We start from the raw sequence: 104075 nt of genomic DNA, 5'->3' as shown, positions 1-104075 counted from the left end.
GAGAGGACAGAGGCTGTGCGTCCTGTGCTGCCGAGGCTCTCAGTGTGGCTCTGCCTAACAGAGCCTGACAGCCACACGCAGGGCCCGTGATACTCTGCTCATGAGCAGTGACGTTGTCAGGGCACCTGCGTGTGGTCCACCGTGTGGGTGAGCGCTGCCTGCAGGGACACACACACTTCACAGGGTGCAGTCACATGCAGTTTCGTTTCCCCAGGTGGGTGTTCATTGCAGAGGTGAGCGTCCCACTGTGGGAGGTGCAGTCCCGTGGGTCTAAGCCGTGGAGAGTCAGCCTCCCATGCACATTCAGCCTGGTAGCGAGCAGCTCCTGTCACCTATGTGTTCCCCATGAGCCTCAGTGGCCAAACTCCCCACCTCCCCCAGCCCGTGGCCACCACTGCCCTGTTGTGTGTCCCGGATTTGGCCTCTTGCAGACGTCCTGTGAGTGGATCACAGCACGTGTAATCTTAGAGGGACGTTTCCTCTCTTAGCAGGATGCACCTGAGATGCCTCCAGGTGAGCCCAGGGCTGAGCCTCGTCCTGCCTCTCACTGAATCCCATTCTAGGATTCAGCTGTGACACGGGTTGCTTATCTGTGTCCCCACTGAGCATCATGCAGGCTAGTCCTGTGTCCAGTGACTGTGAACACAACCCTGAATCTTGCGTGAGGGTTTTCTGTGTGCTCAGCTGTTCTGGTGGTTGTGTACATGTGCCTGTGTGCTGGAGGTTCGTGTGGAAGGTGTGTGTTTCTCATTGTAAGAAATGGCCCTGGGTGCCTCCGAGGGCCTGGGCCACTGTGCTCTGTTCCTGCAATGAACCAGAGTGGCACTCACCTCACATTGTCCCCAGCACCCGGCATCCTCAGTGGTCTTAGTTCCCCCATTCTCACAGCTGTGCGCTGGTGCCCCGTTGTGGTTTAGGTGCTAAGCTTGTGTTCATTGTTGAGTAGGAGAATTGTGTGTGCCGTCATGCAGGGGCCCTCCTGAGCCTTGGCCCATGTCAGGGCAGGGAACCCTCATTTGCTTTCTTATTATTGAGATTTACAAACTTCATTTTCTGTATTTTGTAAATACTGTCTCCCCTTGTGTTCCATTTGATTTCATTCCCACCAAAGTGTCTTTAGGAAAGCAAACTGTTCAGTATAAATAGAAGGCCATGGATCCATTTTTTTCTGTTCTAGAGCAATTATGCTTTAGGTTTGGGTCCACGTCTCTCCCAGGCCCCCATGTGTCCCATGAACCTTGCACCTCCCTCCCCCGGGGCCCCTGCAAGCCCAGAGGCCTCACTTGGCTCTGTATCTCTCTCAGACCATCACGTGACTTCTGAATGTGCATGCCACCTCTTCATTGATCTGTTGGACTTGATCTGAGCACAACCTGGCCCGTTCCTTCATCTCCTGCAGGGCATGGCTGAGGGGGAGGGGCCGGCCTCAGGACGAGCCAACCCCCACTGCCACACAAGCACCCCAAAGCCACATCAGCCCTTCTGGTTGGCAGGGAGAGTTCCCCCTGGGAGCAGCTCATTCCCCTGATCCAGGGAGGGTCATGGGTTCCCCACTCGCCTTAGTGTCCACGCCACCCCTGTGCCCAGCAGAGGGGCCACTGAGGACCTGCTACAGTCAGCCTGAGGCCAGGGACTCTGCCAATGTCCTTCTGTGCTACCTCTGCCTTCCCAGAGCAGAAGAGACTGAATCAGGCCTCCGAGCCTCCTCACTGGGCTCTCAGGCCCCACAGGACAGGAGTCAGCCTCACCCTGACCAGCCTTCAGGGCTGCCCCCTGCAGGAGAGCCCCAGCTCCATCAAGAGAGTGGACACCCTTCTTGGATTTGGAGCTGGCCCCAGGGGCAGCCCCCACTTGAAGACTTGGGCGAGGGCGGGGCTGGCGGCTCAGTTGCTCCTTGCTCCCTGATGTCAGCCAGGGAGGTGACAGCCTGGGGCCAGCCCTCTGATGGATTAGCCCTCATTCCCAGAAGCAGTTGAGAGCTGACTCTGACCGATGGAACCAGCAGGCCTGGTGGGGGCTGGGTGAGCTGAGGCCAGGCCAGGCATGAGAAGGCCCAGGTGAGGGCAGGGCCTGGCGAGCATAACAAACGCACAAGCAGTGTCAGGTGTGGGGAGGGCTGTTTGGGACAGAGCCAGCTGAGGGCCCTAGCACACAGGACTTCCACCTCATTCCAGGCATTCTCTATCCATTCAGGACCCAGCACAATGGCACTGGGCAGTCCTGGGCCTAGAGGCAAGGCAGGACCACAGGGATAAGGGCTGTGGCCCTGACCGGATCCTTGTGTCCAGGCCCATTTGTGTGTGGGGAGACATGGAGGAGGCCTCTGGGGAGATGTGGATGAGGCAGAGGGGAGGGCCGGGTGGGGGCCCCAACCGAATGACCACTCTTCCTTGGCATTACTTGTTAACCACGTGGGAGCCTCGGGCTCCTGACCAGGCCCGAGCAGGTCGGGCTGCGTCAGTTGCACGCAGAGCCATACCTCGAATTTGCCAGGGTTCTGGGCCTTCCTGGTATCCACGGAGAGCATCATGGCCCACACCTTGCCGCGCACCTGGGCGGGGATGCCTTTCTCAATTCTCCGATGGAACTACAGGAGAGAGGAGGCTCTGGTGAGACCCGCCCCAGGCCCTCTGTCGGAGGGGAGCGCAGGGTGAGACAGCAGGAAGGGGAGCCCTGGGCTCTGTGCTGTGTCCCCAGATCTGCCTGGACCTGGGCCTCCTGACCCAACAGTGAGAGGAGGGCCAAGGCCTCAGTGCAGGCTCTGTCGTGCACTAACTGCCCCTACAGGGCACCAGGAACTGTGCCTGCCCTGCATCTGGGAGTGGCCCCAGGGGAGACTTTGGATCTTCTACTGTGACAGTGTCCTGGGTGCATGGGCGTGGTGCTGAGATGACCTGTGTCCTTTCAGGGCAGGACAGTTGTGTCTGAGAGGCACAGTGATGGGTACCGTGCATCCCAACTCCACCCCCAGTGGTCCCCAGGGGCCCTCAGGTCCAGGCACCTTCTTGCTGCTGCGGTACTTGGTGAAATTTCGCAGCATCTTGTTCCATTTTTGCAGTCGGCGGCCCTCCTGATGTTTACGCTGGGAATGGAGACAGGATGGTGTGAGCCCAGCAGTGTCCTCTGAGAGAGGACACAGGTGCAGCTCAGGAGCCTGTGGACAACTCAGCTGGGAGGAGCCAGCAAAGGGGCAGACCACAGCACCCAGACCTTCCAACTAGGGGAGCCTCAGGGGCTTGGGCTCTGCCCACAGGACAAGCATCACAGTGGCCCACAGGCAGGGACCCAGAGCTGCAGGCCTGCATTGGGACATGTGGGCCTCAACAGATCTCCTGGGAACTGCTGTCCCTGGAGGACCATATGGCACTCCACTGACCACTGCCCATACCCACAGGCCTGCTAGTTCTGCCTCCTAGATGAAGAGTCCATGGCCAAGGTCAGCTTACCCATTGCACTGCCAGGCATCCATGCCTGGGCGGCTTCTGCTTACTGAAAGGCAAGAGAGACAACACCATGAGAATGGGCACTGAACCATGCATGGTCCACTTCCCCAGCAAGGCTGGGACAGGACCCGTGTCCTCCTCACCCTGCTGAGGTCCAGCCTAGGGCACAGAGAAGGGCATGGTGGGGGCAGCCATGCTACAGGCAGACACCCAGCAGGGGCTGTGACCGTGAGCACAGGGAGCCCAGGGCCAGGGAGGAGCCCTTGCTGCCAGTGCTGTGAGTGTGCAGCTGGGGCTTAAGGCACCTGGGACCACCACACCCCCAGGGTCCCCCCATCCACCCTCCCCCACATTACTGGCTGCCTGAGGTGCCTGCTTCCCACCTCACCCTCCTCTGTCAACCCGGACTGTGGCCATCTCTCCACCACTCAGCTCCTGCTTTTTCTCCAGGTTCGGGCACAACATGGAGGCAGAAACCCCTATCCCCGAGCTAAAGTGGGCTTCTGAGTTGCGTCAGAGATGGCCCGAGACGGCTCCAGCCCTCTAGGTCACCAGAACCCACCCTCCAGCCACGGGGCCTCTCTCTCTGATATCTGTGGGAACAGTCTCCAAGTCTCCCTCCTGCCCCAGGCCCACTCCTCCCAGCATAGACCCGGGGGCTGGGCCCTCAGCTGCAAACCCCTCTGCCCTGGTCTGTACTGGGGAAGCCTGCAGGCAGGTTCAGAGCCTTGAGGTCACACCCTTGGCCGTCCCTCAGGCCAGGCCTTAAAAAGCCTTTAGCTTGGCCCCTGAGACCCAGGTACCTCCTGGACAACCACCAGATGCTAGGCTGGTGCCCCATCTCTGTGGACACAGCTCTGGAATGCTGATGACCTGGTTGTGTTCCCTAGGAGCAGGGCAGGACCCTCAAGCCACCCCCTCTACTTAGCATGAACAGAGGCCTCAGAGGCAGAGTGCCCTGTGCTTGCCCCATGTCCAGCTCTGTCTCTGCCTGCAGTTTGGATTCACTCACTGGGTCATCAGCTCTGGCCACACACTGACCAGTGCCTGCACTGTGACAACAGCTTGGATCAAGGAGGGGGCCTGGGGGCAGGTGTGCTACCTAATGGTGGGGTTTCTGACCCTGGTGCCTCCCCTGGGTGGATCGGGGTGCAGAGGACTCACCACAGGAATCCAAGTTTGTCTGGGATGTGGACTCCATTCTCGTCGTCCTCTTCTCCCAGCTGAAACTGGGACCCTGCAGGGGAGAGGGGACCCAGGTGAGAAGTCCGGGTCTCAGTCACTGGGGGAAGCTGAGCCACCCTCCCACTGTGTCCCCAGGGAGGTGGGGTCTGGCTCTCACAAGCACAGTACTTGAGGCAGGGTCCTACCTCCTCTCCCAGCACCCTGGCCTATACCTTCTCATACTGCATGATGATCGCTGCTCGCTCCTGGGCCCTGCCGGACCTCAGGGCATCCATATCCAATCTGTAAGACACACACACACATGTGAGCCAGCACAGGGGAGCCCACGGGAACTGCTGCCCTGAGGGCTGTCCCCGTGGTCAGAGGGGGGACAGCCACACAGCCAGGTGGGCGGGCACCTGGTGGTCGGGTCCCAGGAGGATGACTTGTGCAGAGCACAGGGACTAGGGACGGTTGGGGAAGGACAGCCCCCACCTTGCCTCCCCTGCCTTCAGAAAGGATGCTCCTCCCCCAGCCTGGCATCCATGTGTCCTCCAGGGAGCCCAAGTCTAAAGGTCTCCCTGGCCTGCTCCCAGCCCCCGCATCTCTAGGGCTCTCAGAGCCCGCCTCCCTGCCCCACCTGATACCAGCTGATCTGACACCTAGTCTTGAACTCGTGTCCAGACACAGACTCACACCAAGGCCCATTCGACACTGATGCCCAGCAGAGCGGGAGGAATGAGACGACTGTATACATGCTCTGCACACAGGGGCCCACTGAGAGCTCAGCCACATCACTCATGGAACCTGGCGTGGGAGACCAGTGCCACCCACCTGGCGTGACCTTCCCCATGTCACAGCTCATGCAGAGAGCAAGTCCCACTCACCTCCGTCGCGAATCCATTGGATTCTATCAAATGTGCCTCCTGCCTATCTACCAACATCTGGTCAGTCGGGCAGTAGGCCACCCCACCCCCAGCCTCAGACCCAAAGATGGTCAGGTCCAGACCCAGGTCACGTGATGCCCAGACTTCCACAGGCACATGGAAGCCCCGAGAGGCCTGCAGCCCCTGCAGCCACCGGGAGATGTGCTCTGTTGCCTCCACCCCTCCCCACCCCGGTGCAGAGGCAGTGCGAGGATTCCTAGGAGGGAAGTCCCGTGTGGCCCAATGATGAACTCTGTGGCCCTCAGCAGAGTGGTCGATGGGGAGAAATGGACGCTGAAGGTGGGTGAGCAGAGGATCTGGCACTGCCCTAGAAGAGAGAATCAGAGGCGCACCTGCAACAGGGTGGGTTCTGGGCGTACGTTATAGGTCAGATGGAACTAATGGCTCAGTGGCTGCTTCAAAGCATCCAGAAGGGAAGTGAGCTGGGTGGCACTTGGGACTGTGTCTGGGGCCTCGGGCATCACTCACTGGGAGTGGTTGCAATAGGGAAGGGGGTGCAGGGTGCCAGAATGGCCCTATTGGTTATGCAAACTGGGGACTCAAATTACCCTGAGCACTAGTTCCTGGGGACACACAGTCTCCAGCCAAGACAGGGGGGCTGCAGCCCATGGCCTGAACCCCAGCGGGCTCTCAAAGCCCCTTCCCAGGCATCTGGCCTTCATAGGAAAACAGAGAGGCCAGAGGCCAGAAGAGCAGGGAGCCCCCTGGAGGCCAGAGGAGCTGAGACTCCCTGAGGGTGGCCTCAGCTGTTCCTGCCCTACCCCAGTTCTGCAGACCCCAGCTGTCAGGACTACCGTGAATTGCAATGGTCTCACCACACAACCCTGGACCTCCCTTCAGAACCAGCCCTGTCAGGAATCAGAAGAGCCCTTCTGAAGCCGATGCCAGCTGTCCCTCAGCACCAACCCCCCCCCACCTCTGCTTTGGAGCAGAACCGGGTATGGCAGCGTCCTGCTCCTGCAATGCTTCTACCCTCAAAAGTGTAGTCACTTTACTCACCCAGCAGCTTCTCAGCAGGGACAGGCAACGCTCTCCTGGGCAGGCACTTCACCGAGGCTGAAGGGGGGCTGGCAAAGGCTAAACTGGCAGCAGGCAGCATTTCCAGCATGCAGTCTCTCCCATGAAGGCAGAGAAGGAACTCCTTCCCTCAGCGGCCCAACTTCCGGGAGCCAGGGGCAACTCCAGCAGAAACCACGACCTCGTGTGGAGGACATGCTGGAGAAGCCCCCAGGGCCCTGGTGCACTGGATTCTTCCTGCGAGAACCTCATTCCTCTCTGTTCATGTCTCCCAATCCACCTCCTTCCCCCAAATCCCCTCCACCAGGAGTGCACATTGTCCCCAGCACACAGGGACTGCAGGGGACAGCGTCCATGGAGCTGCTGGGAACTGCACGTCCACACCTGTATCCAGGCATCTGTAGGGGGAGCTGCCGTGTTCTTGCCTGATCCCTCCTACCTAGACCACTCTGGGCCATTGAGACTCTTCCCTGGAACTGGGGTCTTAGAAGCCCATTCATTTTTAGTGGCTGAGATCGCAGGCAGAAAGCTCAGGCACTGTCCATGTCCATCGTGGAGAACAGAGCCAAAGAAAGGAACGCAGGGAGCTGGTGCCCAGGGAAGAACAGGAACCAGAGGTGGGCGCCCAGCCTCTCCCGAGGGTTCCTGAGGCCACTACAGCCAAGCCTCCCCAGGGATCCTTCCAATACAGCCCTGTTTTGCATAAGCAGGCTCCAGCCAGGTTCTTCCCTCAAAACCCAGAGGATGTGGGTGCATAGGGCAGGGGGGCAGGGGTGAAACAAAGCTGAGGTCAAGAGTGTGAAGCTCTCAAATGCCACCCAGAGCTCAGCCACTCCCCCCACCAAGGCGTCAGTGGGTGTTGCTGAGCCAACCACCCATACATGTGGCATTGCAGGAGCTGAACAGAAGCAGGTGTGGCCAGGGACATGGGCGACAAGGTCAGCAGGGCTGGCTGGGACAGCTGCCTGGGGTACAGGGAAGAGGGAACAGAGTCAGGCAGGGGGTGGAGAATTAACAAGGAAAGAGATTAGAGCGTTTTAAGGAAAACCTCATTTTCAACCATGCTCCCTGAGAAAAGGGGGCTGGTGGATCAACGGAGGTGACGTCGGCAGTGCAGACTGAGGATGGTGATTCGGGAGCTCTGACCAGACAGCACTGTCTCTGCAGGAAAACCTAGACGGAACTGGAAAGATCAGTGCTGACTCTGCATTTGTCTCCACCATGAGATGCCGTGTCCAATATTGCCATGATAATTCAGCTGATGGAAATAAAATGATTCCATCTCTTGACAACAGGTTTATGACTCCTCTATTTTTAAAAACAAGCTAAATATTTTATTTCTTTCAAAGAAAAATGTGATTTTTTTTCCTTACCAGCCACAATAACTTAAATGAGTGACACCCTTCAGTGCATATATGTATCGTGTTTTTCTCTTTTTGAATAGCTGATACATATATATGACTGTCTTAGAAAACAGAGCACAGAGGGGTGGGTGGTAAAAAGTGACTCTTCCCCTCCCCCACTCTGCATTTAAAGCACTGATACTGGGGTTGGCGTCCAGCACCATGGCTAGGATGCCACTTGGGATACCCGCATCCCAGATCAGAACATCTGGGTCCGAGTCCCAGCTCCATTCTCAATTCTAGCTTCTTGGAAGGCAGCCGGCAATTGCTCCACTAGTTGGGAGACCTGGATTGAGTTATGGGATCCTGGTTTTCAGCCTGACCCATCCCTGGCTGCTGTGGGCATTTGAGGAGTAAACTAATAGATAGGACCTCTCTCTCTCTCTCTCTCTCTGCCTCTCTGCCTCTCTGCATTTCAATAAAATTTAAAATAAAAATTCGGGAGCTACATGGCATAGCAGATTAAGCCACCACCTGTGAGCTAGCAGATAGATCTCTTTCTATCCTTTTCTCTCTAACTCTGCCTTTCAAATAAATATATCTTTAAAAAATAAGTAAAAAAAAAAATTGAAGCCACATTCCCCAGTCTCTTGCTGCTCCCTCCAGAGGTGGCCGTAGATGCACAGTGACCTGGTTATGTAGCCCTCCTTCTGTATAGACTGTGCCACTCCTTGCTCTTCCCCTGAATACAGCATGAGAGTGTTTTCTCTCTGTGTGGGTAGACTGCCTCTCATTTTGAAATGATTCCATGGGGGCTGGCACTGTGGCACAGTAGGCTAAGCTTCTGCCTGAGGAGCTGGCGCCTCATATGGTGCGAGTCCTGGCTACTCCACTTCTGATCCAGCTCTCTGCTATGGCCTGGGAAAGCAGTAGAAGATGGCCCAAGTCCTTGGGCCCCTGCACCCACAGAGGAGACTGGGAAGAAGCTCCTGGCTCCTGGCATTGGATCAGCGCAGCTCCAGCTGTTTCGACCATGCAGTGAATGAACAGATGGGAGACCTCTCTCTCTTTGTCTCTCCCTCTCTATAACTCTGCCTCTCAAATAAGTAAGTAAATCTTTAAAAAATAAAAGAAGTGACTCCTTGGTATTTCTGTGTATTATTTTCTTTACTGTATTTTACTTGATAAGATCCCAATGGACGAACTTTTACATAGCTTGAATTCTTTTACTAGAGTAACCAGGGCTGTAGTAAATGATGTTATGCTTTTCATGGGGATATGCCTAGGACAAATTCCCATAATTGAAACTTCTAAGGCAGAGTGAATGGAGCAGGCTTTGGGCACAGTACTTATGTCACCACTTGGGAAACACACATCCCCTAGCAAAGTGCCTGGTTCAAGTCCTGGCTGCTCTACTTCAGGTCCAACTCCCTGTTAATGTGCCTGAGAAAGCAATGGAAGGTAGCCCAAATCCTTGGGCTCTTTCCACCCACATAGGAAACCAAAATGGAGTTCTGGGTCCCTGCTGTTTACAGCTGTTTGGAGCATGAAACAGCAGTTAGAACATCTCTATCTCTCCCTCTCTCTGTCATTCTGCCTTTCAAATAAACAATTTTTTTTTTTTTTTACAAAAAGCATTCACAAGCCGGAAGTTCCTCTCCAATGGGATCACACTGCCAGGCAGTGGAACTTTTATCTATGGGGGTCCCAGTGCAAGGTCATCACATCACTGGGAGCCTCACCCTCAGAAGTGAGGAATGTAGTTCTGGTGGCACCTGGTTAGTTCCCCAGAGAGGGCTTGTTATCAAGAGAGCAAGCCAGGGCCTTGAATCCCTCAGTCTTCCCAGCTGGCTGGGTCTCTCTTCTGCACCTGCTGCCACCACTCTGATGCCATCTGCCGTGAGCCCCACACCAGAGGCTGAACAGATGGGGCCACCTGATCCTGCCCTTTCAGCTTCCAACACGACGAGCCAAAAAACTTCTCATTATACATTTCTCAGCTTCAGGAATTTTTTAATAGCAACAACAAACAGACTGAGACACTTTGTTAATGGTACCTTTATCCATGAAAAAATCATTTATCAGTCACATTTATCCATCTTTTCTCTTTATGACTGCTGGATTCTGTGAAATCCTTTCAAATGCCTTTTCTACTTTAAGATTGAAAAGGTGTCTTCATGTTTACTTTTGGTTCTTTGATTTTTTCATTTGTAAAAGATTTTAGTATTCAATATATCGAGAATTTTTTTTTTTTTGGTTTAAAGAGAGAGGTAGAAATTCAACTTCATTTTTTTCCAGGTTATTACCTGAGTCAGTGCCTAAGTAACTACAGCTTCCACATGGCACTAGGAGGCTCTTTGCAAGCTCTCCCCTGAGGCAGCCGTATTAGGCTCTTGTAATGCTTACCATTCCTCTCTGCAATGCCGAACAGATTATGCCAACAGGCAGCTCCAGACGTCTGAGGCTCTCCACCTGTTTACTAGCCATTCCTAAAGATGCAGGGAGTGAGATGATAACTCAGGGCATCTGATGGGCAGAGACTGTCCACCAGCCAGAGGAAGAGGAAGGGCCATGCCCTCTCCCACGCACCCTCACTGCACCCTGTGTTGGCTGTGCTGGCTGTGCAGGCTGGAGGGGCAGTCACACTGAGACAAGGAGCAGCAGGCTTCCTTTCCCCATGCAACTGAATCCAGCGATGCTGATTCCCAGCCATGTAAGCCAGAGGTCTCAGTGGGTCTGGTGTTCAACTGTCCACCTGTGCTACAAGACGGCAGCAATAGACATGGGATGGGCTTAAAGGATCCAGCAGATGATGAGCATGGCTTCTGGGGTGCGGAAGGAAGGAGCACCTGGAGCCTCAGCTTCTGAAGAGAGGCAAGCAAGAAACACGGCCACCCAAAGAGAGAAGGAAGCATCGGTGTGCAGGTTGTCCCACCTGAGTGATTGCAAACACAGGAGCATCACACACTGATCAACTTTGGAGTCCTTTATTGCCCGAGATCATGCCCCAAAGAACTCTTGACCCCAAAGCTCAAAGAAACAGGGTTTATAAAGGCAAAAACCACAAGGTTGGGGGAGGGGGAATGCATGGTTACTAGGGTCAAGCTGACCTAAGGCCTTTGGGAAGTATCAATTACAACCTTGACAACAGACAAATTACAATGTTAACATTAATCCAGGTGCATCCTATTTGTTTTAAGCTTAAGCAATCATACTAGGGAGTTTCTATGCTCTGCCAAGTGGGATGCAGTGAACTGTTATTGCCTGAGTACTGTCATTGTCTAGTTTTAGATAATAGTTTCAGACCAGAATATCACAGTGGAGGGGGTGCTTTCTCAAGATGGAGTCTCGGGTGCTCAAAAACAGAGTCTCTACTGTCAAGGTGTTACTTCAAGGGTAGCAGGAAAAATATATTCATAAACTGCAGGCTTCAGCTTCTCACTTAAATTAAGAGAAACACAGGGTCTGCAAACCAAGAGACACAGGGACAGGGACCTGGTTAAGAGAAGAAAAGTGTTAACAAATTGCAGAGGAGAAAATCAGTGAGGAGGAAGAAAAGCTCAAGAGCTTGTCTCTCAATGCTGAGAAGAACAAAGCTATAAACACACAGCAACTGCTGATGGCTGTGGAATGAAGGGCACAGGGTTGGGGGCACTGCACCTGAGGGGTGGGGGCACAGGGCAGATAAGCAGTCATCAGAGAGACAGAGTGCTCTCCAACAGGCAAACAATATTCATGAAAAGGAGCAACAAGGAACTCTTCTGGCAAGTCTAAACATTAACAAGAATAAAGAGAATCCTGTATGCATGAATCAGGGGACAAACAGCATGGGGTGGGAGTGGAAGTGGGGGTGGGAGGAGGGGAAATGCAGACTTTCCCTGGATGACCAGTGTCTCCCTGGCAGAACACCAGACTTAAATGCACTGGAGCTGATCCAGAGACAAAGGAAACCAGGAAATGTGGTAGTGAATAATGAGATTCTGTAAGTACAGATTGGTCTAAATATTTGTTGTAGAGCTCAGAGTTGTGGCGCTGTGGGACAAGTCACCACTTGTGACGTCAGCATCCCATATCAGAGTGTTGCTTTGAGTCCTGGCTGCTCCGCTTCTGATCCAGCACCCTGCCAGGGCACCTAAGAAGACAGCAGAAGATGGCTTAAATGTTTGGGTCCCTGCAGACCACATGGGAGATCCAACGGTGCTCCAGGCTCCTGGCTTCAGCCGGGCTCATTCCTGACTGTGCAGCCATTTGGGGAATGACCCAGCAGAAGGGAGCTTGCTTGCTCTCTCTCTCTCTCTCTCCCTTTCAAATAAATAAATCTTCAAAAACTTGTTGTAAATATGGTTCTAAGAAATACCAAAATCTATTATTAAACAGGATGGGGGATGGTGCTATGGTGTAGAGGGTAAAGCTGCTGCCTGCAGTGCCAGCATCCCATATGGGTGCAGGTTCAAGACTTGGCTGCCCCTCTTCCAATCTAGCTCTCTGCTGTGACCTGGGAAAGCAGCAGAAAATGTCCCAAGTGCTTGGGCTCCTGCACCTGTGTGGGAGACCCAGAAGAAGCTCCTGGCTCCTGGCTTCAGATAGCTAAGCTCCAGCCATTTCAGGAGTGAACCAGTGAATAGAAGACCTCTCTCTCATTCTCTCTGCCTCTGCTTCTCTTTTACTCTTTCAAATAAATAAATAAATCTTGAGAAAAAAACCAGGAGGTAAAAATGAATAAAACATGATATCATAAAATTTTTTTGAAGAATATGAAACTTAAGGGAAAGAAAATGTGTGTTCTTATATTTAATTTTTCATGCTGATGATTAAAGGAAACTATAGTAAGGGTTTTTTTTTTAAGTTTTTATTTATTTAATTAAAGTGACAGAGAGAGAGGAAGAGTGAGAGAGAGGGAGAGAGAGATTGATTTCCATTTATTGGCTCACTCCCTAAATGCCTGTAACAGTCAGAGCTGGGCCAGGACGAAGTCAGGAGCCAGGACTCAAGTATTTGGACCATCCTCTGTGGCCCCCCTACTCATATTAGCAGGAAGCCAAAAGGAAAGCAGAGGTCAGACTGGATCCCAGGCACTACCATATGAGATGCAGGCTTCCCAGGGAGCAGCCAAACCAGCCGCACTACAAGGCCTACCTCCCAATGAGGCATTTTCACTTAAATCCTTTCAGTTGTAGAATTCAAAAGGCATTTTGAATCTGTAAATCATGACAAGGGAAAGACAGAATGAAATAAGACAGTACATGTAGCAAAGAAATAGTGGGAAGACTTTTGGCAAAGCAAAAACAAAATGAAAAAAATTAGGTTGAATGAACCTGACAAGTATAAATCACTAAATTACCATCCTAAACCAAGAAGACCACTTGCTCTCTGCCTCGAAAGTGTAGTTTCAAGCTGTTTTCAAAACTGTACAACAAAGTGACACAGAAAGGCTAGGACTGGCCCCGGGGTCCCCCAGCCAGCAGGATCAGAGGTGTGATGCTTCTATTTCTACACCAGCATGAATCCAGACATAAATTCCCAACCTGCTCGATTGCCACCAATGTACATTCCGAGGCAACACAAACGGGAAACCTGAATGAAGACAATTATCCTGCCTTTGGTGGCAGTACATTCTATAAGGATGTGCTGATAGTCAGGAAGAAAGTTTATACACCAAATAACATAGCCTCAAATAGAATGAAGCAAAATCTGTTGGGAATAAAAGAGACTTTCAAAAATGTGACATTACATTCTGTTACATTCTGCACCACTTAACGTCTGTAAAAGACAAAATAGAAGAGTTAAAGAAATGAAGCTCTCAAGTCTTAGTCTTCAAACTGTCCAAGGAGCAGCCAGGGGGAGGGCCAAGGAAAGACAACAGAAGGCCAAGCTCAGAACTTGTCCCTGACCTTGCCTTTTGGTGAGAACAGCCATGAGACAGCAGTGGGGCCCAGTTCTGTGCTGCATTTTACAAACCTCATGACACCACTCTGAAAGCCAGGTCCAACCCCAGGAGAGGTCAGAATGTAGCTTTAGTGCCTCTTTGTATCCAGCAAGACCCCAGAAACCCCTGCAGCCCGCACGCAGGGGAGAGACGTGTGGCTGGGTGCACATTCTGAGCTCACCGTGCAAAGGCTTTTGTGCTGAAATTCTGTTAGCAAATTTCCATATCCCAGTTGTCAATCAGTGATTGATAAGTAATTGGAAGATAATGTGTTTTGATTTTTTTTAAGCTAAAGAAGCTCAAAAATAACAGTGTTCTTTGGAACAGTTTTTAAAATGAAAAATCATGTAACAATGAAACATTTCAGACATCTGTTTCCAAAATGCACTCTTCCTTAGCACAGCTTTTTGTCAGAAAGCAGTTTCTCACTTGTTAAATGATTACCTTTGCCTTAAACAGACAGATTAAATGTGTTTCTTTCTTTAAAAATACCTGCTTGGATGAAAGGAAGTCATCGATTTTGGGATATCTTACTTTTAAAGAAAAAGATTTATTTATTTACTTATTTATTTTATTTTATTTATTTATTTGAAATGCAGCGTTACAGACAGGGAGAGACAGAAAGAGATCTTCCAGCCATTGGGTCACTACACAAATGGCACAACAGCCAGGGCTGGGCCAGGCTGAAGTCAGGAGCCTGGAGCTCCATCCAGGCCTCCCACATGGGTATAGGGGCCCAAGCACTTGGGACATTTTTGCCGCTTTCCCAGGTGCATTAGCTGGAAGGTGAATCAGAAGTGGAGCCGGCAGGACTCAACCCTGTGCCTCTGTGTCACAGGCTGAGGCTTAGCCACTGCACCATTTCGCTGACCCTGGACCTTCCTTCTGTATGGGAAAACAATGTGTCTCTCTGAAGCTGAGGAATCTTTGAAACCCTTGCTGGAGACACCCAGCTGTCTTCCAGGAAGGGCAACCCTCTGCTCTCTACCAGGGGCAGAAGAGCCCACCGGCTTTCTATCTGCTGCCAATGGCCCTTCTGGACACACCTTACTTGCGGTGTGTCCTTACCTGAACAGAGATAATGGAAGGCTTTCACACCTGGTGTAACCCCTGACTACTCCTGCTCCCTTTTACTCCCCCAGCAGCCCCTGTTCTCTCTGTGGCTGCATTGATGCAGTTTCCTGCCTTGCACCCCATGAAACAGCAGGGTTAGGGTTGGGAGGAATGAGTTTTGTTAAAGCCAGAACATTATCTTCACATCGACGTAGCCGGGAGCAGGTAAACTGTGATGCATCACAACAGGCTAGAAGCTGATAAAGGCAGGGTGGAGAAGTGTCAACCCTCCTGCCTGGAAAATTCCACGCAGAAGTCAAAATGTAAGATAGGAAATACAAGCAGAGAAAGCGAGCACACCTGCACAACGTTAAAAATAGAGAAGACAGAGAATGAGAGGCAGAGGGTTTTTTAATAGAGAATTACATTTTTTAAAAATCCATGTATACATACTTAGAAATATAAAGGCATAAATGAACAACACTGATCTAAGATTAAGTGAGAAAATTTGACAACATTAACATACAGGGAAAAAAATGAAAATATTGCTAAAAATTTAAGTCCACTTAAGATCTTGGATATAGACCATTTTCTCAGTAAGTCTCTTCTTTTTAAACACTTATTGTATTTTGAAGGGCAGAGAGACATACACACAGAAAGACAGTGAAAGAGAGAGAGAGAGAGAGAGAGAGAGAGAGAGAGAGAGATTGAGAATATCTTCCATCCACTGGCTTATTCTCCAAATGGCCATAACAGCTAGGGCTGGGCCAGGCCAAAGCCAGGAGACAGGAACTCCATCAGGGTCTCCCACATGGGTACAGAGTCCCAAGTACTTGGGCCATCTTCTGTTGCTTTTTCAGATGTATTAGCAGGGAGCTGGATAAAAGAGGAGTAGCCAGAGCTTGAAACAGTGCTAGAATGTGGGATGCAGGTCTCTGAAACATCATTTAATCTGCTGCATCAGGCTAAACCCTGCCTTCAAATCTCTTAAGAAAAATTCTACTGGGCTGGTGTTGTGGCATAGAGGATTAGGCCACTGCCTGTGATACCAGCATCCTTATGGGCTCTAGTTTATATCCTGGCTGCTCCACTTGTGATCCAGCTTCCTGCTAATGTGCCCGGGGAAGGCAGCAGGAGATGCCCCGAGTGCTTGGGCCCCTCGCACCCATATGGGAGACCTAGATGAAGCTCCTGTTTCCTATCTGTGGCCTGGCCCAGCCTTGGATGCTGCAGCCATTTGAGGAGTGAACCAGTGGATGGAAGATCTCTCTCTCTCTCTCTCTCTCTCTCTCTCTCTCTCTCTCTCTGTGTGTGTGTGTGTCTGCAATTCTGCCTTTCAAATAAATCTTTTTTAAAAAATTTGTCAGTTACAAAGCCGAGAAAGGAGCACAAAACAAAGAAACCCCATAAAATAACTGGAAATATAAATGAGATGATTTGTAAACTTGAATCTATTATACAGTCAACTAAAGCTTCTAGTGTCTCTCAGTATCACGCTAGCTCACTGTCTAGCAAGCCTGCCTCAAGACCTTTTTCCCTTCAAGGGAAAAGCTATTTCACTGGACTCACGGCTGACGACCGAGGAAGAGTGGGGCTTTGTCAAGGTAGATGTTACCTTTAGCATACTGACACGTTGTAAACGACTTTTATCTGGTAGGAAGAATTTATCCCAGATGAAAAGAGGATGGAGGGTTCGGCTGTGTGGATCTGCACACTCACTCCAGCAGCGCATCACTGCCGGCATGCTTAGGCTGGCAGACCCTCCTCCGCCCTGGCTCTCTGGTTCCACTGCTGCCTCCTTGCATGCTTTTCGCCAGTCTTTGACTCTGAATGTGAGGCTGTGACCCTGAACTCTTCACACGCGACTATTTCACTGTCTAGCAATTCTGAAAGATTTGCTCCATTTGATGGCACGACATGTCCTTTCCCAGTCCCACCCTCTGGCCTCACCACCTGGACCCAAATTTATGCTGGAGGTTGTCTCCTGCTCATCTCTGTCTGCTAAGCTAAATGTCAGCTATCAGGGAGCCTCTGCCAACAACCCCCAGTCACAGATGCACACGCACACACGCATGCACGCACCCACACGCCCACACATCTCTGTAACACACAGTGTCCTCTCTAGGTTTTGTGGGCCCAACCAGAAATAGAGCCATAAAGGATGGATGAGGGTGGGCCCCATGGGCATGTACAGAGGCTCAGGCAAACACCTGGCCCTTCCCCTGTGAAGGGTGTAACCCAGCTCCTCCTGGGCACTGCATGCCCGGCAGAAAGAAAAACCCTGATATTTCCTCCTTGGAAAATCTTCACTCCTCAGGATCCAGGTGCACACCCACAGAGACGATGGTGCCGTCACCACTCAGTATAGCACAGAGTCAGGGGCACAGTCTCCAGAGCCATACCCTGCGGGTTCAACTCCCGGCTCTGCTGCTACACCTACCAGCCATGTGACCCTGTGGGACTTAAGCTCTCTGAGTGGCCATGCTCTGCCCAGTGTGACATCACTGGTTGTCCCGTCCCTGTCCCTGTGGACCTTTATAGACACATGACAACTGCTCCGGTTCTGAGAAAGCCCTGGCAGGTGAGGGGGTGACACGTGAGTACCACTGTGGTGCTGTGGGCTGTACTCCAACACCAATCAAGCCTCCTGGGCTCATCTCTGGGGGTCTAGCCAGCTAGGTGGGAAGAGCTTAGGGCCGCAGCCACAGAGGTAAGTCCGTGTGTTCACATTTCAAGCACAGGGGAACAGCCGTGACTCTGGCGTGCCTGGCCCAGTCCCCGGGACAATGGGCACTGGACCCCTGTCCCTCTGCCTCTGATGTCCCCACCCTCCTCACTGCCAGTCCCAGCCTTAGCCGCACGGTTCAGTGAAATCTCGGATGCTTCCCCTGCTTCTGTGTAACTGACTCAGAGGAAAGGGCTGTTTCAGATCCTGATTCACCTTTTCATGACTGTCCTATGCCTCATTGATTCTGCACTGAAAACCTTCCCCAGCATCTCCCACTGAGGTTCTTGCTTCAGCAGCCCCCGCGTCCTCACATCTGGTGAATTACAAATAATTGCAGAGATTTCTTTCTCTTCTTAATTTTAATTTAAAAAAAATTGATAAGTCATCTGTGATGCCTTTAGAAGATCTTAAATAACACAATCACCCCAGACTTTATTGCAGAAATGGTGTTTTCAACAGGATCCACACAAAATCACAGCACCTGTGAGACCTTGAGGTGAGGGGCCTTCTGGGAAATATCATGTTAGGATCTGGAATAGAAGGGAAGAGGTCCACGGACGGCATCCAGGCCAGCAAAGTTTTGCCTAAAAAAAATTTTGAGGAAAATTAGATTTATTGGGCATTGATTTTTGCCATTCAAAATTTAAAACCTCTTTCAAAGCAATTTTAACTTTTTAAAAAAGATTCATTTATTTCAAAGGCAGAGTTACAGAGAGAGGTGGAGACAGAGAGATCTTCCATCTGCTGATTCACTCCCCAGATGCCCACAATTCCGAGGCTGGAGCAGGCAGAAGCCAGGAGCCAGGAGCTCCATCTGGGTCTCCCGTGTAGGGTGAGAAGAAACACCTGTAGGCAGCCTTGCAGCAGACACAGATCACAGGGCAGAAGCTGCACCTGGGAAGCAGGTGGCTCAGTGTTCCTTGAGGCAGCTCAGCCAGGGGAAATGTGGAGTATGAGGCTTGGAGGCTGGGACAAGCCTGGGACACCCCTCAGCTTTCCGGCCACCACGGAGGTGCAGAGCCGGGACAGACCAAGCCCCTGCGGTTTCCCATGGGCACCTGAGACAACAGAGGAAAGTATTCAGTGTCTCCTACTCTGCTGGATGCTAGCTTACAGCTTGGACAAAAGACTATGCGTGGACACATACATTTTGTCTAAATTTGGCTCTGCCAAATCCACTGAATGGCCCTTGCTGACCCCACGGTGCTTTCAGCTGGACGTCTGGCAGGATAAGTGGCCTTTCTGTACCTGTTCCAACTTGGTTAGTCCATCTGTCACATGGAGTGCAGCCTGAGACCATGCACCGGCTCAGCCCCTACAGGTGCCTCCCTCTTGATGCAGTTCCACCCTCACCCTATGGTTCTCTTCCCTCCTGAGTGACAGCAGCTGGAGAATGTTTGTCTAACCCCATCAGCTCCCGGCAGCACTCAGCTCTGCTAGGACCAGGCAAGGCAAGGCATGGGAGCCACGGCCCTGGCCACTCCTCTGTAGCTGAGACAACACTGACATCTTGTGGTCTGCAATTCCACCTGCCCTGAGCATCACAGGGCAGTGCAGAACCAGCTCTGCCGGGGGCAGTGGCTCCCAGCACAGGCTCACACCAGTCAGCTAATACTCAGGTGTGATACTGGGGGCATTAACAAGCATTGCATAATTACTGTGCAAGATGGGCAAAACACCACTCTGGATGTGTTTAATGGCTGTGGTGGGAAAGAGGAGGCAGGGTCCTGCAGCCCAAGGATGAGAAGTGCTGTGGGGTCCAAAATCCAAAGAATGCTTGGGAGTTGTCCCAAAGGCAAGGTGGTAACACGCAAGTCCACATTCCCAGGCCTTGTACAGCAGACTCAGTACAGAGAGGAGGGCTTAGCCTGGGACCTCCAGCACAAGAGAAGGGTGTGCATGGTTGGTTTGGGGAGAGCCCAGAGTGGGGGGGGGGGCCCAGAGAAGGTGAGAAGTGGACGCTATTGGAAAGGCAGAGAGCCTCGAATGCCAGACCAAGGATACCAGCTTTGCTCAGTTGCTGGGCATCACGTGATCCAGATGTATTTAAGAGGAAGTAACCAGAACAGTGCGAGCAGGACAAGGCTGGGAGGACATTCACCCTGCAGTCCTTGGGGGCCTCACAGCACAGCAAGGGCCTGCAGCTTCATCAGCCCCTCAGAGAACAATGAGCCCACAGTGTTGGAGGGTCAAGGTCAAGGCTAAGGTGGCTGTCAGGCTCCATGTGGAGGGAGAAATAATCCAACACCAAGACTCCTGCGTGATTTCATCCACCGCCTCTCACACGGGGACCTGTGAACTCACAACTCTCTCATCACATCACTCAGGGACAACCTGGCTCCATCATGCTCGCTAGCACTTGAGCATGCAGTGGGTTTTCCGGGAGTGACTTGGTGCAGAATAGAGCTGAGCATTGACAGTGCAGGTGAATGCTTTATCCTATCAAATCTGCTGCTATGATTACAGAGGCAGAGGGGAGAGCCCTGCTGTCCTCCGCCAGCCAGGCATTAGGGGAAGGAGCAAAAACCTAAAGCAATGCCATGCTTATGAAATTTTTGCATGAGAAAATAGTTATTAAAAAGGCTTGTAGGGAGAAGTAATGGGCTTATTTTATTTTTACTGAGTTCATAAATAAATACACAGGAAATGCCTCTACTCTAATTTCTAACGTGGTAAATATTAACAGTTAGAACTCACATAAACAAAACTTTTGGTGGGCGCCAGTAAATTTTAAGAGTGTAAAGAGAGGGGCCAGAACTGTGGCCTAATAGGTTAAGCCTCTGCATGTGGTACTGGCATTCCCTTTGGGTGCCGGTTCTAGTCCTGGCTGCTCCACTTCCGATCCAGCTCTGTGCTATGGCCTGGGAAACCAGTAGAAGATGGCCCAAGTCCTTAGGCCCCTGCATACACTTGGGAGACCCAGAGGAAGCTCCTGGCTCTGGATGGGCACAGCTGCAGCCATTGCAGCTTTCTGGGGAGTGAAACAGTGGATGGAAGACTGACCTCTCTGTCTCTACCTCTCTCTGTTACTCTTCAAATAAATAAAATAAATATTTTTATAAAAAAAGAGAGATCAAAGTGGAGTAAGACAAATCCCCCAGTCCACTTATGGTTTCCTGGGGACATGGAGAAGCAGCAGGTCTGCCTGGGACATCAGGAAATGCCCCACGGACGATGTGACATTTGACTTGGGTCCTGCAGGAGGAGAAAGGGTTTATGGGGTGAAGAAGGGGGGAGAGAGAGGCTTCCAAAGCTCACAAGTGAGAAAACACATGGCGTGATTAGGGAGCTGAGTAGGCCAATGGAGGTGCGTGTGTGCGTGTGTGTGGGCATGCATGTGTGAGTTTGTATGTGGGTGTGCACATGCATGCATGTGTGTTTGCCTGTGTGTGCAAGCTTGTGTCTTTGCATGTGTGTCTGTGAACATGGCTATGGATGTGCACACATGTGCTGAAGGGACTTCAAAAAGTTCATGGAAAATAAGTTAAAAGATAAGTTTGTTTTCGTGCAAAAAAAATTGAAACCCATGCATACAAGAAGTCCTCAAAAGGTTCATGAAAAGTGCATACTAAGAAAGCACTGCAGGGACTTCAAAAACTTTTTACACCAAAGCAAACTTGTCTTTTGATTTCATTTTCCCACCAACTCTGTGAAGTACCCGTGTGTGTGCATGTCTGGGCATCCGTGCACTGAGTACCTTGCGTGCCTGTGTGTGTGCACACGGGCTTTGATATGTGTGACCATGTGTGGGACATGCTTGCAGATGCATTTTGTGCACATGTGTGCTTATGTGACAGCCTAAGGGTTATGGGGCAACAATGTATCTCTTGGACAGAGACAGTAAGAAGCAGGAGAGAAAATGATTGTCCAAGATATTTTATTTTTATTTGGTCGACACAAAAACCTTGCCACCTATGTGGGGTTGCACCCATTTGACAGAAAGGTAAGTGAACTGGCCAGGGACACACCAGGAATGGCGGACACAGCCCTGGTTCAGACCAATCTTCTCCACAGTCCCCACTGCAGGAAGCTGGTGCTGGGCAAATGAGGAGCCTGGAAGCCCAGCTCTGTGCTGGAGCCTCGCCGACCCCGAGTGCCCTCATTCCATAGGGAGAACACTGGTGAGTGTTTATTTGTGTGGACAGTCCCTCCAGCATGCACCAGGGCAACCCTGCCCCTCTGCCATTAGACAGAAGAAAATACGTGTGCCAGCACTTTCCCAGCCTTTCAGAGAGCCCATAGCAAAACACAGGTCCAGTCTGTAGAGGGCCTAGTGGGAGATGAACTGGGAGGCAGGGGTGAGGACACCGGGAAACCCCCAGACCCCTTCCTGCTCATGGAGGCTGCTGGGGGCTTGACTGAGCTCTGCACATGAGGCTCTGCCACGCTCACTGCCGGGGCCCTCTGACTCTCCTCTCTGTGTCTGCTCCACTGAACAGTGCTGCTGCCAGCCCAGCCCAGCCCAGCCCGCAGCCATTCACCAAGTCCAGCAGGAGCCCCCCATGGCCTAGCAAGGAGTAGCAAGTATTTCCCATGCCAGGTGCTGTTACAAGGCCTTCAGTGGGAGGGGTCTCCAAACTGCTCATGGAAGTGGAGTTAAAAGTCAATTTGAAAATGAACCTTGATGTGAATGGAATGGGAGAGGGAGCAGGAGATGGGAGGGGTACAGGTGGGAGGGAAGTTATGGGATGGGGGAAGCCATTGTAATCCATAAACTGTACTTTGGAAATTTATATTTACTAAATAAGAGTTTTTTAAAAAAGATAATTTGAATGCAAAAAAAATTGAAATCCAAGCATACGACAAATCTTCCAAAAGTTCACAGAAAATGTCTGTTATAAAAGATGATGCGTGGATTTCAAAATGTATTGCACTAAAATGAACTGATTATTTTTCCCTTATTTTATTTGAGAGCCTGAGAGATGAAGGAAGGAAGGAAGGGAGGGTGGGAGGGATCATTCATCTTCTGGTTCATTCCCAAAATGTTCTCTGCAATGCTCAGGGCTGGGCTGGGGCTGGGGCTGAAGCTGGGAGCCGCAAACTCAATCTGGATCTCCTTTGTAGATGGCAGGAATCCAATTGGTTGAGCCAACACCTGCTGCCTCCCAGGGTCTGCATTGGCAGGAAGCCAGACTTGGGAGCTGGAGCTGAGAATTGCACTCAGGCACTCCCATACAGGGTGTGGGCCAAATGTTGCCCCTAGACTGACTTTTTTTAAAAAAAGATTTATTTACTTATTTGAAAGAGTTACATAGAGAGCTCTTCCATCCACTAGCTCACTCCCCAGATGGCCACAAAGGACAAGGCTGAGCCAGGTCATGAAGCCAGGAACCAGGAGCTTCCTCCATGTCTCCCATGTAGGTAGCAGGGGTCCAAGCCCCTGGGCCATCCTCCGCTGCCCTTCCCAAGCCATTAGCAAGGAGCTGGATTGGAAGTGGAGCAGCCAAAATGCCAGTCATACACTTATCTTTTAGTTTCATTTTTCTGCCAACTTGCTAAGATGCCTTCATATTCTGCCACTTCTTAATATCATGTTTCCCATATTCTATAGAATATAGGATAAAATTATATCCTATAGCACATATTACACATTTCATGTATATTTACTCTTTTTTTAAGATTTATTTATTTATTTGAAAGTCAGAGTTACACAGAGAGAGGAGAGGCAGAGAGAGGTAGAGACAGAGAGAGAGGTCTTCCATCTGCTGGTTCACTCCCCAGTTGGCCACAATGGCCAGAGCTGTGCTGATCTGAAGCCAGGAAGCAGAAGCTTCTTCCAGGCCTGCCACGCAGGTGCAGGGGCCCAAGGAGTTGGGCCATCTTCTACTGCTTTCCCAGGCCATAGCAGAGAGCTGGATCGGAAGTGGAATAGCCGGGACTTGAACCGGTGCCCATATGGGCTGTGCCACAGTGCTGGCCCTGTATATTTACTTTTTACACCATCTATGCTATCTGTTCCATGGTGCCTTACTTGATGTTTTCAGTGCAGTGCTTGGAGGCCCTTTTTTATCAGCCCATATTTCAGATGAGAATACTGAGGCCCAGAAGGTATGGGTAACATCCAGTAACAGTGACAGACAGAATGCAAACCTACCTCTGCCTGCAACTCAGACTTGTGCTCTTTCCTCTGTGTCAGCTCTCCTGGCTGGTCTCATTCAGGGTCACCACCAGGACATGGCCTGTGGCTGCAGGACCTCAGCCATTCTCTCCACATCCCCGCTGCACACCGTTCCTGACCCAGCGGGTCCTGGTCACCTCCCCATTCTTCAAGGCCTGAGTGTGGTGGTGGCACTGACACCCTGAAAAAATCCCAATCAGTTAACATTCAGCCAACAGTAGCTCCTTTGAAATAAAAGATTATGGAGCCCTTAAAATCATATTTTATGGCCATAGAATTAAATGTATGTGTGTAAAACAAATAATAAAGGGCAGAGTTTTAACATGCATAGCACATGATCAGAAATGAGAAAAAAAGAAGTCCGTGGAGAAAAAGCCAGAAAGGAAAGTCACCAACTGCTAGCCATGGTTATTTCTGGATGATGGGCTACTGCTTGTCTGTTTTGTTCTTCTTTTGACTTTTCTGTATCTCACAATTTTCCATAAAAGCCATGCATCGCTTTGCAAAGAAGGGCAAAAACACTGAAAGCCCGGCTTTGGCTTGCACCCTGCACAGTTGCCCATTTCCTGTGCACTTCAAAGGGTGTGGGGCTGCAGGGTGGCCGTGTTCTCATTCCACAGAGCCTGCCAGGCACCTGGGGGTGGGAGGAGCGAGCACCAGGAAAAACCCAATGACCCGCGTGGGCAGCTGGGTCTGCTGCCCCTGCCCTGCAGTTCTTCCCTCTCCTTTCACCTGAATTCCCCAGGACACAGCACCGCAGCAGCCTGAGTCCGAGCCTCCCCGCCCCAGCCGGTCTGTGGCACTCAGCAGCACAGCCTCCGAATGGCCAGGTGGCCTGAAAGGAGCCCACTGGAGGCACCAAAAATCCCCCCACAGCCCCTATTGGCCTGAGTGCAGGGGTCCCAGAGGACGGGACCCAGAGCGTGGGAAAGCAGGACTGTCCCTTCCTCTCCTCATCCCCTGTTGTCACCCAGGACCACCAGCGACACCATAGCTCCTACATTTGTCCTCCCACAAAGTCAGTCGACGTTTCCCAAGGGGCACAGCCCATCAGCTCCTGTGGGGGCTCAGCAAGTTCCGCTGCAGGAGAGAGACACCTGGACACCAGGCGGCACTCTGGAGCCATCTGGACCTTGTCAGGTGGGACAACAGGTGGCAGAGGGCGGAGGCAGCTCCTGTCCCTGGGGTGGGCTGTGCCTGAGCAGGTGTGTCTGAGCTGGGTGTCTGCAAATTGAGCACAGAAAAGGTGGGAGAAAAGAGCATTTTGTGCAAAGCCCGAGCCAAAGAGCAAACACAAAAGGAGAGCGGTGGGGGTCCCTGGCCAGAGGAGGTAAGATGCTTAGCCTCCTCTGCTGCTAGTACTGAGGGGGTAGGAAACCTCTTTTCTGCAAATGAGGCCAGCTGGGTGTAGAAGCAGAGGAGCACTTGGAGAGTCGTGTAGGGCACAAGAGAGAGTGAGGGCAGAAAGTCCCCTGGGGCATTGTCCCAGACATTAGTTACCTATTAATTCTGCCCAGGTGCAGAAATGGAAACTCTCACATCACCTGGATATCCCAGGCCCTCCCTCTGCTGACCCAGCCCTGTCAGAGAACCTGACCTGAGCCACCAGTGGGTCCCATGCTCCAGCGCCGGGCACTAGGAACCAGAGAAAGTTAATTCCACTTCCTGGGGGCACTGGGCTGTGACCTGCTAGCTACAGGTCTGATTTGCCAGACTAACTAGAGCATGGAGGAGCTATTCTGCAGGAAATGAGGCAAATGGTGCAGAAGAAAGAGAGCAGAGAGGTCACCAGCAAGGACTGGATGGGGCTCTGCAGTGCCCCAGGCTCCCCTTCCACTCCTGAAGCCCAACCCTAGCCTTAAGTTTGCATTCCATGAGGAGGGAAAACATGATTGATTGATTCATTTTCTCTCTCTCTCTCTCTCTCAGTTAAGTTTCCATTGCTTGCACCCAAAAAATCCTAAGGTATGTTAAACTTTTTGCTCAACTTCCAGCCTGAACTAAGTTGGTGTAGTGAGACTGCACAGAGCCGAGTGTATGTGAAGACTGTTTAAATCATGACATCAACAGGTGACACGGGCTGCTCTGCCAATTAGCCAGGCTCCATCACTCACAGCCAGGCCCCCTCACATACCCTCCCGAGGCATCTGTGAGCTTCACCAGGGGAATGCCACCATCCCCAAGCAGATGTTGGGGCAGCCGGGGAAAGCAAACACCAACAGGGCCTCTTCTGCATGAGGAGGGGATGGACAACTCTGGTCACTGAGTGACTGCCTTGGCCCCTACCCCAACCAAGAGGGTAGTTGGGTAACTGGCACTGCTGAGCTCCCACCTGGGATCCTCCGAGGCCTGGGGATCCCAACACATCACCACCTCTGTGGGCAGGAAGCTGAAGTCAATACCAGCAGCAGCCCTGCCAGAGACGGAAAAAAGATGGCAGAAACTCCCGAACAGGTGCAGCTCCCCCCTTTGCTCCTCCCACATCACTCAGAAGCCATTTCCTCTTCCAATGAGAAACCTCTCTATTCTCACTATGTCTGCCAAGTTCAGTTGCTTTGTTCTGCATTTGAAAAAAAAAAAAGCTTAGTTCCGATTTTTGATCTGTTCCAGATTTTCCGATTTCAGCGCAGCTGTATACTGGTTGGCCCTGTAAAGAGAACAGGAAGGGTGCTCCTCCAAGCCTCACCCTGGCACAGCTCAGCATCAGCACCTTCTGGAAACAGGTGCCAGACTACACAAGTGGTGTAGCCTTTCCCAGGAGGACGGAACTCTGCTAGGTCTGACCCAAACTTGCATCCCAGCTGTGCTGGTTGAACAGGGTGTCTGTATGCAGCCCAGAGGGTGGGCGCTCAGAGAAGCCCATTCCTCTCTGCAAAAGCTCGCCGCAGCCCCAATCTCCCACCCACTCCATGCGAGCCAGGAAAAGAGGCTGCCCCCACTCATGGAGCAGACCACAGGGCTGCTACAGATCTTCTCCCTTTGACACATCCCAGAGAGTCAACACATCTTCAGACATAAATGTCCTTCTTCCCTGGGCTGGAAAAGCCCCCTCCTATTCTAACAGAAGTCCTGCTTTCCTTTCCCTGACAAAACACTGTATTTGCAGCAAAACTAATACACACAAGCATTTCTTCTCTCTCTCTCTTTTTCTCTCTCTCTCTCCCCCCACCACTCCTTCTTGCTTGAAGACCCCTAACTAGCATCAGATCCCAGCAGAACACAAATATCTGAGTATAAACATGACATTAAAAAGACTCTAACACCCTGAGCTAGAGTAGTTTCCCTGGTTTGTCAATTTTTATCGGTAAATACCCTAGAGATTGTTGTTATGGAAAGAGATTATAAGGAAATTAGCCCAGAGAGGAAGGAACATAGATAATTGTGATTCCAAATTAATTTATCCTATGGATGCTCTAACCAATGCTCTGGGTCAGTGGTTCCACTCAAGCTTCTGGGGTGGCTTACTTGAAACCTGCACTCAGCCCCGGCCCATGTGAAATCAAGTGGAAGTGCCAGGATTTCCTTGTGATCACTTCCTTGGAGAAAATGACTCAAACATCAGGGAGACAGGAATGAAAGAGTGGATTTCTCAGGTGTGACTTGCTCAGCCATACCCTGCATCTGCCTCCCCGGGGGCACAGATAGCTGTCTTTGATGAGGACTGGAGAAACACACTGGACTAGCTGCACCTGGCCTGCAACTTCATCTGCGCACTGTGGTGGCTCCCCTGGGCTGACTGGAGTGACAAAAGTGACTGCCACCTCTGAAGTGGGCTCCCTGATGCTGGGGGCTGACAGGCACAGCAGTGTCTCAGCCTTCAGTGTGCATCTGCACCCCCTCGAGGGCTCTCCCCGACCCAGAGTCTCTGACTCAGGAGGTGCCCACAGAGTCTGAGAATTCACACTTCTGACCAGTTCCTTGGTGATGCTGCTGTGTTGGCTCAGGGTCCACAATTAAAGGAACACAGAGCGATACCAGAAAGGAATAAATGAAGCAGGGGCTCTCACCCTCAGAGATGAGGGAGGGGCAGTTGCAGTGGGGAGCAGCGAGTCTAAGCAATTTCATCACAATGATTTGTCCCATGGGGATAGTTCTCAGCGGTCAAATGTTCTTGGGGTCCCCAGAGCTGAAAGAGATTGGCAGACTACCAAAGCCTTACTTGATCTGTTTGCTTGACCAATAAACAAAGACAAAACAGCTTAGTGACCACTACAAAGGAGATTCCTGGCGCCTCGCCCAGCTCCCAGTGCTGCGCTCTTCACACACATGGAGTCACTGCACTGCAAGGGGGTCCGGCTTTACTTTCAGAAGAACCAAGGACAGCACCACAAGGATGCACTGTGACTCCCTCCCGCATCCCTCCCAAGGGGACCTGCAAGCTTGGGGCTGAGGGTGCATGGAGAAGGGGTCGGCCCACACTTGCCAGGGACGCCTGACAGCAACCCCCGAGGACCCACAGCGCTCTGCATGCTGCTGAACCAGCGAGTGAGCAAGGAAGGGGGCAGCGGCCCAGGCTGCGCCACGCGGCCCTGATCACCCTGGCTGCTGCCTGACAGTGTGAAGGCGGAGCATGTCTGCAGCAGTGGAGTTTCATGTAAAGGGGCTTCACAAAGTTTGTGGACAATGGGAATTGAAGAGAAGTTTATTCTGGAGTGAGAAATCCTGAAATCCGTGAATACTTTTTTCTTTTTTTTGAAAAATATTTGTTTATTTTATTTGAAAGTCAGAGCTGCAGAGAGAGAGAGGGAGAGACACACACACAGAGATCACTCATCAGCTAGTTCATTCCCCAGTTGGCCACAACAGCCAAGGCGGGGCCAGGCCAAAGCCAGGAGCAAGGAGTTTCATCAAAGTCTTGCATGTGGGTGCAGGGGCCCAAGCACTTGGGCCATCTTCTGCTGCTTTCCCAGGCCATTAGCAGAGAAAATTCTTAGGGTCAGTATTAGTGTTATGACAATGCTTTACACCAAGGAGAAAGTGGGTGGCTTTTCCCCAACAAGATTAAATATACCTAATTAGTCACATACTTGTAGATTGGCACCCACCATCAAAATCATTTATCCAAATGTATCCTTCTGAGTTGATGCAGCAGAAAACTTAAAGGGCGACATGGAAAGATCATTAGAAAACACAGTTCAAGCATCAGCAAGGCCATCATCCCCAAGGAGAGACATCAGGTATCTGGAATCTAGCTATGATTAATTTTCAAATGTGTGCCTAAGCACGCAAATGTAATATAACCGTAACCAAGTTAGCAACACAGTGACTACTGTGTGAGACAAAGAGGAAAGAGGCACAGTGCTGCAGCCTGACTGACCAGCACTGCAAACCTGTCTGGTGGCTCCCAAGGACATCCCTGGGACCCCGGGGACCAGGAACCAGCAGGCTGGCTCTGCCCAGAAACCAAGAGTGCACCTGGGTATTTGGAAGTGACTGTGTGGGGGGACCAGGTTCTCTGATGCACTGAGTAAAACGAGTCAAATACAAAGGGGACATTGGAACATTCAAAGAAAACGTGGGGCTTTTATGGGAAAAGTGCCGTGCTGGGGACATAATTCGGTGAAAGGCTGTACTGATATCTTCGAATAGCACAGTTACAGGAAATCCATTCCAATAAAGCCTCACCCAGTAGGAGGCATTTTGATATTTCAGGCACAACTGTAAGCAATTAAGCTCATTTAAAGTGCAGATTTGGTATTTTCCTTCATTTTCAGATTTTTACTTGTTAAAATATCTAGAAATTTCCCTAATATCTATATAAATACAATGAACAGTAGCCTATATGTCTAAAAATATTGCACAAATAAAAACACGACTCCAAAAGAAAAAAAATGCTAGGTGGTCCCAATTACTATGAACATTCTGAATGATGTAACTCTGTAATCCTTTGTTAATGCCTTAAATCATGTGCAACTGTAACGATCAACTCCTTAGGCCAAGCTTTCCTTAAAAAATTTGATATGCATACCATGAACAGTCAAATACATCACTTTGCATACATCACTAAACTTTCTCTTCCACAAACAGGAAACTCAACCAACCCCAGAAAACGTCCCCCTCCAGACTGAAAACCCTCATGTCAACATCTTCACCATGATCACAAAGCTAAGACAATAAGTGACCCAAGTTCCTGTGGAGACGCATTTGGCGCAGCGCTGATTTGCAGACGCAGATCTGCGGTGAGCTCCGACTCCTCAGCAGAGCCAGGGCCTCGCTTCCACCTCTCACTTAACACTGACTAAGGAGCAGATCAGCAGGATACTCAGTTTTTAAAGGAAACTGCAGGCCAATACTTCGTGTTGTGTGCAAGCAATTCAGATATTTTTCTCTTAGATACATTATGCTTCATAATAATATTGATGAGCCTATCTTCTGCTGAGATTAAGGCTCAACAAAGGTACAGAGAAGTTAAACTGACAGGCTTAACATTTCTGTAAGTTCTTCAGGAAGGAAAAAAGAGCAGGAAAGACATCAGAATAAATCAATGACTGGAGTCAACAGATGGTTATGTAATGGACAATAAAGACATTTCCCTCAGCCTAGGGAGTTAAAAACAAATTTGAAATTTAAACTCATTAAGAGTCCATATCAACTTCTAAATCAACCAAAAATCTACTAATTCATTAGACTGTTTTACTTTGGTGAAATCAAGAACGATAGTATCCTATATGCAATATGGGGTCACCTTTCTTTCTCCATTGAAATGGAAGACCACCCATGTGCCCACTCTTAGCTGCAGCCATTGTGGCCCCCTCCGTGGACAAGGAAGTATTAGCTGCTATGTCCGAGGGAGGACTCATCTGCACTATGTGAGGGACCCGCTGCACTGCAGGGCCTCTCCTGTGGAAGCGCTGCTGCGCAAGGCTGAGAGCCTACTGCGGCGCTGAGCACTTTTTACCAAATCTAACAATGATTTCTATCTACCGAACAGCACAGTCACTGGATGTCTGGTGCTCAGACAGGTAAGGGAAGACTGCGTCCAATGGCAGCACACACTTCCTTTGAAATTCCCACTCAAGCACTTGCTGCTATTCCTCTCTCACAAAGGGACAGCCAAGTCTGCCATCTTAAAGACACGCATCACAAAGGAATCCCTAGAAATTTGAATGAGTCACTTTCTTGGCTTCATTCTTTCCAGTACATTTTTGGTCCCCGGAGCAAAACAAAAATTGGTCATATACAGTGATCTGTCTAAAAACTATTCATGCTGATTGAAGCAGCTGCAGAGGTACAGCCTAAACATGGTATGATGTGAAGGACAGGAAGACACGCTCACTACACTGTCTGACAAGCGGCCTGCAGGATGGTTAAGTTCGTGCACATGGTTGCCTGGAGGTCCCACAGCTGCCTTCTGCAGCACAATGGAATAAATAAGCATAGTGCTTTTGAAACACCATTTAATAAAACACAACTCCTATCTTGAATTCTGTTCTCCTTCCCAACTCTACTCTTCAAGAAATTCTCAATTAAATGTACACCAACCAAAATGGGAAACCTAGGAAACCCAGAAGAACTAAACCATTATGAAGTCTAGCTTTCTCAAATGCATAATTTTTAAATTTATAATTATTCTTAAAATATTTTCACTTGTTTTGCTACAGAAAATAAGTTTTAAATCCCTATGTATGGGATATTTACACCCCATCCAAGTTTTGGGCAAATATTTCAAGTCCATTATTCCAGTCTTCAGATATTGGCAGAAAGTCAATAAACATAAATATTATAATAAAGACTTAATTCATGATACATGCTGTGGAACCTTTAAAAAGCTACATGAATCCATAAGCCTATGGAGTTCAACACTGAATCAAACTCCTGCACTAACATATGTTACAATTTCAAGACATAGCTCACTCTCCAAAATTTACCCAGTAGCAATGTGAACACACACAAAGGGGCAGTGGCGAAGAATTCCTGTGTGTGAGAAATTAAAATTCCAGCAGAGAAAGATGCTTTATATTCTCGGTTTATGTGATGCTCCAGAAAGAGGCCAATACACTTGGCACACGCTAGCCTACCTTTACCATTCTCGTGGAGAAGTCGGAGGACAAATACTCCAAGGCTTATCTGCTCTGTGTCATCGCCAGCACGGCTGACACGTGCACAGTGTGCACCACACTCAAGAGGGAAGATCCATGTAGTAAAATGAACATGAGCAGCTCTGAATGACAACCAAGAGTCAAACAAATGTGAACTTGCCTCTAGCAGGAACAAAAGCACAGAAAGAAACCTAAGACAGAAGAGTCCTTGGGGCCAGTGTGCCTCACATGTACTCCTATGAAGTTCACTGTGTGGGTCCATTCCACAAATACCAGGAAAAATACATGATTTCGCCGGTGCCGTGGCTCACTAGGCTAATCCTCCACCTTGCGGCACCGGCACACCGGGTTCTAGTCCCGGTCAGGGCGCCAGATTCTGTCCCGGTTGCCCCTCTTCCAGGCCAGCTCTCTGCTGTGGCCAGGGAGTGCAGTGGAGGATGGCCCAGGTACTTGGGCCCTGCACCCCATGGGAGACCAGGATAAGTACCTGGCTCCTGCCATCGGATCAGCGCAGTGCGCCTGCTGCAGCACGCTGGCCATGGCAGACATTGGAGGGTGAACCAACGGCAAAGGAAGACCTTTCTCTCTGTCTCTCTCTCACTGTCCACTCTGCCTGTCAAAAAAAAAAATACATGATTTCCATTACTGCTGGACATCCAGTCAAAAAAAAAAAAAAGAATTTTGGGGCCAGCACTGTAGCATGCTAGGCTAAGCCTCTGCCTGCAGTGCCAGCATCCCATATGGTGCTGGTTCATGTCCTGGCTGCTTGCCTTCCAATCCAGCTCTCTGCTAGAGGCCTGGGAAAGCAGTGGAAGATGGCCCAAGTGGTTGGGCCCCCTGCGCCCACATGGAAAACCTAGAAGAAGTTCCTGACTCCTGGCTTTGGATCAGCTCAGCTACAGTCATTGCAGCCATCTGGGGAGAGAACCAGCAGATATAAAACCTTTCTCTCCCTCTCATTGTCTATAACTCTACCTCTCAAATAAATAAATAAAATCTTTAAAATGTATATATGAATCTTAAAAGTTATCTTTCAGTGGGCCAAACAATGAAAACAAACAGGGTAGCACATACAACTCCATCTGGGGTTAGTTGGCACAAATATTTGTGTGTGTGTTTGTGTGTGTGTGAGAGAGAAATAGAGAGAGAGAGAGGGAGAGAGGGAGAGAGAGAGAGAGAGAGAGAGAGTCTATTAAATAATGTGGCCTAAAATGTCAAAGAGTACAACAAAGAAATGTGAATGTTAAAGAACCATTTTTCATAAGTAACTTTTTTTACTATGCTAATCTACAAATAAATCTTTACAGTGTCTTGAATTTCTTTAACATAAAGAGCAGCTCGATTTATGCCGCATCCTTTGTGTTTTTTTTACTTCTTTCATCTCCTTGATCAGCACTGGATGATGTCTTCCTAGTCAAGAGTTAGAACGTGAAAGGGCTGGGAGTGACTGAGCAGACTCGCTGACTTATGAAAGGATGGTTGGTCATGATGGCATGAGCTGAATTGATACAAAAAAAAAATCAAGGGAGTCGGCACTGTGGTGCAGCGAGTAAAGATGCCACCTGCAGTGCTGGCAACCTATATGGGTGCCAGTTCTAGTCCTAGTACCTCCACTTCCGATCCAGCTCTCTGCTATGGCCTAGGAGAAAAGCAGAAGATGGCACAGTGCTTGGGCTCCTGCACCCATGTGGGAGCCCTGGAACAAGCTCCTGGCTCTTATCTTTGGATCAGCTCAGCTCCAGCTGTTGCAGCCATTTGGGGGAGTGAAGCAGCAGATGGAAGACCTCTCTCTCTCTTTTTGCCTACTCTACTTTTCAAATAAATGTTTTTTTTAAAGACAATCACAACTGAAAATTATGCAAAGATATGTTTAAAATAAACAAATCATCTAGTTGTTCTTTTTAAGCTAATTGTCCAAGACTTCTAAAGTCCCTGGGCATTTTATGATAAATCAATGAATAAAAGAAGAGAGTACTAAAATCATCACATAATTGATTCAACAGATGCTCCTTGGGGTTCCCAGAAAAAGATCACACCAAAGTGATCACAAACCTTAGGAGGATTAGTGGGAAAATAGGGCAGGACCATATCAAGGAAACCAAAATCTACCAGAGGGAAAAAGTAATCAGGGAGAAGAGTGGCAGCAAATAGCTGATTGAGTGGGGATTTGTTTCCCCTTTTCACCTTCAAAGAGAGTAAGAAATTCTTGTCTCAAGTTAAAAGTCTAAAAATACCAGTGACAGAGATGAGCACTGTGGTGCAGAGGATTAAGCTGCCACTTGATGCCAGCATCCTGTATCAGAGCATCTGCTGGAGCCTGATCCAGCTCCCTGAGAATGTGCCTGGGAAGGCAATGGATGGTAGTTCAAGTGCCTGGGCTTCTGCCTCCGAGCTGGGAGACCCAGATGGACTTTCTGCCTCCTGGCTTTGGTATGGCCCAGACCTGGCTGTTGCAGTCATTTGGGGAGTGAACCAGCGGATGAAGATCTCTCTCTCTCTCTCTTTCTCTCTCTCCCCCCCACCTCTTAGTCTTGCCTTTTAAATAAGTAATCTTTAAAAATAAATATATCAGCAAAATTTTAAAATTGTGTTTTTCCCTAATGTCTATCTCTATCAAGGAAAAAAAAAGGTGTAAATGTGCTAGCAGCTTAAAGCATAAAAAGGTATGATTTTCCAATTCAGATAGTAAAGAATTGATTAACCAAACCACCAGAAAGGCTCACTGTGACCTGCGCTGAATGACCCATCTGCACTCTTCTGAGTGCTCACATTACTCAGCTGACCACTGCTCATCTGAGAAATAACTGGAAACACAGCAGAGTCAGAAAGACACACTGATCATATAAGTGTAAGAAGCCTTCATTTCAAATATTAAAGAGTGAGAGAAATGACCAAGAATAATAAAGTGTTGAGTATTTTAACAGAGAGGAGTTCAACTGAATAGTCAGGCAAATAAAAGCCTAAACTTTGTCTTAATTACATTAAATAAATCAGTGGCTTTTATTTACTAAATAAATAATGTTGCTTTGTACTTTTATCTTTTTAATGGTGTAATTTTCCTATCCCCAAATAAATATCTTGGTTTGTTATTTGAGAACTTGGTTTAGAAAATCGATTCCTGTACCGTGAAGCAAAACATCTCTTTTAAGAATAAAAAAATGACTGTAATGCAAGAACCAAGGAAATCACTTGCTGTGCATACGTGGAAGACTATGTGGAAGTGGTTAGCCACTGAGGACTGGAGTGCCGCTACCTGCTGGCAAGCTGGACAAGCTGCTTCTTAAGCTCTCGATATCAAGCAGAACAGATGTGTGTTTTAATGGCTGTTAAATTATAATTTCCCCAAACTCCAAGCACTCATCTGTGCTAATTTAAAGGCGAAGATGCTAACAATTCATCATGTCGACATCTACTACTGCTTCAAAGGCCATAAAAAAGAAAAAGAAGTCCTTACACATCTTTAGAATGAATACTAAATATAAAGAGGAAAAAATCTCAAATTCCCAAGACCAATAAGGCTAATAGAAAGGAATATCAAAGATTACTTTAGCAGGGTGAGGTGGAGTTTGCCAAGTAGATGAAGACCTTCTGGGTAGCAGGCCAGCACATGCTAGGCACAGAGGCTAATGATAATAATAGTAATAATAAACAGCTTATTCGAGTCACTTCAATTGTCAGACTGAATTTGGAGAACCCAGTGTTGGTAGGAAAACAGGATCAGCTCATTGAGGGATTGATGGCCATTAACTTATGGCTGACACTGGTGAATTTTACGTTACTGGAGAAACTGTAACATACAATGTGTTTTAGAATGAACACCCTGGGGTAGTCAGTGAGGAATGTGCCCAGAGACGATGAGCTTCTGAAGCAGCACAGCCAGGTAGCAGCTAATGCTAACAGCTCAAGAGATAAACTTTAAGGTTCTAAAATTAGGATACTGGGTACAGAAAACAGGAGAGGACTGAAAGAGGTTTGAAGGTGGGACAGACAAGATGAAGTACTGTCCTACATTCATTCAAAATGAAACAAATGCCTCTGGAGAAGTTGCCCAGCAGCCCACAAGACCAGAAGGCAAAAGAAAGCCCCCCTAACACACACACACACACACACACACACACACACTGGAGGGTTTCAGTGAACTCCCTGCAGTCACCAATGAACAGAGCTCTCAGTGCGCTACCCTCGCAGCCTGTGCAGGGGCTGGTGACTGAGACTTCAGATTCCATCCCCAGACTTAAAGTGCCAGGTACCTCTGGCTGGACTCGACAACCTCAAGTCTTACTTTAGTTGAACACACACCTTCAACACACCTGAGAACTCTCAGAGTACATGGTTATGTGTCAAGGTCAAATGAGCTGATGTGCAAAGGCCTGGTAGTCATCTTTAATAAGAATCTTAAACGTCTATTTGGGGCTGCTTACAGAGACAACCAGAGCCCATGAGCTTCTCACAGGCACGTTCCAGGTTTTATTCATTTTTGTCTTGCCTGGTATCCTGCACATAGTGGGTATTAAATATTTGCTAGATAGATGAATGAATGAATATTTGTTGCATATTTAAGAATTTCTTGTTTAGCCATAAAATTATCAAAGTGATGCTTTCCTATTAGATCAGTGATAAAGTATTAATCATTAAACAGTAACCAGTCTAAAAACAACACTGATGAACAATCTGATAACAGGGCGGAGGCGATTTTATCTGGTAAGTTTGCAGTTAACCTGATTATTCATGTATTTTAGAATTTGGTAAATTATTTATTCAAGAGGCAGAGTCAGAAACAAACAGAAAGAGCTCCTATGAACTGGTTCACTCTCCAAATGCCCACAATGATGGGAAGGAAGGGGAGGGTTAAGAGTCTGGAATTCAATCCAGGTCTGCCATATGGATGGTAGGAACCCAACTACTTGAACTACTACCACCACTGTCTTCCCAGGGTCTGTGTTAGCAGGAAATGACCAGAAGCTGGGTCTGGATCTATGTATATCAAGCCTAGGTAGTTTGATATGAGATACAGGCATCATAACCAGTGTTTTAAATGCCAGGCCTAATGCCTACCCTGGTTATCTGTGTTTAAAAGGACAGAAGGAAGGACAAATCTATGCAAATCTACACTGGGCTCAGTATACCATCCTCTGGCTGTTGGTAGACCACTCTGCTTCCACTGGCAGGCTCTGACTGCCAAGTCTTATTTTCTTTCTCAGTATGTCTCTCCACCTCTTAAATGGCTGCCAACAAATGTTATAGGGAATAACTCTTTTCCACCATTTTTTACTATCTTCCATCACAAACTGAATTTTTTGTGTCCACAAGCTGTTCAGAGGAAATGCTCAAATACACCCCACAAATCTCTGAGGAAGATTCTACAATATGTGACTGAGACAGTGTCAACAAAGACATTTAAGGGCCAGTGCTGTGGAGTAGTAGGTTAAGCTTCCCCCTGTGGCGTCAGCATCCCATATGGGTGCTGGTTTGTCCCAGCTGTTCCACTTCTGATCCCGCTCCCTGCTGATGGCCTGGGAAAGTAGCAGAAGGATGCCTAAGTGCTTGGGCTCCTGCACCATGTGGGAGACCTGCAAGAAGCTCCTGGCTCCTGGCTTTGGATGTGGCCACTGGGGAGTGAACCAGCAGATGGAAGACCTCTCTCTCTGTCGTTCTCTCTTTCTCTGTAACTCAGCCTCTCAAATTTTTCAGTATAGTATAAGAAATGTGACAACCAAGACTGAGATAATAATTTTCAACTTTCTCCATGGCTTAAGCTAGAGTTTCAAAATTCAACATTTTACACAAACTATACTTCAGGACTTTCACTGTAACATGTTTTAATCCCATAAATTACTAAATATTGGCAATAAAGAATGACATTGCATCTCCACATTCCCCTCATCGTGAGCATATTTAAGGTATGTTGGGTTTCTGCTAACAAAGAATACTGCTAAAAATAATATTTTTTAAAGAGTAACTTTTTAATGGGAAAAGAAAATCATTGTAAATATAGTAAGTCATTTTGAAAATGATGTTATTAAAATTAATCCCACTGATCCCAAAAGCCCAAGGAACAGAAGAAAAAATCAGAGAATATGCCCAATATTTAATAATTACCATTTAAATAATTAAATATATAACAATTTATTTAACTCAATACAACTCAGCAAAACAAAGTTTCCAGTAAATCCTGGATTAAACATCTGAATTCTACCTTAAAATTAGCTTTAGGGGCCAGCACTCTAAGGCAGCTGGTAAAGCTACCATCTATGACACTAGCATTCCACATGGGCACTGATTTGAGTCCTGGCTGCTCCACTTCTGATCCAGCTCTCTGTGAATGAACCTGGGAAAGCAACAGAGGATCTGCACTCATGTGGGAGACCCAAAAGAAGCTCCTGTCTCCTGGCTTTGGCCTGGCTCAGTCCCAATCATTACAGCCATTTGGAGAGTGAACCATACATGGAAAATTTATGTCTCTTTCTCTGTAACCCTACTTTTCAAATAAATAAGATAAATGTTTTTAAAAACTAGCTTTAGGGGCTAACACTGTGGCATAGCAGGTAAAGCCACTGACTGCAATGTCAGCATCCCATATGGGCACCAGTTTGAGTCCCGGCTACTCCACTTCTGATCCAGCTCTCGGCTATGGCCTGGGAAAGCAGTGGAAGATGGTTCAAGTCTTTGGGCCCTTGCACCTGCATGGAAGACCTGGAAGAAGCTCCTGGCTCCTGGCTCTTGGCTTCAGGTTGGCTCAGCTCCAGCTGTTGTGGCCAACTGGGGAGTGAACCATTGGAATGGAAGACTTTCACTTTCTCTCTCTCTCTTTCTGCCTCTGGCTTTCTGTAACTCTGCCTTTCAAATAAATAAATCTTAAAAACAACAACAACAACAACTAGCTTTAACACTAACTTCCACTCTCCCTAAATGCACATCTGTGTTCCAGCCACTATCAGATAATTACTATTGCCCATCTGTATATTCCTACTTGTTCTTTATTGGTCCTGTTCCTTTACATGGAAAGTCTTCCCGTTTCAATCTGCAAACCTCTCATCCTGGAAGCTTTTCAGGATGCTTTTGCAGAAGGGGATCTGGGACTAGCTGTCAGAAGTCCTAAATTTAAAATGCTAGCTGAGCTACTAATTACAGAAATTTTAATATGCCATTTACTTTCCCTGGATATTATTGCCTCAAAGCATTTAGCGAGGTGGTTCCTATAGTAACAGATAACATGGAAAGCTGAAGTCTGAGTTTGTTATGGGTGGCAGGCTGGATAAATTCTTTATTTCACCCATGATCAAATATTTCACCCACCATTGTTGCTGTGGATTCATTTCTGGGAGGAGGAGCATGGTGGGGGCAAGAGGTGCGGAGTCACCACACAGACCCTGGGAGTTGGGTGAAAGCAGGCCTGAGGCAAGCAGCCTGCAGACTCGTTTATTTCAGATACTACAGTAGCTTATATAGCCAAGGCAGCCAATCTGGTCAAGGGGTGGTCTACGCCCTAACCAATCACACCCCATTGCCAGCCAGTTTCCAAAGCCATCCAATCACAGTCTGTTGCCAGGCAGTTTCTGTTGTCAGTGGCCATCTTTTCATGGCCTTCTCATTCCACCACATTTCCCCCTTTTTGTTTATTTTTGAGCAACGGGAGGCATGATTCTTGGCCATACCATTATTGACTCCATTTCCATGTGGACTCCATAAGCGGCTGTTCCTGTCTTAGGTTGTCCCCCAGGGGATCTTACTCGTCATTGACCAGTGCTCAAAATGGGAGACCACAGGAGTACTTGCTTAGATGGGGGTAGGAATGAGGAACAATGGTAATCAGGATGGCATGACTGCACACAAGCTGTGGGCCGTTTGAGTGGCTGACCAGAACTAGTGGGTATAAAACAGTAATGGATGTGGCTATGGGCAGTTTCTCAGGGTAGCATGATAGGGCAGGTGCATCCACTAACAAGGCGGACTCTCAGTCTTGTTCAGCTGGTTCTGGTTGGCTGTCAGTTGCAGGCTTGATGTTTTTGGCTGGTACCCAAATGGGCTGTCCCGCATTCTCTGGAAAGACACAAGCATATTGGAACCAGTCCCATATCTTAGAACCTTGACCACAAGAGGTTTTTCTTGTAGTGATTTGCAGTGTCTTTTTTTTTTCCACAGGCAGAGTGGATAGTGAGAGAGAGAGACAGAGAGAAAGGTCTTCCTTTGCTGTTGGTTCACCCTCCAATGGCCGCCATGGCTGGCACGCTGCGGCTGGTGCACTGCACTGATCCGAAAGCAGGAGCCAGGTGCTGGTCTCCCATGGGGTGCAGGGCCCAAGCACTTGGGCCATCCTCCACTGCCTTCCCGGGCCACAGCAGAGAGCTGGCCTGGAAGAGGGGCAACCGGGAAAGAATCTGGCGCCCCGACTGGGACTAGAACCCAGTGTGCCAGTGCCGCTAGGTGGAGGATTAGCCTATTGAGCCGCGGCACCAGCCTGCAGTGTCTTGGTAGGCATCTGAACTGGTGCTTTTCTTCTCCTTTGCTCCTCTGATCAAGTCAGCACACACCTTCTCCAGGGACTTGACGTTGCGGCTGGTCAGGGTGATCCTAATTTGGTGAATGGCCACCTCTGGTTCCATGGGCGTCTTCCATGCACGCTGTTTTTCACCATCAGCAGGGTGCTGGATCAGAAGTGGAGCAGTTGGATCTCAAACCAGCACTCATATCGGATGCTGTGCTTCAGGCCAGGGTGTTAACCCACTGTGCCATAGCGCTGGCCCCGAACACTCCTACCGATTTTGTCCTCCTGGACCTATCAGATGTTAGCAGAGTGGTAGTTCATGAGCCTGCTGTGTGTTCTTCCTCTGTTCTCACTCTGTCTGCTTCTTCCCTTCTTCTTTTAATTTATGGGTGGTGGGCTGGAGAAATTATCTTTATTTCACCCATGATCAAATATTTCACCCACGATGATTATATTTCATAGGTATTAGGGTTGTTTTAAACCAGTCACTTTTGGCTAGGGAAGAGGTAGACTAATACCCAGTTTCCAGAATAATGAGGCTGAAGGAATCACAGAGGGTTATAAAGACTTCCACGGAGAATGGCAAAATGGAACTTCTCAGCCACATACTTGGCAACACAGCCAAAGGTGCAAACTATTGTGTGGGGAAAAAAGAGAAACACAGAAAGCCCAAATCTCCATCTGGGAACAGGAGTGGGGAACATCTGACCCATGGGCCACATAAAGCAAGCAGAATCATTTGGTCTGGCCCTGCCAAGGCAGCTGTAGGCAGAACTTGAAATTCACAAATCTGTAGCAGCCTGAGTTTAAGTTGATCATATTGTATGGCCCACAAATGATGCTATCAATATCCAAATAGGCCTTGGCAGAAAAACGTTTCCCACTCCTGATACAGAAACAAGAGTCACAATCTTTTACTTTGCAACTATCTCCAAGTAGATCCATTTCCACATCTGATATTACATCATCTCTGTGGGCATCTTTTGCTTTCTACGTATTCAAACACTGGCTTCACCTTCTCCTCCAGCTCCTTGTTTCAACTAGACTTCCACACCCTTTGAAGCTTCTGCAAGTTGCAGCACTTCGAATCAATGCATTACCACTTCATTTTAAATGTACTTGTGAATGGAACTCTGGTTTGTCTGCATAGTTCCCTGCCCAGTTCTACTTCAAGAGCCTAAAAATTGGGGATGAGACAGGATCACTGAACTTCTGTTGAATAATTTCTTACATTCCTACCTTGTACCGAGCATACAAATAAATACTTAATAGATATGAAACAAAATAACTCATAGATTTTGAAAGCTAGTAGCTGAGTTTTATAAACTGGTTTGCTGATTGCATTAAACATTATATTTCCCTTTTCATGTATGATGCTAGGATGCATTGCTAAATATAAGTGGGGAAAAAGGCTGGCTTGGTAGGCATTTTCTTAACAAGAAATAGACGTCTATTACCTGGCTCCATATAATAAAATGAGATGACTGACTATACAATGATTCTCTGGCTTAAGCACATCTCGAACTAAGTTCTGAAGAACTCAGATTAAATGACAGTCAGGTTATTCATTAGTCCTAAATCATTTTTATAGAACATTTTTGAAAAACACCAAGAAAGTATGGAATACGAGACTCTCTATGTTTTAGGAGAAATCATTCCCTATTTCTTTTAAAAAAAAATATATATATATGTACATACACACACACACACACACACATATATATACACACATTGGATAGGCAGAATTAGACAGTGAGAGAGAGACAGAGAAAGGTCTTCCTTTTTCCCTTGGTTCACCCCACAAGTGGCTGCTATGGCTAGCGTGTTGTGGGCGGCACACTGTGCCAATCTGAAGGCAGGAGCCAGGTGCTTCTCCTGGTCTCCCATGCGGGTGCAGGGCCCAAGGATCTGGGCCATCCTCTGCTGCACTCCTGGGCCACAGCAGAGAGCTGGACTGGAAGAGGGGCAACTGAGACAAAATCTGGCACCCCAACAGAACCTGGGGTGCCAGCGCCACAGGCGGAGGATTAGCCTAGTGAGCCATGGCACCGGCCAACTATTTCTAAACCATAATCTTTACTGCCTATATCTTCCTATTCATTATTTCCTGATACCGTCAACATTCATTTGACTAAATATTAAAACATACTTTGAGAGTTTCAGCAAAAAAAGAACTTTGCTGACATAATATATTTTTTTTAACTTTTATTTAATGAATATAAATTTCCAAAGTACAGTTTATGGATTACAATGGCTTCCCCCCCCATAATGCCCCTCCCACCTGCTACCCTCCCCTTTCCCACTCCCTCTCCCCTTCCATTCACATCAAGATTCATTTTCAATTCTCTTTATATACAGAAGATCAGTTTAGCATACATTAAGTAAAGATTTCAACAGTTTGCTCCCATACAGAAACATAAAGTGAAAAATACTGTTTGAGTACTAGTTATAGCATTAAATCTCAATGTACAGCACACTAAGGACAAAGATCCTACATGAGGAGTAAGTGCACAGTGACTCCTGTTGTTGACTTAACCAATTGACACTCTTGTTTATGGCCTCAGTAATCACCCTAGGCTCTTGTCATGAGCTGCCAAGGCTATGGAAGCCCTCTGAGCTCACTGACTCTGATCATTTTTAGACAAGGCCATGGTCAAAGTGGAAGTTCTCTCCTCCCTTCAGAGAAAAGGTACCTCCTTCTTTGATGACCCATTCTTTCCACTGGGATCTCACTCATGGAGATCTTTCATTTAGGTTTTTTTTTCCCCCCAGAGTGTCTTGGCTTTCCATGCCTGAAATACTCTCATGGGCATTTCAGCTGGATCCGCATGCCTTAAGGGCCTATTCTGAGGCCAGAGTGCTGTTTAGGACATCTGCCATTCTATGGGTCTGCTGTGTATCTCACTTCCCATGTTGGATCGTTCTCTCCCTTTTTGATTCTATCAGCTAGTATTTGCAGACACTATTCTTGTTTCTGTGATCCCTTTGGTTCTTAGTCCTATCATTATGATCAATTGTGAACAGAAATTGATCACTGGGATTAGTGAGATGGCATTGGTACATGCCACCTTGATGGGATTGAATTGGAATCCCATGGTATGTTTCTAATCTACCGTTTGAGGTAAGTCAGCTTGAGCATGTCCCGAATTGCACATCTCTTCCCTCTCATTCCTGCTCTTATATTTAACAGCGATCACTTTTCAGTTAAGTTTCAGCACTTAAGAAGAATTGTGTATTGATTACAGTATTCAACCAAAAGTATTAAGTAGAACAAACAAACAAAAAATACTAAGAGGGATAACATTAAATTGCTCATCAACAGTCAGGGTGAGGGCTGATCAAGTCACCCTTTCTCATAGTGTTCATTTCACTTTAACAGGTTTCCTTTTTGGTGCTCAGTTAGTTGTCACCTATCAGGGAGAACAAGTGGTATTTGTCCCTTTGGTATTGGCTTATTTCACTCAGCATAATGTTTTCCAAATTCCTAACAGGGATCACTTTTCAGTTAAAATTTAAACACCTAAGAATAATTGTGTGTTAATTACAGAGTTCAACCAATGGTACTAGAACAAAAAAAAATACTAAAATGGATAAAGTATTACATTGTACATCAACCGTCAGGACAAGAGCTGATCAAGTCACTGTTTCTCATAGTGTCCATTTCACTTCAACAAGTTTAACATAATATATTTTTAAAATGTGGTATGTTGTTGAGGTGCAACAGCTGCATATGGGACTTCTGTTTATTGTAGGGCTTCTGCAAATATTACTCTCATAGATACATGCAATGACAGGAGAGAAGACATTCAAATAAAATGAGCTACAGTGTGCAGAATGGAAATTATTAAAGGCACATTCACTTGTGCAGGACATACAAGTGAAGCTTTAGAAAGCAGCACATTCACATCTAAGAGACTAGAAAAACAACAACTTGCCTAAGAACAAAACTAAAAGCCATAAGCAGATTCAAAATTATTAGTGATTAAGAGTAAGAAGAGCGAACAAAACATCAATAGCAAATGACAGGAGAGGAGGGTGAGAGCATTTGTTACTCACAGGAATTCTTCTCCAGGGAGTCTGGGTGTATTTGTCAGTGTAAGTGCATTTTTCCTCTTTAGATTTTTGGTGGCAGTTACACCAAGTTGCCTGAACAAAAACACACATTTTTACATTGGTTTCATTCTGCATACACACACAAAGTCATTAGGGGCTCTCTTAGGGGGTAAAAAAAAAAACAAACCAAGAAAAAAGTTACACATTACAAAATGGTTCTAAACTTTTATAGCAAATATCAGTCTTTACTCAGTAGTCTCTCATCTTATTCAGGGACTGGGTTTGAGTCAACCAGTGAGAGCAGAATTTCAAACAGTCCAACTACCCTCGGCAATCTCTTAAATTGTTCAAAAGCATATTACATAAAATTCACACAGTGTGTACTTATGTGCTAAAAATATATACAGTATTATGTGTATATATATATAGTGATACACAGTATATAAAGAATACAAATGCAAATTTTATAGTTTTCTAAATGATTATGTTGCTATGTAGTCATTATTGTACACTCTCCTTGAATGCATTTTTGATGGTAATCTACTTGCTACTAAATACCACCAATCCATAAGTCAGACTACCTATTCATATGTGCAATGTTGCCAAGTCTCTTTAATGATGTGTTCTCTTGGCCAGCGCTGCGGCTCAATAGGTTAATCCTCAGCCTGTGGTGCTGGCACACTGGGTTCTAGTCTCAGTGGGGGTGCTGGTTCTGTCCCAGTTGCTTCTCTTCCTGTCCAGCTCTCTGCTGTAGCCTGGGAAGGCCCTGCACCCGCATGGGAGACCAGGATAAGCACCTGGCTCCTCGCTTCGGATCAGCGCAGCACACCAGCTGCAGCGGCCATTGAGGGATGAACCAATGGAAAAGGAAGACCTTTCTCTCTGTCTCTATCTCACTGTCCAGTCTGCCTGTCAAAAAAAAATGATGTGTTCTCTTTACTGGACAATAATTTTTTGAAGCGTCTCTACCCTTTGACAAGACCACAAGACCATCTGTCCCTCTCAATTCTCAAATGAATTCTCTACATGTGATGCCTCTCAAAGTATACTCAGTTATACAACACACAGTGTACATACTGTGTAAACTTTGGTGCTTTCAAATCATCAAATACAATGAAAAGATGGAAAATGAGAATTCACTGTTATGTAAAGCTGAAATGTAACCAAATTATTTGTTAAGCAACCCCATTGAAGGTAAATACACTTTCTCATAGAAAAACCTAAGAAATCCTTGATTACTACATCAAGTTGAAATTACACATTCCTATTTTAAAAATATTTACCAATATTAAAAATTTTCATAATTGTACTCATATTATTCCAATCTCCTATGGAAAATAAAATCCAATTATAAACAAAAATCTCTACATTACACAGTTTCCATCTTTAAGCTGAAACCAAACTCACTACTACAAATGCAAGTCAACTAAGTCTCTTGTAATTCATTGTATTAGGACTTAATTTGTAACATATAGGGGAGGTATGTAAAGAGGAGAAGAAGTATAAAACACGGATCAGAATGCAGGTTCACGACTTATTGCATCCTGATTATGACAATTCCAGAGATAATATCCTTTTTGCTAACATGTGGAGAGTAATATTTGAGTTATACTAGACATTTGAATCTTCCATAATTGGAAAAGCCTAGTTTTTAGTAACATTTCAATAGATGTAAACCAACTGCCCAAATCACTCCCTCTCCACCTGCTTTCTGTAATAGCTGACAGATTGTATTCACATGGTATTCTTTGAGGAAGTACGTCTTTCCTCTTGTTCCAAGGAAATAGATCTTGATTACTCTGAACCAATGTATGCTTAGGAAGGGATAAGGAACTCAAATGTAGCTAATAAAACAGGAGGAAAGTCTGAGGTATTTCTGAGAAATAGCATGTCCATTTTAAACACAAGTATTAAATGGATCTACTAGGGAAAATGGGTTCTGCACCCACCTTTGGGTATTACCCTGTGAGAATGTGACACCTACAGCTAAAAAGACTTTCTACAAAGGAAGAGAAAGCCACAAGGATTCTAGAAAAGCCAACCTAGAACTTCAACCATTAACCAAATGACCAATAAGTAACCATGGAAGTGGATGAGACCTATACACTTTGTTATTTTAGTTTACAAATGTTCTTGTATTTTAAGTCACTTTTAGTTAGGGATTTAAAACATTCTAAGACATGCATTGATTTATGCTGGGTCATTTGGAGCAAGCCATTAAGTAAGAGTTACTAATTATCCCACACCCCTGGGCCAGGCATTAGGCCATGGTTCATTTAACTCCCACAACCCTCTAGCATCAGTATTTTTATTATTTCCATTTACAGAAAAGGCTCAAGAGAGATTATATACCTTCCTTAAGAGAACACAGCTATGTTTCAAAAGCAAGATTTGAACCAAAGTCTAGCATGGGTTTTCAAAGATACTTCTAGCCTATTTAACCTGAGTTTCACTTTCTATGACTCCATAATTAAAATTATACACTAGTAATTTCACAAAATTATGCTGGTTTCAATGTACAAATACATCTAAATTATTATTTAATTAGTGTTCTGAGGAGAAAATAAGAATCCTTAGCATTTTGGAATAAGATTTGAATAGTCAAACCTCTCTACCTTTCAGTTAAATTCTCAGAGCATTGTAATATAATTTTATATCAGCTTGCATCACATAAACATGAATTCAACACTTTATACTTTTTATTTTTCCAAAAGTTTGCATGCAAACATAGGTTACAGTTGAATGTATACCTTTCCCACCAAGACTACTCAATGGGCCATCAAAGAAGGAGGTACCTTTCTCTGAAGGGAGGAAAGAACTTCCACATTGATTATGGCCTTGTCTAAATAAGGTCGGAGTTTGTGAACTCAAGAGGCTTCCATAGCTTTGGCAGCTCATGACAAGAGCTTCCGGTGATTACAGACATTGTAAATAAGAGTGTCAGCTGTTAAATCAACAATGGGAGTCACTGTACATTTGGTCCCCATGTAGGATCTCTGTCCTTAATGTGTTGTACTAAACAAATTAATGGTAAAATTACTAGTCAAACAGTACTTTATACTTTGTGTATCTGTGTGGGTGCAAACTGTTGAAATGTTTACTTAGTATGTACCAAGTTGATCTTGATGAAGAATGGGGTGGGAGAGGGAGAGGGAGTGGGAGATAGGATGGTTGTGGGAGGGAGGGAGGTTATGGGGGGAAAAATTCAAAGGTTGTACTTTTGAAATTTATATTTATTAAATAAAAGTTTAAAAAAAGAATGTATACCTTATAAATGACAAGAAAGCATAGAAGTATAGAACTGGAAGGAGAAAACTTTGAAATCATCAAGAAAACCTTTGCATTCTGGATAAAGCACTAAAGAGGTAACAGAATTTGCCAAAGTCATTAAAAAAATTATTAGAGATAAGAAATGTCATCTGACTCCTGTTAATGGCTTTTCTTGTGCCTTTTCCCCCATTTACAAAAAGTAACCTAAAGATGTAAAGAAAGAAATCTTAAATAGAAGGGCAATTTTATTTTTGATCATGTGAAAATGCTATTACATTTCGGCCGACGCTGTGGCTCACTAGGCTAATCCTCCACCTTGCAGCGCCGGCACACCGGGTTCTAGTCCCAGTCGGGGCGCCGGATTCTGTCCCAGTTGCCCCTCTTCTATGCCAGCTCCCTGCTGTGGCCAGGGAGTGCAGTGGAGGATGGCCCAAGTGTTTGGGCCCTGCACCCCATGGGAGACCAGGATAAGTACCTGGCTCCTGCCATCAGATCAGCGCAGTGCACCGGCTGCAGTGCTGGCTGCGGCAGCCATTGGAGGGTGAACCAACGGCGAAGGTAGACCTTTCTCTCTGTCTCTCTGTCTCTCACTGTCCACTCTGCCTGTCAAAAAATAAAAAAAAAATGCTATTACAAATCTCTACTTTCAATGGTTTATAACTTTTAAATTCTTCTGATTTGAACAAGTGATTTTCTAGAGTTTCAGAGGTAAACATTATACCTTTATAATCTTCCTGAATGACTTCCAATGCCCTACTGCAAAAAGGACATGTTTCTCCTTCAAACTCATTTAATAAGATGTCTGCTTCAGCGCGTCACTGCTGTTAATGACTAGCAGTAAATCCTCTCCAGCCCTGTAAATCTATGGAGACAAACTGTACCAACATTAGTCTCTAGAATCAAGAACAGGAACTGCCAAGTTTCACAAAGTTTGCTGTGCATGTGAGGCCACAATTCCCCTTCAGTTTATTTAAATGAGCTCATTTTTCTGTTTTCTCTAATTTTTCATGTATCCTCCAAGACAGAGTCTTTCAACCTACTAGTAGTTACTCTAAAGCATGCCACAGGGTCCAGTGTTGTGGTGTAGGGGGTAAAGCTTCCGCCTGCAATGCTGGCATCCCATGTAGATACCAGTTCTTGTCCTGACTGCTCTACTTCCTATCCAGCTCCCTGGGATATGCCTGGGAATATGCCTGAAAAGATGGTCCAAGTGCTTGGGCCCATGCACCCACATGGGAGAACTAGATGAAGTTCCTGGCAACTGGCTTGGCTTCAGCATAGAGCAGCACTGGCTGTTGCAGCCATTTAGGGAGTGAATAAGTGGATGGAAGATTCTCTCTCTCTCTCTTTCTCTCTTTCCCTGCTCCCTTTTCTGTAACTCTGCCATTCAAATAAATTAATAAATCTTTAAAAGAAAAAACTATGTCACAAGGTTTATTACAATTAATCTAACTATAATTTTAAAAAGAATGTCTAAGGGTTCCTTTGTAGATGATAAAACATTCAATACTTCTGACTTCCTTCAGTTTACTCCTTTTCTGCTACCTTAAACTTTTACAATTTAGTCTAAATATATTCTCAAAAATAGCAACTCAAATTTTTTAAGTAAAAATTATTTTAATTTCAGAACTTAAAAGATTTCTAAATTCCAATATTCAAATGATATATAATTGCATCAGATAAAATAATGAGCAGTAAATTTTCTCCAATCAATGGTTCAGAGGTTTAGCCCACTTAGTTTCTCTAAAGATGATTTCATTACACCACTTATTCATTTAAATCTTTGCTACCTATTCTTGTGTTATTTTCCAATTTCTTTCTCAAGTATTTGCAATGCATTAAGTAATTTTTAGACAGATAACTATGTGGCATACTTTTTAAGATGTTAAAGGACTGAAAATGTACTTTTGTATATAGATAGAACTATCCGGAAATTAATTACGAGGATTATGACCTGTTTTTGAAGTGTACTAGACCTAACAATTTCTTGTGCTCTGTAATACATTTTTTGCAAAAGTTTGTGGGGAGCAACTCGGACTAGACTAAGTTACTGTAATTAAGACTTATTCTATGCATCTGCTCTCCCACAATATGGTGCTGGGAGAGGAGAAAACAGCTTCTACGCAGCTGCCTCTTGCCAACTTGAGTGATGACCTCCAGGAGCTGATCCTGCTCCTGATTGGAGGAGAGCAGCGTACTCAGCGTGTGGGCAGCCGACTTGGGATTGGCGGAAGAGGACTATAAAGGAGGAGAGAGACAACATGCACCAGGAACATCTAAGGGGAACACCTGTGCAGCCCCTGAGAGGGCCGGCCGGTGGTGTGCCGCTCCCCTGCGGAAGTGGGGAAAGTGGCTGGGGGAACCGCCCTTCCACGGAGGTGGAAGGGACGGCAGCCAACCCGGGAAGAACCAGCAGCAAACTCGGGGAGGGCCGAGCAGACAAAAGAACAACGCAGGGTCCTGTGTCATTCCTCCACGAAGAGGGGGAGCGACAAAGTTGAAGCTAACTTAATTTCCTAATTTACATATTTACTTTCTCCCTAAAAACTGGATTATTTCTTAGTTTATAGCTTTTTGTTTTGTTTTTGAGATGCAGAGAGACATAGAAAAATGGACACATAGAGGAAGCTTCCATCTACTGGTTCACTCCCCAAATGTGTGCAATGGCTGGGGATGGGCTGGACCCACATCCGGGAGCTGGGAACACAATGAGGGTCTTCCACACAGGAGGCAGGAACCTAACTGAGCCATCTCTGCTGCCTCCCAGGGTAAATACCGACAGGAAACTAAGTCCAGAACTGAATCATGGTGTTCTAGTGTAAGATGCAGGAGTCTTAACTGCTAGGCTAAACACCTGCTCCCTTGTCTTTACCACTGAGACATAAACATTAGGTCTTATTATTCCCCTTTTTAATTCTGTATCAGTAGGACTTCAATCTGAAATATTAGATGTTCTTCACTTGGACTCACACATTTTCTTTGTATTCTTAATCATAATAGCTGAAATAACTACATGGCCTCAGCAGCTCAGAGGGGAGTATCATATATACTTTATGTTCTAAGTGAGATTAACCCCTCATATGGCTGAATTGTTTCATTGTTCCAAGATATTTTTTGATGACTAATAAAGATCTTCTTGATGGTTATGATTTTTCTGATTTACGTTCTTTTTATCCTAGCTTTTTAAATTATTGCAAGCTAAACTAAATTAAATTCAAGACAGTATATATACTGTTTTTACATGGGATTAACATTGAATATTGTACAAAGATTCAGACAATCTCTAAGGGATCATTCAACATCACCCACAGGGAATAAATATTTGATAGCTATCCCGATGCCTAAGCCTGAATACTCAGTCTCATTTTGCTCACAGAGAAAGGAAATGTCCTGTTCTCAACTTCCCAGGATTTGTTTCTTTAACCTTATCTCTAAAGCAAAGTCGTCTACCCTGTATTAGTAAATGAACATATTTGGTAAATTTATAAATCCCCAAAACAGATGCCACTGAAAATAGAACAACAAAGAATTTTTAACACTGAACACTTAATATTTAGAATGAAGGTTACAGCACATACTTTTGTTAGAATGCATATAATCTACAAATAATGCAATAGTGAAAGTATGAGAGCCAAAAATAAAGTCAAACTTGAATTCTGGATCACAGTCTTATGAAAAGGATGTATTTCCCAGTTTGAAAAGTCTCCATTTTATATATTACACTATCATACTTACAAGCTGATGTTCTAATAGTTGGATTTTTTCATCTTTTTTCTTTCTTTCTTCTTTAAGTTGTTTAATTTCATTTAATTAATCTTCATTCTGAAATATTAAAAAAATTTAAGATAAGGCATTTAAAATACCTTATTAAAGAGCACTACATAAATGACAAAGACTAGAAAATGATCTATTTGTTCATTTAAGGGGAAAAATCTTTTATTAAAAAGAATGTCATAGGAGGCCGGTGTTGTGGTATAGTGTTTTAAGCCACTCCCTGCAATGCCAGCATCCCACATGGGTGCTGGTTCAAGTTCCGCTGCTTCACTTCCAATCCAGCTCCCCGATGATGTGCCCAGGAAAACAGCAGAGGAAGGACCAAGTGCTTGGGCCCTTGCACCATACAGAAGACCTGGATGGAGTTCCAGGCTTCTGAGTTCAGTCTGGCCCAGTTCCAGCCATTGCAGCCATCTGGAGAGTGAGCCATGTGATGAAGTTCTCTATCTCTGTCTCTCCCTCTCTCTCTCTCTGTAACTCTGCCTTTCAAATAAATAAATCTAAAGAAAGAATAAAACAAAATCATCATTTAATGGTCTAATGGAGTCTGACATGTAAACGATGAACAGCAACAGAAGTAAAGGCTAACATTCACTCAGTAATTATTGGGTGTTAGAAACTATGCACTTGAAAGTATTTAGGCACTTGATCTTAACTGTGTCACTTGAGGTATACACCATTATCTCCTTTTACACATGAGGAAACTGGGATCCTGGTCATAGAATCAATCTGTCACATACAGAACTGTAACTTTAGCTAACATTTCAAAGGATGCCTCTCAGAGAAAATGAAGGGCACAACAGACAGAGAAAATAGTATAATTAAAGACACAGTGGAATTTCATGGCTGGTTCAGCAATCAGCAAAGAGATAAATATGCCTGAAGAGTAATAAATGAGATGAGTTGACCATGAACCACTTTCCTGAACAGCGCTGCCTGAGTCAAAGAGAAAAAAATAGTCTGTCAAGTTCATCAACGAGAAATGCCCAATACTGTGAAATGGAAACCTATGTCAAGCTAAACAGGAATCTGGTCACCTTTACAAGTGTGAAGTATCATTACCCTACAGGCAGCCCATTTTGAGTACTTCTCTTCACTTATCCAGAACTTCTCTTCACTTATTCAGAATAGGAAGTAGTTTAAGCAAGGGATTAGATTTTTTATATATAGATGATACACCACATCTTTCCAGGCAGAGAAACATGCAAGCAAATAATGGCAATGGTGTAGTTACTAAGCAAAGTTATGTCATCTTCTCCAGACACACTTGGAGTAACCTAAAAAAATGCAGTCTCTAAACAAAAGTTCATAAACAGACATCCTACAAAAGTGTTAACATGTCAGAAAATATTTTAAAATGTTATGGACAGTATAATTGGGAAAGACAGTTTTTATATCACTAAAAAAAAGACCTGAAAGAGTTTAAGAATTCTAAAAATTCATAAATTAGACAAAAGATGGATTACAGATCACAAAAGACCCATTTTCAAGGATTTATCTAGAATATGTTTAAATTCTGTAGCAAACAAACTTACTAAGAAATCATAAATGTATTTGTTATATAAAATTTTCATCATCTATACAATTAATTTTCTGATTAAAGTTAAAGCCTTGTAAAACCTATGCAAACATGACAAAAGCTTTATATCGCAATTCTACCAGAAGCTAGCTCAAACACCTAAGGTCACTGTCAAGATTCCAACAAATAGTTCTCACAAACACACATGTAATCTGAAAAATGCTCTATTTGACTTGTTTTAGAAAAACAAAATACTGGAAGCACTTATTTTACAGATATTAAATTGGAGGGGGGTTTTCATTGTGATTAAGAAGATTAGAGAAAAAATGTAGCAACTCAATAGACAAAGCAACCAACCTTTCTAGACAAACATATGCCTATATGTATAAAATCACAAAAATATCTGCAATTCTGATTCAGTTATTCCACGTCTAGGAATATATGCTGAAGAAATGATTCCAAGTGTGAAAAGATCAACAAGATACTACCTGAAAGTTTACAAGTTTACAACTGTCCCATAAGGGAACAAGTGAAACCCAATAGAGCAAACTGATGGAACACTACACAGCCAACATTTCTATAGTTGTGGATTCTACCCATGTTACAGAAATGGACTCAAAAAATGAGATCAAAATACAATGTGGTAAGAATATTAATAGACAAAATTTACGCAGCACTTACTACATGCAGGCACTGCTGTAAGACTATACATAAAGATGGGCAGGGGAGGACATGTCAGGAAATGCGTGACTCCAGTGGGGTCTTAAAGGAATGAGCAGAAGGTTCTGAGGACGCAGCAGGAAGGGATTCTGAATGCTCTACAAAAATACAGAGGGGAAGACAAGCAGAGCACATCTGGGGAAATAGAAGCAGTGATGTGGTCACACAAAGGCTGGTGACGAGTGAGGCACAAGTAGGTTTGTGAACCAGGCAAGGGCCACACAGCACAGAGGGCTATAACGATGGGGCACAGACTTAGCCAGGGAGTGGTAGATTTACATTTCAGACAGCACTGACAGCATTTGGAGAACAAATTTGACAACAAAAGCAACAAAACTGGGCTAGGAACGTGTCATCAAAATACTCTATTATTCCAGATGACAGAAGGAATCTAACTGAAAAGAGTGATAACAGAGATGGAAGTGGGGAAATCAAAGTGTGGAGATTTTGACAATTCACGGCATGAGAGAGAAAGGCACAGAGGAGCAGTCAAGACACTCCTATTTACTACTTTAGGGACACGGTGAAAAACTGTGCCACCAAAAGAAATGGCGAGTACAGGAGGACACAGATGTTCAAAGAGGAATATGTGTGAGTTTTAAATACATTGTTGGAGGTAGCTGCAGGTAGTGTAGGAATATGTCTAGTGGGCAGATGGATCACCAAGTAAGAAAGAAAGAAAATTTATATGTTATCAGGTATATATGTCACATGTGAAATCATGACAGTAAAAATTACAGAGGAATGAAATAAAGTTATAAACTTAATATTCAAAGGCAGGAGAAATCTACATAAGAAACACAGGGAAAACATGAGCCTAATAAAGTTAATCTAATTTTTAGTATTTTCTAGTATCTTTCAACATTGTGATAAATGAGATACGCAGTGAAACTTAATTGCCACTTTAATTTTTCTTGGAAGCTGTATGTAAAAATTGTAAAAAGTGATGATTTTTGGAAAAGGATTCTGAATCAATACTAATTATCCAACGGACAAATTCAAATTAAACAACACAGGGATTTTAACTTAACAAAGTAGCAAAAGTTAAGGGCAAGTCTCAAGAAAGCAAATTTCAGGGCTGGTGCTGTAGTACATCAGGTTAACAGCACTGCCTGTAGTACTGGCATCCCCCTATGGGTGCAGGTTCAAGTCCTGGCTGCTGTACTTCTGATCGAGCTCCCTAATACACCTGGGAAGGCAGTAAAAACAGTGCAAGTACTTGGGCCATTCCCACTCACATGGGAGACCTGGATGAAGCTCCTAGTCCAGTCCTGGCTGAAGAGGCCATTTGGGGAGTGAACCAGGAGATGGAAGTCTTGCTCTCCCCCTCTCTAACTCTGCCTTTTAAATAAATAAATACATCTTTTAAAAAATGCAAATCCCTAAGTTTTTATATGTACACTTGAAATACTCCAGAAAGTAAATCTCTAAATTTTCAGCATCCTTATTATTAAACACTTTCATTGTTATAGCTTTATTATTTTAATATTCAAAACATTTGAAATATTTATCCTGATTACCTTACATATTTGATTACCATCTTCTGGTTCTGGACTGGATGGCAATTATAGTTGAATGTCATGTAATGAACCACTTCCATCATGCTGTCAGAAAGAAGGGAGAAAAACACCCCATTAGTACCCTAACTACAGACACTCGGTTCAACCTGAATTTTCCCAAACTACATGTTAGCATGGCAAAGAACAAATAGGATATAAGAAGTTATTACTCTCCTTTTCATCTCTGTGCTGGCAGAAGGAAATGTGGAAGAAGGAAAAGGAAGTTGGGAGAAGATGAACCTGTGAGAATAAGTAACAGACACAGTGTAAATGAATGAGGGAGACACTCACTGAATGACTGGGAAAAGGAATATGGAAAATTTCAAAGAATTTTAAGACTTTCACAGCTAAGAAAAATATAAATTAAAAAACTGAATCTGCTTTGGTTTAGGTGTTTTGAGTGTAACAGAGTCTGAAACAGTCATATTAAATAATACACCAGGCTGGGCCACAAAATCCCTTGACTAAAATACTAGATACGTGAGAACACCCTTTTCAGGATCTGTTTATGTCAAGTCTGAGAACAGACATGGTGCTAGAAATCAGAAGAGCGGCTGATGCAGGGAGAGGGGGAACATGAGGGAACTTACCAGGAAGCTGGAAATGTTCCGTCTGCACTGACTGGTGAGCACGTAAACCACATGCATGGACATTTCAGGGTCTACAGTTAAGACTGGTATATCTGGGGCATGCGCTCAGCCTAGCAGCTATGCTATTAGTTAAAATGCCTGCATCCCATATTTGAGTACCTGAGTTTGATAACCAAACTTCTGGGGCAGGCAACAGTAATGTCTCAACTGATTAGTTTCTGCCACCCCCATGAGAGACAGGGACTGAATTACCAACTCTGAGCTTTGGCCCCAGCTTAGGCCATTGTGGACAGTTGGGGAACAACACAGACAAAAACTCTCTCACTTTCTCTCTCTCCCCCTCTCTTTTCCTCTCTGCCTCTCAAATGAATGCAAAAGACTGGTACACCTGGCACTGGACAGCAGGAACTCCACAGAATCACAGACAATGCAAACATGCACTGCTTTGCATTAGTTTTAGGAAGTATATAACAGAACAGGAAAAATGAAAAATCAGTCTTAGAGGTGGAAGAAAAGAAAAAAGGGGCCCAACACAACAGAAGATAACAGGAAAACGGTCAACCACCAGGACTCAGGAAAGTGATTCCATGAACCTGTATGGCGATTCCAGGGGCCACACCTGAGCAGCACTTACTTGCTGCTAAATAGCACTGCAAAGACTGAAAAATAAATGATGACCAATGACCAGGTCGGAAACCAGCCTCTGGCAGGAACACACTCGAAACAGATCTGAACAGCACGGCACAGCAAGGCTTTGGAAGCAGAAGTGCCACTGAAACCACAATCCAAAGGCAGCTGGTTAAACCTAGCGGTCTGAAACTCAGTATTCTCCACAGGTTTTAAACAAGATCTAGAATCTCATAACACTGTTCAAGTGTTTAAGACACGATTCAAACTTACTCAACACCTAGGGAGAAACCTCAATTCACGCACAGCAGACACCAATGGAAAAATGACACAGAAGTTAGTTCATAGGAAAAGATTTTAAGAGAATGCACCAAAAAAATCTCCAAAAAGTAAGGGCAAACACCTGAGGTGGAGGGGAGAGTCTTATCAAGGAAAAGCACATTTAAAGCAAAATGAAGGCTGGCATCACAGCTCAATAGGCTAATCCTCCACCTTGCGGCGCCGGCACACTGGGTTCTAGTCCCGGTCGGGGCACTGGATTCTGTCCCGGTTGCCCCTCTTCCAGGCCAGCTCTCTGCTGTGGCCCGGGAGTGCAGTGGAGGATGGCCCAAGTGCTTGGGCCCTGCACCCCATGGGAGACCAGGAGAAGCACCTGGCTCCTGCCTTCAGATCAGCGCAGCGTGCCAGCCACGGCACCCATTGGAGGATGAACCAATGGCAAAGGAAGACCTTTCTCTCTGTCTCTCTCTCTCACTGTCCACTCCGCCTGTAAAAAAAAAAAAAAAAAAAAAAAAAAGGCAGAATGAAATGGAAATTTTAGAACTGGAAAGATTCAATAACCACAATTTTTAAAAACATGAGATCAATCTAAATACCAATATTTGAGATAATAGGTTTAACTTGGCCACAGATCAACAGAAACCAATCAATCTGAATGATAACAGAAAAAAGATTGATGAAAAGAAAAGAAATTAACATAGTCCATTCAAGGATCTGTGGGACAATTAATAGATTTTACTTTTTTGTCATTAAAGTCACAGAAGGAAGGGTGTAGGGCAGAAAAGATATTTGAATAAATAAAACTGAACTTATCCCAAATTTGGTAAAAGACATGAACCTACAGATTTAAGAAACTCGATTTAAAAGAACAGAAAAAGGGCAGGCTGGGGCTGGCATTTGGCACAGCAATTAAGACACTGCTCAGAACACCTGCATCCCATAGATGAGTACCTGGGTTCAAGTCCCAGCTTGGCTTCTAATTCCAAGTTGCTGCAAATGCCCACTCTGAGAGGCAGCAGGTGTTGGCTCAAGTACTTGGACCCCTGGCACCCACATGGGAGACCTGGACTGAGTTCCTGACTCCTGGCTCTCTGTTCTGGCCTGACCCAGTACCAGCGGTTGCAGTCACTTGGGAAATCAAACAGTAGATGGATGATCTCTGTCTCTGTCTCTGCCTGTCCAATAAAAATATATGTCCATATCCATATCAGAGCAAGTAAGTTTTTGTTCTGGCTCCACCCTCAATTTCAGGTTTTCACTCTTGCACAACCTAAAAGGCAGCAGGTGATTGGTTCAAGTGGTTGGGTCCTGCCCCCAACATGGGAGAACTGAGCATGAACTAGTAGATGGGAGAACTCTGTATGTCTGTCTCTCTTTCTGTCTCTGCTTTTCAAATAAACTTTTTAAAAAAGAAAATAAACGTGCTCTCCAAATATAAGGCAAGTTAACTAAAAATCAGTAACAGAAGGATAATCTCTAACCATTTGAAAAGTAAACAGCTCTAAATTATCCATGGATAAATGTCAAAGTGAGTAAGAAAATATTTTGAACTGCAGGAAAATGAAGACATCATGTTTGTAAATTTGTGGGATGCAACAGTGCTTAGAGGCAAAATTGTGGTACAGATGGCTTCCATTGAAACAAAAGTCAAATCAGTAACTGGTGCAAAGTAAAGCTAGAAAAAACAGAAAGAAAACAATGCAGTGGAAATTAATTAAAAATAGAGAAATCAATGAAACTAATAAATATTCCTGTGAAAAACTGCCAAAAGGCAAAAAAAGATGGAAGGTTTATTTTTCTGAGAATTGCTAGAATTATACCACCTAATTGGATGCAAAAAGATACAGAATGCTTCAACAACTTCCAGTGTAAAAATAGTTTTCAGTAGTTTCAGTGTCAAAAAAAAAAGATGGAAAGTACAAATCAAGACATATACCAGGAATGAAAGCAGGAATATTACTACTGACATTTAAGATGGTAAGAGTAAATAAGGTAGTAATACTGTTAATGGCTCCATGTATACAAATTTGACAACTTATATAAAATGGAGAAATTCCTTAATAACCATAAACTCTCCAAACTCTTCAAAAATGAAGTAGATGACCTAAGCAAACCTATTGACTACTAATGAAAATGAATCCATAATTTAAAACTTCCCATGAAACAAATACCTAAGGCTTTAGATATTTTATCAGCAAGTTCTTCCAACATTTAAAGGATCAACATGTATCAGTTTGATACATTCTCTTAAAGAAAATAAAAATCAACCCAATTAAATTAGAAATTAATTAAATCAAATAAGACTAGCATTATCCTGATCTTAACAAATATAGAAAAGACCACAGCTTAACATCCCTCACAAAGATACAAAAGTCCTTAATAAATGTATCTGAGACTCAATTTCATCAATATATAAAAATGAAACATCCTCAACAAATGAGGTTGATCCTAGAAAAGCAAGGCTCGTTCAGTGGTCAAAAAGCAATATAATTTACCACATCAAGAAATAAAACATAATTATCTCAATAGATGCTGATAAAGTTCCTAACAAAATTCAACATCTAGTCATGATATAAATATGATTGATAATAAACAGATAATGGCTCAAGTACTCGGGTTCCTGCCTCCCATATGAGAGACTCAGCTTGAGTTTACTTAGCTTGAGTTTCACGCTCCTGGCTTCAGTCTGACCCACTCCTACTGTTGTGAGCACTTGAGGAGTAAACTAGGAGATGGAAGATGGGTACCTGTCTCTCTCTCTCTCTCCAATAAAGTGAAATTAAACTTAAAATAACAAAGCTAAAAAAAAAACTACTCTAGCATCATATTTAATGGTAAAAGACAATATTCTACCTCTAAGACTAGGAACAAGATACTCCTATTCAGTAGTTACTGGAGTTTCTAGTCACCATAACAGCAAGGCAAGTAAAAATAAAAGACAAATAGGAAAAAACAAAGAAAACTGTTTTCACTCAGATGCTAAAATTTTTGGTGCAGATAATCCCAAAGTATAAAACTACTAGAATCAATACAGATATCCATCAACTGATGACTGGATAAAGAAAATGTGATATGTGTGTGTGTGTGTGTGTGTGTGTGTGTACACTATGAAATGGTGCTCAGCCATAAAAAAGAATGAGATCCTGCCTTTCACAACAGAATGGATGCAACTAGAAAGCATCATGCTTAGTGAACTAAGCCAGTCTGAAAAAGACAAATATCATGTTTTCTCTGATATGTGGTTGTTAATATAGAATATCAAAAATTTATAGGAATGAAACAAACATCTTGTGATATGATTGTTGCTTTTAGCCCTTGTTTATACTATTGTAGAACTCTGGTCTTCCTATTTTTTACTTGTTGAATATTATGGTTAGTGTGAATTAAGCCTATGACTACAGAGTGGATTGAAAGCATGCATCTGCAAAGATTAAAGAAAAAAATAAAGGAAGGAGGGGACTGATGGAGGGAAAAGTGGAGGGAGGGAAGTATGTTTACCTTCTTAGAACTGTACCTATGTAATACATAACATCTATTCTCTTTATATTAACAAAAAGAATTTTAAACTACTAGAATACATGAGGTTAAGAAAGTCAAAGGATATGAGAGCTATATACAAAAATCAACTACTGGGGGTGAGCATTGTGGTGTAGCAGGTAAAGCCTCCACCTGCTATGCTGGTGTCCCACATGGGTGGTGGTTTGAGTCCTGGCTGCTCCACTTCCAATATGGCTCCCTGCTAATGTGCCTGGGAAAGCAGCGGAAGATGGTCTAAGTCCTTGGGCCCCTGTACCCGCATGGGAGACCAGGAAGAAGCTCCCAACTCCTGGCTTCAGACTGGCCTAGCTCCAGCTGTTGTGGCCATTTGGGGAGTGAACTGGTGGAAGCTCTCTACCTTCCCCATTTCCCTCCATCTCTCTGTAAACTCTGCCTTTCAAATAAACAAATGAATTTTAAAAATCAACTTTTTTTTTTCTCATTAAACTTTGTTTTAATGGGTCTCAAAATTCTGTGATAGATTTTTGGTCAAGTTGTTTCCATTAAAAAGTACTGATTTTAAAAACTAATAACTTAAAACTGCCACGCACAAAAAAAATGGTCCACAAAACATTCTCCTTTCCTTCTGAAGGTTTTACGATGCATTGTTATCATTAACCAGTCTTTTACTATTAAACTTAAATGGCCAATTGAGACAAACAGTTCTGAGACCGTTCTTCTACCACTGATTAAGACTGGGGTGGCAGGTATTAGGGGTAATATTCATTTAGCCTTCTGAGCTTTCTGGGCAGACTTGGTGACCTTGCCAGCTCCAGCAGCCTTCTTGTCCACTGCTTTGATCACACCCACAGCAACCGTCTGTCTCATATCATGGACAGCGAAACGACCCAGAGGAGGATAGTCAGAGAAGCTCTCAACACACATGGGCTTGCCGGGAACCATATCAACAATGGCAGCATCACCAGATTTCAAGAATTTAGGGCCATCTTCCAACTTCTTTCCAGAACGACGATCAATCTTTTCCTTCAGCTCAGCAAATCAACTATTTTTGTGACAAGGAACTACTGGAAATTAATTTTTAAAAGCTGCCATTTTTAATAATCCAAAGTACAAACAATATATATATGTATATATATTTATACATACACATGCATATATATGAAAGAAATCAGAAGGAATTAAATGGAGAGCTATCCTCTTCTTCACAACTGTGAATCTCAATAACAATGGATTCAAAGGCTCACTATTGTTGGAGACAACTCCTAAATTCCACTACAGATTCCAACAGCATTTTCTTTTTGTAGAAACAAAAAATTACTTCTAAAATTTAATATATTTTTATTTTTAACTGACATGTAGTAATCATACATATTTTGGGGGTACAATGTGACATTGCTATGAGTGCATAAATGTGTATAATATGATCAGAGTAATTGGCATACCTATTACCTCATTTCTTTGTGTAAGTCCCAGCTCAAATAGGGGAAAAACTATTTCTATCAAAGCACAAGAGTTTTAAGGATTGTGAATATAATCATTAACTGAATTGATTAATAAAACCACCCTCCCAAATAACTTTGACATTGAGCACTGACTGTGCTGTCTATTAAACCTGGACTAAGATAAAAGTATCCAATCACATCAAAATTACTGAACAGTTTGAGAAATGCTTCTTTAAGCATTAGGGTGAAAAAAAAATCAAGAAATGGGAAAGCAAAGATTCTCTTTTTAAAGATTACTGAAGAAATAACTTCATGCATGCAATTTTTATGCTTCACATGACACGAAGGAGCCAACATTTATCCAGTGCCAGGCACTGTGTAAACATTTTGCATAAATATTTTTAATAAATGCACAGAAGCAAAAATCACATGAAAAATTTCACACCAACTGAAAAGAAGTTATGTTTTCTGATTTTCCAAGTATTCTAGGCATCTTTACTGAGTAAAGCATCTTAGCAATTTCTAGGACTTTTACTCTTTGAATTCTAAATGCAATTAGAATGCTAACACATTCATTAATATTAAAGATGGACAAACCTTCCTCTAGTCTAAGGACAGTAGAGGACTACTGTCAGAAAACCACTTTACACTCTTCTTTTTCAACATAGAATTAAGGCATTCTTTTGTTCTAATGATGTAACTTCCACGCATTAACTTGTCGGAAAACCCTGTAACAAACTCCCTCTTACCCAAGTGGTTCTTCCATTAGTTTGCAAAAACTGAGATCTTCCTATGAGTTCCAGAGCAGCTGCAATGGACATGGACAGTTGAGATGACTAACAAAGCAGTCTGGCAGTGTGGCCCAATCCCTGCTGACAAGCATCATCAGTGATGTCCACAAAGCTGCCTTGTGTTTCAGAGAGACCACACAACCACTAGATGCCTCACAGCAAAGGGAACAGAGTGAGAAGAGAGAGGTCTTCTTTTCCTTTTCTAAAGGTTTTTTTTTTCTTTTTTTAAAATTTATTTATTTTTAAAGGCAGAGTTACAGAGAGGCAGAGAGAGAGAGAGACAGACAGACAGACAGAAAGAGACAGAGAGAGAGAGTCTTCCATCCACTCACTGGTTCACTCCCCAAATAGCTGCAATGGCCTGTGCTTGGTCCATCTGAAGCCAGGAGCTAGGAGCTTCTTTCATTGTGATTTTTTTAAAAGATTTATTTTATTTATTTGACAGACAGAGTTACAGAGAGAGGTAGAGACAGAGAGAGAGGTCTTCCATCTGCTGGTTCACTCCCCAGATGGCTGCAATGGCCAGAGCTGTGCCAATCTGAAGCCAGGAACCTTTGAGTCTCCCAAGTGGGTGCAGGGGCCCAAGGACTTGAGCCATCCTCTACTGCTATCCCAGGCCATAGCAAGAGAGCTGGATTGGAAGAGGAGCAGCCGGGACTAGAACCGGCACCCATATGGGATTCTGGTGCTTCAGACCAGGGCTTTAACCTGCTGTGCCACAGTGCAGGCCCCTCATTGTGATTTTGATTTGCATTTCCATCATGGCTAGTGATATTCAGCATTTTTTTCATATATTTGCTAGTCATTGGAACTTCTTCTTCTATCCTTTTTATAAAGCTCTAAAAATATATTCTTTCTTTCTCTGCAGGTATTACAGAATTCTGATGTGGAGTTCATTTTCTCTCAGCAGACTAAAGCTGCCTTTCCACCAGCATCAGGCTTCCATTGTTTTGCCTGCAAAGCAGGTGTCAGACATATCATTTTGATGTGGATGAATAATCACAACACATCATACCACATACATTCAAGAATGTGAACGAAAATTCAAATTTTGAGTATTATTATTTACCTATGGGATTTTAAATCTAGTGAGTCAAGCTACATTTAAGAAGATTTTAAAAATCCAGACTTTTATATCATACAGCCTGATTTTTTTTTTTTTTTTGACAGGCAGAGTGGACAGTGAGAGAGAGAGAAAGGTCTTCCTTTTGCCGTTGGTTCACCCTCCAATGGCCGCCGCGGCTGGCACACCGCACTGATCCGATGGCAGGAGCCAGGAGCCAGATGCTTTTTCCTGGTCTCCCACGGGGTGCAGGGCCCAAGCACCTGGGCCATCCTCCACTGCACTCCCGGGCCACAGCAGAGAGCTGGCCTGGAAGAGGGGCAACCGGGACAGAATCCGGCGCCCCGACCGGGACTAGAACCCGGTGTGCCGGCGCCGCTAAGCAGAGGATTAGCCTAGTGAGCTGCGGCGCCGGCCCATACAGCCTGATTTTCAATAAGCACTTCAGAGAAGAGGTGATCACAATAGTAGGGCAAAGGAATTTTAGAGCAAAATCCAAAAATATCCACGTGGCATTCAAACTGATTAGAATGTTGTTAATTAAACCTAAATATTTAGTTTGTACATATGTGAATCTGGACTCATTTTCTTGAGGCTTGTTTTCAGTTGGTTGGTTGGCTGTGTGGTTTCTGTTGTGGTGCTGGGCTTTTTTTTGTTTTTAGATTTTTTTTTTTTTTTGGTCACTTACCAGGAAGTTTTTTTTTCACCCCCACAGGCAGAGTGGATAGTGAGAGAGAGAGACAGAGAGAAAGGTCTTCCTTTTGCCCTTGGTTCACCCTCCAATGGCCGCCGCACCACGCTGATCCAAAGGCAGGAGCCAGGTGCTTCTCCTGGTCTCCCATGGGGTGCAGGGCCCAAGCACTTGGGCCATCCTCCACTGACTTCCAGGGCCACAGCAGAGAGCTGGCCTGGAAGAGGGGCAACAAGGAAAGAATCCGGTGCCCCGACCGGGACTAGAACCCGGTGTGCCGGCGCTGACAAGGTGGAGGATTAGCCTACTGAGCCACGGCGCTGGCCGCCTACCCATTCCTTATACTTTCCCTTTGAGGCATAATTATAACCAGCTCCATCTATCTTCAACAAACAGACTTATAATCACTTATCGGTTATTCCTCAGTAAGTCATATGGCCTTAGTAATTGTCACAATTCTAATTCAAACCCCATGAAGTTTTATAGGAGCCACCTCTCTAATAATCGCACATGGCCTTACTTCCTCATTATTATTCTGCCTAGCCAATTCCAACTACGAGCGCATTCACAGCCGAACCATACTACTAGCCCGAGGCCTACAGACTATTCTTCCACTAATAGCAGCATGATGACTAGTTGCCAGCCTAACTAACTTAGCCCTACCACCTACCATCAACTTATTAGGAGAGCTTCTCATCATCCTTTTCATGATCTAATCTCACTATTATTTTAATAGGGACTAACGTCCTAATCACGGCCCTCTACTCCCTCTATATACTATCAACCACTCAACGAGGCAAATTCACGTATCACACAAACAACATTTCCCCTACATTCACCCGAGAAAATACTCTTATAGTACTTCACCTAGCCCCACTTCTCCTCTTAGCTATTAATCCAAAGATCATTTTAGGCCCAATGTTCTATAAATATAGTTTAAAAACATTAGACTGTGAATCTAATAATAGAAGATCATCCCTCCTTATCTACCGAGAATGTCTGCAAGAACTGCTAATTCATGCTCCCATGTCTAACCCCATGGCTTTCTCAACTTTTAAAGGATAGAAGTAATCCGTTGGTCTTAGGAACCAAAAAATTGGTGCAACTCCAAATAAAATAATTAACTCATTCTCCACTTCAGCAGCTGTCTCAATCATTATCCTAGTCCTTCCAATTGTAGCCTCATTCACCAGCATTTTTAATAATACTAACTATCTTTTCTACGTAAAAACTTCGGTATCCTACACATTTATCATTAGCCTTATCCCAACACTAATCTTTATTGAAACAAATCAAGAAATAATAGTATCCAACTGACACTGAATAACAATTCACACCTTAAAATTAACAACCAGCTTTAAATTAGATTACTTCTCTATACTATTCACCCCAATTGCACTATTTGTTACATGGTCTATCATAGAATTTTCCATATGATATATACACTCAGACCCTAAAATCAACCAATTCTTTAAATACCTACTCATATTTCTTATTACTATACTAATTTTAGTCACCGCTAATAATATATTTCAGCTATTTATTGGATGGGAGGGAGTGGGAATCATATCATTTCTCCTCATCGGCTGATGACACGGGCGAACAGATGCCAATACTGCAGCCTTACAAGCAATTTTATATAATCACATTGGAGATATAGCCACAGCCTGATTTGTTATTAACCTCAACACATGAGAGTTTCAACAAATATTTACTACAGATAACAATATTACAATCCTCCCACTAATTATTCATAGCCTCAATGATGAACAAGACATCCAAAAAACAGGAGGTCTGTACAAAACACTACCTTTAACATCTTCCGCTCTTACAATTGGCAGTTTAGCTCTCACAGGTATACCATTCCTAACAGGCTTTTACTCAAAAGATCTAATTATTGAATCAGCAAACACGTCTAATACCAACGCCTGAGCCCTTATCATCACTCTTATTGCCACATCCCTAACAGCTGTCTATAGCACTCGAATTATCTTCTTCGCCCTCCTGGGTCAACCCCGTTACCCAGCCCTTATTGTTATTAATGAAAACAACCCCTCACTCATCAACTCCATTAAATGCCTCGCATTAGGAAGTATTTTCAAAGGATTTTTAATTTGCAACCTCATTCAGCCAAATAATATCCCCCAAATAACCATGCCCCTATATATAAAAATAGCCACCTTATTTGTTACCATTCGAGGGTATATGCCATAGAACTTAATCAACTAAGCCTTCACCTAAAAATGAGCACACAATCTACCTCATTCAACTTCTCAAACATACTAGGATTTTTCCCTACAACAATACACCGCCTAATACCCTACCTTAATCTTTCAGCGAGCCAACACAGTAGCCACACTACTCTTAGATATGTCATGAACTGAAAAAGCAATCCGCAAAAATATTTTAGGCATTCAAATTTCCACATCAACTTACTTATCTACACAAAAAGGCCTCATCAAATTCTATTCTTTATCTTTCTAATCTCTCTGCTCTTAGCCTTATTCATTTTAGCCTTACCCCAGTGAGTAATTTCAGTAACAATAAAAATGCTCACAAATAAAGATCAACCAGCAACATTAATCAGCTCCTATAGCTATACAATGCTGCTACCCCTACAGAATCTTCTCAAATTAAACCCATCTCATCCCCCTCAAAAATGACTCAATCCCCTATATTTTTAAAATCAACCACAACCTCCACCTCATCACTAAACATGATAAACATAATTAATCCTAACTCTAACATCACCCCCAACACTAACATACTCAAAATCATGACATTAGACCCCTAAGTTTCAAGATACTCCTCAGTCACCATCGCAGTTGTATACCCAAACACCACCAACATTCCTCCCAAATAAATTAAAAATATTATTAAGCCTAAAAATGAACCACCAAAACTTAAAATAATTCTGCAGCCTACTCCACCACTAACAATTAACCCCAGCCCACCATAAATTGGAGGTGGTTTAGAAGAGAATCCCACAAAACCAACCACAAATATTATGCTTAATAAAAATACAACATACGTCATAGTTCCTACATGGACTCAAACCATGACTAATGACATGAAAAACCACCGTTGTGATTCAGCTATAAGAACCTAATGACCAACATTCGTAAAACACATCCCCTATTAAAAATGGTGAACCATTCTTTGATTGACCTGCCCGCCCCATCAAACATCTCTGCCTGATGAAACTTTGGCTCTCTCCTAGGCCTATGCTTAATCATTCAAATTTTAACTGGTCTCTTCCTAGCCATATATTACACCTCAGACACAATAACAGCATTCTCATTGGTAACTCATATTTGCCGAGACATAAACCATGGTTGACTTATTCGATATCTCCATGCCAATGGAGCATCGATATTTTTTATTTGCCTCTATATACATGTAGGCCTTGGAATCTATTATGGCTCATATACATATCTAGAAACCTGAAACATCGGCATTATTCTATTATTCTAAGAAATAGCAACAGCATTCATAGACTATGTTCTCCCATGAGGCCAAATATCGTTCTGAGGGGCAACAGTAATTACCAACCTCTTATCAGCCATCCCTTACATCAGAACAAACTTAGTTGAATGGATCTGAGGAGGCTTTTCAGCAGACAAAGCCACACTCACCTGCTTTTTCGCATTTCATTTGATTCTACCATTTATTTTCACAGCCCTAGTCATAATTCACTTACTCTTTTTTCACAAAACCGGCTCTAACAACCCATTAGGAATCCCCTCCAACTCAGACAAAATCCCCTTTCATCCTTATTACACAATTAAAGATGCCCAAGGATTTCTCATACTAATTTTACTTCTCCTTCTTCTAGCCCTATTCTCCCCTGACTTACTTGGAGATCCAGATAACTATACTCCTGCTAATCCCCTTAACACTCCTCCTCACATAAAGCCTGAGTGGTATTTCTTATTTGCCTATGCCATCCTACGCTCTATGCCAAACAAACTGAGAGGAGTGCTAGCACTAGTCATTTCAATCCTAGTCCTAGCTATTATTCTTCTACTCCACATTTCTAAACAACACAGCATAATATTTTGACCCATCAGCCAGATCCTGTTCTGAGTTCTCATCGCAGACCTCCTCACACTTACATGAATTGGAGGACAACCAGTAGAACACCCATTTATTACTATCAGCCAAGTAGCATCCATTCTTTACTTCTCCACTATTCTTATCCTCATACCCCTTGCAAGCCTAATTGAAAATAAAATTCTCAAATGAAGGCCCCCATAGTATAGATTATTACCCTGATCTTGTAAATCAGAAATGGAGATCAACTCTCCCTGGGACATCAGAGAGGAGGCCCTTGCCCCACCATCAGCACCAAAGCTGAAATTCTACTTAAACTACTCTCTGTCTAGTACTTGAACAAAATTCAAGTGCCTTGTCAGTATCAATAAAACTTTCTTACTTCCTATGTATTTCGTGCATTAGTGCTCCTCCACATTAGCATGTATTAGTACCATAAGTTCATAAAGTACATAGGACATCCTATGTTTCATCGTACATTAACCTACTTGCCCTATGCATATAAGCTAGTACATAACTGCTTAACAGAACATACCACATTCATTCCAACCTGCACATACAATTACTCTCAACACGAATATCCATAACAACTTCAATTGAATTATCAACATAGCACATCCATTCCATTACTGGACATAGACCATCTTAGTCAAATCATTTCTCATCCATATGACTATCCCCTTCCCTTAGGAATCCCATGATCTACATCCTCCGTGAAACCAGCAACCCGCCCACATCGTGTCCCTCGTCTCGCTCCGGGCCCATAACACTTGGGGGTTTCTAGCGTGAAACTATAACTGGCATCTGGTTCTAACTTTAGGGCCATAAACCTAATATCGCCCACACGCTCCTCTTAAATAAGATAATCTGGATGGACTAATGACTAATCAGCCCATGCTCACACATAACTGTGGTGTCATGCATTCGGTAATTTTTTAATTTTGGGGGTATGCTTGGACTCAACATGGCCGCGGCGGGCCCTGACCCGGTTCACTTACTGTAGCTGAGCTTTAAATGAAGATTCTCCATCCTCATAATTATAAGCCGGGTCTATCCTTCCATGCTTGATGGACATAAGAAAATTTCACCACACCCATGTGTACACACGTTCATGTACGCTTACGCACGTACACGTATACATGAGTTGTTCTTACATAATTGAATATACCCGCAACGCTCCCCTTACCCATTAAGTAAATTCATTGCCCTAAAACAATGATACAGTTATACATATTTCGATTCCTGCCAAACCCAAAGAACAAGAGTCATTGCATAACACTTAAATTATTTAACCCTGCAAATTAATTAGTCTCAACTAAAAATACCTCTAGCCAAAGTCTCAATTAAAGCAATTAAATTTTTAACAAAATTTTTAGGCTTAATGAACTAGATATTTCTCTTTTTTTTTTTCAATTTAAAAAGCACCTTCACAATACTGACATAGCACTCTACATTTTATTTCCCTTTTGATGGGCTAGGCCCGTCAAGACTAAAATTAGAGTCTCCACTAAAAATACCTCTAACCCAGGCCTAAGTGAAAAGTCAATGTAGCTTAACAATAAAGCAAAGCACTGAAAATGCTTAGATGAGCTTTCTAGCTCCATGAACATAAAGGTTTGGTCCCAGCCTTTTTATTGTTTTGTGGCAAATTTACACATGCAGACTCCTCATACCGTGAGAATGCCCTTAGTATCAACCCAGATCAAGAGGAGCAGGCATTAGGCACACCAAGCAGTAGCTCAGGATGCCTTGCTTAACCACGCCCCCAAGGGCAGCAGTGATAAAAAATTAGCAATGAATGTAAGTTTGACTTTAAGGGTTGGTAAATTTCATGCCAGCTGCCACGGTCATACGATTAACCCGAATTAATAAACACCCGGCATAAAGCGTGATTAGAATAAGCAACAAAATAAAATCAAATAGCAACTAAGCTGTAGAAAGTAATAGTTGCAAACAAAAATAAACAACGAAAGTGATTTTATACTCTTCGAACTCACGATAGCTAAGGCCCAAACTGGGATTAGATACCTCACTATGCTTAGCCCTAAACCTCAATAATTCCATAGCAAAATTATTCACCAGAGAACTACAAGCCAGAGTTTAAAACTCAAAGGACTTGGCGGTGCTTTATACCCACCTAGAGGAGCTTGTTCTATAATCGACAAACCCCGATAAACCCTACCACTCTTTGCCAACTCAGCCTATATACCGCCATCTTCAGCGAACCCTAAAAAGGAGCAAAAGTAAGCTCAATTACCACCGTAAAAACGTTAGGTCAAGGTGTAGCCCATAGAGTGGAGAGCAATGGGCTACATTTTCTACTTCAGAATATACGAAAGCCCTTATGAAACTCTAAGGGCCAAAGGAGGATTTAGTAGTAAATTAAGAATAGAGTGCTTAATTGAACAAGGCCATGAAGCACGCACACACCGCCCGTCACCCTCCTCAAGTGACAAATATTTACTTATACCTAATTACATAAATAGACAAGCATAAGAGGAGATAAGTCGTAACAAGGTAAGCATACTGGAAAGTGTGCTTGGACATTTCAGAGCGTAGCTTAACTTAAAGCACTTGGCTTACACCCAAGAGATTTCATTTACTGACCACTCTGAGCCAACACTAGCCCTATATAACTTACACGAAACTAAAATAATCCATTAAACAAACCATTTACCTTACATTTAACGTATAGGAGATAGAAATTTATATTTAGGCGCTATAGATAAAGTACCATAAGGGAAAGATGAAAGAACTATTAATAGCACAAAAAAAGCAGAGATTACTACTCTTACCTTTTGCATAACTAATTAGCTAGAAAACCCTTAGCAAAAAGAATTTTAGTTAAAAACCCCGAAGCCAGATGAGCTATCTATGAGCAGTTATAAGAACGAATCCATCCATGTAGCAAAATGGTGAGAAGACTTGTAGATAGAGATGAAAAGCCAACCAAGCCTGGTGATAGCTGGTTGTCCAGAATAGAATTTTAGTTCAACTTTAAATTTTCCTAAAGGACATAAAACCCTAATGAAAATTTAAATGTTACTCTAAAGAGGGACAGCTCTTTAGATATAGGATACAGCCTTTTATAAAGAGTAAGTTATTTTTCAATCCATAGTTGGCTTAAAAGCAGCCATCAATTAAGAAAGCGTTAAAGCTCAACAACTAAAAACCAACTTAATAAGAATATTTTAAAACGAACTCTTATAAACCCTAACTGGACTAATCTATAAATCTATAGAAGAAATAATGCTAATATAAGTAACAAGAATACTATTCTCCTTGCACAAGCTTATATCAGATCGGATGCCCACTGATAGTTAAAAATTATAAGAGAAAAACTCACAAACTGATGCTCTATTAATTTTTACTGTTAACCCAACACAGGTGTGCAGCAGAGGAAAGATTAAAAGAAGGAAAAGGAACTCAGCAAACCCTAACCCCACCTGTTTAACAAAAACATCACCTCTAGCATAACTAGTATTAGAGGCACTGCCTACCCAGTGACACATGTTCAACGGCTGCAGTATCCTGACTATGCAAAGGTAGCATAATCACTCGTTCCCTAATTAGGGACTAGCATGAATGGCAACACGAGGGTTAAACTGTCTCTTTCTTCTAATCAGTGAAATTGACCTCCCCATGAAGAGGCAGGGATAAAACAATAAGACCCTATGGAGCTTTATTATTTAACCCCAAATTTCCTTAACCTCACTCAACAAGAGCCTAACAAGGAAATCCTGGGTTAAAAGTTTTGGTTGGGGTGACCTTGGAGCATAAACTAACCTCCAAATGATTTTAGCCTAGACCCAACAAGTCAAAGCAATTATAATCATAAATTGACCCAAATAATTTGATCAACGGAACAAGTTACCCTAGGGATAACAGCGCAATCCTATTTTAGAGTCCCTATCGACAATAGGGTTTACGACCTCGATGCCGGATTAGGACATCCCAATGGTGCAACCGCTATTAAAGGTTCATTTGTTAAATGATTAAAGTCCTACGTGATCTGAGTTCAGACCGGAGAAATCCAGGTTGGTTTCTATCTATTAAGTATTTCTCCCAGTATGAAAAGACAAGAGAAATAGAGCCTACCGCTCTGCAGAGCTCTAAGTTTAAAAGATGAAATAATCTTAATCTAGTACACTTAGCCATATACCACCCAAGAACAGGGTTTGTTAAGGTGGCAGAGCCCGGTAATTGCGTAAAACTTAAAACTTTATAACCAGAGGTTCAACTCCTCTCCTTAACAATATGTTCCTAATTAATGGTCTCCTACTGATCCTACCTGTACTTTTAGCCATAGCATTCCTCACCTTAGTCGAACGAAAAATCTTAGGGTACATACAACTACGTAAAGGCCCAAACATTGTAGGACCCTATGGCCTCCTCCAACCAATCGCAGATGCCATTAAACTATTTCTCAAAGAACTCCTAGGACCCTTACATCTTCATCTCTCCTCTTCATTATTACCCCAACCTTAGCACTGTCCCTAGCTCTCTCAATGTGACTACCCATCTCCATACCATATCCCTTAATCAACCTAAACATAGGAGTACTATTCATCCTAGCAACCTCCAGCTTAGCCGTTTACTCAATCCTATGATCAGGATGAGCATCCAACTCAAAATATGCATTATTTGGAGCCCTCCAGGCAGTAGCACAAGCTATCTCTTAGGAAGTAATGTTAGCGATTATTCTCCTGTGTATTCTTCTAATAAATGGCTCATTTACATTATCATCCCTAATCACAACACAAGAATATATATGAATCCTACTACCAGCATGACCACTTGCCATAATATGATTTATCTCGACCCTAGCAGAAACAAACTGAGCCCCCTTTGATTTAAGTGAAGGTGAATCCCAACTTGTCTCAGGATTCAAGGTAGAATATGCAGGCGGCCCATTCACTCTATTCTTTCTAGCTGAATATACTAATATTATCCTTATAAATGCCCTTACAGCCATCCTATTCCTAGGCTCATTTCACAGCCACACTAACCCAGAAGTGTTCACAGTTAACTTTGCTGTAAAACCCCTCCTACTAACAATATCATTCTTAGGAATTCGAGCATCCTACCCTCGATTTCATTACGACTGACTCATACACCTCTTGTGAAAAAGTTTTCTACCCCTCACATTAGCCCTGTGCATATGACATATCTCAATGCCTATCATACTTTCAAGTATCCCTCCTCAGATATAGAAATATGTCTGATAAAAGAGTTACTTTGATAGAGTAAATAATAGAGGATTTTAGCCCTCTTATTTCTAGAGCTATAGGACTTGAACCCACTCTCAAGAACTCAAAATTCTTCGTGCTACCATGTACACCAAGCTCTAAACCACTTAGTAAGGTCAGCTAAATAAGCTATCGGGCCCATACCCCGAAAATGTTGGTTTATATCCTTCCCGTACTAATTAACCCCCTCATCCTATCATTTTATTCACCCTATTCCTAGGCACGATAATCACAGTATTTAGCTCCCACTGACTAACTATATGAATCGGATTAGAAATAAACATACTAGCAATTATCCCTATTCTAATCAACAAAGCCACCCCATGATCAACAGAAGCCACAACTAAGTATTTCTTAACGCAAGCCACAGCATCAATAATCTTAATAATAGCTATTACACTTAATATCCTTGACTCCGGACAATGAACCCTAATTAATCCACAGAATCAACTTACTCCAGTCCTAATTACACTGGCACTAATCATTAAACTAGGAATAGCCCCCTTCCACTTCTGAGTACCAGAGGTCACCCAAGGAGTCCCCCCTGAAATCAGGCCTCATTCTTCAAACATGACAAAAACTGGCACCCCTATACCAAATCTCCCCATCAATTAATCCAACTATAATAATATCAGTAGCCATTCTATCAATTATAGCTGGTGGCTGAGGGGGACTTAACCGGACTCAACTCCACAAAATCCTAGCATACTCTTCAATCGCCCACATAGGATGAATAGCAGCTATCATCACATTTAACCCAAATACTATAGTCCTAAACCTAATTATCTATATCCTGCTAACAATTCCCATATTCATAATATTTATTTATCACACAAACACAATAACCCTTTCACTGTCACAAATATGAAATAAGACCCCACTAATAGTCTCAGCCATCCTAGTTACCTTAATATCCCTAGGAGGCCTGCCCCCACTCACAGGTTTTATCCCTAAATGAATTATCATCCAAGAATTAACAGAAAATGACAATATCATCATACCAACCATAATAGCTATATTGGCTCTTCTAAACTTATACTTCTATTTGCGCCTCATCTACTCTTCCTCACTAACAATGTTCCCAACAACCTAAAAATAAAATGACAATTTGAGTCAATGAAATGCATACTATTCATAGCTCCACTAATTATTCTATTGTCAATACTCCTTCCCCTAACACCAGTATTTTCAGTGTTAAACTAAGCCCAGGAGGAGTTTAGGTTACACAGACCAAGAGCCTTCAAAGCTCTAAGCAAGTAAGTTATACTTAACTCCTGCTTAAGGACTGCAAATCAACTTCACATCTTCTGAACGCAAATCAGGTGCTTTAATTAAACCAAGTCCCCCTAGAATGGTGGGATCCAGCCCCATGAAATTTTAGTTAACAGCTAAATACCCTAATCAACTGTCTTCAATCTACTTCTCCTGCCCTAAGTAAAAAAAGGGCAGGAGAAGCACTGGCAGAATTGAAGCTGCTGCTTTGAATTTGCAATTCAACATGAAAATTTCACCTCAGGGCTTTGTAAAAAGAGGGCTCAACCTCTGTCTTTAGATCTACAGTCTAATGCTCACTCAGCCACTTTATCCCTACTTATGTTCATTAACCGTTGATTATTCTCTACCAATCATAAAGACATCAGAACTCTATACCTTTTATTCGGGGCCTGAGCTAGAATAGTAGGGACAGCCCTCAGTCTATTGATTTGAGCAGAATTAGGCCAACCAGGAACCTTACTTGGAGAAGACCAAATTCATAATGTAATCATCACCACACATACCTTTGTAATAATTTTCTTCATAGTAATACCTATCATGATTGGAGGTTTCAGAAACTGATTAGTCCCATTAATAATTGGGGCCCCTGATATAGCTTTTCCCTGTATAAACAATATAAGCTTTTGACTCCTCCCACCGTCTTTTCTTCTGCTTGCTTCATCAATAGTAGAAACGGTGCAGGCACAGGCTGAACTGTTTACCCACCATTAGCTGGCAACTCAGCGCATGCAGGAGCCTCAGTTGATCTAACTATGTTCTCTCTTCACTTAGCCGGTGTATCCTCTAATTATGAAGGGGCAAAGAGTAATTTTACAGTCGAGAGGGCTAGCAGTCAGCACCTTCAAAGTTACCAGCACTTTTGGACATGTGCCTTTTGATGGGATGAACTGAGAACGGAGCAGCATGGATGCTGTGCCTTTTCTGTCAACAATGCAGAACCTGAATCCAATCTTGTTGCTACAACAGACAAACCCAAATGGAGGAGCAGTCTGCAGAATAGCAGCTCTATAATATTACACAGTGTCTGTCAAGGTCACCAAAGCCAAGGGAACACTAAAAGGTCAGCTGCAGACTGAGGCAAGCTACAGAGACATGATACCTAAGTGCACTACATGATTCTAAAATGGGGATTTTTGCAAAAAAGGATGCTACCGGAACAAACGGCAAGACCGTTCATTAACAGTCCCTGGGGGTTATATGCTAGTGATATATCAGTGTGGATTTTCTGATTTTGATGACTTCCCTGTGGTTCTACCACAGAATATCCTTACTGGTAGGAAACGCACACTTAAGTGTTTCAAAGTGATGCAGGCAACTCACTTCAATATACTCAAGAAAAACATTATTGAAACTGTGCTTGGAATGTCATTGTAAGAATGAGAATGTCTCCAAAAATGTAATAGAAAGATAAGTAAAACAAATTTTCTTCCCTTCACAAAATGTATTCACAAAAAGAGAAGTATCAAATTTATCAATCAAATATTGAAAGCATTCCTGTCAACTTCAAGAGCAAGACAGGAATAATTCAATATTTCACTCAAATTCTCAGCCAGTGCATGAGGCCAAGAAAAATACAATCAATGGAAAGGAAAAACCATAACTATCATTACTGCAGATTGTATACTTATTTACATAAAAATTTCCCCCAAAATCTATGGATAAATTATTAGAGTAATAATTTTATCAAAGCTGCTGGATTCAAATAGAATACACAAGTCTATTTCATGTCTGTACATCAAAACAGCCCACTAGAAAATGGTAGCACTTGTAACAACAACAAAATCTTCAAGTATCAGATATAAATATAACAAAACAATACCAGTCTTTTATGGAAAAAAGTATAAAATCTCACTGAAAAACTTATTTAAAAACAACACCAATACTTACATACCACGTTCTTGGACACAAATTCCAAGTACTATAAGATGACAATTCTCCCTGACATTGATCTCTTGGTTTAATGCTATGCCCATCAAAATCCCAAAAGTGTTTGTCACAGGACACAAGAAAGTAATTCCAGCATTTTAGGGAAAAGCAAAGGACTAAGAATAGTCAGGACACTGCTGAGGAAGACTAAGATAGGACATTATGATGATGTAAAGGTAAGCAGCACTTAGACTGTATACTTTGGCACCAAGACAGTGTTCTATATGATGAATACCTGATTTTTTAAAGAGCAGGTAGTGAGTATTAGAGGGCAAGGAAGGGACTCAATACTTTCAACTCCAAACCCACTGATTATCAGATGAAAACAAATGAAAGCAGATCTTTACCTCACACCTTAGGTATGCCAAAATCAGTTCTAAGGTTTCTTGAGACTGAACTGTCAAAACTCAGAAAGACAAAATAATTCTTAGAAAAGACTAGAGAATATTTTTATGACCACAGGGAAAGAAAGAATTTCTCAAAACAAATATTTCTAAAAGCACAAACTGAAAAAGAAAAAGTCTGATAAGTTCAACTGCATTAGACTTAAGAACCTCTAGTCTTCAAAAGCACACCAGAGTGAAAAAGCAGGCTACAGAATCCAGGAAGACACTTATAACATATTTATCCAACAAAGCACTTACATCTAGAATATGCAAAAACCTCTAAATCTCTTACACACAAAGACATGACAAGGTAACAAACATTCCACAAACATACAAAGAGCTTCAGCTTTATTGGTATTTAGAGAAATGCAAATTAAAACCACAATTAAATATTCCTATTTTCTATTCACATGACAAAAATGAAGAAGTTGAGTAATAGTAAGTCTGCACAGATGTGGAAGAGTAGGCAACGACATCTACTACTCAAGGCAAGTAAAAGAATTTGGTCTTTCTAAAGTAGAATATTTCCATGCCTCATGACTCAGAAATCCCACTCCTAATTAGACACCACAGAGGAACTTTTGTGTATGTATACTATGCCAATGTCCATAGCAACTGTATTTATCAGAGCAAACAAACTGGAAACAACAGAAAAATGGGCATCAAAAGTATAATGGACAAATGCCATGTTTGTTTACAGGAGAGAACACCAACAGAAATGAAGAATGATGAGGGAGAGCTACATATTTACATGCTGAACTGTAAAGAAAATGGGGAATTAAAGAGGCTGCACAAAAGTACTATATACCTTCACTTAAATGAAGTTCAAAGAGAGGCAAAACTAATATTCATAGTGGTACAATTAAAGATGGCAAAACTCAGAGAAAAAGCAAAGGAGAACTCTAGGTTTCGGTAAAAGGAGGCACTGCAATAAGGAGGAACACACAGGGAGCTATTAATGTCTCATTTCTTAACCTGGCTGACAAGCACAAAGTCGATTCACACTACTCATTAAGTCAGATTTTGTGTTCCAAAGACACTCTTTATGTACATTGCATAAACTCGTCTTTCCCTGTAGTGACGAGAAGACTGTGGGGATACAGGAGCACGAGTGCACTGGATTTTCTGTGGCTTTCTGTCACCACGTGGCAATCATTCAGCAACTCCTAAACTTGCAGGGTTCCTACCCAGGATGCTGCCACTTTCTATATCCCATCCACCCATCACCATCAATATGCATGCATGCACACACAGGGGGAGAACCAGACAATCAGGGAGGGGAAAAATTATTGGTTTAGTCTGACCATTGAAGGTGAGAGGGACTGATGAAACAAAATATTTATATAACACATTTGACAAATCAAAAAACACTAACATATATATATATATATATATATATATATATATATATATATAGTCCTTTTTTTCTCCAAACCAAATATCCTGAAGTAGACAAGGCATGTGTGGGGAGCAACTGGGAGCAACTCGGACTAGACTAAGTTACTGGAATTAAGACTTATTCTATGCATCTGCTCTCCCACAATATGGCGCTGGGAGAGGAGGAAACAGCTTCTACACAGCTGCCTCCAGTTCAACCAATAAACAGCAGGACCTGCTCCTGATTGGAGGAGAGCAGTGTACTCGGTGAGTGGGTAGCAGAGTTGGGATTGGCGGAAGAGGACTATAAAGGAGGAGAGAGACAACATGCACCAGGAACATCTATCTGAAGGAACACCTGTGCAGCCCCCGAGAGAGCCGGCCAGCGGTGTGCCGCTCCCCCGCGGAAGTGGGGAAAGTGGCAGGGGGAACCGCCCTTCCACGGAGGTGGAAGGGACGGTAGCCAACCCGGGAAGAACCAGCAGCAAAACCGGGAAGGGCCGAGCAGACGAAAGAACAGTGCAGGGTCCTGTGTCGTTCCTCCACGAAGACGGGGAGCGACAGGCATGCACAAATTACAGGGATCAAATATTTTGCAAAATAAATAAAATGACAGAAGGAGTTGTCAGAATGTTCTTCCCTTACTCTACTTTACAGTCTTCATTTCCTACTCCAAAGTCAAAAGATACTGGATGTGGTAACAGGATAAAAGCAAACATTGAAAATTTTGAACAGAGATGGAGAAAAATGGATGGGCAGAATCACTTTGGAAAACTGTCTGTAATATCTACTAAAGCTCACTATTTGTATACCAATGACTAACCAGCAATCCCAATCAGATAACACATTACAGCAAAAACTCATACACAGGTTCACCAACAGACATATACTAGAGTATTATGAATGGGATAGCAGTACCAAAAAATGGAAACTCAAGTCCGAATGCCAATCGACTGTAGAACAAATGAGATAAATTTTGGTATATTCACACAATGGAATGGATACTCCAAAGCTTGAGAATGAATGTGAAAAATGGATGGCATAAATACATGCCAAGTAAAAGAAGTTACATCTGAGTAAATACACCATATGAATTCAGTTCAGTTCAAATTCAAATACAAGCAAATTCATCTATGGTTTCCAAAGTCGGGTGGTCAGCATTAGCAACCAGGGGGCTTCTGCTCTGTTTCTTGCTGGGTGCTGTCCACACAGGTATTTTCACTTTGTGAAAATTTATTGACAGACAAATTTCAGAATTACGTCCCTTGTAACTGGAAATCATGATGCTTAGTGAAATAAGCCAGTCCCCAAAAGACAAATACCCTGTCTCCTCTGACATGTGGTAATTCAAACAGAATACACACAAAAAAGTATAAGAGTGAAATAAACACCTTGTGACTTTACAGTTGTCTTTAGTCCTTTTTTACACCCCTGTGGAACTGTGGTCTTTCTACTTTTTAGTTGTTGCATATTATGGTTAGTGGTGCTTAAGCCTATGATTATAGAGTGTACTGAAATTACGTATTTGCAAAAATTAAAGGAAAAAAGGAAGGAGGGGCATTAAGGGAGGGAAAAGAGGAAGGGAGAGAAGTATAGTTATCTTCTTAGAATTGTACCTATGATAGGTGAAATCTGTTCTCTTTGTATTAATAAATTTTTTTTTTTTTAAAAAGGAAGCTGAATCAGAAGGGGAGTAGGACTCAAGCCCAAACACTCCAAGATGGAATGCAGGTGTCCGAAGCCTCTGCTTAACCCCTGCAGTACAATGCAGTGACCTCTCAATCCTTTAACAAATTACTTTTCTGCATTAAAAAAAGATTTATACTCCTTTCTATATGTACATTATGCTTCAATAAAAAGTTTGTGAACAGGGAAGGAAATTAAAATAAGAAAATAAGATACCACTAACACCTGGTTTGTTCATTATGTCCCCACATTGTTCAGATCAGGATTAAAATTTTTACTGCAATTCTCTAAATTGAACAATATGCAAAGATACTAAGATAAATTAATTCAAAAGCTCTGGTTGTAAAATGTACTCTGCCTTGACATGTAACTGGGTGACCCTGAGAAAAAATTAAATCAGTCTTAGTTTTCTGACCACTAAATTGGGATTACCAGAGAGTAAACTGGGTCTATTTTGATTTTTGAAATTACACCTATTCATTATTAACTTTCATCATTAATATATGGAGATTCAACATAATCACAATTATCTCAATTAAAAAAAACTTGAAAGTTTATCAACAGGTGAACGGATAAGGGTACTCAGATGTAGAATGGAATGTTGCCCAGCAATAAAAAGGATCTCAGCTGTCCTTCCTATCCCACAGCAGTGATGTGATATGTGGAATTTAGTATCCAAAAGTACCACACTGTAAAAGTGTAACAAAGGCAAAATAAAAGTTCATCATTTTTAAAATTTTTTGTGCAGGGAGTACTTTGCTCAAGTGACTTCCTAAATACCAGACTACCTAATAAAGATCTGTAGACTGGATTTGGTGAAAGGATCAAGTGGTGGTTAAGAGTTTGGAAGCTACTCTCACACCCTTCTAGCCCTGCTCTCCCCACATCTTCTAGAACACGACTGTATACAACAGGTCTGAGTCATACCCATGGGGATGAAAAAAAAAATCCTGGCTTTATCACCAATTTGCTTCCTGAGACTCATCTTCTTCAACTATGACATGAAGATAATACCAGCTGTTTTTCAAAGATTGGAGATGAACCTAGAAAAATGTCCCAAATGTAATACCTAACCTCTATAAAAAATTAATATATACAACTCTGTGAAACACATAATGCACGTAAATGAATACTAAAATTCAACTACTTTTGAAAGCAACTGGACTTAACAATTTAGCCTAAAATGTGGATATCTGCAATATCCCCGAAATTCTAAGATTAAGTCATTCTTTCTGCTATTCATTTTCCAAAGAAATTCCTTCAAGCAGTATTTTCAAAATACCAATGTGGCCAAGGCACCATCCAGCTTAGGGCTGTCAACAGAATAATGTCCAAGCCCCTGCTGTGGCACAAGGCCCTTTTCAATTTGTCCTAAGCCTATCTATCACTCCTACCTCTTCTCTAGCACCTTCCACAGTAACATAGCCAATGATTAAGTGGTCTTTGAATAGGATATATGCCACAAATAATCTTTTATTTTCAGCAACAGTAAATGTGTACTGTAAAAAGTTAGAAATTATAGAATGTAGATTAATTTTAAAACAAACAAAAAGATATCATCACCCATACATCACACACAGGACATAGCATATCTTTCTGAGATAGATATGTATAGATATGTGATCATAAGGCACATGCTGTCTTATAACCTGTTATCTTCACTTGACAATTTCCAATTTTCCATTTCAGCAAATTTCATCTAATTAAAAATTCCCCTTCTGACCCAAAATGTCCTTTATAGCTGACCTGTCCAAGCCAATATTTAATTCAGAATCTCACAATCTATCTAGTCCTTTACATTTCTTAACATTTTTAAAAAATTATTTATTTGGGAGGCAAGGAGGACAGAGCAAGGGTGAGAGGGAGAGACAGAAATGTCTACCAACAGATGAGAGACCAAAGCATGAAGCCAAGAACTCAATCCAGGTCTTGCACACAGGTGGCAGAAATCTAACTACCTGAGCCATAACTAGTAACTTCCAGAGGCTGCATGAGCAGGATTCAGGATCTGGAGCCAGGATACAAACTAGACACTCCCAGTGGAATACTGATGTCCTAAACAGCATCTTAACCACTAGTCTTCACCCGTACCCCTTCCTTATACTCACTCACATTTCAAGATGGTTATCTCACCTACCCCCATCATCTTTTCACCACTTACAATATTTATTTAACAATGACAACAACAAAGAATCATTACACATTTGAAGAGATTCCAAAATAAAGATAAACCAAAGAACAAAAAACTAAATGATTCTTTAATAAGAAAGATAGTGTTGGGCATTGAGTAGCTTAAATCACAACTTGGGGTGCTCACATCCCATACCAGAATGCCTGGGATTAAGTCTCACCTTGATTCTGATCCAACCTCCTGTTAATGTGCCTGGGAGGCAGTAAATGATGGCTCAAGTACTTGGGCTCCTGCCACCCACATGGGAGACCCAGATAGAGCTCCCAGCTCCTGCCTGGCTCAGCCTTAGTTGTTGTAGGCATTTGAGGGAGTAAATCAGCAGATGGAAGGTTTCTCCCTCTCTCTGTGTCGCTCTATCTTTCAAATAAATAAATAAAAAGATGCTTAAAAAGTAATAGTTGAATATTAATTAGGAATGGTACATAATGAAGAGTTCACTTTAAGATTTATTTATTGGAAAAGAAGAGAGATGGGGCTGGCACTGTGGTGCAATGGGTTACAGCACCGGCCTGCAGAGCCTACATCCCATATAACCACTGGTTCCTGTCCCAGATGCCCCACTTCCAATTAAGCTACTATTGATGCGCTTGGGAAAGCAATGGAGGACGGACCAAGTCTTTAGGCCCTGCACCCACATGAGAGACCTGGAAGAGGCTCCTAGCTCCTGCTTCAGCCTGACCATTGTGGCCATTTGGGGAGTGAAACAGTAGATGGAGAATTGCGCGCTCTCTCTCTCTCTCCTTCTTTCAAATAAATTTTTAAAAATAAATTAAAGGAAGGAAGGAAGGAAGGAAGGAAGGAAGGAAGGAAGGAAGGAAGGAATGAAGGAAGAAAGAAGAAAGGTAGAGTGAGAGAGATGGATCTTCCATCCACTGGTTCACTCCCCAAATGCTCACAACAGAGACTGAAGCCAGAATCCAGGAACTCCATCTGGGTCTCCCATGTGAGAGGCAGGAACTTAAATCCTTGGGTCATTATCTGCTGCTTCCTACACACATTAGCAGGGACCTGGACTAGAAGCAGAGTAGCCAGTACTCAAAACAGGTACTCTGGTATGGGATATGGGTTTCCCAAGCTGTGGGGAGAAACTCGGACTAGACTAATTTACTCGAATTAAGACTTATTCTATGCATCTGCTCTCCCACAATATGGCGCTGAGAAGGGAAACAGCTTCTACACAGCTGCCTCTCACCAATTTGATTGATGGAGCTGCAGGAGCTGATCTTGCTCCTGATTGGAGGAGAGCAGCGTACTCGGCGTGTGGGTAGCAGAGTTGGGATTGGTGGAAGAGGACTATAAAGGAGGAGAGAGACAACATGCACCAGGAACACCTGAGGAACATCTGAGCAGCCCCCGAGAGAGCCGGCCAGCGGTGTGCCGCTCCCCCACGGAAGTGTTTGGGAAAGTGGCAGGGGGAACCGCCCTTCCACGGAGGTGGAAGGGACGGTAGCCAACCCGGGAAGAACCAGCAGCAAACCCGGGGAGGGCTGAGCAGACAAAAGAACAATGCAGAGTCTTGTGTCGTTCCTCCACGAAGAGGGGGAGCGACACCAAGCAGTGGCTTAATTCACTGCACTGCAACACCTGCCCCAATGAAGAGTTCTTGAATACTTAATCTAATATTGCCAAAGAAAATGATAAATATAATTTAAAAATAAATAGTTAAATAATTAAAAATGAAGCTGGGAGGCAGGCACTGTGTTCCACCAGGTTAAGCCACCACTTGGAGTGCCCACATCGCATACCAGAGTACCTGTTTTGTGTACTGGCTACTCTGCTTCTAGTCCAGCTTCCTGTGAATGCATAATCTGGGAGGTACCAAATGATGGCTAAAGTACTTAGATCCCTACTACTGATATGGGAGACCTGGGAGGAATTCCTGGCTGCTAGTTTCAGCCTGGCCCAGTTGTGGCTGTTGTGGCTGTTGTGTGAATAGAAGATATCACTCCCTCACCCCCTTTCTCTCTCTCTCTGGGGAGTGAACCAGTGAATACAGGATGTCTCTCTCTCTCTCACTGTGGCTTTCAAATAAATATTTTAAAAAATACAAAGCTGGAATATAAAGTGTAGGAAATGTATCAGAAATTGTAATCAGATCCAAAGAGAAAAATGTGAAAGAAAATGTAACAGGTTATGAGATTCAGTTTACGGGCAGGCTCTGTGGCGTAGTGGGTAAAGCTACCACTTGCAGTGCCAGCATGCCATTTGGGCGCCAGTTCGAGTCCCGGCTGCTACTCTTCCAATAGCCCTCTGCTATGGCCTGGGAAAGCAGTAGAAGATGGCCCGAGACCTTGGGCCCCTGCACCCTTGTAGGAGACTGAGAAGAGGCTCCTGGTTCCCAGCTTTGGATAGGCACAGCTCCTGAAGTTACAGCCATCTGAGGAGTGACCCAGCAGATGGAAGACCTCTCTCTCTCTCTCTCTCTCTCTCTCTCTCTTTGCCTCTGCCTCTCCTTCTCTCTGTGTGTAACTTTGACTTTCAAGTAAATAAATAAATCTTTTTAAGAAAGATTCAGTTCAGAAGTTCTAGTTTTGACTACAAAAATTCTAGAAAGAATATGAAAATGAGGGAAAAATAATAACAGAAATAGCTTAAGAAAGTTTCACACTACTTGATTCTTCCAAAAGCTCACTAACTGACCAAACATCAAGTGGAAAACAAATAACTCCAACAAATCTCAAATCTCAGGACATCACTGTAAAACTGCAGAATGCCAAAAAATAAAAGATTAAAAACATCCCAGATGGAGAAAAGCAGGCAAAACACAATGTAAATTAGAACACAATGTCGTGGGCTTCCCAATGGCTAAAAAGAATCTTAGGAAAGCAATACATTCAAATTTCTAAGAAAGTTTTTTCACTTCTACCCCAGCTAAACTATTAATCATATGTAACATGAGAGTAGAATACAGAGATTTACTATAATACAATAACTAAGAAAGTACACCATCCACCCAGTTTCTCTTGGGAAGTTAAAAATACACTTCAGGAAAACTGAGGATATGCTTCAGGGAATAAATAAGTAAGAAACAAAATATGCTTCCCAGGAAATAATGGGTCCAATTCCAATTACAGCAAAAGGATATCCCTGTGTGGTGGACAGTAACCTACTACCAATAACCTACTCAAATTACAGAAAGTTGACTGAGGCCTGGGTGTGTATGTGTGGGTGGGTGTGTTAGTGTGTGAGTGAGAGACTACCTTTCAGTAAGACCTTGAGATGGCATAATAATTTTTTTAAAAACTATGTATATGTGCCACATAATATTTTTAATTTAGTAAAATTAAAAAGGAAAACAATTAAAATGAATGAATGAATTATTGGATTCATTCTTCATTCAGCTTTTAACTTCTGTTAGTATTTGGGAAACTTTAAAGATTTTCTAGAAACAATTCCACAGTTTCCTTTCTTTCTTTCTTTTGACAGGCAGAGTTAGTGAGAAAGAGACAGAGAGAAAGGTCTTACTTCCATTGGTTCACCCCCCAACTGGCTGCCATGGCTGGTGCTGCGCAGATCTGAAGCCAGGAGCCAGGTGCTTCCTCCTGGTCTCCCATGTGGGTGCAGGGCCCAAGCCCTTGGGCCATCCTCCACTGCCTTCCTAGGCCATAGCAGAGAGCTGCACTGGAAGAGGAGCAACCGGGACAGAACTGGCACCCCAACCTGGACTAGAACCCAGGGTGCTGGCGCCACAAGTGGAGGATTAGCCAAGTGAGCTGCGGCGCCAGCCAGTTTCCTTCACTTTCTTTTTCCCACAGCTTAAACCAAAACTAGGGTCAGTGTGTACTACCTAAATTTTTGGAGTTCATAATGACAGTGAAAAAAAAAAGATCAATAGAATTACAATTTCATGTAAAGTACCTCAAAAAGCATTTTTTCATTTTTTATTTAATAATTAATCATTGGTTCCCGATTTACCCGTTTCCTCCTCAATTATGCTATTTCTTTCATTTTGACAGGTGCTCTGATCTCATAGATGATATTTAATCATGCTTCTCATGACTCAGGGCCATGACATCCAGATACAAAAGATGCTACTGACATAGCTAGCACAATGAGTGGTGCACAATAGATATTCAACACATTTTAACTATTCCTCACCCTTTCTTACCCCATTCCTTTGATGCTGGCTCCTAATCAGAAAACCTTTTCCCCAAACCTACCAGCAGAGAAACACTAGAGACCAAATCCTGACTCCAAGTTTGTAGTTATATTAATTGTAGCCTTGTACACCCCCCATATTTCATTCATCAGAGGAGTCCAAGTATCCCAGATCTGAGAAGGTGACTCTACCTTCTTGTTCCCATCTTAGCCCAGAAAAGTAGTCCAATATCCACAAGAATGGAGAGAAGTGGTGTGGAAAACCCATATCCAAGTAATACGAACCAATTTTTATGACTTGGCCAAAATACTTACACTTACCATAGTTATTAATGCAAAACCCATTTTTTATACTTCATCTAGACTTTACCATAGAGATAGTATGAGATTTGGTTTTGGCAGCCACCTGCATGAAACTAAAACATACAACCTGAGGAAGGTGACTCAGAAAGAAAACTGACCAGCAGAGAGAAGTCAGGTTGTCTGTCATAATCATAATTTGAAGCTAAATGTGGCTAGCACACAAATTACAAATACAGATATACAACCAAAAAGGGTAGCCACAATTTAAAACTAATACTTTATTACTTGGTTTTCTTCCATGCATCTGACCTTATCTTTAAGCATTAAACACTTCAATAAAAAAGGTGCTCATCACTCTGAAGCTAGGTTCTACTATGAGCTCACTGTGTGACTTCAGATAAGTCACATTGCCATTGTCAAGCTAGATTTTTCTTGAAAGAGAGAGAGAGAGGCAGGCAGGGAGGGAGGGAGGGAGGGAGAAGACTGAGGAAAATTCAACTTAAAGGCCTCAAAGAATAATTATACATTATCATTATGTAAATTGAAATTGCTCTTTGTTTCCCACCTAGTTGAAATGATAGCACTCACTGATTACTGAATGCCATCTATGTCTCCTGTATTACGTTGCTCAATTTACAACTACTAGTTCTAAGTTTCCTCAACAACCTGATAATATTGGCACTATAAAAATAAGGCAACAGAGGCAGACTGGCTTCCTGAGTATCATGCATCTCATACATGCTAGGTACTGTGTAGTGAGACCAACACATATAAATTCCCATGTTTTTTCCTCCAACAAGTTTGTATTAAGTACTATTTACAAGCATTGTTTTCACAGAAAGACCATTTTTTTTTAAACAAAGACAAGTCAGTCCACTTTGCAATCAAAATGTCAGCACTCAAAATGCTGGCTCTGCACTCACCTGATGCAGCAGACGTTTCAGTTTGAGTAACTGAGTTTTCACAGCGGTGCAATCCTGGACCATGTGCCACAGGGTCATCTCATCCAGTGTCACTGTATTTTCTGGTACATCCACAAACATCTTCTGAGCCTGGAAAAATGGGGGTCCCTCCACAGCTTTCAAAATGATCCAAAGGAGATTCTCTATAGGGAGAGCCTCTGCAAGGGCAGAAGGTGGAGGAAAAATATATGGTTTCAGAACATACGAATAATAAACTGATTAAATTATTGCAACAATCATCGTAACTCATTTAGCATTGCCCAAAAATCACTCAGCCAGTGACTGTTTGCACTGGGCGGTGCAATTACCATACACAGCCATCAAAGAATAATCCCCTTCATCCACTCCCTCCGCCTCAACCCCTCTCTCTGTGCACTTTTACCTACAGACTGAATTAACTTTCCTCCTTGGGAACCAGAATGCAAACAAAATACTCTGGGAAGGGCAAAAATGTGGAACAACTATGCTTCTTTCTCTTTCTAGCAGTGACCACCTGCTCTCTCGTTTTTGACTCGGCGTCTCAGCATCACACCTTGGCAGCCCCTAACCATGCATACACTTAGACTCCCATTTCTTGGGTCCTAGTATGCAACAAATCTCATTCCAAGATGGAGAGAGAGCCAAGGGCCAAGATTACTGGGAGCTACTGGCAGAGACCAGCAAGGCTCTACATCTTAAGGGAAAGGGATTTATGAATATTCCATTTGGAGTGACAGAGAGGATAGAGATCACACCTCTAAACAGTAGAGTAGTAAGGTGAGAATGCTAAGAGAGGAGATAGGAAGTTTACAGTTAGGCAGATAGGCAGGGTATGAGCCCTGTGTGGAGGTTGTCTCTCAGCAACAATGCTGGGTACGCACAAGAGCTCAGTTCTCAGAAAGGTACAGGATGCTGCTTGCAATGGTGCAGGCAGAAGTGTAAAAAAAAAGTCTTACCATCTAGCTTACTTGCCTAAGACTTCTTGTTTAGTGAGATGGGGGTGGGGAGGGAGGGAAGAAGGGAGGAAAGAAGGAATCAGAAAGAAAGAAGGCTGGTGCTCACTAGGCTAATCCTCTACCTGCGGCGCCATTACCCCAGGTTCTAGTCCTGGTTGGGGCACTGGATTCTGTCCCAGTTGCTCCTCTTCCAGTCCAGCTCTCTGCTGTGGCCTGGGAGTGCAGTGGAGGATGGCCCAAGTCTTTGGGCCCTGCACCCACATGGGAGACCAGGAGGAAGCACCTGGTTCCTGGCTTCGGATCGGCGCAGCGCCGATTTGGGGAGTGAACCAATGGAAGGAAGACCTTTCTCACTGTCTGTCTCTCTCTCATTGTCTAACGCTACCTGTCCAAAAAAAAAAAAAAAAAAGGTTCATAGAGAGAACGAGAAGCAGAGAGAGGGAGAGAGGTCTTCCATCTGCTGATTCACTCCCCAATTGGCCACAACGGCCAGAGCTGTGCCCATCCGAAGCCAGGAGCCAGTAGCTTCTCCCAGGTTTCCCACACAGATGCAGGGGTTTAAGGACTTGGGCCATCTTCCACTGCTTTCCTAGGCCATAGCAGAGAGATGGATCAGAAGTGGAGGTGCTGGGACTTGAACCTGCTCCCATATGGGATGCCAGCACTGCAGGTGGTGGCTTTACCAACTACACCACAGTGCCATCCTCCCAAAAAATTGTTTTATGAAACAGGATATGGTGTATCCTGGGGAATATTTTGTCTACACTTGATAATAAATTGTATTCCACTGTTATGTGTTCTATGAAAGTCAGTAAGATCTGGAAGATTGATGGTGTTTCCTGATTTTCTACAGTCTTGCTGATTTTGTCTACTAATTCTGTTATTGAGAAAGTTGTATTGGAATGTTTATAATCATGAATTTTTTATTTCTCATTTAAATCCCTCCAATTTTTTTGTCATATATTTGTACTTGTTTTTATGTGTACAAACATTTAGGATTATAATATTTTCTTGGAGCACTGACTCTTTCATTGTGTTTTATGTCTCCTTATATATGGTAATTTTTTTGTTTTGGTGCTTTCTTTGACTATTATTGATATAACTGCTACAGCTTTTATTTGAATAGTGTTTGCATGATACAGTTCTCCATCCTTTTGAACTTAATCTACCTATAACATTATATTTGAAGTTAGTTTCTTGTAGGCACGTGTGTGTGTGTGTGTGTCTACAAAATTCACTCTGTCATTTGATTGGTATATTTAAGCCATTTACATTTAGTGCTTTGGTTGGATTTAGGTCTTTCATTTTTTGTTTTATATTTCTTCACTCTGTTTTATGTTCTTCTGTTTTTGTTTTTTTTTTTTTTTTTGACAGGCAGAGTGGACAGTGAGAGAGAGAGACAGAGAGAGAAAGGTCTTCCTTTGCCGTTGGTTCACCCTCCAATGGCCGCCGCTGCAGCCGGCGCACCGCGCTGATTTTTTTTCTTTTTGTGGGTTTGAATTTTCTTACTGTTCCATTTGCATTTAGGCCTTTTGTTGTTTTGTTTTGTTGTATATTCTTCACTCTATTTTATGTTCTGTTTCTACTTTCCTTGTTTTGACTTGGAATTCTTTTAGGGTTTCATTTGGATGTATCTGTTGTGATTTTTACTATAATTTTTTGATGCTTTATGGTGGTTGCTTTGGTGGTCACAGTATGCATACTTAGCTCTTCACAATGTACTAAAAATCAGTAATTTACCATTTCAAGTGGAATATAAACATCGTGCCACCATTTAGTTCCCTTTACTCAGATTAAAAACTCTCTGAGACTATGTAATTTTCACCTTCAGCTACCCACTAATGAGGAGAGCATTCTATTATGTATAGATTTGATTGCTTTCAGGATTTTTTTTCTTGGTCTCTAGTTTTCAGAAGTTTGATTGTGATGTGGTCTGATTATGAGTTTCTTTAGCTTTTTTCCTGTTTGGGGTCCCCTGTGCTGAAACAGGGAGACCCACGTCAGGAGCCTGGTCCAAAGGCCGAGCACCAGGGAGCCTAGCGCAGCTCTGTGGGGGCAGGCGGCCTGGCTGGGGCTGAGAAAGCAGGCTGGGGCGGGGTGGGCGGCCTGGCTGGACTGGCAGGAATGGGACAGGCAGGGGTCCCTAGGATCAGGCTCGTCCAAGGTGACAGCTGAGCAGGCAAAACCAAGCCAACTGGGGCCCGAGGGGGGCTTTGCGCCGTGGGCAGAGACCACGGCAGGGCTGAGACCTGTGCACAGGCCCCGGAGCCTCCCCCTCCTCCCCTGGGAGCTATGGGAGCTGTGGGTGCTGAGGGCGGTGGTGGTGGGGGTGCTGCGGCTGCAGGCCCCAGGGTGTCCTGGGGGACAACGACCAGGACGTGGGCCGTGGTTTGGGAGTGGAAATTAGAGGGGCCCCCGTCCAGGCCACCCTCTGCGTGCATGGGGACCCCACCCATGCCTCGGGGACCCCAGGCCTGCCTGGGAGTGCGAAGCGGCACTCACCTGTTCCCGGTGAGCGGCATCCTGACATGGGATGTTGTGGAGTAGATGATGTAGGACATGCGCAGGGCAGGGCTGGGGGAAGCAGCGAGCTGAGGGGCAGCGCCCCCTGGCGCCCACGCCTTCCTCCTCCTCCTCCCTGCCTCGTCTCCCTCAGTGCCCCTGTGTCCTGGGCCGTGGACTCTGGCAGGCTGGAAGGCTGTGCACAGCCAGAGGTGCCTCCCTCTCCCCTGCGCGGAGGCCGGGGCCTGCCTGCAGGGGCGGCCGTTTCCCTGCGTCCCCGGGCGGGTCTGCTCCGCGGTGCCTGGCAGCATCTGGACTTTGGGTGAATTACTGGACGATTCTGAGGCCTACGAGATGGGGCCCATGGAGGACAGAGTGCCCTGAATGCATCCTCCCCTGTCCCCGTGTCAACGATGCCCCCAAGACACCCACAGCAGCACACAGCACACGCCTTCTACAGACCACACACATACGTATACACACACACACCTACTACAGACCACACAAACATGTATACACACACCTACTACATACCACACAAACATGTATACACACACACACCTACTACAGACCACACACACATGTATACACACACACGCTTTCTACAGACCACGCACACACGTATACACACACCTACTACAGACCACACACACAAGTATACACACACACACCTACTGCAGACCACACACACACATATACACACACACACACCTTCAAAACCACACACTCATTCCACATACACACACATACCCCCCACACCTAAATACCACACACACGCGTATACACACACACACCTTGCACACCACACACACACCCCACACACACCTACTAAAGACCACACACACACGTATACATGCACACCCTGAAGACTACACACACTCATTCCACATACCACACATACACATACCCCAAACACACCTACTACAGACCACACACACATGTATACACACACACCCTCCACACCACACACACTCATTCCATATACCACACATACCCACTCATTACACATACCAACATACACATACCACATACACATCACATACCACACACACACCGCACACACACACACACCATACTCACACATTCCACATACCACACATAGACATACCCCACACACACCTACTACAGATTACACACAGCCTGCACACCACACACACTCATTCCACATACCACTCATGCACATACTCCACACACACCTACTACAGACTACACACACACATATACACACACACCCTCCACACCACACACATTCATTCCACATACCACACATACACATACCCCACACACACCTACTACAGAGGTAGTATATACAAACACATATACAAACACACCCTCCACACCACACACACTCATTCCCCATATCACACATACACATACCCCACACACACCTACTACAGACCACACACATCTACACACACATACACACACCATATACACTCATTACACATACCAACATACACATACCACATACACATCATGTACCACACACACACTGCACACACATACCATACTCACACATTCCACATACCACACACACCACGTACAACACACACATGCCATACACATACACTGCATACTGCACATACTCATCCCACATATATCCACACACACATATTAAACACATGCCACATACACACATGTACTACACACATATATATACCACACACATTCCCCATACACCACACACCCACTCCACACATACTACACACACCACACATCCCACACATACATGTACTATGTACAGATTGCATGTACCACACACATGCTGCACATACCATGTGGTGGAATGAAAAGGCCATGCCAAGATGGCTGCTGGGAAGCGAGCATCAGTTACTCAGGAATGGCTTCCAAAACCACATGGCAATGGGGCCAGCCTGGCAACAGCCTGTGATTGGTTAGGGCATAAACCACCCCTTGACTGGATTGGCTGCCTTGGCTATATAAGCTGCTGTACCAACTGAAGTAAACGAGTCTGCAGGCTGCTCCCCTCTCACCTGCTTTCACCCGACTCCTGAGGTCTGTGTGGTGACTCCGCGCCTCTTGCCCCCACCACGCTCCTCCTCTCAGAATGAATCCACAACAACATCACCACACATATATACCACACACACAACACACATACACCACAGACATAAAACACCACAGATTACAGACACACATGAACCACACACAGCATAGAGACAACATACAGACCACAGACACACACATGTCACACATGCCACATACCATATACAAAGATCACACATACACACAGAGAGTACATAGATACAAACCGCACACACTGCAGACCACACACATCACACGGAACACAGACACACACCAAAAAGAGACACCATATACACACACCCCACAACAAACCTCAGATACACAGAACACATATACATAGGCCACACACACACATCACACACACCATACAGACATATAGCAACACACGCTTCACACAAACCAAAACACACACTCCACAGGGTCAACTTTGTGTTATGGGTATTTTACCTCTATATATAGAAAAAAAAACCCGTATGCTCCTAAAACCACAAGCCCCTCTCCCAAATCTCCATGTATGGGTTGGGGAGCCAAGCAAGCAGTAGCTGGAAACCCATTATGGGCTTTTGCTGAGGATCTCAGACAAGTTGCTTAACTGCTTGGAGCCCTCTCCCAGGCAACAGAGTACAGAGCATGACGGAGCCAGAGAAACCAGCCCTCCGCTGAGTGGGCAGCGAGTCTGCTCCTCTAGCAATGGCCACCCCTACCTGGAGCTCAGCCACGGAGGCCTGCTCCTGGGGTCAGATCAGCAGCCAGACCGGCTTCCCCGCAGCAGCGCCTGGGAGCCAGCTCGGCTCTGCTAGCACCTCCTGGGACCGGGACTGGGAGGGCACTCACTTTTCCAGGTTGAAATAGAGGTCAAAGTACTGACTGCATGCTTGCCCCCTTTTGTACCATTGGCGGGCGAGGTTCCCATCTTTGGGCTCCTGGAGGCTTCTGGAGCCAAGGCCAAGTGCATGAAGAGCTGTCCAGCCAGGGTCACAGCGTTGGAGGCTCCCCACACCAAACGGTGTTAGGGGCAGTACCAGTAACAGCAGGAAGAAGAGTGGGGAGCCAGGCACCTGGGAACCATGGCTCCCCATTTTCTTGACTCTCCCTAGGACCCTCTTGGGTTGCTATGGCCATCTCAGCCACCTCCACCTGCTCCCCAGGGACCCGGCCCCCCCTGCCTGGCACCAATGTGCTCTGCGTCCTCCTCGTGGCACCTGCTCAGAGCACAGAAACAGGGGTAGCAGCTGGCTCCTGGGCCACCTGCTGCCAGCTGCCCGCATGGCCCTTGCCCCACCCAGCGGGCAGAACTCCCAGGGGTTATGACTGGTGGAGGGTTGACATGGTGTCTTTGTGCCCTGCGGCTCTGCTCAGGGCCCTGCACGTGGCAATGGCAAGTGGGAGCTGTAGGGTCTTTGGAGGGGGTGGGAGACCAGGTGCCCAGTGTCCCCACTCCAGCCCCTCCTGGGTGGCCCTCAGAACACTGAGAGGGAGCCAGGCTTTTGCCGACCATGAGAGGGCAGCTGGCTGGCAGCTGGGAGGGGGAGTGGCTGGCAGGAGAGTGGGTGGGGTCCCTGAGTTTTTTTAACAGGAGTGAGATACTCAAGATTCTTTCCTAGCAAATCTAAAATAGACGTCTCAGAATGCGCAGCACTACACGACACGGCTCGGCCAGCATTGGGCGCGGGCACTGGGAGTTTGGTGCTTGGCTTTCTGTGCTGTGCAGTGTCTGAAACCACGGCCTGTCTGCTGTCAGAGGCGTTCACCACTGAGGGGGTCCAGCCTCCTTCCCAGCAGCGCCAAGGGCTCTCGGCTCCGCCTCCTTCAGGACGCTTGGCTGGTCAGGTTTTTCTATCTGTGCCTATTAAATGTACATTTTAAAAATGTGTTTTATTTGGAAGGGGGAGGAAGGAAAGGAGGGGAGGAGGGAGAGCATGTGATATCTCCTGGTTCACTCCCAAAATGGCCGCACAGGCTGGGCGGGGCCAGGCGGAAGCCAGGAACCAGGAGCTCCATCAGGGTCTTGCAGGACGGTGACAATGGCCGAGCCCTGGGGCACCTGGGGCTGTTCTCCCAGATGCCTTTGTAGGGAGGGGGCCAGGAGTGGAGCATCAGGGACTCCAAGTACTGTGTCCTTGGGCTTCCCCATCTTCACAGGCGGCCGCCCCTTGGAAGTTCTTAATTTTAATGCAGCTGAACAGTGCTCATCTCCCAGCAGGGGCCGCAGGGACAGGACACCTGCAGGTCCTGGGAATCTGCCACGCAGCCCTGTGGCCTTGTGCTGTGCTGCACATGTGGGAGCCTGCACTGCAGAGAGGGGCACAGGCTTTGGGGGCCACTGTGCATACAAGCAAGGTAGGGGCAAACTCTGGGGGGCTGCTGTCCCAGGTGGGCACCACCACCTTCACATGGACTCTGCTCACCCCTGACCTGGTGCCATGCCCAGCCCAGAAGGGGCCCCAGGACATGAGGCCCCCTGTGGAGGCCCCAATATCCAGGGCCCTGCCAGCTGGCTGCCAGGAAGCCTCCTTCACCCAAGTCAGAGGTGCGGGCCCAGAACAACCCCAGTGGGGAGTGGGGCTGCAGGCGTCCCCTGGCCCAGGGCTGGCATCTGAGTGGATGCTGGGAGCCGGGCACGCACCCACCCTCACCACTTCGGGGGCTCCAGCGGGACTAACAGGAGCTGCCAACAGGCTGCGCAAGGCAGGAACCCTCAGCCCGTGTCCTTCAGAAATCTTACACCTTTATTTTAAAATTGTTAATGATTCTAAGATTAATATCTCGAGGGTCCTGGCAACTATTTAGCCACAGGGGCCCCCATAGGCAACCTGGTTCTCAGCATCCCCTCTGGAGGGTCAGGGAGCCTAGAGCCGCCTTGGAGACCTGGACCAGCCTCTGAGGCCGGAATAGAGCTGCCTCAGTGAAGAACCCGCACCTCCCAGCCCTAGGGGGAGAGCAGCGCTTCCTCTGCCTGGTGCCGGGTCTCTCTGCCGAGAGACGCCCCTGCTTTCTGCTGGCCTGGGTGCCCTGCACATGAAGTCCCCAGTGTCACAGCCCTCTGTAAAGCTATATGCACTGGCTGGTGCCACGGCTCACTAGGCTAATCCTCCACCTGTGATGCCGGCACCCCAGGTTCTAGTCCCAGTTGGGGCGCCAGATTCTGTCCCGGTTGCCCCTCTTCCAGTCCAGCTCTCTGCTATGGCCTGGGAAGGCAGTAGAGGATGGCCCAAGTGCTTGGGCCCTGCACCCATATGGGAGACCAGGAGAAGCACCTGGCTCCTGGCTTCAGATCAGCACAGCGCTGGCTGTAGCGGCCATTTGGGGGGTGAACCAATGGAAGGAAGACCTCTCTCTCTCTCTCTCTCTCTGTGTCTTACTCTACCTGTCAAAAAAATTAATGAAAACACCTAAAGTTGCTTTGTGTTATTTTACATTTGGAAACTGCTCTGCATATTCCGAAGAGCTAAGGTAGCTGCTTCCTCAGGCCCAAGAAAGGATCAATGGTATTTGCTACCAGGGATTCGCTAAAAGGGCCACAAACAATGGCAACAGCCAAAAACAAATGATTCAGCTAATGGCCATCTATCCCAGCAAGGTTATCTGGAAAAAGCTAGGTTTTGAGGCTGGAGCAGGGATGGTAGGAGAGGAGACACAGAGAGTGATGAGAAAACAGGCACAGGCACAAAGCAGAGTCTGCTGAGACATCAAGAAATTGTACAAGCACTGATCACCGGCCAGTGAGCAGCGTTCTGTTTAAGGGACAACTCCAGCCAGATGTACGTGTGGTGAGGGCCCACAGACTCCAGGACCTTGGACTATGAGTTAGATTACACTCTGTGGGGGCAGGTGTTTGGCCGCTGCTTGGGGCATATGCATTCCATATTAGAGTGACTTGATCATGTCCCAGCTCTGCCCCTCATTCCAGCTTCCTGCTAATGCACATCCCCGGAGGTAGCAGGTCACAGTTCAAGCACCTGTGTCCCTGCCATATGTGTGGGAGACTCGGATTGAATTCCTGGCTCCTGGCTTTAGCCTTGCCGGGTCTGCCCTGGCCTCAGCTGCCACAGGCATTTGGAGAGGGGACAGCAAATGGGAGATCTCATTGTCTGTCTCCCCTCCACCCCCCCATCTTCCTTGGCTTTCCTTAAACAAACTTTAAAATTAAATTTAAGAAAAATTATGTGGATATGAAGACATTGGAGATGAAAGCAAAGCTAAATGCTCTAGTCATCCTCTGGTGTAGATTTTATGGTTTGAAAGTAAGGAAAGTTTTAAATGAAGATTTCTTTGCCCTAGAATTATCTGAAAATGGAACGCACTCCAAGACTGGGTCTCAGGCCGGGATTCCACAGGAATAGCTGCGCTGCCCTCCTCAAAATATCCCAGGAGGAGGAAAGGTTAGGTGCTGTGATGGGAGGAAGGGTCATGGCTGAAAAAACTACAGCAGTTTCCAATGTTTTTGGACCCTAGACCAAAAAGAAATCTAACCCAAGGAGAAAACTCCTGACGATGGCTTCTACCGAGCAGCTTTATGCAAACAGAGCGCTAGCTCACTAAGATGGTACGTGCTCAGCCTGATGAAAACAGACCGCCAGTTAATTAATCTGGTACCTACTCAGCTGCTGGACAGGCTCCTGCTCACAAGATGCGTTCACATCACGGCGTCCTTACCTCCTCTTCCTTCTCTTCCTCGCTGTCCACAATACTGCCGCGATCGCTGCCCACAGAACCTTCTGTCCAGAAGAGAGGTCGGGATTAATGGCACGGTCACCAGAGATGTCCTCTGCTTCACGGAAAAATGCAAGCCACCGCGCAAGGGCATCCGAGATTCTGACAAAGCCGTCTATACTCATCTGCTGCAATCGAAAGTGTCACGACATCTACATGGTCTCAATGTTATTTCCCCACCAGATGCTTCCTTACCAAGAAAATAAACTGGTCTGTGTCTTCCACAGCATCATAAAAAAAACAAGATGGCCTAGGAATTGGACAGATGAAGGATGACTGACAGACTTGCTACTACATGCTGGGAGTAGGCCTGGACTGGGGTCTGGACCAGCGGAAACAGAGACTACAAAGGACATTACCGGCAAAATCTGAATACGAATGAAGATGATGTAGCAGTATGACGGCCAGAAAAATGTCCTGATTTTGACAACTACCCTAGGTTAGGTAAGAGAATATCTTTGTTCTTAGAAAACACAGAAATGGGGCCAGCACTGTGGCTCAGCAAGTTAAGCCATTGCTTGTGAAGCCAGCACCCCACACTGGAGTGCTGGTTCAGGTCTGGATACTCTGCTTCCAATACAGCTCCCTGCTAACGTGTCTCAAAGGGCACAGGAAGATGGCCCAAGTACTTTCACTCCTGCCACCCATGTGGGAGACCCAGATGGAGTTCCTGGATCCTGGCTTCAGTCTGACCCAGACCTAGCTGCTATGGCCATTTGGGAGGAGTGAACCAGCAGACAGAAAATCTCTGCCACTCTGATTTTCAAATAAATAAAACAAATTAAATAAACTAACACTTAAGAGTAATGGGGCATGATGTGTCTCAATCAGGACCTGAGAGACATTTATGTTCACATGGGGAGAATGATAAAATAAAGGTAGCATGTCAACAACTTAGAATCCCAGGTGATGGAGGAAGCTCCTGGCTCCAGATCGGCCCAGCTCCAGCTGTTGAGGCCATTTGGGGAGTGAACCAGCAAATGGAAGACCTCTCTCTCTGTCTCTCCCTCTGTATGTAACTCTGCCTCTCAAATAAAAAAAAAAAAACATAAAAAAAGAATCCTGGTTGAATGGTAAATGGGAATTCTTTACACATTTCTTACAACTTGGTGCAATATTGGAGATGACTGAAAGGCAACAAGTCAAGCAAGATAGGGCAGCTGAGAGCACCCAAGGCACCCATGGTGGAACAGCACCTTCGCTGGACAGCTCCCCCACATCTTCCTGCTCCATGAACAGCTTCGAGCCAATCAGGTAAGGCAGAGGTCAATCCACGTACAGGTCCTGTCAACAGGAATGGGAAAATACACCACTGCATATGGACATACAAAAATAAAACAGATTTTCTCTTGCCTTTTTAATTCCATCAGATTACTCCAAACAAGTGACAGAAACAAACATTACTGGGGCCGATGCTGTGGCACAGTGGGTTAACACCATGGTCTGAAGCACCAGCATCCCATATAGGCACCAGTTCAAGACCTGGCTGCTCCACTTCCAATCCAGCTCTCTGCTATGGCCTGGGAAAGCAGAAGATGGCCCAAGTCCTTGGGCCCCTGCACCAGCGTGGGAACCTAGAGGAGGCTCCTGGCTCCTGGCTTCAGATTGGAATAGCTCTGGCCGTTGTAGCCACCTGGAGAGCAAACCAGAGGATGGAAGACACCTCCCTCTCTCTCTCTCTCTCTCTCTCCCCCTCCCTCTCTCTGCCTTGGCTTCTGCCTCTCTCTAACTCTTTCAAGTAAATAAAGAAAAAAAAAAAAAAACAGAAAAGAAATCAAACCAAGGCATTCCAAAATGGAATGCAGACATCGAAGTGGTGTTAACACTACACTCACATGCTTCCTCTCCATCAGACATTTTAAAAAAGGCTAATTCTCTATGATCTATTCCAGAAGATAGTGGAAGGAATACTAATTCGATGATGCTAAAAATACTCTAATATCAAAACAAAGTAAAAACATATACCAAAAAACTCCAGACCAGTATCTCTCACGAACATGCATAGCAAGTCCTCACTAAAATATTCACAAATTGAAGCCAATAACATTTATAAAGAATCATACACCAAGGCTGGCACCACCGCTTGCAGTGCTGCCATCCCTTATGGGTGCCGGTTCGAGTCCCATTTGAATTGCTGCTCCGATTCTGATCCAGCTCCCTGCTATGGCCTGGGAAAGCAGTAGAAGATGGCCCAAATGCTGGGCCCCTGCACCCACATAGGAAACCCAGAAGAGGCACCTGGCTCCTGGTTTTGGATTGGCTCAGCTCCGGCTGTGGCAGGCAACTGGGGAGTGAACCAGTGGATGGAAGACCTCTCTCTCTATCTCTCTGCCTCTCCTTCTCTCTCTCTGTAATTCTGACTTTCAAATAAGCAAACCTTTTAAAAAAAAAAAGAATCATACACCACAACCAGCAGAGCTTATTCCAGGTATGCAAGGCTACATCAACGTGTCAAGTACCAGTCAGTGAAGTACACCACATCAACAAGCTAAAGAATACCATCATCACATGGTGGGCTGAGGCAACATCAGACAACATCCAGCATTCTCTCATGACACAACCCTGAGCTAACTAGGAACAGCGTGGAACTTTCTCAATCTGATAGGGAATGTCTACAAAATGTAAATTTTACATTACACTTTCTAAAATCAGAACAAGGCAAGAATGTCATCTCTCACCACTGATTCAGCACCACCTGCTGGACACTCTACCTAATGCAATCTGAGAAGAACAGAAAATGAAAGCTGTATGAACTGGGGAGGAGAAACACAATGATCTTCGTTCACAGGTGAAATGATAGCATACACTATAAATCTGTAAGAATCAGAAAAGGAAGGAAGGAAGGGAGGGGAAAGGCAAAGAAACTCTTGGAATTAATATGCTATTCTAAGAAGGTGGCAGGGTACCAGGCTAGGAGGAAAAAGACAATTGTAGGGCCAGCTCTGTGGCGTACCAGGTAAAGTCGTGTCTGTAGTGCCAACTTCTCATAAAAGAACTGGTTCGAGTCCCAGCTGCTCCACTTCTAATCAAGCTCTCTGCTATGGCCTGAAAAGCAATAGAAGATGGCCCCAGTCCTTGGGCCCCTTCACCCACATCGGAGACCCAGAAGAAGCTCTTGGCTCCTGGCCTTGAATCTGCCCAGATTCCACCATTGCCGCCATTTGGGGAGTGACCCAGAAAATGGAAGACACCTCTTTCTCTCCCTCCCTCCTTCCTTCCCTCTGTAAATCTGCCTTTCAAATAAACAAATCAATCTTTTAAAAATAATAAAATATAAAGTCAATTTTCCATATTAACAACAATGAACAACGTCGGGTTCTGGTACACTGGGTTAAGTGGCTTAAGCCAGCACCCGTGATGTCGGCACCTCCCTATGAGTACTGGATTCGATCCCAGCTGCTCCACTTTTGATTCATCTCCCTTCAAATGTGCCTTGGAAAGCAGCAGAAGTTGATTCAAGCTCTTGGGCCCCTACCATTCATGAGGGAGACCAGGATGGAGTTTGGCCTAATAGATTTGGCCTGGACCAGTCCTGACTATTGTGACCACTTGGGACATGAACCAGCAGATGGACGATCAACCTCTCTCTATAACTCTGCCTTGCAAATAAACAAGAAAATCCTTAAAACCGACAGAACAACAGAAACAATGAACCATGAAAATGTGAAATCACTCTGTGAAGTTCTCATTTCTTCAACACTGACCTACGGGTTTACTCTAATCCTAACCAGTGTCAGCATGTTCTTCTGTGGATGTCAACAAAGTGACTGAATGTCAAACAGAAGGGCAAAGGATGCAGAAACCTGTATCACACTGCAGGCAAACCAAGAGTAAGAACTGAGACTACAGCTCCACAACCTACTGTCGAGGGTGGGTATCTCACCTGGCATTTGGTTAACAGGCTGGATAAGACAGCTGGCCCCATAGGGAAGTGCCTGGCTTGAAAACCTGGCTCCACCCTTGACTCCTAATTCCTGACAGTACAGATCCTGGGAGGCAGCAGTGATTGCTCAAGTGAATGCATTTCTGCCACCCAATGGGAGAGCTGGAGTGAGCTCCTACTTCCCAGCTTTGATCCAAATTCCAGACACTACAGGCAATGGAAGACTGACCCAGTGAAGGAATGAACTTGATCTCTCTCTCTCAGTATGTAGATAGAACACGAGGGGCAGGTGGTCAGCCTGGCAGGGAACTCACCAGTTCAGATGCCTGCATCCCAGATTGCAGCACTTATTTGATACCCGGCTCAGGCTCCTGACTTCTGGTACCTGTTCATGCAGGCCCTGGGGGGCACTGGTCATGGCTCAAATGACTGAGTTCCTGCCACCTTGGAGGACACCTGGATTCCTCTTCTGGCTCCCACTATTGGCATCAACCTGCCCAGCAAAATAAAAGGCAAGAGATATTAAACAGACAATACACAAACACAGACATTCAAACAGCAAATCAATTGTATACTATCATCAATGAACAAGTAGATACTGATAAAAAATTAAAATAGCATAACAAATGAAAACTCATAAGCTCTTTGAATAAAATACAAAATCTATTGGCTGAAGACTAAAATGCTGATGAAGGAAACGCAAGAGCTACATAACTACGCTGTGTGTAGGATTGCAAGATTGAATATTATTAATATACCATTTCTTCTAAAATGATTCTATTGGTTAACACAATCTAAATAAAAATTCCAGCAAGAGGTTTTTGAGAAATCAACAAAGCTTTCTGTAATTAGGGAAACCCAAGACAATCGACTATCAAGTCCATCATGAACAAAAAGGAACTGGGTGATATCCCAATAACTGTATTTCAAGACTTACAATAAACCTACAACAACCAAGACCGTTTGGGATTCATGAAAGAATAGAAGATCACATTTCAATGGAGTATGATAGTGAGTCCAAAAATAAAGCTCATGCCAAAATACATATACAACAATTGTTACAACTACAAAGAAAAATAAACAAATCCACCATTATACCCACAGGTGTAGAGACATCTCTCTCATTAACAGATCAGCAGTTAGAAAATCAGGAAGGATGTAGTTGACCAGAAAGGCACCTAAATCAACCAAGCGTCAAGTGGATCCTTAGAGGGTGCTCCACCCACAGTAATGGAATACACACTCTTCTCAGACCCACGCAGCACGTCCACTCTGACCATGTTTTTGGGTGTACATCAGATGTCAACCCATGAGGACAGGAACCACACAATGTAAGCTCTCAGATCACAATGCAAGTACCTGAGAAGTCAGTACCAAAAAGCTAGAAAATCCCAAACACTTGGAGAACAATGAACAAACCTCAAAATAACACATTTATAAAACTCAAATGAAAAATATTTCAAACTAAAGTAAAAATGTATCCTGCCAATTTATATCAATGCATACATATTTTAGAAAAGAAGAACCAAGGGGCTGGTGCTGTGGCTCACTTGGCTAATCCTCTGCCTGTGAAGCCAGTACCCCAGGTTCTAGTCCCGGTCGGGGCGCTAGATTCTGTTCCAGTTGCTCCTCTTCCAGTCCAGCTCTCTGCTGTGGCCCAGGAAGGCAGTGGAGGATGGCCCAAGTGTTTGGGCCCTGCACCCACATGGGAGACCAGGAGAGACACCTGCCTCCTGGCTTTGGATCGGCACAGCGCCGGCTGTAGCGGCCACTTGGAGGGTGAACCAACGGAAAAAGGAAGAACTTTCTCTCTGTCTCCTGTCTCTCTCTCTCTCACTGTCTAACTCTGTCAAAAAAAAAAAAAAAAAAAAAACAAAAAAAAAAACAAGGCCAGTGAGTTACATTTTCACCCTAGGAAATCAGAGGAAGAAAAGCAATTTCAACACAGAAAGCAAGGTGAAATAAATCATGAAAGTTAGAAGTACAAGTCAATGGAACTGAACAAAGTACAACTCAGAGAAAATCAACACAACTAAAATTTGGTTCTTTGATAACATCAACCAAATTTGTGAACTTCTTACCAGGACCAACCAGGAAAAAAGGTGCAAATTACTAATGGAGCAGTGACACCAGGACTGACTTGATGGGTAAGAGAACTGTAAAGGAACACTATAAACTACTCTGTGACCAAACATTTCATAAGATAATGAACTGCATGAATTCCTTGAAGCATAGAATATACCAAAATTCACAAAGCACAAAATGGATAACTTGAATGGTTCCATAATTACTAAGTAAGTTATAGTTTATGATAATTATAGCAACAGAATTACAAAGTATAATAAAAATTA

General features: G+C 44.5%; 1 long non-coding RNA gene and 1 pseudogene across 3 annotated transcripts; both read right to left on the bottom strand.

Moving 5' to 3' along the window:
• Nucleotides 1-17890: 17890 nt before the first annotated feature.
• On the bottom strand, nucleotides 17891-91102 carry LOC149122108 (serine-rich coiled-coil domain-containing protein 2-like; annotated as a pseudogene). Its single transcript, XR_016221083.1, has 6 exons — nucleotides 91083-91102; nucleotides 87607-87803; nucleotides 55120-55203; nucleotides 51322-51408; nucleotides 44320-44409; nucleotides 17891-18205 (listed from the first exon to the last, which is right to left on the bottom strand). The product of XR_016221083.1 is annotated as a serine-rich coiled-coil domain-containing protein 2-like (transcript).
• Nucleotides 91103-98653: 7551 nt separating this feature from the next.
• Nucleotides 98654-103590, bottom strand: LOC138848364 (uncharacterized). Of its 2 annotated transcripts, XR_016221110.1 has the most exons (4): nucleotides 103275-103590; nucleotides 102039-102217; nucleotides 100795-100886; nucleotides 98654-99125 (listed from the first exon to the last, which is right to left on the bottom strand). It is a non-coding gene; the product is annotated as an uncharacterized LOC138848364 (long non-coding RNA). The 2 variants fall into 2 exon arrangements; XR_016221109.1 differs by lacking the exon at nucleotides 100795-100886 and having other exon boundaries at nucleotides 103275-103587.
• Nucleotides 103591-104075: the final 485 nt, after the last annotated feature.

This window comes from Oryctolagus cuniculus, chromosome 15 (genome assembly GCF_051225735.1).
Source record: "Oryctolagus cuniculus isolate XC-2025 breed Fujian yellow rabbit chromosome 15, ASM5122573v1, whole genome shotgun sequence".
Lineage (NCBI taxonomy): Eukaryota > Metazoa > Chordata > Mammalia > Lagomorpha > Leporidae > Oryctolagus > Oryctolagus cuniculus.
This window is presented reverse-complemented; position numbering and strand designations above follow the sequence as displayed.